Source organism: Symphalangus syndactylus, chromosome 6, assembly GCF_028878055.3.
Source record: "Symphalangus syndactylus isolate Jambi chromosome 6, NHGRI_mSymSyn1-v2.1_pri, whole genome shotgun sequence".
Lineage (NCBI taxonomy): Eukaryota > Metazoa > Chordata > Mammalia > Primates > Hylobatidae > Symphalangus > Symphalangus syndactylus.
In genome coordinates this window covers 140,761,801-140,888,335 of record NC_072428.2, presented here as the reverse complement: position 1 = coordinate 140,888,335, position 126,535 = coordinate 140,761,801, and the positions used below count along the sequence as shown (strand labels likewise).

General features: G+C 50.7%; 3 protein-coding genes across 17 annotated transcripts; 2 read left to right on the top strand and 1 right to left on the bottom strand.

The window, feature by feature from the left end:
- Positions 1–22,866: 22,866 nt before the first annotated feature.
- CRYGN (crystallin gamma N) lies at positions 22,867–38,439 on the top strand. Of its 3 annotated transcripts, none has more exons than XM_063642373.1 (4): positions 22,867–23,224; positions 29,445–29,693; positions 31,368–31,513; positions 35,015–35,223. In XM_063642373.1, exons 2-4 carry the CDS (start codon positions 29,529–29,531, stop codon positions 35,205–35,207), a joined length of 504 nt encoding a protein of 167 aa, XP_063498443.1. In that variant the 5' UTR covers positions 22,867–23,224; positions 29,445–29,528; the 3' UTR covers positions 35,208–35,223. The 3 variants fall into 3 exon arrangements, with proteins under 3 accessions (XP_063498443.1, XP_055140596.1, XP_063498442.1); XM_055284621.2 differs by lacking the exons at positions 22,867–23,224; positions 35,015–35,223 and adding exons at positions 27,221–27,486; positions 37,092–38,439; XM_063642372.1 differs by lacking the exon at positions 22,867–23,224 and adding an exon at positions 27,462–27,486.
- Positions 38,440–56,426: 17,987 nt separating this feature from the next.
- Positions 56,427–85,093, top strand: WDR86 (WD repeat domain 86). 2 transcript variants are annotated; one of them, XM_055284618.2, is made up of 6 exons: positions 56,427–56,616; positions 66,047–66,188; positions 69,837–70,257; positions 80,987–81,122; positions 84,224–84,327; positions 84,475–85,093. In XM_055284618.2, the coding sequence occupies exons 3-6, from the start codon at positions 69,916–69,918 to the stop codon at positions 84,637–84,639; spliced, it is 747 nt and encodes a 248-aa protein (XP_055140593.1). In that variant the 5' UTR covers positions 56,427–56,616; positions 66,047–66,188; positions 69,837–69,915; the 3' UTR covers positions 84,640–85,093. The 2 variants fall into 2 exon arrangements, with proteins under 2 accessions (XP_055140593.1, XP_055140592.1); XM_055284617.2 differs by lacking the exon at positions 56,427–56,616 and adding an exon at positions 57,119–57,782.
- A 2,618-nt stretch (positions 85,094–87,711) lies between these two features.
- On the bottom strand, positions 87,712–125,320 carry NUB1 (negative regulator of ubiquitin like proteins 1). Of its 12 annotated transcripts, none has more exons than XM_055284584.2 (15): positions 124,863–125,036; positions 121,134–121,252; positions 116,755–116,922; positions 114,521–114,579; positions 113,112–113,182; positions 110,044–110,226; positions 109,772–109,863; positions 105,766–105,872; positions 98,988–99,174; positions 98,146–98,253; positions 97,223–97,375; positions 91,907–92,053; positions 90,208–90,303; positions 89,340–89,517; positions 87,712–89,098 (listed from the first exon to the last, which is right to left on the bottom strand). In XM_055284584.2, exons 1-15 carry the CDS (start codon positions 124,930–124,932, stop codon positions 88,920–88,922), a joined length of 1,917 nt encoding a protein of 638 aa, XP_055140559.1. In that variant the 5' UTR covers positions 124,933–125,036; the 3' UTR covers positions 87,712–88,919. The 12 variants fall into 12 exon arrangements, with proteins under 12 accessions (XP_055140559.1, XP_055140562.1, XP_055140558.1 ...); XM_055284587.2 differs by having other exon boundaries at positions 91,949–92,053; XM_055284583.2 differs by having other exon boundaries at positions 109,772–109,866; positions 124,863–125,028.
- Between the last annotated feature and the right edge of the window lie 1,215 nt (positions 125,321–126,535).

Here is a 126,535-nt window from a genome sequence, read left to right as displayed (position 1 = left end):
CAGGATGAAATTTCTGCCTTAGAAGACCTCCACCAAATACATTTTTAAAGACAGGGTCTCGCGGTGTCACCCAGACTAGAGTGCAGATCATAGCTCACTGCAGCCCCAAACTCTTGGGCTCAAGCTCAAGTGAGCTTCCTGAGTAGCTAGGATTACGGGCCTGAGCCACTATGCCTGGCCAAATAATCACCTTTTAAATAAAAATAAATTTTGACAACACAGTATTGTTACTTATTACCAGGGTTATTCTTAGGCCTAAAAATGTATGAACACTGAACAGAAAATGGGGACCTAGTCCATCCAGCTATGTCTATGTAAATGGAACTTAGAACAGCATATTGTACTAGAAACTGAAGTTCAACTCAACTCTTCTGAGGTGGTCCTTTAAGGACTGGACCTCCTGATTGGAGGGAGCATAGTATCATTTCTTTATGTGATGTAGTGCACACATTCCTTCAGATATGCCCTGAGTACCTGCCATGCGCCAGACACTGTTCTGAGTGCCATGAACACAGCAGAGAAACCTGCACCCCTGTGTAGCGTAAATCCTGCGCTGAACCTTGGAGATGCCACACAGGGTAGGCCCCAGTCCAGCTGCCCAAGGCAGCAATCCCAAGAAGACAGTTGACGCGTTTACTTGATAGTTTGAGCATCAGTGGTTTTTTTTGTTTGTTTTGATTTGGATTTTCTGAGACAGAGTTTCACTCTTGTTGCCCAGGCTGGAGTCCAATGACGTGATCTCGGCTCGCTGCAACCTCTGCCTCCCGGGTTCAAGCAGTTCTGTCTCAGCTTCCCAAGTTGCTGGGATTACAGGCGCATGCCACCACACCCGGCTTATTTTTGTATTTTTAGTAGAGACGGGGTTTCATAATATTGGTCAGGCTGGTCTTGAACTCCTGACCTCAGGTGATCTGCCCGCTTCGGCCTCCCAGAGTGCTAGGATTACAGGCCTGAGCCACTGTGCCCAGCCAGAGCATTAGTCTTATAATCAGTGATAAAACATTGTCACTGGGCATGATGCATGTGCCTGGAGTCCTGGCTACTCAGGAGGCTGAGGTGGGAGATAGCTGGAGCCCAGGCATTCTGGGCTGTAGTGTGCAGTGCCAATCCTGTGTGTACACTGAGTTCGGCATCAATACGGTGACCTGGGAGCTAAGGACCACCAGGTTGCCTACGGAAGTGTGAACCCGTCCAACCTGGAAACAGCGGTCAGAACTCCTGAGCTGATTAGCAGTGGGAGCATGCCTGTAAGTATCCACTGCCCTCCAGCTAGCAACATAGCCAGACCTGTCTCTTAAAAAAAAAAAAAAAAATTGTGTTGAAAAGGTAATGCTTTACTTTGTGGTACATAAGTATAGTCTTAGATTTATTGAAATACAGGAAGTGCAACTATAAAACTATATCCAAAATATTTTGCAGTTCAAAATTAAGTTTTAAAATACAAATTATAAAATCACATTACAAATTAAAATTAATGTGATAGAATTTTGTTAAAACTAAATTGTCCCTCCACTCTGGACATCTCTCCCCGCTGGTTCACCAGCCACGCTCTTGCCTGAACGGCTTCTCACCTGCTTGTCACCAAATCTCATAGTTTCTGGTTGCGTTCTTGACCTCTCGGTAGCATTCCACACAGTTCGCCGTCATCTCCCCTGTGTCGTCATTACCCCACCGTCTCCTGGTCAGCCTGCCAGCTCTGCTGGTGCATCGGTCTCCTTGGCAATTCTGTATCGAACCTCTCCGCAGGCCTTTTTTCCTGCCTACACCCTCTGCCTTGATATTCTTCAAGCATAGCTATACCTGTGTAGCCAGAAGAGTCCAAAATGTCTTATCTCCCACCTTGACCTCTTTGGGCTCCAGGCTGATCTTGACAGACTCTACTTGGGTGTTTTATAGGCATCTCAAGTTTACTATGTCCAGAACTGAATTCTTGATTTTCCTTGGAAACCTGGTCCTCTCTTGGACTTCCTGTTTCAGGAAATGACACCATTATTCACTGGGTCCGTATGAAAATTAGCAACCTGGGAGCTGTTCTTTATCCCTACCCTCATACTCCCCATCTGATCCATCAACAAATCCTAAAGGCCTTGCCTTCAAAAATCTACCTTGTGTTTTGTCCATTTTTGTCTCCACTGCGTCCTGGTCTACAATGGGACACCCTCTAAGCCCCTACACCTCAGCCAAAGCCAGCTTGTAAAAACAGTATCATGTTGCTCCTTTGCTTAAAATCCTTCCGTGATGATTGTGTCAAATCTGTGTGTCCCAGCCTCAAGGCTCAGAGTAACCTTGCTGCTGCTTAGCTCAACCCTGTCTAGTTAGTGGCCTTGATCAGTTTCCAGAGCCAGAAAGCTCTCTTAGCCATGGGGGCTTCTGGGGCTCTTTCCTTTGCCTGGGACACCCCTTCCTGAGACTTCTAAACCTTCAGATCTCAACATTGTCTCTTCCCAGGGGCTTCTAGGATGGCCTGAAGCACCCCTCTCTGTGAATCTATCCAAGCACTCACGTTTTATCATATGGTACAGCATGTGTCATAACTGATCATCACATTTGTTCCTTGTATTGTGTATGTTGTGTATTACTCGACTAGATTTGGCTGGAGTGGAGACAGTGTCTCAGACATCTTTGATTCCAAGCTCCTCCTAGCACAGAGCCTATAAAATAGATAGTTTCTACTGTGCCATTTTAATTTCCTTGTAGTTTCTTTTAGTGTGTGTGTGTGTGTGTGTGTGTGTGTGTGTGTGTGTTGTTAGCAGTTGCCCTGGGAATTACAGTTAACATCTTAATTTATTATAACACTCTAGTTAAGATTCATACCAACTTCATTTCAATAGCATACAAAAGCTTGGCTCCAGTTCCTCTCTCATTTGTGCTGCTATTGTCATGCAAGTGATATTTCCATATATCATATGCCCATCAGCACAGGCTTACAATTGGCTTATAAATTTGCCTTTTAAATCAAATAGAGAAAAGAAGTTACAATTAAAAAATACATTGATGTCTTTTCTACATGCCTATGTGGTTGCCTTTACAAGTGCCCATTAGTACTCGTCATCTGGATTCAAGTTACTGTCTAGTGTCCTTTTCTTTCAGCCTGAAGGACTCCTTTGGTATATCTCATAGAGCAGGTCTGCTAGCAATGGGTTATCTCAGGTTTTGTTTATCTGGGAATGTCTTATTTATTTTTCAAGAAGGATAGTCTTGTTGGGTATAAAAGATGGGAGAGAGTTTTGCTGTCAGCACTTCTACTCACCCAACTTATTCAGGTATTTCATGAGCAGCACTCAGCCCAGAGCCTGCAGGCTCTCGTGTAACCCCAGAAACATAATGGCTTCTCAGGCCCCCTGTGGGCATCACATTTTCCAGTTTTTGTTATCTCATTGTTTGCCCCAGTGTCAACTAAATCACCGCTGATTGTTTTGATAAACATCCCCAGGGAGAAAGTGCTGGGTGAGCCGAGCTCAGAGTCAGGTCACAGGCTAGCTTGCAGGTGGGACCACCAGACCAGGCAAATGAGGTCACTGAGCTCCAACCCCAACTTGACCCTTCCTGTGGCTGCTAAGCTGCCGGGTTTTATGGGGATTGCTGCTGTTGCTTTCAAGGCTACCAGGGAGCTCGGGGGCAGAGGTTTGGAGGGCTGTGAATAGGGCCAGTAAAAATGCCACAATGCTTGCTGCTCTGAGATTCGGCCAATTTCCTTCAACACTCCCTGGATTGTTATGAGCCTTTAGTTAATTTCCGGAGCTCTGGAAACGTTTATTTTTTTGGGCAGTTTTTGCCAGTGTTCTCATTGGGTTCCTGGGGTCCTTACGGCACAGTTCCTGATGGTGTTGCTGCTGAATGAATGAGCAGAGGAGCCTTTGTAGGGCACCACCTTCTGGCAGGTTCCTTTGAATTTAGCCCGCACCTGTTGCTGTGTGGTTAAAATTCCCCACCATGTATACGGTGCATTGTGCTGCCATTTGACCTGTCGTTATTGAGTCCACCTGACACCAGCTCCTAACAAGGAAGGGCTGCTCCTGCTCAGCGCCCTCTGCCATTGTTAATACAAACAGACTGAGATTGCAGCTGTACCCAGAGGTCTGGAAGTCACTCAGATGCCCCAGAATGTGCCGCTGCCTCATAGCAATGCTTGTAGAGGTCTGGGCTCTCAAGGAAATACCTGTAGTGCCCGCGGGCTGCTGCCCCAGTCTAAGAGGTGTGCACACTGCTGCCTTGCCCCTGTGCCAGAGCCTCCTGAGGTTCCAGGAGGTGTGTGTGCTCACAGAAGCCTCTGGATGCTGTGGTTACTCCAGTTGCCCATGCTGCCTAGCAATCCTTGAACAAGGATGCCTTCAAAGCATTCCTTGGGAGATTGCAGAACCATTCCACCTCCTTACCCTCCCCCAAGAAGGGACGTTTTATATAAAGAAAAAAACAATTTTTGTGTTGCCCTTCCTCCCTACATCAATGACTTCCTAGAGGGCAACAGAATGGCCAGGTGAGAGCTGCTGTGGGGTTAGAACTGGAAAGAATCAGATCTAATTTAACATCCTTGTTTTCAGAGCATGGAACCTGAGGTCCATAGAGGTCAAGGGGCAGCTAGTTTCCAGATCCCCCACTTAGTCCATGTTTCCACCACGCCACATTGGGACATAGCCCATGAGCCTGACAGCCAGATGTCCACAGGGAACCCCAGTCAGAGCTTCGTCCCCAGTCAGGGACAAAGACTTGGAACATTCCAGTCCTGGCCCTCTCTGCAGCTAATATGAACCTTTGGGCAACTCCTTTATATTTTGTGATCTTACTTCTTTTATTTATAAAACTTCCCTTCACCAGGGATTGTTGTCACAGCCAAAAGTATGAAAACCCTGGATGTTTCCAAACTGCTACAGAAGCACCAAGCCACAGTCCTGAGGATGGGTGTGTTAACCTCAGACTGCCAGCTGTAGCTCTCACCTGGTGTCAGGGTCCCCACAAGTTTCCACAGCTTCATGAGCGCCCATGGTTGTGTATCTCCAGCAGCAGCTGGTGCTGTGGGTGGCTCCGGAATCCTGCAGTGCTGCCGTCTTATTCCTGGGCTACACATCCAAAGCAACACGGAACATCGCGACTTACCCCAGCAAACGAGTTTACCAAATTCGAGAAAAAATATTTCATTCCAGTCTGGCCCAAGGCATCAAGAACAGTATGATCCACTAAGAACTGCCAACACAGTGATCCGAGGATTGCAGGCCCACCCTCATTCTCATGTCCAGCATGCTGAAGGTTGCCTGTGCGGTGTCACTATTGGTCCCCAGAGCTCAGTCCCACACCTGCCCAGCCAGACCCTGTGGCAGCACAGCAGATTGTGTCCTGGCCAGGGAGGCTGCTGACCTGCCCAGTTGGCTTCTGAGTGGTGGGACCTCAGCTCCTCATCTGCAAAGGAGAGAGTCGCCTGGGAGATGACTCCGAAGGTCCCCCCAGCTCCCACATCTGCCACAATCTAGGAAACAGTCTTGGATTCGTAGTTTCACAAGAAATAGCACAGGATTCGGGAAATATTGTGGCCTCAGCAGCCAAGACCTTTCACCCAGTTCCTCCTACTGCCCAAGAAAGCCCCGGGCAGAGCTGTGCCTCCTGATTTATTCCCTACCAGAACACAACAGCCAGCTGGCAGGCTCCCGCGGGGAGAGAGCCTCTGCCTGCACTGCGTGGCTGCCGCCTGGCGTTCTGTACATGGCTCCACTCCCCTCCTGCTCCCATCATCATCAGATCAGCAAGGAATTCAAGTACATCAGCACAGGACTCTGCAGCTGCCTTACGGGGCGCGGTTGACGAGGGTGATATGTGCTGAACTTTACCCTAAAAGGCTCAAGCAGGAGGACAGCAGGGAGTTACAACTGGAGCAGCAGAAGGTCACATTCCTTAGCTCTGACGTTGGGATTTTTATTATCCCATAACAGAAATTGTTCCAAGGCACAACCTTTTCTGTGTCTGGGGCATTGTGTAAAGTTGTAGAATGACAGTAACAGCTCTAAGCCAGCGCAGCCGCCCGGCTCGGCGGTTACCACACATTGGCTTGTATCAGAGTGACCTGGATGGCTCGCTGACACAGGCTGGCCTCCCCCGCACAGTCCCTGATTGCAGAGGCCCAATCAGGTGCAGGATGTCTGCATTTCTCCCAAGTTCCAGGGACGCTGCTGCTGCTGCTGCGGGCTCAGGGGCTGCATTTGGAGAAGCACTGGCTTGGACAGTAATGGCACAGGGCTCTTATTGTCCAGATTAGGAGGAGCACGGGCCGGAGTGACAGGACTGTGGGACCGCAGAGGTGGCCGGGCCACTTACCACCCCCTGGGGACTTGGACTGAGGGGGGCTGTGGGTTGAATTGTCTCCCCACAAAGGCATGTTGAAGTCTTCATTCCCAGTACCTGTGAATGTGACTCTATTTGGAAATAGGGTCATTACCAATGAACCAAGTTAAAGTGAGGACATACTGGATTAGAGCACACCCTAAACCAATGGCTGGTGTCCTTAGAACAGTGGTCCCCAATCTTTTTGGCACCAGGGACCAGTTTCATGGAAGACAATTTTTCCACGGACTGGAGTTGAGGGGGTGGTTTCAGGATGAAACTGTTCCATCTTAGATCATGAGGCATTAGTTAGATTCTCACCAGGAGCATGCAACCTAGGTCCCTCGCACACACAGTTCATAATAGGGTTCGTGCTCCCATGAGAATCTGAAGCCACTGCTGATCTGATAGGAGGCAGAACTCAGCTGGTAATGCTTGCTCGCCCCCTGCTCACCTCCTGCTGTATGGCCCAGTTCCTAACAGGCCACAGACTGGGCCAGTCCATGGCCTGGGGGTTGGGATCCCTGCCGTATAAGTAAAATAAATTTGGGGCCGCACATGGTGGCTCATGCCTGTAATCCCAGCACTTTGGGAGGCTGAGGCGGGCGGATCATGAGGTCAGGAGATGGAGACCATCCTGGCTAACACGGTGAAACCCCGTCTCTACTAAAAATACAAAAAATTAGCCGGGCGAGGTGGCAGGCGCCTGTAGTCCCAGCTACGCGGGAGGCTGAGGCAGGAGAATGGCGTGAACCCGGGGGTGGAGCTTATAGTGAGCCGAGATCGCGCCACTGCACTCCAGCCTGGGGGGCAGAGTGAGACTCCATCTCAAAAAAAAAAAAAAAAAGGAAAAGAAATTTGGACACAGAGAGGCAGAGACTGGAACACCAAGGACTGCCAGCACTTCCAGGAGCCAGGAGAGGCCTGGAGCAGATTCCCCTCTGAGCCTCCGAGAAGAAACCAACCCCCCAACACCTTGATTTCAGACTTCCGGCCCCCAGAACAAGAGAGTACGTCTCTGTTGTAAGCCACCCAGTCTGGGTTACTTTGTTACGGCAGCCCCAGGAGGCAAACAAAAACAGAGGGTTCCTTCAATGTGTGGCTTGCAGTTGTTTCTTGTTTTTTTGTGTGTGAGAGAGACAGAGTTTCACTCTTGTCACCCGGGCTGGAGTGCAATGGCATAATCTCGGCTCACTGCAACCTCTGCCTCCTGGGTTCAAGTGATTCTCCTGCCTCAGCCTCCTGAGTAGCTGGGATTACAGGCACCCACCACCACACCCAGCTAATTTTTTTATATTTTTAGTAGAGATGGGGTTTCACCATGTTGGCCAGGCTGGTCTTGAACTCCTGACCTCAGGTGATCCCCCCACTTTGGCTTCCCAAGGTGCTGGGATTACAGGCGTGAGCCACCACACCCAGCTGTGGCTTGCAGTTTTAAGACCAAGAGAGCCCCTGGCAAACCGGGGCAAGAAAGGATAAGGAGCCCAAATGACAGCTAGCCAGAACTTTCATGTTTACAAAGGAGGAGAGTGATGCTCAAAGTTGTGATCTGCCAAGAGTTGCCAGTGATATAGTTTGGATGTGTGTTCCCTCTGAATTTCATGCTGAAATGTGATCCCCATGGTTAGAGGTGGGGCCTGGTAGGAGGTGTTTGGGTCATGGAGGCAGATTCTTGTGAATGGTTTGATGCTGTTCTCATGTTAATGAGTGAGTTCTCGCTCTGAGTTCATGCAAGACCTGGTTATTAAAAAGAGTCGGGGCTTGCCTCCCAATTCCATCTCTCTTGCTCCCTCTCACCACATATGCTGCCTCCCCTTCACCTTCTGCCATGATTGGAAGCTTCCTGAAGCCCTCACCAGAAGTAGATGCCAACACTATGCTTCGTGTACAGCCTGCAGAACTGTGAGCCAAATAAACCTCTTTTCTTTGTAAATTACCCAGGCTCAGGTATTCCTTTATAGCAATGCAAATTGACTAATACACAAAATTGGCACTGAGGAGTAGGCTGTTGCTATAAAGATACCTGAAGGTGTGGAAGTGGCTTTGGAGCTAAGTAATGGGAAGAGGTAGAAGAGTTTGAAGATGCTCAGAAGAAGACAGGAAGACAAGGGGAAAGTTTGGAACTTCTTAGAAACTTGTTAACTGGTTGTGACCAAAATGCTGATAGAAATTTAGACAGTGAAGGCCAGGATGATGAGGTCTCAGGTGGAAATGAGGAACTTTTTGGGAACAGGAGCCAAGATCACCCTTTACACCTCAGCAAAGAGCTGGGCTGCATTGTGTCCAAGTCCTGGGAATCTGTGGAAGTTTGAACTTAAGAGTGATGACCTAGGGTATCTGGTGGAAGAAATTTCTAAGCAGCAAAGCATTCAAGATGTGGTGTGGTTGCATCTACCAGCCTACGTTCAGATACAGGAAAAAGGAAATGACTTAAAATTAAAACATATTCAAAAGGGAAGCAGAGTGTAAAAATTTGGAAAATTTGCAGCCTAGCCTTGTGGTAGGGAAGGAAAAGCATTTTCAGGAGAGGAATTGAAGGGAGCTGAAGCAACCACTTGCTAGAGAGATTCGCATGACTAAAGGGGAGCCAAGTGCTAATGGCCAAGACAATGGGAAAGGGCCTCAAAGCCATTTCAGAAGTCTTCAGGATAGCCCCTCCCATCATAGTCCCAGAGACCTAGAAGGAAAGAAAGGTTTTGTGGGCCAGGCCCAGGGCCTCTGCTGCCCTGCTCAGCCTCAGAGCAGTGTTCCCCACATCCCTGGCACCCCAGCTCCAGCTTTGGCTCAAAGGGCCCCAGATACAGCTCAGGCCACCACTTGGGAGGGCACAAGTTGTAAGCCTTGGCGGTTTCCTTGTGGCATTAAGTCTGCAGGTGCACAGAGTGCGAAAGTGAAGGAGGCTTGGCAGCTTCCACCTGTATTTCCACCCAGAGTCCCTGCAGAGAGATTGCTAGGACAATGCTGAGCAGAAATGGAAGACGGACCCTCCACATAGAGTCCCCACTGGGGTGCTGCCTAGTGGACCTGTGGAAATGAGGCCACCACCCTCCAGACCCTAGGATGGTAGAGCCACCAGCAGCTTGCCTAGAGAAGTTACAGGCACTCAGGTCCAACCTGGAGAGCAGCCATGGGGGATGCAACCTGCAAAGTCTCAGGGGCAGAGCTGCTCAGGGCCGTGGGAGCCCACCCCTCACACCAGTGCGCCCAGGATGCAGGACATGCAGTCAGGGATATGTGGGAGCGTTGAGGTTTCACGTCTATCCTGCTGGGTTTCGGACTGCATAGGGCCTGTTCCCCATTTCTTTTGGCCAGTTTCTCCCTTTTGGAATGGGAATCATTACTCAATGCCTGTACCACCGTGTATCTTGGAAGTAAATGGTTTTTTATTTTTCAGGCTTATAGGTGGAAGGAATTTGCCTTGACTGTCTGATGCGGCTTTGGACTTGGGACTTTTAAGTTAATGCTAGAAAGAGTCAAGACTTCAGGGGACCATGGAGAAGGGATGATTGTATTTTGCAATGCACGAAAAACATGAGATTTTGGGGGTCGGGGTGGAATGATATGGTTTGAATGTGTGTCCTCTCCAAATCTCATGCTGAAATGTGATCCCCAGTGTGGGAGGTGGGGCCTGGTGGACGGTGTCTTGGTCATGGGGGTGGATCCCTCATGAGTGGTTTGGTGCCTTCCTCACAGTAATGAGTGAGTTCTCATTCTGAGTTCACACGTGATCCGGTTGTTAAAATGAGTCAGGGACCTCCCCATCTCTCTTGCTCCCACTTGCTGTAGGGTACACTGGCTCCCCTTCATCTTCCACCGTGATTGGAAGCTTCCTGGGGCCCTCACCAGAGGCAGATGCCAATGCTATGCTTCTTGTACAGCCTGAACCAAATAAACCATGAACCAAATAAAGCTCTTTTCTTTATAAATGACCCGGTCTCGGGTATTCCTGCACTGCCAATGGACAAATGCAGCCAGAAAATCCATGTTATAACCAAGACAGGAACCCACGTTTTCTAACAGCTGGCCATGGTCCCAGTTGATTTGCACACACATGCATGGGTCCGTGTATATGTGCATGTATGCACATGTCAGCAGCCCTGAGATGGCCACCTGCTTAGTGTCGATTGAGATTCAGCAGTTCTGGGGTAGAGCCCTAGACTTTGCGCTTCTGATGAGTTCAAGGTGACCCTGGTGCTGCTAGACTGGGGGCCACACATGAGCCCCTCATGAAGATGCAGCACCTGCTTTCAGAAACACTTAGCCCTCCCAGGGTCCTCGCAGTTCAGGGTGAAGGGAGACCTGAAAGTGCAGGCTCCCAGGAAAGGGGAGGGGCCTGGCACTGCAGGGTGCCCACTCTGCCTGCTGCTTCTTCATGGCTTTGCAGGGAAGGTGGCAAGAGACAGCGCAGAGCACATGTCTGACATCACCCAGCAGCGCAATGACAGCCAGATCCTTGGAACCCCAAGCCGGGCAGCAGGCTCCATAACCCCTGGAATTAGAGTCCTTGTGGGATGTGAGGCCTTGCTGTCATGTTTTTTTCTGTTTCCGCAGTTCCTGGTTTTGAGGGGCAGTTGGACAGCGTCTTCCTCACATGCAGGCTCTTGGGCTCCAGGGCTAGAGCCCCCTTTCCTGCCACCTGTCACCTGATGGTGGCTGGTCCACAGCTCCTTGTGGGACTTCCTGAGGGTGCCAGCAGCTCCCCTGGGGACTCAGGACACAGACGCACTGCCCAGTCTTCCTCCTCTGTCTTCTGCTACATCCTGCCTGGATTTGAGGAGTGCTGTGGTCTGAACATACCCTCCAAAATTTAGATATTGAAACTTAATCATCCGTGTGATACTAGGAAGAGGAGAGGCCTTTCCAAGGGGGAGGAAGTCTGAGGGTGAAGCCTTACGGATGGGCTCTGGGCCTTTATCAAAGGGCTTGAGGTAGTGGGTCCACTCTCTTACGTGGCATGAAGACCGACTGTGCCATTGGCGAGAAACAGGGCCTCACCAGCCCCTGCCCCTGCGAGCACCATGACCTGCACTTCCCAGACTCCAGAACTGTGAGAACACGAGTTTCTTCTCTTTCTAAATTACCCAGTCTCAGGAATTTTGTTACAGCAGTGCAAGTGAACCGAGACGAGGAGGAAGGCCTGGGAAAGCCGCTGTCTTCCACATTCCATGCGTGGAGCTCCCGCCGCAGGCCGGTTTTAATTAAAAAACAAAAACAAGGCTGGGCACAGTGGCTCACACGTGTAATCCCAGCACTGTGGGAGCCTGAGGAGGGTGGATCACTTGAGGTCAGGAGTTCGAGACCAGCCTGGCCAAAATGGTGAAACCCCATCTCTACTAAAAATACAAAAAATTAGCTGGGCATGGTGGCTCATGTCTATAATCCCAGCTACTCGGGAGGCTGAGGCAGGAGAATTGCTTGAACCCGGGAGGCAGAGGTTGCAGTGAGCCAAGATAGCCACTGCGCTCCAGCCTGGGCAATAGAGTGAGACTCAGTTTTGAAAAAATACATAAATAAAAAAACAAAAACAAAAACTTTGAGAGGCCGAGGCAGAGGATTGCTTGATGCCAAGAGTTAGAGATCAACCTGGACAACATAACAAGACTCAGGCTCTACAAAAACATGTAAAAATTAGCCAGGCATGGTAGCATGTGCCTGTGGTCCTAGTTACTTGGGAGGCTGAGGCAGGAGGATCCCTTGAGCCCAGGAGTTTGAGGCTGCAGTGAGCTATGATCGCACCACTGCACTCCAGCCTGGGTGACAAAGCGAGACCCTGTCTCAAAAAAAGTTAAAATAATAAAAAATAAAAACCCTCTCTTGATGTGAACCCCACAAATGTTTCATCTCATCCTGCATGTGGTGCTGCGGTGAAAGCCACATCCTTGCTGATAGGAGCTCCTCTCCTCTCTCCTCCTCCTGCCTTTGCTCCTCCACTGGCCCAGTGTTCAGCCTCGTCCTGAGCCACTCGGCCTCCACCAGGACCAAATGGTGATGCAAAGGTGCAGTGGCCTAGGTCAGGAGGCAGGCTTCCATGTTGTGCCTTGTCCCCCCGCCCCTGGCTGGTGTGGGACCACGTGCCGTGTGGCCTGCCCCCCGCTGCAGGCAATCAGACCAGGAGTGAGCTGAGCCCCACTTGGCCCCACGTGAACTGTCCGGGGCTCCCTTGCTCAGAGCCATGGACTCAGAGATCCTGAAGGAATGAGGCTCGCTCTGGCCCGGAGGGCTGTAACGTGAGAAGCAAGCGAGGCTGTGTGCACCAGAGTCCTGAGGTTGGAAGACTGAGGGTGAGGACACACGCTGCTGCAGCCTGGGACCACAGCTGACGGGACTGTAGCGTCTGCAGTGGGGCACTGAGGGGGGCACCGTGGACCCCAGCTGCTGCAGCCCCTGGAGCTCCCTGCTTGGTCAGTACCCTAGGGCCCTGGCTGTGCGCAGTCCCTGTTCTTGGAGTCAGTCCTGCCTTAAGCCCAGGAAAGAAGCCTGCGCCTCAGGGACCAGCACTCGCACCCTCACCCCCCAGAACCTTGGAATGCCTTCCTCAATATTCAAAAATGTCTAAGTCTCTCCCTGGTTGCTGGGACTGGCCAAGGCTGGCGGTGCCATCGGGGGGGGGGCCCTGAGCTAAGCTGGGCCCCTTTGGGGCATTCTCCAACCCTCCACACACCCCCAATGAGTGGGGTGTGTTCATGATGCAGATGAGAAAGCAAGGCGAGAGGGCGTCGCTGCAGATGAAGCAGCTCGCACAGTTCCGGTTTACTCCGTGGATGTCTTTATGCCAATGCGTTTGACAATGTCTTTATGCCATTTTAGATGGAATAATCAGTAGACTAGAAGAGGATAAATTACCGATATTGACTCAGGAAAAAATAGAACACTTGGCTAGAACTAGACCTGTTACAGAAATGGAACCTGGAAGTCAAAAATCTAACCCTGGAATGCCATCAGGCTGGGACCGTCCAGAATTTTTAAGGAACAAACTCTTCCCAGAGAGTAGAAAGTGACAGTCCCTGTCATCTTTTATGAAGCTAGCAGAACCTGTATCCACCACCCAGACAGGAGCCACAGGCGCTGACCTCCTGCCTGGGGAAGGGGCAAGTGGAAGCAAAGAATCAAACCCAGGTGACTGCATCACTTTCCACACCTCGCGGGCCGCGGGGAGGTGACAAAGAGCAGAAGACACACAGCGGCTGCCAGGCTGCCCCCATCATCAGGAAAAGCAAAGAGAGGCAAAGTCGGTGCAGTTGTTCCCTCAGGCCCTGGCAGGCACAAAGCTGCCGCTCCCACCCTCCCGCTCCCTGTCTCCCAGGGCCACTGGCTGCTCCTAAGTCCGCTCCAGCCCTCCCAGGAGCCCAGCCTGAGGGTGCCCAGGGCGACTGCGGGGGTCCCTGCCACTGCGGCCAGGTGTCCCGTCTGCCGGTGCTGGGCCGCCTGAGCCGTGGGTTCTCAGGAGCACCCCGCGCTCACCTGGTGGCCAGTCCCTCTGCTCCTCCGGCAGGAGCTTGCTCATCTGTGAAACGGGTTAACCGCACAGAGCTCTGCCAAGATGGCAGGTTTGTTGTGAGCTTCAAAGTGGACACTAATTAAACAGTGAGAATTCATTAAACACCAAAAGATCAAAACCCGATGCCATGGCCCCCACATCCACTTTGCTGTTGAACCTCGTGGTGGGTCTGTGAGGAGGGATTTCACGTGCACCTTTCCCAGATCAGGCCACGGAGACGCAGGGCCAGGAGCCCTGGCGGGGACAGTGTGACTTCGTGTGGTGCCCCTGCCTCACAGCAGGGACTTGTGGCACCTCAGGATGATGGACAGCCCTGCTCCAGGGGGACAGCGGCACTGGGACCACGCAGGGACAGAGGCAGGAGACGCAGCACAGAGCCTCCCTCCCTGGGGCTGGATCAGGCAGGCCCTTCCTACCCGGTGAGGCCAGGGCCTCCCCTTGGTGACACACATCTTTCCCAACGAACCGGAGCAGGGACAGGCTTACTCCCCGGGATGGCACTCAGGCTGGAGTGCAGTGGCGCGATCTCTGCTCACTGCAACTTCTACCTCCTGGGTTCAAGCGATTCTCCTGCCTCAGCTTCCTGAGTAGCTGGGATTACAGGTGCCCGCCACCACATCCAGCCGACTTTTGTATTTTTAGTTGAGACGGGGTTTCACCATGTTGGCTCTGTTGTGCAGCCCCCACTTTGCCCATCCCTTCATCTGGTGGCCAGGAACCTTCCAGAGCCTCAGGAAGGGAGCAGAAGCAGAGGCGAGTTGAGGGCTGGTGGTGGAGAGCACCGGCTGTCTCCCTGCTGAGGCCCAGCTGGTGCTGAGAAGAGCCCTGGCTTGGGGCCCTGGCTCAGAAGCTTCACTCCTGCTCCCTAGGGTCGGCAGAATAGCGACCCCCAAAGATGTCCACGTCTTAATCCCTGGAACCTGTGACTGTGCCACCTTCCGTGGCAGAAGAGGCTTCACAGATGGGATTAAGTCAAGGAGAGATTCTCCTGGGTTTTCCAAGTGGGCCCCGTGCAACCACAGGGGCCTCATCAGAGGGACAGGCCTGAGAGAGATTGGACGACGTTGTGCTGCTGGCTTTGAAGATGGAGGAAGGCATCACGAGCCGAGGATTGCAGGCGGCCTCTAGATGCTGAGCATTTACTTATTTTCAATCTTTCTTATTTGTACCCATGAATTTTGTGCTTTTTTAAATTATTGATTTGTTTATTTATTTTTGAGACAAGAGTCTTGCTCTGTCGCCCAGGCTGGAGTGCAGTGGTCCCATCTCGGCTCACTGCAGCCTCCACCTCCCAGGTTCAAGCTATTCTCCCACCTCAGCCTCCCTAGTAACTAGGCTTACAGGTGCATCCCACGACTCCCGGCTAATTTTTTTGTATTTTTTAGTAGAGACAGGGTTTCACCATGTTGGTCAGGCTGGTCTCAAACTCCTGACCTCAAGTGATCCTTCTGCCTCAGCCTCCCGAAGTGGTAGGATTACAGGCGTGAGCCACTCTGCCTGGCCTGTACTCTTTTTTTAATCATTCGACTCTAAATCTTTTCTAAAATCTCTCATGATTCCTCTTGAAGCCATAAATTACTTAGGAGTGCATTTTAAATTTCCAAAATATAGTGTTTGAGGACTATCTTTTTATTGTTAATTTCTAATTTAGTTACTTTGCAATCAGAGTCCATGTGTCTTTGGAACAAAGGAACGGTCTCAATTCATTGCGTACAGCTTTTATATTTATTTATTTTTATTTATTTATTTTTTTTTTGAGACGGAGTCTCGCTGTGTCACCCGGGCACGCAGGCTGGAGTGCAGTGGCGCGATCTCGGCTCACTGCAAGCTCCACCTCCCGGGTTCACGCCATTCTCCTGCCTCAGCCTCTCCGAGTAGCTGGGACTACGGGCGCCCGCCACCACGCCTGGCTAATTTTTTGTATTTTTAGTAGAGACGGGGTTTCACCGTGGTCTCGATCTCCTGACCTCGTGATCCACCCGCCTCAGCCTCCCAAAGTGCTGGGATTACAAGCGTGACCCACCGCGCCTGGCACAGCTTTTATATTTATCTGTTGATCAAGATTGTCAATTCTGTTGTTCACATCTTCAGCATTCTTGCTAAGCATTTGCCGGTTTGATCTTTCTCTTTTCTTTTTTCCTTTCTTTCTTCTTTCTTCCTTTTCTTTCTTCTTTCTTTCTTTTTCTCTCTTTCTGTCTTTCCTTCTCTCTTTCTTTCTTTTTCTCTCTTTCTGTCTTTCCTTCTCTCTTTCTCTCTCTCTTTCTTTCTTTCTTTCTTTCTTTTTTCTTTCTTTCTTTCCATTTTAGAGACAGGATCTTGCTCTGTCACCCAGGCTGGACTACAGCAACACCATCATAGCTCACTGCAGCTTTGAACTGCTGGCTTCAAGGGATCCTCCAGCCTTGGCCTCCCAAAGTAATGAGATTACAGGCATGAGTCATCACACCTGGCCCTTGATATGTTTCTAATATTTAAAAAAAAATTCTGGGCTGTGCACAGTGGCTCACACCTGTAATCCCAGCACTTTGGGAGGCCAAGGTGGGCGGATCGCTTGAGGTCAGGAGTTTGAGACCAGCCTAGTCAACATGGTGAAGCCCCATCTCTACTGAAAATACAAAAATTAGTCGGGTGTGGTGGCACGTGCCTGCAGTCCCAGCTACTCGGGAGGCTGAGGCAGGAGAATCGCTTGAACCCGGGAGCCAGAGGTTGCAGTGAGCCAAGATCATGCCACTGCACTCCAGCCTGGGCGACAGAGTGAGACTGTCTCAAAAAAAAATAAATAAATAAAAGATGCTGTCATCAGGACTGTGGGTGTGCTAATTTTTCCTTATAGTTATATTGGTTTTGCTAAAATTCTGAGGCTGACCTGCCCTTCCTTTCAATATTTTGTAGCATCCCTATCTATCTTGATTTATGCTTTTTACCTTAAATTCCGTTTTGTCCATTATGAATATTGATACAATGGCTGTCTCTTGTACATTGACATTTCTGTGTGACCATTTTTTCAGCTTTTCTGTGTGATCCAGTTTTATGTATTTTTTGTAAGCTGTATATATAGCTGACTTTGATTTTTTGAGTGGAATTTCACCATCATCTTTATGTTTTAATGGATAAATAAAATCTATTCCCACTTATTGTGATTACTGACACGTTAGTGCTTGATGTCTAACATCTTATTTTGTGTTTTATTTATTGTCTTTTTTACTTTCTTTTTTCCTGTATTCTGGTTAACAAGGTTTCTGTATTCCTTCCCACCCCCCTCCCCCTGAATGTTTGAAATTCAATTCGTCTTGTGATTTCCCTCAATTTTTAACATTTGTGCTTAACTGCACATTTTTATTTATTTTTTATGTGAAAATCCCTACTTTTTTTTTCGTATATGTATATTTTATTATACTTTAAGTTCTAGGGTACATGTGCACAACGTGCAGGTTTGTTACATATGTATACATGTGCCATGTTGGTGTGCTGCACCCACTAACTTGTCATTTACATTAGGTATATCTCCTAATGCTATCCCTCCCCCAGCCCCCACCCCACAACAGGCCCTGGAGTGTGATGTTCCCCTTCCTGTGTCCATGTGTTCTCATTGTTCAATTCCTACCTATGAGTGAGAACGTGCGGTGTTTGGTTTTTTGTCCTTGCAATAGTTTGCTGAGAATGATGGTTTCCAGCTTCATCCATGTCCCTACAAAGGACGTGAACTTATCGTTTTTTATGGCTGCATAGTATTCCATGGTGTATATGTGCCACATTTTCTTAATCCAGTCTATCATTGTTGGACATTTGGGTTGGTTCCAGGTCTTTGCTACTGTGAGTAGTGCTGCAATAAACATATGTGTAACTGCACATTTTTAAAAGAAACTGGCCTAGCATGGTGGCTCAAGCCTGTAATCCCAGCACTTTGGGAGGCCAAGGCAGGCGGATCACCTGAGGTCAGGAGTTCCATACTAGCCTGGCCAACATGGTGAAAACCTGTATCTACTAAAAATACAGAAATTAGCCAGGTATGGTGGTGCGTGCCTGTAGTCCCAGCTACTTGGGAGGCTGAGGCGGGAGAATCACTTAAATCTGGGAGGTAGAGATTGCAGTGAGCCAAGATGGCACCACTTCACTCCAGCCTGAGCAACAGAGATAGACTCCAACTTAAAAAAAAAAAAGTATAGTTCTCTGATATTTCTTTTACTCTTGAAGCAAAGAAGAGCTCTCTGCCCCCAAATTGATAGTATACTCTATAGTTTTAATTTTCCTTTTTGTAAGAACACGTTTGAAAGACTGTAACTAGTTAGCAAACTTACCAACACATCTTATTGCTAACTGCACTATTGTCTCTGAGATCCTCTACCCCCTCCATCTGGGTTCTCTCCTCTTCATGTTGAAGTATGTCCTTCAGTTACTCTTTTTTTTTTTTTTTTTTTTTTTTGAGACGGAATCTCGCTCTGTCGCCCCGGCTGGAGTGCAGTGGCTATATACAGGCATGAGCCACCGCACCCAAGCTCACTGCAAGCTCCGCCTCCCAGGTTCACGCCATCCTCCTGCCTCAGCCTCCCAAGTAGCTGGGACTACAGGCGCCCGCCACCACGCCCGGCTAATTTTTTTTTGTATTTTGTAGTAGAGACGGGGTTTCACCTTGTTAGCCAGGATGTTCTAGATCTCCTGACCTCGTGATCCGCCCGCCTCGGCCTCCCAAAGTACTGGGATTACAGGCGTGAGCCACCGCGCCCAGCCTCAGTTACTCATTTAGTGATAGCCTCTGTGTGGTAAACACTCGAGTCTTTGCTTGTCTGAAATGATTTTCTTTTGCCCTTACTCTTGCTTAATAAGAGTTTATCAGAGGTTCTGGAAAAGATATTTGTACACCCATGTCCCTGACAGCATTATTTACAATAGTGAAAATGTGTCCATCTACAGTTGATTGGATAAGCAATACGTACGTACAATGAAATATTATTCAGCCTTGAAAAGGAAGGTCTATTGCATGATCCCACTTACAGGAGGGCCCCGGAGTGGTCAAATTCCTAGAGAAAGAAAGTAGAATGAAGATTGCTGGGACTGTGGGAGGGGCAAATGGGAATTGGTGTTTAATAGGGACAGAGTTTTCATTTTACAAGATGAAAAGAGGTAAAAAGATGGATAACGGCGATGGATGTACAACACGATGAATGTGTTTACTGCCACTGAAATGGACGCTTCAAAATACTTTAAACTGTTACATGTATTTCACTACAATTTAACAAAAGGAGAAAGGTCGTTTTGCGAGGCATGAAGTTCAAGGTCGGCCATCATCTTTCCTTAGTGCTTTGAATTCTTTTCTCTATTTTCCTCCAAGGTGTGTTGCTGCTGTTGAGAAGTCTGCTGTTGATGTGGAGGCAATCCAGCTTTCTCACTGACATATTTGAAGACTTTCTCCTTAACCATGAGGTTCTGAAGTTTCATCACAATGTGTCTTGATGTGTAGTTACAGCATTTGCATTTATCTTGTTTACTACTCAGAGGGTACTTTCAACCAGAGGATGCAAGATTGTCTTCAATTCTTCGAAGTCTTCAGCCATTATTGCCTCCAATAAGGCTTCTCTGCTGTTTGTGTTATGCTTTTCTGAAACACCGTTTTTTTTGTGACAGGGTCTTGCTCTGTCACCAGGGTGGAGTGCAGTGGCACGATCATCGCTCACTGTAGCCTCAACCTCCCGAGCTCAAGCAATCCTCCCACCTCAGCCTCCCAAGTAGCTGGGACTACAGGCATATGCAACCACATCCGGTTAATGTTTTTATTTTTTTGTAGAGATGGGATCTTGCTGTGTTGCCTAGGCTAGTCTCAAACTCCTAGCCTCAGTGATCCACTTGCCTTGGCCTCCCAAACTGCTGGAATTACAGGCATGAGCCACTGCACCCAGCCTAAAACATTCTTTAGACCTATGTGAGAACTATCAATCTTTCAGTCATGTCACTTAACTTTGCATCATGGTTTGATTTTTTTCTCTATACATTGCTTTCTGGAGGAATTTCTCAGAGCCATCTGTGAATTCCCTAAATTCCTCTGTTGGGCCCAGTCTAGAGTTTGTCCCATAAAATTTTTATTTCAATTACTTTATATTTATTACTTCCAAAATTTCTAAATGATTCTTTTTCATACTTGACTTATTTTATTTCGTTTTTGTTTCATGATTTCTTGTCCTTTTTTTTTTTTTTTTTTGACATGATATCCTTCTGTTGCCCGGGCTGGAGTGCAATGGTGCAATCCCAGTTCCCTGCAACCTCCACCTCATGGGCTCAAGTCACTGCAACCTCTACCCCCCTTGAAAGTCCTCAGCCATTATTGCGTCAAATAAGGCTTCTCTGCTGTGTGTATTATGCTTTTCTGGAACACCCGTTTTTTCCGTGACAGGGTCTTGCTCTGTCGCCCAGGCTGGAGTGCAGTGGCACAATCATTGCTCACTGTAGCCTCAACCTCCCAAGGCAATAATAGCTGAGGACTTTCAAGGGTCAAGTGATTCTCCCTCTTCAGGCCCCCTCACCCCAAGTAGCTGGGACCACAGGCACACACCACCATACCGGGCTCATTTTTGTATTTTTTTAAAGACAGAGTTTCGCCATATTGCCCAGGTTGGTCTCGAACTCCTGAGCTTAAGCTATCGGTCCACCTCAGCCTCCCAAAGTGCTGGGATTTCAGGTGTGAGTCCCTGCACCTGGCTTTCTTGTCCTTTTCAGATGACCGCTTTGCTTATCTCTCTAAACACCCCAAATTCTTGTCTTAAAGCCTTGTCAGATTGTGCTATAAATGTATTCACTTTTTTTTTTTTTTTTTTGACACAGTCTCACTCCTTTGCCCAGGCTAGAGTGCAGTGGCATGATCTTGGCTCACTGCAACCTCCGCCTCCCGGGTTCAAGCGATTCTCCTGCCTCAGTCTCCCAAGTAGCTGGGATTACAAGCACACGCCACCACACCCGACTAATTTTTTATACTTTTTGGTAGAGACAGGGTTTCACCATGTTGGCCAGGCTGGTCTCGAACTCCTGACCTCAAGTGATCTGCCTGCCTCAGCCTCCCAAAGTTCTGAGATTACTGTATTCAGTCATTTTAAGTGTAAACTTTGATGAGTTTTGACAAATGTATCCACCTGCGTGCCCACCACTACAATCAAAATATAGAACTTTCCATCACCCCAAAAAGTTCCCTTGTGCTATGTCTTAAAATCACCATCTCTGCCACCACCAGCTTTGGACCAGGAGGCCACCAATGTACTGTTTGGCACCAAAGAGTCCTGTGTCTTGTCCAGTCTCATACACATAGAGCCACCCAGCGTGCAGTCTTCTGCGTCTGGCTCTCTAGGCTCAGCGGATGTTTCTGGGATTTATTCATGCCCAGAAGACAGACCCAGGGACTGTCTTCTGGGGTGCAGACGTCCCGCCTTTCCTTCCCTGCCCAAATCTGTGTATCGGGAGTTTGTTCCTTTTTACCGCTGAGCGGTATTCAGTTGTATGGATGAACTACGATGTAGTTATCATTTGACCATTGGTGGATGCCTGGGCTGCGTCCAGGCTGGGTTTGTGATGAATAAAGCTGCTATAACATGTGCAAAGCTGGGGGTCTGTGTTTTTACTTCTGTTAGGTAAACACCAAGAGTGGAATTGTCAGTTAACATGGTAAGCGTATCTTGACTTTATAAAAAACTAAAGTAACTGTACCATTTCACACGCCCCCCAGCAGTGAGTGAGAGTCCCACTTGCTCAACACCCTCAACGACACTTGTGATGTCTCACTGTGCTTTTAATTTGCACGTTGAGGGGTAGCTTTTAAAGGATGAGCATATTTTCAGCCTTTGAGTCATTTGATCAGGATGTGTTGATGACTTAGGTGAGGAAGAAGGAAGTGAAGCGAGATCTAAAATAAGAACATGAGGCCGGGCACGATGGCTCACACCTGTAATCCCAGCACTTTCGGAGGCTGAGAGGGGCGAATCACGATGTCAGGAGTTCGAGACCAGCCTGGCCAACATGGTGAAACCCCGTCTCTACTAATAATACAAAAATTAGCCGGGTGTGGTGGCGCACACCTGTCGTCCCAGCTACTCGGGAGCCTGAGGTCGGAGAATTGCTTGAACCCAGGAGGCAGTGAGCTGAAATTGCGCCACTGCACTCCAGCCTGGGCAACAGAGTGAGACTCTGTCTCAAATAAAATAAAATAAAGTAAGAACATGAATAGATAAAGCTGGTGTGCTTTTAAAACTGCACAAAGGTGAGGAAACGTTTGCGTTATAATTCTCTGTAGAGGTTAAGGGCACCAATTCTGGATTCAAATCCCAGCTTCACTGCCTGCTTGCTGTGTGACCCTGTGACCTTGTGCAAGTTACTCATGCAGGCTGGGCCTCACTCCCCACAAGTCTAAGATGGGGATCGTGACAGAACCCACCCCCTAGGATTGCTGAGAGAATTAAATGACTTAATATATGTTAAGCTTTAGTTGGTGCTGGCTATAAGTAAGCACTGTGAGAATTCGAATTTATTATAATTCTAAGCAGATGTGGTGGCACCCGCCTGTAGTCCCAGCTACTTGGGAGGCTGAGGCAGGAGGATCGCTTCAGTCCAGAAATTCAAGACCAGCCTGGGCAACATAGGGAGAGCCCATCTCTAAACAAATATAACGGCAATAATAATTCTAATTCTGAATCCTCCGGCGGCCGCCCTGGGGTGTGTGGTGATTGTGCCCACCACGAGGGGTCAGGCTTCAGCAACTTTCATTTACTCGAACCTCGCTGGCTTTCAGGGTGGGAGACCCAGGGACTGTCTTCTGGGGCGCAGAAGTCCCGCCCTTCCTTCCCTGCTGGAATCCGATGACCTCCGGAGCACTGCAGCCCCCTCCCTGACGCCGGCTGGAAATGGGGAGGAGCCAGGGGGCCCGGGCTGGCGGGGCGACCCCTGCAGAGGCCCAGGCCCGACTCACTCGCAGACGGGCTCACTCGCAGACGGGCTCCCTCGGAAGGGCAGGGACTCCGCCTAACTGGGCTCTTTACACCCCCTTCCTTGCTGCCTGCCTGCGGCCACCACGCCAAGGCACAGGCTCGGTGCCCAGCAGGGGGCGAGCCTCCTGGAACCGCCCCGCAGCCCCGCCGAGCTCCGCTGGGGCCCTCGACCGGCGCTGCAGCCTGGGGGTGCTGGCCTCCGCGAATTTATTCCCTTGTTCATGCTCTCATTCACGCACTCATCAGGGTCGTCCGCAGCTGACCGGGCGCAGGAGGCGGAGAGAGGAACCCGCAGCCCTGTGCGGCAGCGCGGAGCCCAGGCGGGAGCCGCGGGCCCGGCGACCACAAACTGCGCTTCGCTAGCGGAGCGTCGGGCAGAGCGGGCATCGCTGCCCCACGCAACCCTGGACCGCGGATGGAGTCTAGTCTCCCCGCTCTCGCCCACGCCTGAGCTTTGGTATGCAAAGTGTTTCCAACTTTTTGTTCGTCTATAAATATCTTTAATAAATATATATATTTATTAAAAATATAAATATATATATTGAGACGGAGTCTCGCTTTGTCGTCGCCCAGGCTGGAGTGCAGTGGCGCGATCTGCAACCTCCGCAGCTCACTGCACTTCCGCCTCCCGGGTTCAAGCGATTCTCCTGCCTCAGCCTCCCGAGTAGCTGGGACTACAGGCGCCTGCCACCACGCCCGGCTAATTTTTCTATTTTTAGTAGAGACGGGGTTTCACCATGTTGGCCAGGCTGGTTTCAAACTCCTGACCTCAAGTGATCCACCCACCTCGGCCTCTCAAAGTGCTGGGATTACAGGCGTGAGCCACCTCACCTGGGCTCTCTCTCTCTCATATATATATATATATATATATATATATATATGTATATATATATGTATATATATAAATGTATATATATGTATAATATATAAAAATGTATATATATATCATATATATAATTTAAGTAGAAACAAGGTCTCACCCTGTTTCCCAGGCTGGTCTGGAACTCCTGGGCTCAAGCGATCCTCCTGCCTCGGCCTCCCAAAGTGCTAGGATTACAGGTGTGAGCCAGCGCACCCAGCCCATTTGTAAACATCTTTCGAACGCCTCCTCCTTGGTGTCCACAGCTCTAGCGCTGAGTGCCTCGCCCACACAGACGGGATGGTAAGCGCTGTCGAGAGAGGTCGGGGAGTGGGGCTGGGGGGAGGGCAGGCCGGGGGACCAGGTCCTTGAGCCCTGGAAAACTCAGCTCAGGTGTTGGGACCGCACCCCAGGATGGGTGCAACATCTCAAGAGGCCTGATCTCAGGGTCCTGCGTGTCCTGGGCCCTGCTTCACTTGAAGGGCCATGGGAAGCCATGGAGCAATTTTAGATAGGATCAGATTATAGATTTTAAGTGAGTATTCACATTAAAGCACCTAGGAGCCCCCTTATTTGTAATATCTTATGTCTTTTTTTTTTGAGACAGGATCTTTCTGTGTTGCCCAGGCTGGAGTGCAGTGGTGCAATCTTGACCTCCTGGGCTCAAGCAATCATCCCACCTCAGCCTCCCCTAGTAGCTGGGACCACAGGCATGTGCCATGCCCAGCTAATTTTTTAATTTTTTTGTAGAGACAGGGTCTTGTGTTGTTGCCCAGGCTGATTTCAAACTCCTGGGTTCAAGCGATCTTTCCTCCTTGGCCTCCCAAAGCCCTGGGATTACAGGCATGAACCACCTTGCCTGGCCTGTAATGTCTTATTTCTTAAACTGGAAGGTAGATTCGCTGCCTAAAATGACTCATAATATATATAGGGAAAGGAGCCGCTCTGCCTGTGGGTGGAGAACGGTCTGGAGGAGCCCAGAGCAGACAGACTGGGATGCTGAGAGGCTCCTGCAGCAGTTCCACTGGTGCTGACGGTGGCTGGAGCTGGGGGTGGGCATGGAGAAGGAAGTGGGGAAGGGGGCAGAACCTGGGGGTCTTACACAGTGGTGTCACATACAGCCTCAATTTGGAGGGGAGTCCTGAGTCCTGTCTCTCAAACGCTACCCAGGATGGCCTCTCCCAAGCCCCAGGACCACTCTGCTCCCAAGAGCATTAGGATGACGCCTGCCACCACGCCTGGCTAGTTTTTGTATTTTTAGTAGAGACAGGGTTTCACCATGTTGGCCAGGCTGGTCTCAAACTCCTGACCTTAGCTGATCCACCCACCCCAGCCTCCCAAAGTGCTGGGATTACAGGTGTGAGCCACTACGCCTAGCCCACACAGGGAGCTTTTAAGGCGGCGAGAATACTCTGTATGGTAGAACCATGACATTGCACTATAGGGGCAGCAAAGTTCTACCTCCATCCTCTTAGGGTCCTGGCTGGGCCTGAGAAATAAATTGACATAAGACAGATTAACAAGAGAAAAGCATACAAACTTATTTAATACAAGTTTTATGTGGCACGGGAGCCCTTATAAGGAGATGAAGACCCAAAGAAAAAGTTAAGAGTCAAACACATACTCAACTGGACAAAGAGTGAAAAATCAACCACATTATGTGGAGAGGCTTTTAAAATGTGTTATTTTAACAAAGTCTATGCGGCATTCTCTCAACTTCTAATCCTGTGTCCTGATGTTTAACACAGGTTCATCGGTTGTGACAAATGTACCATTCTAATGGGGGCGCTGATAGTGGAGGAGGCTGCGTGCGTGTGTGTGTGTGTGTGTGTGTGTGTGTATGGAGGGGCAGGGGGTATACGGGAAATTGCTGTACCTTTTGCTGAATTCAGCTTGAATCTAATGCTGCTCTAAAAAATAAAACCTTTTTTTAAGGCTTATTTTTCCCTGTTGAAAATAAGGGAAGAGGCTTCCCTTTCCTCCCTTTTCTTGCAGAATTTCCTTCTCTGTCATTTTCAAATGTGTGTAAATCTTTTTAATGGCTAAACAAGCCTCTTGCCAATCAACAACTCAGTCATGTTTCCTCTGGGAGCCAGGACCATCTCTTTGAGTCTTGACATCAAGGAGTAAGTGTCCCCACCCTCCCCGTTTCCTGAGAAGCCTGACTTCAGCTGTCACCTGACTCCAAATTGCAAAACCCACCTCCAGTCATAGAGATATAAGAAAATCAGCAATTTTATTCTGAAAACATGAATGCAGCGGGTTGTCTGCTTGGCTACGGAAGAGTGAGATCTCTCTCCATCTTCGCCATCTCTTAGGGGAGAGATCGTGATGCAGATCACGTTCCAGTTTAAAGTTTATTCAATAATAACATTGTTTTCTTTTCCTTCTACCTTCGTGGAGAAGTTTTCTGGGTTGGCCGGAGATTTTGTTTTTAATTTTATGTCCCCACCAGGGCGCAGGTCCAGAGAGAAACATTGGAATGTGTGGCTTGGCAAGTAAGGGAGCCAGTGGAGGCAGCCGGGCGGCGTCCCTGGGGAAGACCGTCCCCGGGTTCAAGGGTGACATGCAGGTTCTGGTTTGTGCCCTGTCTACTTTCGAAAACCTCCCACAGCAGAGGCAAGGTCACCCCTCTGCCCCAAGAATCACATAACCTCCTCTTCTTGGGCCTCAGTGTCTCATCTGTGAAATGGTCATAAAAATACACTGTTTGAGGGAAGAGCAGCCCAAACTCCTCCCCAAAGCTTCTCCCTCCCCTCCAGCAGAAGCTGCTGTGGAGCACCTGCCCCGCTCTCCTTTGATCTCAGAGCCTGTCCCCCACCACCCCAGCCATCTGAGTCATGAGTCCTGTGTTCCCAGCTCATCTCCCCAACCGTTTGGGGGCTGCACATCCTGTGGGCTCCATGTTCGCTCTGCTCACTCCACAATCTCTGAGCCTCTGCTGTCTGCCAAGTGCTTCGTTCTGGGCCCTGGGGAACTCTCCCTCCGCGGTGGGGCTGCTTTGTGCTGTAAACTGATCCTGGGCGTCCAGGGTGGCTTGGTTGGTGCAGCAGAGAGGCAAGGGGCAGAGCACTGTGCTCCCAGCTCAGGGCAGCGCGGGTCACCTGGGCACCCTAGGCAGGATCTTCAAGGAGAGAGGGACCCAGGGAAGGAGAGTGCCAGGGAGGGAGGCAGGCAGGAAGAGAGCGGGAGGAGAGGGAGGCCTGACCCGGCCTGGCGTTTTGTGGGGTGTGGCGGGGTGCATCAGGGGCTGGGTGAGTTGGAGCCGGAGGTCTAAGGTGGGGACCTGGAAGCTCAGACCAGAGCAGCCAGGGGAGGGGCGGTCAAGGGCTGTCTATCTGTCCGGGGAAGCTTGGGTTGCATCCTCATGGAGACAAACAAGTTGGCACCAAGGGGGGACTACCGGCAGCCAGGTGAGAAAGGGGAGTGGGCTGGGGAGCTCGGAACAGGCCTTGGGAGGGAGGGAGATGGGCCTGAGGGCTGCGGGGCAGCGCAGGGGAAGAATGGTCGGAGGGCTGGAGAGACACCTCCCCTCCTCCCCCCACCACTCCAGGGTAGGGCAGGGACAGCCGCGGGCCGGGCGCGAGGGCTCAGGGAGGAAGGAGGCCTGGGAGCAAACGCAGAGAGCACACGGAGACCCCGGGCAGGGCGGGCTGCACTCGCGGTGGCACAGGGTGGCCGCGGCGGGTCCCAACAGCCTGGTGGCCCCTCGGGCTTAGCACACCCGACAGCACTAATGCGCCGGGGCCGGCCCAGCAAATCTTTTGTCTGGGGCGGCGCTGAGCCAGCAGGGCGCTGCGGGGTATAAACGGGGACCCGCGGACGGGGCGGGGCGCACAATGGCGCAGCGCTCGGGGAAGGTGAGTGCGTCCCTCAACCCCAAGGAAACCAGGTGGGGCCCCGCCTTCGCCCCCTGTGCTAGGGGATGCAGGAGGGTGCACACTGTTGATGGTGACAAATCCAAGGGAAGCTGGTTTAATTTCTTAATAAAATGGGGTGGCCTCGCTATTGGCCTGGGGCCTCTCTGCTGTAGGTGGATAGGAAGGTCTCCATCTCCGCTCCTTCCTTCTGGGGTTCCAGCCCCTCGCCCCGCAGTCAGGAGCGGGGAGGGTGGTCAGAGTCCCTGGGGCTTCCTGTGGCGGGGGAGGTGGGGAAGGCTTGGCTTGTCCCACAGCCCTCCGCCCCACTGCTGCGGCTTCTTTGCCCAAGGCTGGTCCTTGTGGCTTTTCCTTTCTCAGGGTCTCTTCAGGGACACTTAGGGCTGGTTCTCTGAAAAATGTTGAAATTTGAGGGAGCCCCGAATCCCTTTGGTGACCAGGCCTCCCCGAAGGTCTCAGGCGCCCTCTACCAGCCGTGCCTAGTGCAGGAAGGACCGGAGACCTGGCCCTCCCCCTCTCCAGTGCCCCTAGCCTAGCCACTCCCATGAAGCCTTTGGTCTCCAAGGCCACATTCCAGAGTGTCTGGGGGTGACTGTGTTGCTGTATGAGTCTGCATGGGCCAAATGATGCTTCAGTAACAAAGGGCCCCAGTAACTCTGGGGTGCAGAACACCGGGGTGTCTGCCTCCTTTCTGGTGAAAGCATGTGGCCACGCCTGACTCCAAGGGGCCTGGAAGGGCAATTCTCACGTTCCTTTGAGCGAACTGGAGACACTGGTGAGGCACAAACGACCATAGTGATAGGGAACATCACTGCACTCTGACAGACCCCTTCTAGGGCCACAGTTCTTGAAACCCAAAGAGTTACTGAATGGTTGGGATTTTAGGTTCCACAGCAGGAAAGGAGTCTGGGGGATTGTTATTGCTTCACTTTGTCTTGTTTTGGGACAAGGACAACCTGTGAGTGCCACGTAGCTATAGGACACGATGTCTGAACTCCCACTGGGGTGATGGAGCTCCAGATCTGGCACATGACTGCTACCCAAAGGTGCGACCTACAAAACAGAGAGACAGGGTGGCACGTATAAGCCCTCTTTTGAGAACATTAATCCTGAGCCAGGCCCTGACGTGGCTTCGGCCGATTCAGCCTCTCCAGTGAAGAAGGCCCAATCCCAGGAAGCTGACTTTCTGCAAAATATATGTTGGGTTACCATGAGAGGGTTGTGGGCGACGTTTCTTCTTTTGAAAACACCTCCTTGGCCAGGCGTGGTGGCTCACGCTTGTAATCCCAGCACTTTGGGAGGCCGAGGTGGGCGGATCACGAGGTCAGGAGATCGAGACCATGATGAAACCCCGTCTCTACTAAAAATACAAAAAAAAAAAAAATTAGCCGGGCGTGGTGGCGGGCGCCTGTAGTCCCAGCTACTCGGAGAGGCTGAGGCAGGAGAATGGCGTGAACCCGGGAAGCGGAGCTTGCAGTGAGCCGAGATTGCGCCACTGCACTCCAGCCTGGGCGACAGAGCGAGACTCCGTCTCAAAAAAAAAAAGAAAACACCTCCTTTAATGTTATTATCGGCTTTATGTTTTAAGAATTAAAAAATGAGTTAAAAATGCAGTGGAAGTTGAAAACAGCCCGTTTTGAAATGGGCACCTAGACAAAGGGGAAACCCCTGTCCCCAAACCGCTGCTGAAATTTGTCTGCCCCACTGTGAGCTCCTAAGGGTGGGGAGGAACAGAAGCTGTGTATGGCATCAGCTTGGCAGCTGTTCATTCTTTTGCCCAATTGGCAAATAGTGTTGGGCACCTACTGTGTGCAGCAGCTCTGGGCTTTTGGGGGCCTGGGAGTAGGGGTTCCGTCCAGGGGGTTGGGACCCAGATGCCAGCCTCCAACACTGATGGAGAGAAGACCCTGACCCTGAGCTCTGTAACCTGCCCTTTCTAGATCACTCTCTATGAGGGCAAGCACTTCACGGGGCGGAAGCTGGAGGTCTTTGGGGACTGTGACAACTTCCAGGACCGGGGCTTTATGAACCGAGTGAACTCCATCCGCGTGGAGGGCGGAGCCTGGGTCTGCTTCAATCACCCCAACTTCCGGGGCCAGCAGTTCATCTTGGAGCACAGCGACTACCCCGACTTCTTCCGCTGGAACAGCCACAGTGATCACATGGACTCCTGTCGGCCTGTAGGAATGGTGAGTGGGCCCGTCCACCGAGGGCTGAGTCTTCCTGCTGGAGGGACCAAGGGTCAGCCCTGGCAGACAGTGGCAAGGAATCGGGGAGCGTGGGCCTCCCAGCTTTAAAGCCTGTAAGACTGAGGCAGCTATACCCAGAGCCACCTGCTGGCATGAGGTGAGTAGGTGGGGGGCCAAGTTGCTGGGAACCGAGCGGGAGTGGCCCTGAGTTTTCATACAGGTATCAATAAACCACTTTAAGTTTCAGATCCAAAAATCTAGCTGCATTTTCCATTTAAAGTGCTGTTGAAATCGTCCAAATTTAGATTTCCAGCCAGATAGGGGACACTCAGCCAATGGGAGGCCAATTTGGGCCTAGTGTGGCCACTGGTACAGGTGGTCCTGTAGCACATTCTGGAGCCTTCCATGCTCCGGTCTTGGAATGGCTGATGGAGAAAGCTGAAGAATCACCCGCCTGTCAGGGGAAAATTGGGGGGCAGGTCCCTTGGAATCACACAGGTAGCTGCCGCCCAAGAGGTGTGTGCAGGGAGGGCAGACGAGGGGTATGGCTCCCCCGTGGTGAAGGACTGTTTCTGTCCAGCTGCTCCTAGGGTGGGATTTAAGCAAGGCTGTTCCCCCAGGTCATGGGTGCTCACTGACCTGCTGTGAGCTCTGGAGCTTCAGGTGGGAAGTGGCGGACTCCTGAGCCTGGGGGTGCGCGTCTCTCATCACAGAGAGTCTTGCTTATGTCTGCTGAGGACCCTCCCCTGACGCCTGGGCTGGGCGGTTCTGGTGAACATCTGAGGAACCCCAGAAAAGGGGCCTTTGTGTGGTGCCCCCTCTCTTTTCTGTATCAGTTGCAAAACCAGCTGGGCTTTGGCATCTCAAACTGTAAGAATGCTTTCTTAGTATTTCTTCCAGGCTGTGGTACCTTTGGAAGAAAGAAATTTAAATGGTTGGCCCTGGACCCTGCATAATGCTATTTATACGAAAAATATCCGTGGTATCTTGCGAATTGCTGTTCTCCTCAGAGCTATCCTGGGGCCAGCTGTGACGCAGACCAGGCCCTGCCGGCTTCTGAGCCAGGCAGGGGCTGGCCCTCCTCTGCCTTTTGGAAATGCGGGAATCACGTAGGGAGATGTGCTGAGCCTAGGGGACGATGATGTCAAGGCCAGCAGGGGTTTCAGCACATGAGATCTGGTATTTGTTTTAGATTTTTGGCTTTATGTTTTACTAAAAGGTTCTATTACAGTTTTAAAATGTTATCATTTGAAGGCTTGCCTGTGGGCTGCGGCCCAGGGGTGGAGAACAGAACTGGGAGTGTGTTGGTGTGACCAGGGCAGGCGTCCCCCAGGCTGAGCACCCAGAGGGAGCCCTGTGACCCCAGCCCTGGTTTGAGTGTGACCGCTGGCCTCTGGTCAGTTTGGCCCTCTTTGGACCTCAGATTTTCTAGTTGTAGAAAGAGGAGCTTGGACCAGCTCAGTGGCTTGGAACATTTGTAGTGTAATAGAACCCTTTCTTCCAACCACATCTCATGTGAAAGAACAAATAGAAGTGCGGGGTTGAAGTGTGTGGGGTGGGGGTGCCCAGTGCCCTGGGTACCTCCTAATTCCTTCCTGCACGGGGCTCCTGTTTCTGGGAGAGGGGAATTCACAGCAACCTCCTTCTTTCCTTCTTTTTTGCTTGGTCTTGGAGCACGAGGAACATTTCCGCCTAGAAAGCTTCGAGGGTTGCAACTTCACGGACCAGTGCCTGGAGTTCCTGGAGGACTGCCCCTTCCTCCAGAGTAGGGGCTGGGCCAAGAACTGCGTGAACGCCATCAAGGTGTACGGGGATGGAGCGTGAGTACAGGCCACGTGGCCACACCCCGAGGCCCAGCTAGGCCCTTCAGCACCAGGCGTGGGAGGCTGCCCGCCAAGCAGGGGTGGTGGGTGGGGTGGGAATGAGACCTCCAGCAGTGGGCAGCGTGTCCCTGGCCCCACAGGCCCTCTCCTTTCCTCAGCTGCCTCACCTGCCGCAGTCAAGCAGTGGGGAGCTTCCCCTGTGGCCCAGAAGGGCCTCAGAGAGGGACCCTGGGCCCCAGAGGCACCCTGAGACCTTCCCTCTAGGGCCTCAGTCCAGGAGCAGAGGTAGGAGAATGCATCGAAAGCTGCACGGTTCTCTGCGATTGATCTGATACAAGAGGCCGCCTTTGGTTTTCTTGAGCCGGGGGACACCTGCTTACCAAGGGATCCCCCAGGGCCTTATGGGCTGGAAAAGCCACAGTGGGCTCACCTGCTCTGAGAAGGGTGGACCAGCCCACCCTGCCCCGCGCCTACCCAGCAGAGCTGACCCCTGAACCGGGCCTCTCTGCAAACCCCCACCACCCTGGCCTCTGGCGGGAGATGGACTTCGGGGTGGCTCACTTCTGGACACAGAGTAGCTGGGGGGATTTTGCCCAGGCCCAGACGGGTTTGTCTGCCCCACACTTGGGTTTCCTCCTGGTCAACCAAGGGCAGCCTGCATGCCCCCTCCTGCCCTCCCGCACACTCCCCTTTTGCAACTACCCTCTGAGCACCTTCAAGTTGGCCATCTATTTTCATTGTCCAGCCCACACCTCTAGGTCAGGTAGATATTATCGCCCCCGTTCTACAAAGGGCAAGCTGAGACTCAGAAGGCTGACTGCCCAGCCGCCCCATGGGAGTGGCACAGCTGAGACTGCAGCCAAGCCTGTGTCTGTCCCTGTTCCAGAGCTGGCCGCTTTCCCAGGCCTCAGTCCCCTCCCCTCAGGCCAAGAGCCCCTCACACAGGTTCCAGCTGGCTGTGCATGGTTCGGGCCCCTATCGAAGCAACTGAGGAACAATTTGCCTTCTATACCCCAGAGGTTCAAGGCCAGGGAGCTGCGGAGGGGATGCAGGGGGCAGAGGGACTGCAGGGAGACAGAGACTGAGCCGAGGCACAGCTGGGCACAGGTGGCACCCCATGTCCGTGGGCTCCAACTGCACAGCAAAAATATCCCCCCACGATTGTGTCTATGCTGAATATGTACATTATTCCCTGAAAGATACTGTACAACTATTTACATAGCATTTATGTTGGATCAGGTGTCATAGGTAATCTAGAGACGATTTCAAGTCCAGTAAGTCCTCACTTAACATTGTGGGTAGGTTCCTGGAAACTGTGACTTTCAGTGAAACGATGTATGGCAGGTCCTCGAATATATGGTCTTGTTCAATGTGGATTCATTATAAGATTGATGAGGGGAGAAATGGCTTTGTTATATATCGTGTGCTTAAAGCCGCGGTTCCCAAGAACCTACTGACGGTGTTAAGGGAGGACTTACTACATACGGGAGGATACGTGTGGGTTATCCTGCGAGGAGCCAGCCATCGGGATCCTAGGTGGGGGACCCAGGAGCTCAGCCTTTACCGCCTAAGACTGTTACTCTTACACAAATGTAAGCCCTTGTCAAGGAGGTAACGCCCCCAGGTCCCCTGGATCCGGAGGGGACACTGCTAGGAGGCCTTTCCTGGGGTCTGGGGAGTGGGCGAGGCAGGGCCCCTCCACCACCTCCCGCTGCCAAGACTCCGTCTCTCATGACCCATCCCCTCAGACCCATGTCCTGGTGGGCACTCGGAGGGAAATGCACTGGCATTCTGCCCACACCCACCCTCACCTGGGGAAGGGCACGGTGCTGATGTGGGCAGGACAGGCTCCTGCCCTTTCCTCTTTCTGCCTCCTCCCAGTAGCCACAGACAGGACAGGGGAGGGGAGGATGGGCGGTTCCCTGTCCCCTCCTTTTGGGGGTGTCCATGTGAGAAACCTCATGTGGCCCAGGACATGGCTTGGGGCATTTCTTGCCCATCACAGGGTAAGAAAGGACCAGCTGACTCCCTGAGGTGCCTCTGAGGCCCCAGCTATGGCATAGGTGTGGGGTGGGAAAGCTGTAGGTGTGGAGGGGCATGGACACAGGGGCCCTGAGGGTGGGGTCCAGGCCTGCCTTGAGTCCCCCAGCAGGTGCTCCAGGCTGGCTCACACCCTCTGCCTCTCTCTCTCCCTTCCTGGCCCCAACCCTCGAGGCGGCAGACTGTGCCAGGCACCAGGCGTGACAAGCCTCACTCATCTCAGAGATGGCGAGGGAAGGACAGGGTCGGGCCAGCCCCTGCTCCGAGCCATCCTGAGGTGTCTTCCTTGGACCACACGCCCCTTCCCAGGCAGAGGCCACTATCCTGGACCTCCAGTCTCTTCCTCCTGGTCCCCCGTTCCCTCCCCACCACACCTTCCTGCTTTTCTAGGCCAGGCCCACAGCTTCCTGGGTGATGAAGGGCTGTGTTCTCTCCTGCCCCCACCAGCCCCAGGTCCTCCAGGCTCCGTAAAGACTTGTCCTGACTGTTTCTGCTCTCTGGGTTATTGGTGGCTGTCCCAGTGGTGTGCAGAAGGGGAGGAGGACAGGAAGGGGCCCCGCTTGGGACTCGCCGACCCTCCTCTGTGCCCTGCAGGCTCCTCTGTGCAACTGCACCCCCACAGCCCATTTCCTCTGCAGGGGAGGCCCCATGAGGGCAAGGAGGGGGCAGGAACCGTGTCATGTGACCATGGAACCTCTGGTACCTGACACGGTGTTGAGCACACATGTGGGAACCTGCTGGCATTCACTGAATGAACGGTGCCCTCTGTGCCAGGCCCCCCGCCAGGTGCTGGGGGCACTGTCTGTGCAAGGTGGTCCTTATCAGGGAACAGGAGTGTGTGGGGCGTGCAGTGATGGCGGGAGTGCATCCTTGCCAAGGCTGAAATGCAGTGGTGCCATCTCGGCTCACTGCAACCTCCACCTCCCCGGTTCAAGCAATTATCTTGCCTCAGTCTCCCGAGTAGCTGGGATTACAGGTGCCCACCACCACGCCCGGCTAATTTTTGTATTTTTAGTAGAGAGGGGGTTTCACCGCGTTGGCCAGGCTGCTCTCCAACTCCTGACTGCAAGAGATCTGCCCGCCTCGGCCTCCCAAAATTCTGGGATTACAGGCCCGAGCCCCCACGCCCGGCCAGAACTGGTCAGTTTTAAAATGTGGACGTTACTGGGCCTGTCCCCATACGTGTCACACCCCAGCACGGACCCCACACAGCACTGGGGAAGGAAATAAAAGCAGAGGTGGGCGCCGTGGGTGCCTTCGTGTAGCCCAGAGCCCCACACAGCGCTGGGGAAGGAAATAAAAGCAGAGGTGGGCGCCGTGGGTGCCTTCGTGTAGCCCAGAGTGAAGGGGCCACTCGGCCGGGAGGGGTTGCTGGGTGGCCAGGCTGTGCAGGCTCTTCTGTCCGGAGTCCCGGGAAACTTCCTGGCGGCCCCTGATCCCCACTCCCCTGGCCTCCAGGTGGGTCCTATATGAGGAGCCCAACTACCGCGGCCGCATGTACGTCGTGGAGAGGGGCGACTTCCGTGCAGTCGCTCCGCAAGGTGGTCAACTCCTTCTAACCGAGCCCTCCCACCAGGATGGCCGGGCACAGCTCTGGGGACAGGGGCAGCCCCTTGCGGTCCCACGCAGACCTCAGGACCTTGGGCAATAAAAGTCCTCAAAGCCAATGGGCGGCTTCTGAGTGCTCTCTCGGCAGTGGGCATCCCAGCGCTGGGAGGAGCCGGATGATCCAGGGCGCCTTCCCCGACTCCCGGGGACCCCCTGGGCCAGGGACGGGAGAATGGTGGGGAGAGGTGGTCAGAAGCGATGGGGATGGGAGAGGGCCGGAACCCAGGCTGGCTCAGGACTCCCCAGGCTTGCTTGGGGCTCTGCCTCTCTGTGACTCAGCAAGTTGAGGCTGCCAGGCCATGTGGCCAAAGGCCTAACTCAGGGTCTCTGTGTCTGATCTCTGGGTTTTATCCTCATGGCTAATCTTGGCCTCGGAGTTTTTAAGGGAGACCCCTCTGGAAGGATGGTTTGGACCCAGGGCAGACCCCTCTCCTGCGAGAGAGAAAAAAATTAGTAGTGGTGAGTGTTGGGGTGGGGGCTTAGCTTGAACAGGTGGGCTCTGTGGGAATGAAGGGGCTTTCGGGAAGAAAGGGGCATGGGGCATGTCTGCTGCAGCCGTAGCCCCTGCAGCAGTAGGGCTGGCAGACCCAGAACCGGCGGCCTTGGCTCGGGTCTTCACCTGGTGCAGCTCCAAGTGCCCGCCTGCAGAATTCCTCCATTCCTGGGCCCTCTCCAGGACACTGGGTCCTCCTGTTGGGGTGGGCTTGAATCTAGAGGGGACACCCCACCCCTGTGGGGGAGAGGGGAGGGAGAAGCCTGTCCTGGAAGGAAATACTTGGCCCAGGCAGTGGGATTCCTGGGCATAAGAGGGTCCACGTCCCCAAAAGCATCCCCCCACTCCCTCCCCACCCACACCTATGCTTCCAACTCACTGGGGAGAGAGGAAAGGTCCCACAATGTGGAACTCTGGTCCCTGGGGGTGGCCCAGGTAACTCCCTGCTGCCGGCAGCCCCCCAGCAGAGTCCTGAATGGAGCCTGCCTGTGAGGAAACCGTAGCCCACCCCAGAAGGAGGCAACAGGTGGAGTGCTCTGAGCTTCTGAGGAGCACGCAGGGGCCCTGGGCGCGAGGTCCCTGAGCATGGGGCTCCTGGACACGGAGACCCCAAAGATGTCCACACGCCCGGTGCCTAGACAAGGCCTGGCTGGATGAGGGGTCAGTGTGGGGCCAGGTGCATGGGTTGGATCACCCACGTGCCCACAGCGTTCTGGCTGTGGATCTGGCTCCTGGTCCGGCCTCTAATCCCCAACTGCGATCCCAGAGGCCCCCCAACCAGCTAGCTCCCGACTGGCCTCTCAGTTCCCGGGTCCCCCTCACCACACATCTTGCTCCAGTTTTCTGAGTAGGTGGAGGGGTTTGGACTGGGGATCAGCCCCTCTAGGCTGGTCACCCGGCTCAGGACTCCCAGGGAAAGCCCATGAGCCCTGGGTTACTATCTGAGTTGAACTGAGACACACCGACAGGCCTTGGGGGTGATGGATGTACGGCAGGGAGCTCAGGGAGGGAACACAGGGTTCCCGAAAGAAAAACAAAATCTCAGGGGCTGATTCTGCTGCAGAGTGTGGTGGCCTGAGTGTGGTGGGCCAGGGGATGGCTGTCCCGTTCCTGGGTGTCCTCCAACCCCTCCCCATCCCTCACTGAGAGAGCAATGGAAAAAGAGTCACAATGGGTCACCCAATTCACCCAAGGCAATGCCCCACCAAGAGCTGAGTGGCAAAGACAGAGGGGCCCCATGACTGCTGTGGGACCCCCGTAGGCTGTCCCATGACAGCCGAGGCCAAATGAAGACATGAAACCACTAGGCAACCATCCACTCCTCCCAGGAAAGGGGAAGGGGCTCCCTGCTGCCATGTGGTAGATGGGTCCACGAAAGGCCTGCTCTGTACCCCTAATGCCCTGGCCCCACCTCCTTTCACCTGCAAACCATAGAGCACGGAGCCCTAGAAGCTTTGGAGCTGAGGACTTCCAGCTGAGCAGCTCTCTTCAATCAGATCAAGGGCCGGAAGAGGCCACCACAAAACCAGCAACAACCCAGCCACCTTTCCTGACTGCAAACCTCTGAGCCTGGAACCGATCGACATGTAAGTGCACCTGCACTGTTTCTGAGCCGGGAGAGTGTTTATTTAAAATCATGCCCTCAGTTTTCATTTCTCTGCCAGTTTGTTAGGGAGATGGAGCCTTCTGTGTGGCATATCTGCCAGCGGGAGGCCCTCCCCACCCATGGCAAGGGCCCTGTCTCTTCTGAAACAGCCGTCCAACCCTCCACCCCACAGCCTCCTTGGGCCTTGGCACCCTGCTGGCCTCGGGCCTCCACAATCTCACACCTCTTAGCCCACAGCTGATGATGGCGATGATGCTGATGAATATTTATAGAGCACTGACTTTATACCAGGCTCTGTAGTAGCTGGAATCTGTGTAATTTTACTTATCACATACAATAATGCCAAGATGATGATATGCTTATCACCACTGTACAGATGAGGAGAGCTAGACACAGACAGGTTAAGCAACTTGCCCAGGGTCACACAGCAGTCAGGACTAAAACCCAGGTCTGGCTGGCTGATTGATCCTTTTCGTTCCTAACCACTCCCCTAGAGTGCACCACACATTTGCATATTTAGATATATTTTTGTCATGAATTTGGCGCAAACCCAAAGCCTCTCCAGGCCTCTGTTCTGTGAAATGAGCACAATCATATCTGTTGTACCAACTGTATACCCTTGTAAAAGCCAAAGGCGTGACCCATGAGCGGGTGCCATATGAGGGCTGGTTAGTAGTAGGTGACCCAGTAGGTGATGGGGTGGGGAAGCAGGCAGGGGAGTGGCATCACAGGAGAGAAGGTAACTTGGCTGCAAACTCCAACCTGATTCCCACTCCATCCCTCACTAGGATGTGACATTGGAGAAGCTACTGCTATGTGTCTCAGTGTCTTCAGACAAACAGCAGTGGTAATCATTCCGCCCCCTCATAGGCAATTAATGCCTGGGGAATGAAATGGGAACCGCAGGCCCCACTGGTTCAGTCCAGGTCCTTGGGAGTCATGGGAAAAACCAGGCCTAGCAGCCCTTCCCATGAGTTCCAGAGGCTTCCCCTGAACTCTTCCTCTCCTCCCCAGCACCAAGGCATAGCAGCACCTCATTAACTGGTGATTTAATGCTTCTCGAATGGGCTTTGTGCTCCTGGGTGACCTCCCCCTCACCCCAGCCCGCTGCTCCCTAATCTGTCAGCAAATCTGCTTTTTGTCTGAAAGAGGAAAAACAAGATTCCCACCAAAGTGCTTGTGGGCAGCTTGTAATTTATCTGAAGTCCGTCCAGGGGTCGATGGACCGAGGGTGAGAGGCCCTCAAGAGCCACACATGCTTCACATATTTCTACCTCCCTCTGTGGTTTTGGAAAGCTGGGACTTTCACAGAGCCATCCCCTCATGTCCTCAGCCCTAGGTCCCCCTGCCCTGCCGGCCCCCTGCGCACTGTTTATCAGGCCCAGTCTGACCACAGGAAAAACATTCCCTTTGAATTTCCCCAGCCACCCCATCCCCCGCACCAAGAAGTTCCTCTCACCAGCCAAGGGCTGGTCCAAGAAGTCTCTGTTGGCCCCTTCCCCTTCCTGGGCCTCCCTCCCGTGCCCCGAGGTGGCCTGCGCCTGGCGGGCTACCGCCTTCTCGCCTGGAGGTTTCTTGGCTCGCCTCTTCACCCCACTGGGTGCCTTAAGAGCAGGGCTGTCCTGCCTGTGTTCCCCCCAGGAAGCCACAGCAGATCTTCAATCAAAGCCTGTTGGATGAGTTTGAGCCCAGGGACGTCAAAAAAAAAAAAAAAAAGAAAAAAAAGAAAAGAAAAGAAAAAGACAAACTAACAAAAAACTTGTCGAATAAGACAGTTGTAAAGGTTTAGCTCCAGAGTTTCAGTTTGTGAAGATGACAGAGTTCTGGAGACAGACAGATGGTGCTGACAGCCGCACAACTATGTGTGTGCACTTAATGCCACTCAACCACACACTTCAAATGGTTAGGATGATAAATTGTAAGTGTATTTTGCCATAATCAAAAAAAATTACCTCCTTGTTGCTGAGGTGCTCAGGACTGTGGGAGGCAATGTGGGAATGAAGGCCCTCCCTGGATCCCAGGGAACCCTGTGGGTCTCCTGTGCAACCATGCCCCACATTCCCTACCTGAAGAAGCTGTCTGTCACCTGCTTATTGATTGCGTGGGTCCCATCAGCTTGGCAGGGCTCTTGGCTGTGGCTGCTGGAGAGCCTGAGATGCAGGAGGAGGAGGAGGTCCTTGTCCTTCAGCAGGGCTCCCTGGAGCGTCCCTGTGGTTGCCTGGGACTAACCCTGCCTTCCGGACCCCCAGGCCTTAGTAGCCCGGGTCTGGGGACAGCAGGAGGGAGTGACTTGGGCAGCCTGCCCTGAACAGCGAGCATTTGTGTAAACAGGCTCCTGGCTTCCTTGCCTGTGGCCAGCCCGCTTTGGAATTGTGATTTAAAGGGTCCTGTGGAGCCCAGCTGGCGTGGGCTGTGCATGGAGGGGTGGCAGCCCTGGACCCAGTCTTGCTGGGGCTGGGGGGCGGGCTGAGCAGGTCAGTGCTGGTAACCCTAGTCCTGGCCCATGCCTTCCCTGGGACCCCCAGGACTGCCCTCCCTGGGCAGGGGCAGGGGCAGGGGCAGGGGCAGGGGCAGAGGGTAGGGCTGGGCTGAGGGCGCGCATTCTCAACCTGAAGAGGGCTCAGCCATGTGTCGGATTGCTCTGGCTAGGGGGCTGAGCAGGTTATAAGGACCCTCTCCACGCACCCTGCCTGGCCCCCAACACCAAGAGCGGGAGTTCTCACCAGTTGGGCTGGATCGTTCCGCGGGCTGAGATGGTCATGCCCTGGGTTCCATTCCCGTAGAGGTAGAGTGTTCAGTTCTAGGTCCCAGGCACAGGGAGCAGGGCGGCATGTCCCCTGCACAGTGTGCCCAGCCTAACCCCCAGCTGCGGCATTCCTAAACTGCACAGACAGACATGCGAGCAGTAGAAATGGGCGCTCCCACCCAGTGGGGCTGCTGAGTAGAAGTCCCTTCATGGGGCTGGTGATGGCCGAGGTGGTGTCACCTCTACACACAGAGCGGACGCTCAAGTGCTGCTTTACCCTTGGAGGCACTGGGTCCCAGGCCAGGGGAGGAGCCCATTGTGGTAAAAACGCAGATACAAAAAGTACGGGAAGAAATCTTTGGGGGGCGGAGGGGACTTAGAAAAACGTAGAAAAAAGCGAGGCATCCATAATCTTCTCCCCGGCGCAAGTCCTGTGCTCTCTGCTAGAGAGGAACTGCTAATCAGGCCAAAGCAGCAGGGAAACAGAATCAGCTCCATCGTTCGCTCAGCCCCGAAGATGAAAAGAAGCTAGTTTTCCGGAAGAAGCCCAGCAATTCCTGGGACCAAGGCCAGAGAGAAGTTTCTTCCACGGGTCCCCTGGCCCCATGCCAATGACTCACAAGCTGCACCCTCAGCGTTAGCCCTCCTGCGGGGAAATTAACAGCTTTCCTAGGATTTTCTGTAACAGCATCCCACAGAATTCGGTGGACGGCACTGTGCCAAAGTCAACTTTTTGTGGGGGAGGAGATTTTAACATTTCCGGTTTACGTATGAGTATGTTGCTACTTTTAAGTGAACCTAATTGGGTCATGAAAGCAGGGCCTGGCAATGACTGGTTATCAGCAGATACCAATACCAACAGCATTTCCTTGGGTAATTACTATGACCCAAACTGTGTGCTAACCCATTTTTTACATATAACAAGGTGGGTATATTATTTTCTCTCTTTTACAATGGAAGAACTAGACCTAAAAGGATGATTGTAACTTGCCAAAATGTGTGCCATAAATGGCCAAAGAGGCCAAGTGCCCCCAGCTGTCTGACCCGAGCCCACACCTAACCCCCTCTGCACATCATCCCCTGTGGCAAAGGCTTCCCTGACTGAGACTCACGTGTAGGTCATTAGATATAAACTAACACAGCTGTGTCACAAACAGTCCCGATCCTCACTATTTAGTTGAGCATCAATATTTTCTATTTTATTTTACTTTAAAAGAATGCTGGTCAGAGACCCACTAAGTTGATTTCGCAACCTCCTAGTAGGTCACAATTCTCCAGTTTGAAAAACACTACACCGCTGCCTCATAGTGTAAACACACGAAGATTTAAGGAGCCACAGCCTACGCCGTGGGTTAGCTCTTCCAATCCCAGTGCCCTCCTCCCTCCCTTGCCTGCCTTCACTAAAGCATCCAGAAAAGCCAAATGCTCTTTTCTCTGCCTCCCAGGCCATGGGACACAGCTCTGGTCACTGAGATGAAAGCTGACAGAAGGACTTCAGAAAAAGCTTTGGCTTTCTGCATAAAAAGCCCCTTTCCCCTGGCTTCCTGCCTTGAATAAAGATGTGACGCCAGGAACTCAGGCAGCCTTCTTGTAATCATGAGATAAAAGCCAAGAGAACCAGGGAAAGGCTGGCACCAAGCTTACTGAGCTGCTAAATCAGCATCAGCAGCCACCCTTCTTGTTATGTAAGAGAAGTGAACCCCTATTTGTTTCACCACACTTAGGTTTTCTATTATTTGCAGCTGAAAACATTCCTAACTGATAACATAATAACCAAAAACCCCAAAACCTCAAACAGGTAGTTCCTCCTGTGTTACTCCCTGTGCTTCATTGTCTGGTGAGCAATAAAGGCACTTGCACTTGGAAATACTAAAATAGATTTTAAAAAACCAACCTATTAAATAGTTCATCTATTTAAGGTCATAGTTCGTTTCTTCCCAATTAGAGGCACTGCCTGCCCTGTGACATATGTTCAATGGCCGCGGTATCCTGACCGTGGCTAATTTTTGTATTTTTAGTAGAGATGGGGTTTCACCATGTTGGCCAGGCTGATCTCGAACTCCTGACCTCAAGTGATCTCCCTGCCTCCGCTTCCCAAAGTGCTGGGGTTACAGATGTGAGCCACCACGCCTGGCCTATTTGTTTCTATCATGGAGCAAACCCAAATTCTTTGGAAGAGAGTTTTGTGGGATGTGGAAATGGAAAACAACTGCATGGGAATGCCACATTCGGTGTGGGGCCTTTAGGAAGAAACGTGTGAAAGGTTTCCAGAAGAGAAGGCAACATGATTCACGTTGGAAACTGCAGGGCTGTGGTTGTTTAGATTAGAGAGAGAAGGGGCCGGTGCCTGGCTGCTGTAATAAGTCTCTGTGTTAATTTCCAAGTGCATCCCTGTCTTCATTTATGTTTGATGCTTACCTGTCAGGTGAGCAGGACAAGTCTTGTTGTTCCTGGTTAATGAAAAAGGAATTGAGACCCTGAGAGGTGGAGGGGTTTGCCTGTGTTTACATCCTAGGTCTCCATGGAGCACTCCAGTCCTCTTCCCAGAACTCATGCTGGCCTCGCTACCCAGAATCCCTGCCTTTAGGGAATGACCCTTCCCCTGGCCCTGCCTTGGTTCTGGTGTGTGTGCCTCACCCTCAATGCCCTGCCACATGTGGGCTGGGCCAGTCAGATGCACTCCTGGGAATTTGAATCTTATGCAGAGACACGGAGGAACCCAAGGTGGATAGAGGCTTGAGCCAGGTCTGTTTCTGTTACCTGCACACCAAAAACCCTAACTGACAGAAATTTCGACTATACAGAAGGTTGAAGGCCACAGGCCAGCAGAAAAATGTAGGATATTTGGAATTAGTTATTGGGATCTAGATGAGTAAACTCCCATTTACATTCTGATGTGGACAGCATTATGGGTTGACACCATAATGTATATATTGAAGTCCTAACCCCCAGCACCTCAGAATGGGACTGTCTTGCAATGTACTTAGTTAAGTTAGGATGAGGTGTGTCTTAGTCTTTCAAACTATCGTAACAAAATACCAGAGACTGGATGGCTTAAACACAGAAATGTATTTCCTCATAGCTCTGAAAATTGGGAATTCCAAGCTCAGGGTGCTGGCCAACTTGGTTCCCGGTGACGGGCCCCCTTCCTGACTTGCAGTTGGCTACTTTTTCACTGTGTCCTCACACGGCAGATGGAGCACAAGATCTCTCTCTTCTTCTTCTTATGAGATTAGGTCTCCACCCTTATGATCTCATTTAAGTTTAATTAGCTGATAAAGCCCTATATTCAAATACAGTCACGTTGGGGTTTGAGCTCGGATACATCAATTTTGGGGGTGCACAGTTCAGTCCACATCAAGATCCTACTAGAGTAGGGTGGGCCCCTGATCCATCATGATGGTGTCCTCATAAAAAGGGGAAATTTAATTAGACGGGCGTGGTGGCAGGCACCTGTAATCCCAGCTACTCGGGAGGCTGAGGCAGCAGAATTGCTTGAACCCAGGAGGCAGAGGTTGTAGTGAGCCAAGATCACCATTGCACCGGCGACAGGGCAAGACTCTGTCCCGAAAAAAGGGGAGGGGGGATTTAGACACAGACACACAGGGAGACCACCATGTGAAGATAAAGGCAGAGACCCAGGTGATGCTTCTGTGAGCCAAAGAACCCCAAAGACGGCCAGCAAACTGCCAGAAGCTGGGAGGGAGGCCTGGAACAGATTCCTTGAAGCCTCGGAGGGACCCAACCCTGCTGACACCTTCATTTATCTCCGACGTCCAGCATCCAGAACTGTAAGACAGCACATTTCTGTTGTTTGAGCCATTCAATTTGTGGTATTTTGCTATGACAGAAATGAAAGGGGAGAGCTGCCCATGGTACAGACGGGCCACATGCCTAGTCAGGCTGCCCTCTGTGGCCAGCTGGAACCAGGTGTGCACTTGTAATGCCCAACCTTGTTTTCACTAACCCTGTTTTTAGACTCTCCCTCTTCCCTTTAATCACCTAGCCTTGGTTCCACCTGAATTGACTCTCCCTTAGCTAAGAGAGCCAGACAGACTCCATCTTGGCTCTTTCACTGGCAGCCCCTTCTTCAAGGACTTAACTTGTGCAAACTGACTCCCAGCACATCCAAGAATACAATTAACTGATAAAATACTATGGTGAGCAATATCCGCAGTTCCCGGGAATTTGTCTGATAACGCTCAAAAAGCCCTGAGTCTATCACCTTGTAATGATCTTAAAGCCCCCGCACCTGGAACTGTTTACTTTCCTGTAACCATTTATCCTTTTAACTTTTTTACCTACTTTATTTCTGTAAAATTGTTTTAACTAGACCCCCCTCCCCTTTCTAAACCAAAGTATAAAAGAAAATCTAGCCCCTTCTTCGAGGCCGAGAGAACTTTGAGCATTAGCCATCTCTTGGCCACTGGCTAAATAAACGGACTCTTAATTCGTCTCAAAGTGTGGCGTTTTCTCTAACTCACTCAGGTACAACACACTGAGGCAGGGTTTTGAGGGTTGTACAGTTGCTGTTGTGATATAATTTTAAAAGAATGCAGACGCAGCTGACATGTAGTTGCCTCTGACAGCACTGGATATTTGGATGCACATCAAGATTAAATCCGACAAAGCTCATCTCAAGGTGGAGAGGAGAACTCAAGGCCTTCCTGTGACCAGGCTAAAATCTCATTAGAGACAGAGTTTGGAGATGAATCCTGTAGGTTGCTAAATGAAAACGTTAGTTGTCTGCACGAACTTCCCAGAGATTTGATGTGAAATTTAAAGTACTAACACAAAAAGAATGAGACACCAACCATTGGAACGGGGTTATTTGGGAGTATTTGGAAAACTAGGAGAAACTCCAGATCCCCCAAGTCCTTTAAAACACCCCCCACTATGTTCCTCTTACCTGAGAAAGATGCTCCTCTTTTGAAGGAGAGAATTAAGAGTTCCCTTCACAGCCCACTACGTAGCGTTGCTTGCCCCATAACAGAAGTTCAGCTTGTGTGGCTTAGACTAGAGGGAGAAGTACAGAGAGACCCAGAGAAACTGCCGGAGGTCACTCATCCACATTGCCAGAAGTCTGGAGAATGTTTGTGGGAATGGATTTTTGAGGGTTCTTGGCCAAAGAGGGAAGAACTGGATTCTGGCTTGCACCAAGGGTATTGATAAGATAATTCTGCATTCTGTGTACTGGCTTAGGGGGTGCTGTCCATGTCCTAACAACCTGCTGATGCAAAGTTGATGGCGTTGAAGTGGTGCAGAAAGGCTAGGAACCCTTGGCATAAGAGAGGGACTGGTTCTGAGCTGTGGGAGACAAGATGCTGAAATGGATCCTTTTGTGTGTTTCCACCCCACTCACCCCTCAGGATGGACCTCAGGATGGAATCAGGCGACTCCTCCACCCTCAGCCTTGCCACAAAGAGTAAACTGCCATGGAATGTTAATGGAAGGGATAGTGATGGAAGGGGGATCCCCAATCTCTGAGGGGTGAGAGGAGCACTGGGAGCTGGAGGTCTTCACTCCAGAAGTGCACTGGGTAGGGTTAAGTGGAGCCTGGATCTCAGGGAGTCGTCTCACCTTCCAAAATCTCAGGTCATGGATGATTGACAGGTATCCCCCAAATTAGGTCGGTAATCAATCCACTCATGTCCCCGTTTTTTTGTAGACTCAGGAAGATTGCAAGAGGCCCAAGCAGAACCAGCATGCTAGAGAACCATGGCATGTTATGAAATTCCCAGACCCGGGTCAGCTCACAGACCTGGCACCCTTTGAATGGGAAGGCCAGGCGTCCTTGAAGAGGGCAGCTGCTATAATATCACATGTGTATTGTGACTTTTTTTTTTTTGAGACAGAGTCTCACTCTGTTGCCCAGGTTGGAATGCAGTGGTGCAATCTTGGCTCACTGCAACCTCCACCTCTTGGGTTCAGGCGATTCTCCTGCCTCAGCCACCCGAGTAGCTGGGATTACAGGCACACGCCACTGTGCTGGCTAATTTTTGAATTTTTAATAGAGATGGGGTTTCACCATGTTGGCCAGGCTGGTCTTGAACTCCTGACCTCCTGTGATCTACCTGCCTCAGCCTCCCAAATGCTGGGATTACAGGCATGGGCCACCATGCCCAGCCTTTCTGTGACTTCTTAACTTTAAAAACTCTGACCCTTGAGCCAGGTGGGTGCTCGTGCCTGTAGTCCCAGCTACTCGAGAAGCTGTGGTGGGAGGACTGGTTGAGCCCAAGAGTCCGAGGCTGCAATGAGCTATGATCATACCAGTGCACTCCAACCAGGGTGAAAGAGTGAGACCCCATCTCTTAAAAAAGAAAAGGTAGGGTATTTAAGCCTTCTCTCCTTGGAATTAAACTTGGTGCAAAAGCACACTGGGAAAAAGCAGGCTGGAGCCAAGTCCACTTGCAGCAACATCGTGGAGACGATTCCACGAGGCCAGGCTGCCAAGCTCCCTGGCATCTCCCTAGTGCTTATCCTTCAAATCTGGATATTTATCTCTATCTTCTCTTGCTCTCTTTTCAATAAATCCATTTTTCTTGCTTAAACTCACTAAACTCATTTATTTCACCGCAACCAGAGAATCTGGATGATTCCCACTTTCTCCCTTTTTCCGCTCCCAGCAACATAAAGGCAGGTGTGGAGTGGGTGGCCCCACCAGCCCTGGATCCCACTAGGAAGGACACTGAACTCACACAAAATACCCTTTGTAGGATTAGCAACCCCAGCACTCCTTAAGCTGGGCTTCAGAATCCACACAAAAAATAAGCAAAGGCATAATTTTGTGGGCAGTTAGAAATCCTATAGAGTGAGTGGAAACAGACATCCCGCATGGGGCTCCCTCCTCGTCCCTCCCAGTCACACACACACACTCTAACCAGGGTGCCTTACTGTGGCAGATAAGAATAAAAGCCCCTTTCAAGACTTGTGGTGCCTGTGTGCAGAAGGTCTGAGATCTCTGTCTGGGCTGGGAGAACTGTGCCAGGTGCCAAGAGCCTTGCCGTGGCTTGCTTGTCTTGGTCCTCAGAAATGCACTGAGAATAGAGGAAGCAGTCAAGGAAGGGTCTTTCAAGTCCTTTGGATTTTCTCCTTAGCATCTGGTATCTCCCAGGCCTGAGGCTGGAAGGATTTATGATATTTTTCCCATTCCATGGGTTGATTTTTCACTTTTTTGATAGCATACTTTGAAGCACAAGAGATTTTCATTTTGATGAAGTCTGATTTTTTTTCCTTGTTTGCTTATTCTCTAGGTGTATCTAAGAAATCATTGCCTAATCCAAGATTAAGAAAACTTACACCTATGTTTTCTTCTAAAAGCATTAGAGCTTTAGCTCTTACATTTAGGTCTTTGATTCATTTTTGTTAATTTTTCTATATGGTATGAGGTAGAGGCCCAAATGCATTCTGCATATGGCTATCCAGTGGTCCCAGCACCATTTTTTGTAAAGATTACTCTTTCCCCTGTTGAATGGTCCATACATGTCTGGGCTCTCAATTCTATTCTATTAATCTATATGTCTATCCTTATGCCATACATTGATTGACTTTTGGATGTTAAACCAACCTTGAATTCCTGGGATAAACCTTGGTTACCATGTTTTATTGTTTTTATACATTCTTGAACTCAATGGCTAAAATTTTTAAAAGAATTTTTGCATCTATGCTCATGATAAATATTGGTGTGTAATTTTCTTATTTTTATTTATATTTATTTTATTTTATTTTATTTTTTGAGATGGAGTCTCGCTTTGTCACCCAGGCTGGAGTGCAGTGGTGCGATCTTGGCTCACTGCAAGCTCCACCTCCCAGGTTCAGGCCATTCTCCTGCCTCAGCCTCTGGAGTAGCTGGGACTACAGGCATCTGCCACCACATCTGGCTAATTTTTCGTATTTTTAGTAGAGACGGGGTTTCACCGTGTTAGCCAGGACAGTCTCGATCTCCTGACCTAGTGATCCACCCACCTCAGCCTCCCAAAGTGCTGGGATTACAGGCGTGAGCCACATCGCCCAGACTTTATTTATTTTTTGAGACAGGGTTTTGCTCTGTCACCCAAGCTGGAATGCAGTGGTGTGATCACAACTCACTGCAGCCTCAACCTCCCAGGCTCAAGTGATCCTCCCACCTCAGCCTCCCCAGCAGCTGTAACTACAGGAACATGCCACCATGCCCAGCTAATTTTTTAAAATGTTAGTACAGATGAGGTCTTGCTGTGTTGCTCAGGCTGGTCTCAAATTCCTGGACTCAAGTGATCTTCCTGCCCTGGCCTCCCAAAGTGGTGGGATTACAGGCATGAGCCATGGTGTCCAGCCTATAATTTTCTTTTCAAACAATGTCTCTGATTTTGGTGTCAGGGTAATACCAGCCTCATGGAATAAATTGAGAAGTGTTCCCACCTCTTCAGTTTTCTGGGAAATTTTGTGGAGAATTGGCATTATTTCTTCCTTAAATGTTTGATGCAATTCCCCAGTAAAACCATCTAGGCCTTGAATTTTCTTTGTGGAACATTTTATCCAGATATTTGATTTTAAAAATAAATAAAAATAGATATAGAGCTATTTTGATTACATACTCTTCTTGATGCAACTTTGGTAGTTTGTGCATTTTATGTTTTTGTGATGGGGTACAATGAGTTTCTTGGATCTATGGACTTATTCATCAAATTCAGAAACTTTTCAGCCATTATTTCATCAAGTATTTTTTCTGTTACCTCCTTTTTCTCCTCTTCTACAAGGACTCTGATTACATATATTTAGGGTACCTGTCCCACAGATCACTGATTTTTTTTTCGTTTTTAAGTTCCTTTTTATTTCTGTTTTTCATTTTGGATAGTTTCTCCTGCTGTGTCTTTAAGTTTACTAATATTTTCTTCTGTATCGTCTAATGTGCTGTTAACCCCACCCAGTGTTGTTTAATTCCAGATATTGCTTTCATCTCTAGATGTTCAATTTTGAACTTTGTTATCTTCCATGTTTCTACATAACCTTTTGAACATATGGAATATAGTACAATAACTGAATAACTGTCCTTTTTTTTTTTTTTTTTTTTTTTGAGATGGTGTCTCGCTCTCTTGCCAGGCTGGAGTGCAGTAGTGCGATCTTAGCTCACTGCAACCTCCGCCTCCCAGGTTCAAGAGATTCTCCTGCTTCAGCCTCCTGAGTAGCTGGGACTACAGGCGCGTGCCACCATGCCTGGCTAATTTTTGTACTATTAGGAGAGACGGGGTTTCACCATATTGGCCGAGCTGGTCTCAAACTCCTGACCTCATGATCTGCCCACTCCGGCCTCCCAAAGTGTTGGGATTACAGGCGTGAGCCACTGTGCCTGGCCGATAACTGTCCTTTAAAAAATTATTTTCAACTTTTATTTTGGGTTCAGGGGTACATGTGCAGGTTTGTTACATAGGTAAACTCGTGTCATAGGGACTTGTACAGATTATTTCATCACCCAAGTACTAAGCCAGGTACCCAACAGTTATTTTTTCTGATCCTCTCCCTCCTCCCATCTTCTATCCTCAAGTAGGCCCCAGTATCTGTTATTCCCCTCTTTGTGTCCATATCTTCTTTTTTTTTTTTTTTTTGAGATGGAGTCCCACTCTGTTCAAGGCTGGAGTGCAGTGGCACAATCTCAGTTCACTGCAGTCTCTGCCTCCCGGGTTCAAGTGATTCTCCTGCCTCAGCCTCCTGAGTAGCTGGGATTACAGGTGCACACCACCACACCCGGCTAATTTTTGTATTTTTAGTAGAGACAGGGTTTCACCATGTTGGCCAGGCTGGTCTTGAACTCTTGACCTCATGATCCGCCCACCTTGGCCTCCCAAAGTGCTGGGATTACAAGCATGAGCCACCGCACCCGGCCCCATGTGCTCTTATCCACAGCAACTGTCTTCACGCCTCTGTCTGCACTATTCTCCACTCTGCGCAGAGGCTGAGTTGCCTTTGACCCTATCCCACTTGGAGTCGTTTCCTCCCATGCACGCGCTGACGGACACTCAGCTGATGTGGAGGGGGAACCTGTGTAGCGCTCCAGGGCTCTCCCTTCTCTAGTCCTCTGTCCTGCTCACTCCAGTCCCTTAGTTCTCCCTAGACACTCAGCTGTTTCCTCAACCCAGGAAGTTCACTGGGCTCCGTCTGGGATCCCCGTTCCTGCTCTGTGGTCTGGACATTCTCTCAAGGCAGTAAACCGGGCCAGTCATCGGCTCGCCTCATTTTTTCCCGTCTCTTGGGGATTGCTGTCCTTCACCGCCTGGTGTACAGTGTCTTGAAAACAATTGCTTCATATATTTTGTGTTAGTTTTGGGTTGTTTCAGAGAGGAGGCAGGAGAGTAAATGGGTCCTTGTTACTCCCTCTTGGCCAAAAGCAGAAGTCAAAGTGAGTGAATTTTGAAAGCTGTTTCAAAACTGCATTCCCTCTATCTCATTAGCCTCTGACATTTCCCTGAATTGCCAGGAAGAGGCTGTATGGGGGATAAAGTGAAAAATTGGGGGGATGGGATGTTTACCAGCTGGCTTTCTCCAAAACCGCCCTGTCTTTATAACATAGCCCTGGTCAGGAAGGGCCCAGGAAGGGCCCAGACATTCCAGTCCCAGGTGTTGGGGGACCACAAAAACCTATGTGCATCCCAATTCCGGACCTGCCTCTGTGCCCAGGGCCAGGCTCCAAGCAGCAACTCTCTCGCTCAGCTGGGCCTGACTCTGGACTCCAGGGCTAGAGGCAGTGACCAGCAGAGACCAGGACAAAGACTTCCTAGCAGGAGAAGGCGATCTGGTCTCTTAACGCTGCCTCCTTTGAAATGCGGAACCTGACTGGAATAGACATTGACCCCTTGGAGCCAGATGGAGAGAACGCTGTTCTGAATGTGAGGGAGTGTGAGGTGTGGGGGAGATCTGAGCCCTTGAGCACATGGCCTGGCTCAGGGACACCAGGGCTCTCTGGACATCTAGCACTGCTCCCATCCTTCTCTGGACTCCAGCAACACTGACAATCTGGACATATGTACATACTGGGTTCTAAGGGTATATGACCACATGATATTCTCCAAACATTAATAGTTTTAATTCTCTGATAATTGTTCTCCAAACATTAATCACAGTAGTAATAATAGAGGTGCTTCACAGAGCTTTTTCTTTTTAATGGCACAAAATAAGTTTTATGTGTGTACATGGTAAAACACACATAACATAAAATTTACCATCATAACCATTTTAAATTGTGCAATCCAGTGGCATTAAGCATATTTACAATGTTATGCAACCATCATCGCTGTCTGGTTATAGAACATTTCATCACCCCAAACCAAAACCCGGTACCCAGGAAGCAGTCACTCCCTATTCCCCTCCTCCAAGCTCTGGGCAGCCACTCATCTGCTCCCCTCTGTAGGGATTGGTCCATTCTGGAGATTTCACATCAACGGAGTCATATGTTGGTCCTTTTGCATCTGGCTTCTTTCACTTAGCATGTTTTCTAGGCTCAACCATGTTGTAGCATGCACCAGTGCTTCCTTTTGGCGCTGAATACTCTTCCATTGTATGAACATAGCACGTTTTGTTGATCTGTTTATCTGTTCATGGAAACTTGGGTTGTTTCTACCTTTTGGCTATTGTGGACAGAGCTGCTATGAACATTAACTCCAAATTTCTGTTTGAACACCTGTTTTCAGTTCTCCGGGGTATGTGCCTAGGAGTAGAATTACTAGATCCTATGGTAATTCTGTGTTTAACCTTACTGAGGAACCTCCACACTCTTTTCCAAAGTGGCAGTACCATCTTACATTCCCACCAACATCGCATGAGTGTTCCAATTTCTCCACGTCGTCACCAGCCCTTGTGATTTTCCCTTTTACAAATGATGGTCCGGACTAGTGGATATGAAGTGATATCTCACTGTATGTATGGTTTTTTAAAAACAGCTTTGGCCGGGCCAGTGGCTCACGCCTGTAATCCCAGCACTTTGGGAGGCCGAGGCGAGCGGATCACGAGGTCAGGAGTTTGAGACCAGCCTGACCAACATGGTGAAACCCCATCTCTACTAAAAATACAAAAATTAACTGGCCATGGTGGCGTGTGCCTGTAGTCCTAGCTACTCATGAGGCTGAGGCAGGAGAATCGCTTGAACCCAGGAGGTGGAGGTTGCAGTGAGCCGAGATCGCGCCACTGCACTCCAGTCTGGATGACAGAGTGAGACTCCATCTAAATAAAAAACAAAAACAAAAACAAAAAAACCCCCAGCTTTATGGAGATATAGTTCACATACTGTACAACTGATCCATGTAAAGTGTACAGTTCAATGGTTTTTTAATATATTCACAGATATATTAAAATAAGCAACCAGTACCACAGTCCATTTTAGAACATTTTCATCACCCCAAAAAGGAACCGTGTATACTATACCCATCACTTCTCCACTCCCCAGACCTGTTCCTCAAGCCCTAGGCAACCACTAACCAACTATCTCTGTAGATTCCCTTGTTCTGGATCACGCATATGAATGGAATCAGGTAATATGCGGTCTTTGGTGACTGACTTCTTTCACTTAATCTGTTTTCAAGATCCCTGCATGTTGTAGCATTTATCAGCACCTCACTCTTTGTTATGGCAGAACAGTATTCCATTATATGCATACACCACATTTAGTTAATCTACTCATGGGCTGATGAACCGTGGGGCTGTTTCTTCCCTTGTCTATTAGGAATAATGCTCATTTCTCTTGGGTATATATGGAATTGCTGGGTCACATTGTAACTCTACATTTAATCATTTGAGGGACTGCCAGACGGTCACATAGCAGCTGCACCATCTTACATTCCCACCAGCCGTGTGTGAGGGTTGATTTTTCCACATCCTCACCCACACTTATTTTATTTTTCCCATCCTATGATTACCCATGCTAGTGGGTGTTAAGTGGCATCTCACTGTACTTTTAATTTGCATTTCCTTTATGACTAATGACAGTGAGCATCTTTTCTTGCTTTCTTTTTTTTTTTGAGATGGAGTTTCACTCTTGTTGCCCAGGCTGGAGTGCAATGGCGCGATCTTAGCTCACTGCAACCTCTGCCTCCCAGGTTCAAGCGATTCTCCAGCCTCAGCCTCCTGAGTAGCTGGATTACAGGCGCCTGCCACCATGCCTGGCTAATTTTTTCTTTTTTTAGTAGAGACGGGGTTTCACCATGTTGGCCAGGCTGGTCTCAAACTCCTGACCTCAGGTGATCCACCCACCTCCGCCTCCCAAAGTGCTGGGATTACAGGCGTGAGCCACCGCGCCTGGCCAACAGTGAACATCTCTTCATGTGCTCGTTGGTCATGACACATCTTTGGGGAAATGTCAAGTCCTTTTTCCATTTTAAAACTGGGTTGTGGCCTTTCATTTTTGAATTGTAGGAGTTTTTTTAACATGTTCTGGATTGTAGACCTTTGTCAGATACATGATTTTATCCCATCCTATGGGTTGTCTTTTCATTCTCTTGACAGTGTCTTTTGATGCACATGTTTTGAATTTTAATGAAGTCCAATTTATTTTTCATAGAGCCTCTTGTATAGTTTTAAAACTTATAGTGCTTATAAGATAGTACAAATATAGATACAAAGAATAATCTAATGAAACCACATGTACCCACTACTAAGATTTCACATAATCATTTGACTTCAGACTTTCAGTGACTGAGGTTTTAGGTGTGGGCAGGTATTATTTCTGCAACTGGGTTTTGCAGGTTCTCTGCGAGGTTCATCTTTGGCTCCCTAATATTTAAGTCGACACTCCTTCTGCTCCCTGAAGAGACTCCCTCCTCCTTTTGCTCTTCGGGGCTCTCACTCTATCTGTTGCCTGCTGTCTCCGGTATCACCAACTTCTCTCTCCAAGTTCTTTCTTAGCAATATTTAAAGCTGATCTCTGTCTTTAAAAAGTTGAGTTCTTCCACACTGTGCCCTCCTCTGGCTGCCTTCCTCCAACCAGCATCTATGTCATTAGTGGCACAGATGCTCCTTGAGTGACTAACGATGTCATGTTCTGATAAACCCATTGCAAGTTGAGAATATTCTAGGTCAAAAATGCATTTAATATGCCTAACTTGTGGAACATCATTGCTTAGCCCAGCCTTCCCTTAAATGTGCACAGAGCACTTGCATTAGCCTTACATTTGGGCAGAATCATCTTACACAAAGCCTATTTTAAAGTAAAGTGTTGAATATCTCATGTAATTTATTGAATACTGCACCAAAAGTGAAAAACTGATTGTATTGGCACTTGAAGTACAATTTCTACTGAATGTCATCACTTTCATACCATCATAAAGTTGAACAATGCTAAGTTGAGACTATCTGTACAATTACCCTCAAATATATCTTCAATCACGCACTCTCACCCCTGGGGTTAAAAACCTTCAGGACTTCCTGTTTTCTCTCGACTCCCTGGGCCTGGGGTAGCAAGGTCTTCTCCCGGGAACACAGTGCTTGTGAGAGTCTGCAGGTGGCTGCAGGACTGGGAAGGCTTCCGTCCTGTTGAAAAATACTAGCACTTAGCACAGTACCTGACACACAGTAAGTACCCAAACTATGAAGATGACGATGACCACAGGTACCCTCACCACCAGCATTGCAGGTTGTGCCAGAAGGGAAAGAGCAATTCTGACAAAGCTCTGGCTATGACGTTCCCCGTGGGCGCCCCTCAAGGTGCCTCCCTGTCACCACCACCCCCCCACACACACACACACAACTCCAGCTATCACCACGCTTCTTAGAGAGGCCCCAGAGGGTCACTCTTTCCAGCAGGGTAAATTGTGGCAGCTCCTGTGGCATGGGAATGAGCACTCCCTGGCACAAAACGCACCCACCCCCCAAACCCTTCACTTGTTAAACACTGCCCCTTTCTTGCTTCTTAAAGCTTAACCATTTCCTCCTACACCCTACCAGGTTCCCTTCCCACGGTGCCTTCCATTTATAACGTGATTGGGTCCAGGAGGGTCTGGGCACCACGGGACTCCAGGCCCTCTTGGAGGCTCCAGAAGAGTTAAAGGTGCGAAAGGGGAAGGGAGCCCAGGTTCTGCTGGGGACCCAGCCTGACTCCTGGGTCTCTATAGCTTTGCTATCTCAAGGTGGAGGATGGGGGAGACCCCAGTTTCAGGAGAATTAGGGGAGACCTCAGTTTCAGGGGAATTCGGTGCTGTTTTCCAATCTCCCCAGCTTCTTGTACTCCTGTTAGATCTGGGTGCAATTTCCCAGAGGAGAGTCTGTAATCTACGACCTGCAAGAGAAAAGGGAAGACAGGCTGGCTGAGGACATCTGCACCTACAGCTCTACAGTCCAGACTCAACCCCCAGAGATGGCTGGCTCACCCCCACTAGGGGGCCACTTTGTGCCAAACCAGAGAAGGAGGGGTGGAGGAGGTGGAGAAGCCAAGAAAAAAAATCTATCAACTTCAAAAGAGGAAGTAGGTAAGGTCAGCGGTGTGTGGACTGCAGGCTCCCAAGCTGACGGCGCTGGCGCTTCTGAACCCTCTGTCTGCTGGGAGCTGAGCATGGGGCTGATGGCTTGTGTTGGTTGCAGAAGAGAGGAACCAGAGTGCATGGGTGCCACCTTGCTCAGGAATCCTGCGTGACCTCCTTGAAAGTTAAGCTTTTCTCCTGGTGGTTCTTTCCTCTGGCCCACGACCAGGCAAGCTCGCCCAACCTACGATCTGTCCCCAGCTCCCAAACTGCTTTCAAACCCCTCCCCTCTTAGTTTCCAAAAGAGTCGATGCCTGGTTCTCCTTGGCCCCTCTGCCCAGAAAGTTTGGGTTTCCTCTGGCACTTCTCCGGATAAACCCTCCCAGCCTCCATGGCCCTCACACTCACCTTCCCTAAGGGCTGCAGCCGCAGGGCCTGCCCAAGATCCCCACTACGCCCTGTCTGTCCTCACCTGGAGGCCACACCGCAGTTTCACACCTGGATGTGCAATGGCCCCCTGAGGTTCACCGGTTCCTAAGAGGAACTCGTGATCAGCCTGTAGGGGACAAAACAGTCTACCCAGCCTCTCAGCACAAGACAGGCTCCCCGTCCTCTCCCGCTCGTAGGCATCCAAATTCTGAAGCCTCCACCTCCTGAAAACGTCTCTCCTTTCCGCCTCCCTCTCTCCGGCTGGATGACCTCAAATCTCGTCCTAACGCTCCTCCACTGGCCCCCTCTCCGTCACCTGCTAAGGAAGGGCCACGCTCCTTAAGCTGAGGCGCCAGCTGCTTTACAAGTTTTGAGGGAAAAGAATGGATTTCTCTGGTTAGGCCACTCAGGGCATAAACGACCCAAGGGCCTGGGACACCCCACGACGGGGTTTTCTTTGGAGTCTGGATAGAGCAGAGCGTGCAGTGCTGGTCGTCCCGTTGCGGGCTGGCTCGCCAAAGACGCCCCTTCCTCCCCTCCCTCCCTAGGCTCCTGAGAGAGCCCTGGAGAGTTCTGGAAATCCTGCTACCTTTAGGACCTGGGGGATCCGAGTGGGGGGGGGTCACCTTCCCCGCCCCCAGCGAAGTCGGCGCCGGAACTGCCCTAATGGAAACCAGCCGCCGGGCGCTGCGGGAGGGCTCAGGCCGACCCCGGGGGCCATTAGAGGCGCGCCAGGCCGAGGGAGCCCGCGGCGGCTGGAAGGTGAACTTGACATCCCGGCTCCACCGATCCCGCAGCGGCTCGCACCCCATCTCCACTCCGGCCAGACCAAAGTAGAATCCGGGGTGTGCGCGTGATTTCCAAGGGAGGGCGGACTCGGGGCTTTCCCTGTCGCACCCTCCATCGGGGGACCGCCCCCAAGTCCCCGAGAGCCCCTCGGGCAGGGTCCTTAGGGCTCAGAGTATGGGAGGACCTGGCTTGCCTGGTGGAGGCGCGTAGCCGAGGGGTCGGTGGAGCTGCGCCCCAAATGAGTTCCCGGCGCACGATTCTCCCCCACCTGGACCCTTTGTGCGCCTCCCCCTCCCTCGTCCCGTCCCTTGGCTCAGGGGACCCAGGCCGCGGCGGCGGAGGTGGCAGAGGGCAGAGCCCAGAGGCGCAGCCCGGGCAGCTGGGGGGGTCGCACGTGGAGCCGTCCCCCGGACCCGCGCAGCGACGGCGGGGAGAGGCTGCAGGCGCGCGGGGTGGGGGCTGGGGCGCAGCCCGAGAAGTGGGAGGGGATCGGGTGAGGGGTGGTCTCTGAGGAGGAGCTAGGCTGGACCGTATTGTTCCGCGCTCGGCCAGGGAGGGCGCGGGGCGCTCGGCTTCCCGTGTTCCTCTCCCCGCCCCCGCCCCGTGGGCGCGAGAGGAGGCGGGGGGCTCCTTGTGCACCAGAGACGCAGCTGCCTTGTTCGCCCAGTGGGGTGTGGGTCCTCCGAGCGGTGCTGGGAAGGGGGTTTTCTCCGCCCGCGCGCCCAGGACCCTACCCAGGGCGGAGGTCCCGAGTGGGCCGCCCCCCGCAGCGCCCTGGGTTCGCGGGCCCAGAGGCTGGAGGCAGCGGGGAGCTAGCGTCCTTGACCCTCCCCTCGCCGCGTGCCTCCGCAGGAGTCGGGCTCCCAGTTCCCCGCGATGGCCGCGGGCCGCAGTCGTACGGAGCCGCCGCGCGGACCTCGGGGCGCCCCTCCCTAGCGGGGCGCATCTCCTTCTTGTTCCCCGCCCGGCCAGCGGGATGGGGGGCGGCGGGTCGGCCCTGAGGGTCTGCGCCGACCACCGCGGGGGCATCAACTGGCTAAGCCTGAGCCCCGACGGGCAGCGCCTGCTGACGGGCAGCGAGGACGGCACGGCCCGGCTCTGGAGCACCGCGGACGGCCAGTGCTGCGCGCTCCTGCAAGGTAGACCCTCCCACTCCCTCCCTGCCCTCTTCGCCGCAGCTCTGCGGCCCCAGACCGCGGACCCCAGCTCCTGCGCCCGCAGACCCCTTTCTAGAAGTCCAGCCCCCGCTCATCCCGGCACACTCGCGGAAGAGAGCTTGTCTGGGCCCAGCATCTGGCTATTGAGCGCACGGCAGGGCAGGGTGAGGTCTGGGGGTGGGGTGCGGGTGCAGAGCAGGGTGCGGCCGGGATCGGATGGGTGGGTCAAGGGGCGTCCGCTACAAAGGCGAAGATCATTTGTCAGCCAGCGGCAGGAACTCTCCCTTGACAACAATGTTAACAAACAAAAAGTTGCACCTATACTCCTTCTAAGCAAACCTTCCCTTGTCTCTAGGTGCCTCGTGGCCTCTTTGCGGCCAGTTGTGCTCTTCTGCTGGCATTTCCTGTTGACGACTATCGTAGTAACAATAGGGGCTTGTTAAGGGCCAGCGGTGCGGAGAAGTGTGCCGTCGTCACACTATGTTATCCCACATACAGACGTGGAAACAGGCTGGGAGTTAAGTAATTCGCCCAGGTCGCACAGCCAGTGAGGGGTAGATGGCAGTCTGAGCCCTCTCATTGCTGTAAACCCTGCCTGCATGCCTGGTGGTTTCTATTTGTGTCCTGTACTCACTCAGGAGGTCAGTGTGCCTCGGGTGCACCTCCCCCTGGGCCTGTCCCATGCACTGTGAGGTCCCTTTCAGCTCTGGCCCTCCTATTGCCCAGGTAGCACACATAGTCCCCTGGATGAGCCGCGAGGCTTTCTGTTGTGGGTAATTCTTTATCACCGCCGGCTTTTCCACCATCGTCAGTGAACCCTCCGTGGCCTCGCCCAGGCCTTCCAACTTAGGTAGGATATTAGCTCCAATATTGGCTAATCCTGATACTGCTGGTTTTAAATAAGAACAGTTGACCAGGTTCGGTGGCTCACACTTGTAATCCCAGCACTTTGGGAGGCCAAGGCGGGCGGATCACCAGAGGTCAGGAGTTTGAGACCAGCCTGGCCAACATGATGAAATCCTGTGTCTAATAAAAATACAAAAAATTAGCCGGGCGTGGTGGCAGGCTCCTGTAATTCCAACTACTCAGGAGGCTGAGGCAGGGGAATCACTTGAACCCAGGAGGCAGAGGTTGCAGTGAGCCAAGATCGTGCCACTGCACTCCAGCCTGGGTGACAGAGCCAGACTCTGTCTCAAAAAAAAAAAAAAAAAAGAAAAGAAAAAAAGAATAAATAGGGTAGATATTTCAAAACCAACAGGGGGCCGGGCGCGGTGGCTCACGCTTGTAATCCCAGCACTTTGGGAGGCCGAGGCGGGCGGATCATGAGGTCAGGAGATCGAGACCACGGTGAAACCCCGTCTCTACTAAAAATACAAAAAATTAGCCGGGCGTGGTGGCGGGCGCCTGTAGTCCCAGCTACTCGGAGAGGCTGAGGCAGGAGAATGGCGTGAACCCGGGAGGCGGAGCTTGCAGTGAGCCGAGATTGCGCCACTGCACTCCAGCCTGGGCGACAGAGCGAGACTCTGTCTCAAAAAAAAAAACAAAAACAAAAACCAACAGGGATGACTTTTGGATTACCGGTTACTTGGGAGTTGATGTGGATAATGGACAGGTGGCCACAAACTAACACACATCCCCCCCCCAAACAACCACACACACTTATAGGCATTCAAGCAGGCATGGAAAATGTGAGGTCTTTTAGAAACGTTAAGTCCAGTTGGTGTTGTGCTCAAACATAAGAGTGTCTTGGGGGTAGAGGGGTGGGTGGTGTTTCAGAAACGCAGATCCCCAGGCCTGGGCTCCAGTGATGCTGTCCTCCGTGAATAGGGCTGTAGAACTGGTATTTCTTGTTGTTGTTGTTGTTGTTGTTGTTTTTTGAGATGGAGTTTCGCTCTTGTTGCCCAGGCTGGAGTGCAGTGGCATGATCTTGGCTCACTGCAACCTCCACCTCCCGGGTTCAAGCGATTCTCCTGCCTTAGCCTCCTGAATAGCTGGGATTATAGGTGCTGGCTGCCACGCCTGGCTAATTTTTTTGTATTTTTATTAGACATGGGGCTTCACCATGTTGGCCAGGCTGGTCTTGAACTCCTGACCTCAGGTGATCCACCCACCTTGGCCTTCCAAAGTGCTGAGACTACAGGTGTGAGCCATTGCGCCCAGCCTAGAATTGGCATTTCTAACAAGCTTTTGGGTGGGTCTTATGCACAGCTGGCCCCGGGAGTTCCCTGTGGCGTGCGGGCTTGGTGGGTGAGGTGCTGCTCCTGGAGGCCCCAGGGAGAGTGAGCTGCGGAACCGTTGTGCGGGGAGCCCCGCCCTGTGGATGCGTTGACTTGTTCATACACGGAATTGCCTTTCAAATGCGGTTGGTGAGCTCACGGTGAAAAACGCTTCATTGCAATTACTCTGTAAAGAGAAGAATTACTTGCCACGTGCTTATCCCCGACCTCCTCTTTTTCAGGTTTATTCATTGAGTATCTCCTTATTTGGGGGCACTTATTGGTTCAATGAGATGAGTGACATTTTCCAAAATGGTGGCGCCTATCCTACCCTGTTCCCGTTGAGTAGGGGACTCAGCCTGAAGGTGGCAGCTCACTGTGGCTGTCCCACACGCTTCCTCGTCTTCTAACATGAGGGGGCGGGTATTGTTTTTAATTTCCTGGGTACAACCGCACATTCCCATTTGCTGGGAGCCGAAGGCATAGGAGAGTCCCTGTGAAGCCTGGCGGGAGAGCATTGGCCGAGAAGACTGGGCTGAAGGAGGCCTGCGGCACGCCGGTGACAAGAGCCACAGCAGCCTCACACAGCTTGGGGACAAGTGACCGCTCCCGCCGGAGAAGTCCAGAAAGCCAAGCTGCGTAGGTCTTGGTTCAAAGTGGGGGCGTGCATATTTGCTACAAGTCTCTGCTGGCCGCGTCAGTGTCCATTTCAGCCACACTGTCGGTGCTTCTGGGGCCAGATGTCACCTGTCTCAGGGTCCCGGCACCGTCGAAACTGGGTTCTACCAGGAGAGTTTAATAAAAGGACACTCTGCAAAATGCAGGTGGAACATAAGGGAACCACAGTGGCTGTGGCTCGGACCAGCAAGGCTGTCACCTCTTCTGGGCCTGAGTCGGGGACGCAGCCACTGCATCCTAGAAGCAGCGGAGAGGGCTTCCTTCCAGGTTGGATGGCCACAGCCAGCCCGAGGGAGCCCTGCAGGGTCGGAGCTGGGGGAGGGGAACAGATCCTGACTTAGAGTCCGGCTGCGGCTCCCACTTGTCTGAACCCAGGGTGGGCTCCCTCTTATCTAACCCAGTGGGAGTCTTAGATTAGAGTGAGCCCACTGTTCAGTCCATGCAGGTGGCGGGGGCAGGGTGGAAAAGGGGGGGATTGGGGAGCAGAGGAAGGCTCCGTCCTGGACAGCAGGCTCAGTGGGGCTTCCCCAACAGGTGAAAATAACCCTTGTGCTACAAGGGCTGGAGCAAACCAGGTCAGCAGTGCCATCCCTGCCCCATGTGGCCTCCGGGGCGGCTGTCCAGTCCGTTGTCTAAAGCTGGGACACAGGGAAGGGAGACAACGACTTCCACGCAAGTCTGGGGCACCAGGCCCACTGCAGCCCACCGCTGGCAGAGACCTGCCACCAGCAGGTCCGAAGCTCTGAGCTGCTTTTCCTGCATGATGTGGTGGGGGAGGGAGCAGTTTGACTTGAAACTTCCAGTGAGTCCTCAGGGTGTGCAGGCGCTACCTTGGCAGAAAACCGTCAGCCTCAGCATGTTCTTTGAACATAATAACTGCATCTTATCTGCATTCTTCATCCCTTCAGAAATATTTATTTTTAGTTTGGCTTTTTTGCTTATTCTGCACAATCCCTGCAGCCCCTGGAGGTGTGATGAGCCCTCCCCCATGCCTTCCCTCTTCTGTCCTGGGGTCCTCGGGGTTGCGGTGGGGGCCGCAGCTCCAGGGGTGGCAGGCCTGGTTCCGCCTCCTCCCCGCTAGGGTGACCCCGCAGGCCTGCGTCAGTGGAGGCCTGTTTCGTGTTCTGTGGAACACGGGGATTGGGGTTGGGGACATGCTGTGTTGGCCTGGCTCTGACCCGTGACTCACTCGGGTGTGTGTTCAGATTTGGGTGAGTGCTTCGAAACCCAGGGGAAGAGGCCTGTCCACAGCAGAGCCCTGAGCGCCATGGGCCTCTGCAGGCTCAGTGCCAGGCTCTGCCACAGGACAGAGGGCAGAGGGCATCAGAGCAGCCTGGCCCGGTTCAGAAATGGAGTTTTTTTTTAACCTTCCTTTCATCATTGCCTGTTTTCTTCAATATTTGTATGCATTTACACTTTTATCAATTTGCCATCATCTGCGTGTATGTCCTTTATTCCTTACACACATCATAAAGTGGTCCCTCATTTCAGGTCTTCAGCATCCCTGGCTTCAGGCTTTAGTTCCACCAGGTAGAGATGCCACAGCTCACTAGCTGCCATTGGCTTTTAAGTGCTTTTCTTGGCTTAACATACGACTCACTCCTGCGCTTCACCTTCCTGTGGTTGAGATGGGGCTGGAGCAGCTGGGCTTGGCATCAGCCCCACAGGATCCTTAGGCAGGTGCCTGGCACCTGAATGCCCACAGCACACCTTGATTGCCTTTCCATCCTGGGTGTCTCCAGCCTTGATCTCTCTGCTGAGCCCTCCTGGTGGCAGCAGTGAGGGTGGGACGGATCTGTTCCCAGGGAAACTTTATTGACAATCTTAACATATTTTATAAACCCTCTGGGGTTGGCAAAAATCTAGCCTGTGTTTTGACAAACACATTGCCCTCAATGTTTAAGCCGACATGTATTTTAAGGGAAACAGAATCTGCAGTTTCTTCAAATGTTGACTTAATCTGTACATTGTTTTCTTAGCAGCCTGGTATATGCCCTCCAGGGAGACTGGAAAACTTTTTTGTTAAATTATGTTTCTTAGAACTCAGGAAGTTGTGTTTTTCCAAGAGTAACTGAACTTAAACTCAGGGGGTCGGGGGAAGGGGTGGATGTGAATTGGCTTGAAACTACCCAGGAAATTCTAAATCCCTGTCTACCTAATACCAGCTGTCTAAATGAAATTTTAAAATTCTATCAAAATTCTTAATGTAATAAGTATGTCCCCCAAATGTGTGGATGTTTGAATTCGTCCGTTGTCTCATCTGTAAAATGGCTTTTAGTTCTAACAGTCTTTTGATTTGACTTCCTGGTCCCGGAGTTCCTCAAATGCAATTGGGCCTTCCTGCCCAACACGTTCTGCACCTGTGGGTTCGTCTAACCACAGATGAAAAACATCGAGGAAAAGAAAAATTCCACAAGCCTCCAAAAAGCAAAATTTGGCTTCGCTGCTCACCGAGTCGTACGTTGAATCCACACAAGTGAAGTGATGTGTAGCCATCGCAGTGGGTGTCATAAGTAACCTGGAGATGAATTGAAGTGTGCGGGAGGATTGCATAGGTTATGGGCAAACACTACGCCACAGGGACCTGAGCGTTGTGGAGTTTGGTATCTGCAGGGGATCCTGGAACTAATCCCTGATGGGTATTGGGGGCAACTGTATATATTGGGGGACAACTGTATACACACCATCTTTACCTGAAGGGCGGGCCCTACTAAGATCAGAGACCCTGAGGGCCCCCAGGGCTGCTAAGCAGTGCCTGAGGCATAAACATTGATCTGGCAGCCAGGGTGATAGTCAAGCTATCTAACTGCACCCATGAGATACAGTCCCAACCAGCTGGTGGGGTAGCTCAGGTGCTGAGACCCCAGACACCCTGGCATGGCCCTCCACTCTTGGCCCTCCATTCTGGCCACATCCTGGCCTCACCAGTCATCTCTACCAATCACTCAGACTCTGGCCTGGAGGTGCCCCATGGAGCCAGTCCCTGCACGCCTGCTCTCCTAGCCTCTGTTCTCCCTACGGGCACCGAGTCACCCTCTTCCCCTTCCCCAGTGCTCAGGCTTCTCTCTGGAGCCCCGGCCAGCTGCTGCCAGTGGGGTGCCGAGCCCTGCCGACCGCACGCTGCCCTTGACTGTCTTCCCTTCTGGGCCTGCAGCTCCCTTGGAGGGCAAGGCTGTGTTTCATTGTCTCTGTGTCTATGTTAGTGTCCTGGGGCTGCTGTGACAAAGGAGCATGCTTGGTGCCTGGAAACAAGTGAAGTTTATTCTTCACAGTGCTGGAACCCAGAGGTCTGAAATTAGCGTCCCTGGGCTGAAAGCAGGGTGTCAGCAGGGTCACATCTAAACCCTGCAGGGAACGGTCGCGGTTCCTGGGCTCTTCCAGCCCTAGTGGCTGCTAGCATTCCTGCACTCATGGCCACATCTATCTCTGCCTTCACCTTCACGGCCTCCTCTTCCGAGTATATCACATCTCCCTGGCCTCTCTCTTGTAAGGACATTTGTGGAGATATATATATATATATGTATTTATTTATTTATTTTTATTTTATTTTTTTTTTTTGAGACAGAGCTTCGCTCTGTCACCCAGGCTGGAGTGCAGTGGTGCACTCTCAGCTCACTGCAACCTCCGCCTCCTGGGTTCAAGCAGTTCTCTGCCTCAGCCTCCTGAGTAGCTGGGATTACAGGTGCCCACCACCATGCTAATTTTTTGTATTTTTAGTAGAGACAGGGTTTCACCATGTTAGCCAGGCTGATCTTGAACTGCTGACCTTGTGATACACCCGTCTCGGCCTCCCAAAGTGCTGGAATTACAGGCGTGAGCCACTGCGCCTGGCCACTTGCAGTTGTATTTAGGGCCCACCTGGATAATCTAGGATAATCTCCCCAATCAAAGTCCTTAACCTCGTCACATCCACAAAGACCCTTTTCCAAGTAAGGTCACATTGACAGATTCCAGGGATTAGGACCTGCTGTCTTGGGGCCGTCATTCTGCCTACCGCAGTATCTCTCCCCAGTGTAAGAAAAATAGCGAACATGTGCCGTTCCCTCTGCGGCTGCCTCTGTCCTCAGTCTGCGCTACATCCCTCGAGGCAGGCACTGTCCCCATCCCAGGTGAGGAAATGTGGAATGCAAAAGCTGAAAGGTTTGAAAAAGACTAAAAGGGGATGATAAAGAATGAGGAGGAAAGAAGAGGAGGGAGGAAGGCAAGAGTGGAAGCCGAGGAAACAGAGGGTTTAGGGCGCAGGCGAGTGCCCCGGATTGCTCCTGCTGTTGATGGCTGCTGTGAAGCCTCAGTTCTTGTCTTCTTAGTTTAAAATAATTGAAACAAAAGACACACAGCCAAGGAGATGCAGCATAGAGCAATGTATTGCACAGGAGGAAGAATACCCTGAAAGTTAGGTGCAGAATAGGCAGGACGCCCCAAGAGGGGAGTCAGGATGGGCTGCCTGTGAGGATGAGACAGCAAAGACCAGCTGCAGGGAGGATCCCTTTTTAGGAGTCTTACCTGATTATTCATGAGCAGGTGGGGAAGGGGGTTGCTGGGAAGCATGTTCTGGGTGCTCATGCACAGTGGCTGTGCATCCCTGTTCATACGTCACATGTCTCACTGGCATCTTAAATCTCCATCCAGGGGTGTGTTTTTTACTATTGTAATGAGCAAAGGGTCACTCTGAGGACCAGTAAAAATCAAAGTGCACGTGCTCTCTACAGGGGGAAGTCCCTAGTGAAGATAGCTTTGCTTGAATGAGCTTGCCTGCAGTGCGAATGCTGGGGCTTGTTGTGTTGACAGCGCAGTCGCCATGGTTGCTGCATCCTGAGGACATGGTTACTTCCCTGACTATCTGTCGTGCCTCACTGGTACCCCGTGCTTTCTGAGAATCACTCGGACTGAAGTCATTCTTTAAAAAGGATGAGTTGAGGGCTGGGCGCAGTGGCTCATGCCTGTAATCCCAGCACTTTGGGAGGCTGAGGCAGGCAGACCACTTGAGGTCAGGGGTTCGAGACCAGCCTGGCCAACATGGCAAAACCCCATCTCTACTAAAAATACAAAGAATTAGCCAGGTATAGTGGTAGGCGCCTGTAATCCCAGCTACTCAGGAGCCTGAGGCAGGAGAATCACTTGAATCCAGGAGGTAGAGGTTGCAGTGAGCCCAGATCATGCCACTGTACTCCAGCCTTGTGACAGAGTGAGACTGTCTCAAAACAAAACTAAACTAAACTAATGCTAATTGACTCCAGCCTGTCTCAAACACTCCCTACATCCTGCTTTCTTCCCTTTTCAAACATTGTTCCCTGAAGAAAAGCAGAAGCTGGCATCCCCAGTACGCTCACATATCCCCTCCCTCATCTGCAGGACACGAAAGCTATGTGACCTTCTGCCAGCTGGAGGATGAGGCCGCCTTCACATGCAGTGCCGACTGCACCATCAGGAGGTGGGACGTGCTGACCGGGCAGTGTCTGCAGGTGTACCGAGGACACACATCCATTGTGAACAGGTCAGCCTGGCTGGGGGCTTGGGCCGAGTCTCACCGTAGGCCCCTGGTGGGGCTGAGGGGTCAGAGATATGGGCCCCTGCACGTGAGGGCCCGCCGGTCTCTGGGGAAGTAAAAACGTGGTCAGCTGAGAGGTGGTCAGTAGCACCCAGCGACGTGGACCCAGGACAGGCAGCGAGCTCAGTGCCCGCAGCTGCTTGTGGGTTAGGGAGGCACTGCCCATCCACTGAACCGAGCCTGATGCTTCCCCCTTGGGGGCATAGCGGCTCCCCGCTGGGTGCAGGGAAAGGCACCAGAGCCTACAGCTGGTACGGATGGGGACAGATTCCATAGGAAACGGCTTAATTGAGGCCCAGTGGTGGACCAAAGGTTTGCAGGAGGAGGAGCTTGGGGGATTTTTCCGAAGACGGAGTTGAGGATATTTTTAAGCCTCTCCTTTCTTTGTGGCTGTGGAAAATATCCCAGCCCCTCCTTCTGAAGAAGGTTGGAATTGTTCCTTTCTCAATGAATTTGGGTCTGATCCAAGCAATGGAAATTCCTTTGCTGATCAGATCAGTTGGACACTGTTGGAGTCACTTGTAGTGGTCGCCTCGGACTCCCGAGGGAAGCCTCCTGGCGCCTCTGGGCCTGGCAGCTGCACTGGGGGAGGGGCACTGCCTGGAGGCTGACCCAAGTAAAGACAGGGCTGGCGCAGGCTGGCACGAGGGGGTCCTGAAGGTGGCGCTGGGGGCGCAGACCAGACAGGATGAACCCCGCCAGAGGGCTGCCGCTTGTTGAACTCTGAAAGGAACCCCCAGTCCGTGGACCAGTGCATGGGGGGACAGGGAGGCAGTGAGACCCATCACTGGGTCTCAGGAGGCCCTGAGACCTGCCCAGGCAGCCCACAGGGTGGTAAAGAAGGGGCTAGAGTGAGAACTCAGGGCTCACAGCTCCACTGGCCTCTTCCCAGCCCTCTGACTTCCCCGAGAAAGAAGTTTGCCATGAAAGAAGAGAGTGGGGCTGGGGGAGCGCCCTCCTGTGAGTCGGGCAGAGGCTGCAATGGGCTCAGCAGGGAGAAGGCCTGCCTGCAGTGACCAGTGGGCCCTCAGCTGCCAAACCCACAACTGTCAGATGCTTCTCAAAAGCAAAACTGGAACATTAAAGGTAGAAATCATGCTCGGCCAGATTTACTCTTTCATGTGCACACACACACACAACATATATAATACACCATACACACAACTTACATATATACACGTGCATACACAACATACTTACTCATACAACTTACACATACACATGTGCACACACAAACATACATATACACATACACACAACTTATACACATGTGCACATACATATACACTCATACACACAACTTACACATGTGCACACACAATGTACATCTACACTTATACACACAACTTACACATACACATGTGCGAACACACACACAATGTACATATACACCCATACACAACTTACACATACACATGTGCACACATACACACACAACATACATATACACTCATACACAACTTACACATGCACATGCAACTTACACACATACACACAACATACATATGCACCCATACACACAACTTACACATGTGCACACACAACATACATATGCACTTATACACACAACTTACACATACACGTGCACACACAATGTACATATACACCCATACACACAACTTACACATACACATGTACACACATACACAACATACATATACACTCATACACAACTTACACATGCACATGCAACTTACACGCAACATACATATGCACCCATACACACAACTTACACACACATATGCACACACAACACACACACACACATGGACACAACTTACACAAGCAACAAAACATACACATATACACAAAGTACATGCAGGCACACATGCACACAACACACATGCACATATACACATATGCACACATGTATACATATACACATGCACACATGGGCACATGTGCTCACAACATATACAAACACACACACTATTTTGGATCGGTCACAGCTCCAAACCCATAGCTCTCTGTAGATATTTGCATGATTAAGTAACTGTCCTCATAAATCAGTGAGATCCCCGAGGAACTCACTTCCTCCCATGTTTTCAGAGCCAGGTCAGGCCTGTGAGCTTCGGGGTCACCGATCATTCAGTGGCCTGGCGTCCCTGCCTTCTCACACCAGGCAGGACTCAGCCACCCCCTGCATACCCCAAGGCCTCCCACTACACCCTTCCTCCCACTATGCCCTTCCTCCCGCTACACCCTCTTCCTCCTGCACTTTGCTGCAGCAGCATCAGGGCATCATTTCCTTTAAAAATACACATAATCCCAGCTACTCAGGAGGCTGAGGCAGGAGAATCGCTTGAACCTAGGAGGCAGAGGTTGCAGTGAGCCGAGATCGTGCCACTGTGCTCCAGCCTGGGCGACAGAGTGAGACTCCGTCTCAAAAAAAAAAAAAAAAATACATGTTTTGTGAAAATCATCCTGTTTGGGTCTCAGGGAAGAAGCCAAGAAAGGGATAGTTGGCATTTGAGTGGAGCCTGTGTTGTGGAGCTGCTTGCGGGAGGTGAGGAATGCTGTTGGGATCCTGCAGAGGCAGGAGGCAGTAGGCTTGTCCCCTGAGTGGGTCTCCTGTCCATGCCAGGCTGGCCGGCAAGCCCTTCGCGGGAGGGCGGGAGGAGCAGCAGGGCCGGCCATGGTCCTGATTCAGGAGGGTCCCACCCCGGCAGGGATGCACCTTGTTACAGCGCAGCCACAGCCGCACCCCTTGGTGGTCTCCTCTCCTGGGGTGCAGGGCTTCTTACCAAGGGTGTACGCTCAGACCTTCTGAGGTTCTGTGCAAAGCTCTGCACTAAAGACAAATGTGTGTTTTTCTGGGGAGTTCTTGGCTTTCATGAAAATGAAAATAAGAGTCGTGAATACTGTGTGGGGGCCTTGGTCTCCCATATTGGTCAGTTGCACTGAATGGATGGACTCTCTGGGCTACCCAACCCCCAGTTCCCAGCCATGTAGCTGGAACCCTGTTGAGGCTGTGACCTCAGTCTGCATGGGGATTGCCGTGAGAGCTGGCAGCAGAGGCCCCCACTGGCTGTGGCGTGATCCCTGGCTATGCCTCTCACATGCACCCCTGGGTGCACTATGGTAGTTCCCAGTGTTCTCCAGCTTCTCAGGGCCCTCATCTGAAGTGCCCCGGCCCAGCCACTTGAGCTGGCCCTGTTCCCAGGGTGACCAGCGTGTCCCACTCTGCCCTGGACTTTCTCAGTCTTAGGCTGAAAACCCTGCATCCCCAGAAGCTTTTCAACTCCGGGCAAGCTGGGAGGGCCGTGCTCCCCTACCTCCTCCCCTACCCCCTTCCCGCTGCTCCTGGAGAGCTGCTGAGGGGATGCTGGAGGGATCCCAGCGGACCATCTAAGCTTGGTCCCTGCTACAGGTACATGCCCAGGGGCAGGCAAAGAAGGGTGGGCATGAGGGGAGGCAGGGTGGCTTCCTGGAGGTGGGGGCGATTTGAGCTGGACCTTGGAAGGTGAGTGTGGCAAGCTGGGCAGACATGGAGAGGTTATTTTAGCTGCAGTGCCTAGCATGGCCCGTTGGGAGGCTGTGTGGATTCTGGAACCCATGCCTTCTGATCCCTGACCCCTTCCCTCTTGCCCCCAGGATCCTGGTTGCCAACAACCAGCTCTTCAGCAGCTCCTACGACCGGACGGCTCGGGTCTGGAGTGTGGACAAGGGACAGATGTCCCGGGAGTTCCGGGGCCACCGCAACTGCGTGCTGACCCTAGCCTACTCTGCCCCGTGGGACCTCCCCAGCACTCCCTGTGTGGAAGAGGCTGCGGCCGGGGGGCTCCTGGTGACCGGCAGCACAGATGGCACGGCCAAGGTGTGGCAGGTGGCCAGCGGCTGCTGCCACCAGACGCTGCGGGGCCACACGGGCGCAGTGCTTTGCCTAGTGCTAGACACGCACGGCCACACGGCCTTCACAGGCAGCACCGATGCCACCATCCGTGCCTGGGACATCCTCAGTGGGGAGCAGCTGCGGGTGTTCCGGGAGCACCAGGGCTCCGTCATCTGTCTGGAGGTGAGACTGTCCTGGTCCCTACCCAGCAGCCAGGGGAGCCCAGGTCACCCCCTGCACTGCCGCCCTGCCCTGAGTATCTGTGATTCGGCTGCATAACAAAGCGCTGCAGATGGGGGCCTGGCAAGCGCCACGGAGGCCTTGCGGTTCTGGGGCTGGGAATCCAAGGTACGGGGTCCGCGGTACTGGTTTCTGTGAGGCCTCTCCTTAACCTGCAGACGCTGCCTTCTCTCTGTCCTCACGTGTGTGTGTGTGTGTCCTAATCTCTTCTTAGAAGGACGTCAGTCATACTGGATTAGGGCTCCCCTATGAACTCATTTTAACTCAACTGCCTCTTTAAAGACCCTCTTTCAAAAAGTCCGCATTCATAGGTACAGGGGTGGGGTGGGGCTGCGACATGTGAATCTGGGGTGGGCACGACGTAGCCCATAACAGTCAGCTTCTGGATCTGCATCCTGGGCCAGGGCTGGCGCAGATCCTGCCTGCAGGGCGCCTGGAGCGGGTATTGACTGTTTTCCTGGTTTGTCTTTGTGCTGTCAGGGTGAACGCCGGTAGCCTCCTGGGCTCCGTCCTCATGGCCTGGGGACTGGGAAGTGGCCCATCATGCTATAAGCCGACAACCAGGATAGAGGAGGCTCATAGCGCTGTCATGGTGTGGCCATGTGGGATGTGGGGTTGCTGCTCCGTCTCCGTTGCCTCCCCTGGACAAGCCACCCAGACTGGGACTCAGTTTCCTCACATGTACAGGGAAGATAAACCCCCCTTCTTAAATTCCTAAATCCAAAAAGTTCCAAAAATTGAAAAGTTTTTTCTTAAGCTTGGCACGAAAACTCTTGGTGGCAGAGTCTGGCCTGAAAAGACGTGTGACTGTGTGCGCTTTGATCATCCCGGTGCCTGAGGGTCCTCACACCTTTCCTGCAGATGCAGGAGCGTGTCTGTAAGCCAAAAAATCCTCAAATGCATGGTCCTAAGGTTTTGGATTAGGGATTATGGTGTGAAGTTGCCCCGTCCATGGGCTTGTGGTGGGGATATGGTGAATCAATGGAAGATGCGTGAACGTGCTGCCAGGCAGCCCTTAGACGCCACGACCGAGACCATCCCTGCTGCTGTTGCTGTGAAGGACCTAACAGTGTGCCTGGCCAGAGGACCTGTTGGGTGTGATCCCCCATGCTGGGGTCTAGATGTTCCTGGCTTGGTCTCGGTCAGCCTCTGCCCTGCTCCAGGGCAGATCCGACCCCTGCAGCAAGCAGTTGGGGTGCCTTGCTACCAGCACCTGATGCTCAGTGAAGCCGCAGAAGATGTGAAGGGCAGGCTCCGGGCGACAGGGCTGGAGTCGCGGCAGCCCTGAGCAGGCTTCGCTGTGCTCAACCCCATAGGAGAGCCAGGCCAGGGCCCCATTTGGGGTTCTCGGGGTAAAGGCGGCCCCGGGGCTCCAAGACCAGGGGAGCAGGGAAGGGCTCACATGCGCGTGGAGGGAGGGTCACCCAGGTCCCTGAGATGCTGGGTGAGGCATGTAAACCCCACGTCTCTAACTCAGGTCCCACCTGAGGACATTGGGACGGGTGGACAAAGAGAAGTAAATCAGCAAATGCAGCGAGATGAGGGGCTTAGGAGGGCAGCTCGTCGTGGAGAACGGGCCCATCTCACAGGGTCTGTCTGCACAGGATTCCCCTGGCCTCAGCTCCACCTCTGGTGATAAGAATGTTTCTGTTTCTTGGCCGGGTGCGGTGGCTCACGCTTGTAATCCCAGCACTTTGGGAGGCTGAGGCGGGCAGATCATGAGGTCAGGAGATCGAGACCACGGTGAAACCCCGTCTCTACTAAAAATACAAAAAATTAGCCGGGCGTGGTGGCAGGCGCCTGTAGTCCCAGCTACTCGGAGAGGCTGAGGCAGGAGAATGGCGTGAACCCGGGAGGCGGAGCTTGCAGTGAGCTGAGATTGCGCCACTGCACTCCAGCCTGGGCGACAGAGCGAGACTCCGTCTCAAAAAAAAAAAAAAAGTTTCTGTTTCTTGATCTCCTGCTTTCAGGAGAGAAGGGAAGGTCAGGGTGCACTGCTCGCACCTGTTTTTTACGTGCCTTTAACTCGACACCATCCTCGTGCTGAAGGGGCGCGTTTTGGGGAGGCGCACTCTGCCACTCTTCACGCTCCCCGGCCCTCCCTCCGTGTCCTTGTCAGATGCTGGTGGTGATAACAGCTCTTCTAGTCTCCCAGGGTTCCCGTGAGAGTCAGCACTAGTGGCCCAAGACTCGTAAAGAGCTGGGGGCATCCGAGTTCTCTTTCCTGCCAGGCAGTTCCATGGTGGGCAGTGTGGAGTGAGGCTGAGACCCCCCCCACCGCCCTACCTGGCTCACATCTGTGCTCTGAGCTTGCCAGGGCAGGGGGTTGTGAGGGGAAGGGATCAGGAGTTCGCTGGGAGGCCTGTTCCACCTGGAGCTGGTGACTCGCCCTCACGTCGTCAGTGAAACAGAGGAACTAGCACAGGCATAGAAAGGCCGCTGGCCAGGTGGAGGCAGGTGCTGGACAGGGGGGAGAAAAGCAGCACTGCCCTCCCGGGTGACAACTGTCCCCACCCCAGGGGTGGCGGGATTCCCCAGGTTCACTCCCCAGGGTATTCTATAGGGTCTCAGTGCTGTTCTTCCTGGAGAATGGGAACATAGGATGTCCTGGCAGAGAGTCAGGAAAGCTAAAGGAGAGAGTGTGGGGGGACAGCTCCCACCCCACACACCTGTGTGCACACACAGGCATAGGCGCACACACTCCATATGCATATGCGTGATACGCGTGTGTGAACGCATGCCCCACAGGCACACATGCACACACGTGTGAATATACTGCACAGACAAGCCACGCATGTACATGCATGCCCACAAACATACCACGCAGCCACACATGTTGATGGGTATGAAGAGAGAGCACCTGGGGGGCAGAGGCTCTGGCTGTGGACTGTGCCTTTGTTTTCTTTCCCTTTGAAACTTAGCCAGCCCCACAAAGCAATTTGAATGGGAAGAGGACTGGGGACAGAAGGTGCCCATGGGAACAGCCAGGGACAGCCTGGCCCAGGTGGCCAGTGGGGCTCAGTCCTAGCAGGGGAGTGGGGTGCAGGGAGCCAAGACTGAAGAATGGGGGGCTCTGGAGACGGGCAGGGCTGCCATGAGGGCTGAGACTCCCTAGGAATGCACTGGTCAGAAGGTTCTGGGAGGTGGAGGTGAGCCTCTCAGGACCATTAGGTCTCGTAAACACGGAAGGCAAGAGAGAGGGCGAGGAAGGACCTAGCAGGCGCCTAGGTAGCGGCCCCGCAGTGTGCAGGGTGCACAGCCTGTGACAGGCCTGGGAGGTCCCTGGGCGGCCAGTGGCCCCGGAGCCTCAGGTTCCGGTAGTGGCAGGGGTAGAGTTTGCCTCCTCTATTAGACTCGGCCTCCCGACCTGGGAGCCAGGCCCGTGGCATGAGGGAGTGAATGGGCGGCGCTCCGCGGGGCTCAGAGGCTGCAGGAGGCATGGGCAAGGCCCACTTCCCGGGTAGGGGGCTTCAGGGGTTACATGCTCTCCACATGGGGATGCTCTCACAGTGGGGGACTCTGGGGCGGGGTCCGTTTTACCCCTGTAAACACAAACCCTAAGTTCCAGCATAAGTCCCCTTCAGGGAGGGAGGTTCCTGTTCTCTGATGAGGAGTCAGTGGTGGGTGGGTGGGTGGGGGTCACGGTGTCTGAGAGGCTGGGGGTGTGGGGGGCACATGGAGACAGGGCCTCGCTGGCCTGCTGGATGGGGGCATGTGGGCAAGAGAGAGGGGACATGGCCCAGGCCTGGGCGCAGGGGAGCATCAGGCTGTAGCATAGGCTGGGGCCCCCGATCAGAGCTGGGGTCCGGGAGGTCCACTCTTGGGGAGCACATGGCTGGCTCGGGCCTGGCTGTTGCGTCTCAGCTGGGCAACTCCTTGCCCCGCCCTGAGTGTCTGAAGGGTCTGGCAGAAGGAAGGCAGCACACGCTTTTGCAGAAAGAGCAGCTGGCACTGAAGGCAGCCAAACGTCTGATGGTTTGGGTCTCTGCTCAGGTAATCACTAAGGTAACTACTAAGTGACACCCTGCTTCACTAGGAAGACCTGGTGGCTGAGGTAGAAAAAAGGCCCCCATCGCCCAGGACGGTTGGGATGAGGTGTCAGCCTCATGGTGCGTGGGAGGGGCGGGGCCGGGGAGAAGGCGCGCCCCTGTACTTCGAGCTCTAGATTCTCGATAGACGGGAGTTTCTTTTACTTTGTTCCCGCCATCTCCCTAATTGTTCAGCACCTTCTAATCCCTTGGGAAGTCTGTTGGGTGATATTTTGGTGCATCTGAATGTGTTGTAACATTGCCCACGTTTAAGATTCCCTCTTTCTCCCCTTCACAGGGTGGGGAAGGCACCTTTTCCCACCCTTCCAGATCTGCCTCTTGAAAAGGACTGTCGGGCCCCAGACACGGTGCACAGAGAAGCAGAATCCAGTCTGCCCCTCAGCCTCGCTCGGGCTCCCAGCTCACCCAGCTGCGTGTGGGGGGCATGCGACCCACAGAAGGGACCATCTTGCCTTTCTCTTCCCTTGTATATGATTTCTTTCACCTGACACCACTCAGAAAATTGGAGTTTTGCAGGGGTTAGAAGGCTGCTGCCTTACAAGCCAGGTTTGATTAGGGCAATGGGACATTTCTCACACTGTCCTAAACACAGAGGGGGCTTCCTAACAGAGATTCAGGGGCAGGGAACCAGGGCAGGAGGCCGGCCTCATGAGCAGATCCGGGAAGCAGGACTTCTGGGTCTGGCGTCCCCTAGCCCTCGCTGGTCCCCGCCCCCACAGGTGGCTACGTCAGTTCTCCCTCCTGCCTTCTGTGGCTTCTCTGACTGAGGGCCATCGCCGCCACAGCCTTCATCAGATGGGCTGGAAGTGCGGTTCACGATCTGCCTTTCTAGAAGGGCCTGATTGGCCCTCTCGGGTCCAGGAAGCACAGGAGGGGGACCCACAGGATCAGCTGAGGCCTCCCTTTAAACCATTTTCAGCGTTTACTCAGTGGTGAAGCACGTTCACGGTGTTGTGCAAACATCATACCATGATTTCCAGACTTTTCCATCAGCCCAAATCAGAACTCTGTCCCCATTCAACACTGACTCTGACTCTCCACTGCTCCTCCATTCCCCGGGCACCCGCCCTTCTGCTTTGTGTCTCTGAATTTGATGACTCTGGGTCCTCACATGAGTGGAGTCGTGCAGGATCTGTCCTTTCCCGTCTGGCTTATTTCATGAGCGTAAGATCTTCAGGGTTCATCTGTGTTTTGGTGTGTGGTGAGATTTCCTCCTTTTTCCGTGGCTGATAAATATTCCCTGGTGTGTGGGTACTGCATTTCGCTTATCCGTCACCTGTTGATAGACACACGGGTTGCTTTCACCTTTCAGCTGTTGTGAACGGGTGGACGGGGTCTGGGTGCATCCTGCCTTCAGTTCTCGGGTGTGTGCCTGCCAGTGGGACTGCGGATGACTTGGTAATTCTCTGTTCAGCTTTTTGAGGAACGGCCAAAGTGAAATGACTCTTAAGGCGCGTGTAGAGGGAAAGGGATGGGAGGTGGGCGCCGTACCATCCCCTCTGCCCGCAGCCTCAGGACGCTGTGCAACTTCCCGAGGCTTCCTGACTGTGGGGGCGGGGGGGCTCCCTTTTCACAATCTGCCAAGTGGGGACACACAATGGCTGCCCCTGGGGTGGCCAGATGGGGTTCTGATGTGGGGGGTGTGCAATGAGCTTCGGGCTGGGTCTGTTTCACAGGGCGAGCTCTGTCGTTGAGGGCCAGACCGGGGACTTTGCATCTCCTCCCCTCCAGCTCCTCCCTTGCTCCGCAGCCCTGGCCCTGCGAGTGCTCTGTCTCCCTGAGCTCTGACTGTCCCTTGGTTCGTGGCACCGGGGCTGGCCGTTACACCCCATGCGCTCTTGCATTTGGATCCTTTTGGGACCCCTGCCCCATGGCCTGCCTGGGGCCCTCACTCTGCCTCAGTGCTCTGCTGGGCTGGAGATTGTGCATTCAGCCAGCGTGGCTCACTGGCACCCCCATCCACAAACTGCTCTCAGGAACTCGGCATCCGCACACAGGACTGTGTGGCTTCTCCACCCCAGCCCAGAAACCCTGTGAAGCAGGCGGCATCATTGCTATCTGAGATTGAAGCAGAGACCTGCTTGTTGCTTTTCTCTGCTCTCGGCATGTGGTCGGGGTCACTGACCCGTGGTCTATGACACCTCATCTCCTTCCCCTTCCTCGAAATGAGAGAGGGCCTCATGCTCACCTCCAGGCGTCCTTCTCCTGTGCGTACAGGCCTGGTGGGTGCACCTGAGACCAGGAAGCAAGCTCTTCAAAAGGACTTCACACGGCCCCTGCCCCGTGCAGGGCGGAGCAGGCAAACTCCTTCCCAGGTGCCCTTGAGAGTCCTGGGCCCCCACAGTGGCTTTGCGAGCCCCATTGTGTAGCCTCTGAAATCCTTTTGCTGAAGGAGCGTGTGTGTTTGCAAGTCAAGAGCCAAGGGAGAGAGTGGCTGAGGTTTCCTGGTGGGCCAAGTGTGGGGCGTCTGCTGGGACCCTGAGTGAACCGCTCGGTGATGGTGTGTTTGAGCTGTGGTGTCTGCACCACTCGCATCACACAGGTCAGGCTTCTTTGATTTATGGAGACAAGCTCGTGGGCAGCCTTTCCAGAGGCTGGGGAGGAAAAGCGGAGACCGTGCAGTTTCGCAGAGTCCTGGTCCATTGCTTCTCCTGTAACAAAATACCTTAGACTGGAGGGCCGGGCACGGTGGCTCACACCGGCTATCCCAGCACTTTGGGAGGCTGAGGTGGATGGATCGCTTGAGGCCAGAGTTCCCAGACCAGCCTAGGCAACATGGAGAAACCTCATCTCAAAAAAAAAGAAAAGAAAAGGTGCAGAATACCATTGACTGGTAATTTATAAATAATAGAAATGTATTTCTCACTGTTCCAGAGGCTGGGAAATCCAAGGTCAAGGTGCCAGCACATTCTGTGTCTGGTGGCTGCTGCTCTTGCCACATTCTTCATCCTGGATGAAGGGACAAACAAGCTCCCTTAAGCCCTTTTATAAAAGGGAACTCACCCCATTTATGAGGCGGGCCCTCATGACCACTTTACTTCCTAATGCTATCACAGTGGGGGTTAAGTTCCAGCATGAATCTGGGGGGTACCGACACTCAGACCATAGCTTCATATACCCCGCCTCTGACCGTCAGCCTGGGGACCAGGTGGCCACAAAGCATCCTCCCTGCGTCCCCGAAGCCTGTAGCCTGCTCCAAGTTGGCCAAAAGCAGAGGTGAGGTCCTGAGAAACCACCGTGCCCAGAGGCGCCTCTGCCTCCCTCGCCTTTTACAGGATTGCATGCAGGGTTGAGCCACTGACCTCGGGGGTCCCAGAAGCCAGGTGGGGACAGAGCCAGGGGCGCACAGGCCTCCTTTTGGAGAGGGTTGGGCCAGAGATGGTGTGAGTACCTGCTTCTAAGCGACAAACCCAAGGTCAAAAAGCCAGGGGGCACCCTGTCTGTGGTGGCCCCTGCACTGCAGGGCAGCCCTCTCCCCTGCTCTTTGAGGGGTCGCCCAGGTTCTGGGCTTGACCCGGGGTCCTTGTGAAGGAGGAGAGATAGAGTCTCTGCCCTGTCCCTTTGTGGTTTTACAGGGATGTTTTAAACATTTTAGTTATAAAACATTTCAAATGTAAATTGTAAAAAATAACTAAAACAGACACCTATGCACCCAGTTTTGAAATCAGATAGTAACATTGTGATTTTAAAGAAACAAAGCATTTCAAATCCAGCCAGAGGAAAGAAAGACCTACAGGATCTGGGAGCCCAAGGTGGTGGGGACCAGGTGGGGATCACAGCAAGGATGTTGTGGGGCAGTCTCTGGCTGCAAAAGCCCTGTCGTACCAGTTCATGAGTCTCACCCAACCCTGAGGAGCCGGTGGGCAGAGATTGCACCTGCATTTTAGGGATGGGCAGGAGTTAGCATGTTCAGACCCTGGCTGTGTGCGGCGCGTCAGCCCTCGTGGCCTCCTCCTTAGCAGGAGGTCCTTGTTTCTCATGTTGCACATGAAAGCTTGGAGAAGATGAGTAACTTGGCCACGTCTCACAGCTGCTGCGGGGTGGAGGCAGGATTTGAACCCAAGACTGTGCATCTGTAAGCCCCGTGCCTGTGAGCACCACACCTGTCACCAGGCAGGTGGTGCGTCCCCCGACACTCTTGCTTGGGAGGAGTATCTTGGAGGGTCTGCTGCTCTGGAGCCTGCCAGGCCCTCTGCGGCCTCCTCCCACCCCTGCTGGGCTCCTTTGGAGCCCGGGAAGTTGGAGGCCTGCATCTGTGTCCTCAGCGGCGGAGCCCCGGGCCGGTGCCTCTCCTGCTTCTGCTTGGTTGGATGTCATTGCCGGGAGACTCCTCAGAGCCACCGCGGCTGCAAGGAGCCCTCAGGATCATCCTGCCTTCCCCCTTGGCTCAGGCCTCCCCGGGCCACCCCGCTCTCCCTGTCCTGTCAGGAAACCAGCTAGAGGGAACAGCAAGGCCTCCACAGGCTGAGGACCCTGAGCTGGGAGTGCCCCCTCGGCCTGTGTGGCTCTGGCTCGTGTTCGGCAGGGTGCTACCGGGAGGGCTGAACACAGTGCTCACAGGCTCTGTGTGGTGAGGGCCGGCTGCCAGGGAGCAAGAGGGGCTTCCCTTTGTCCTCTCCCACCCTGGTCACCCAGCGAGCCTCCTTGGTGCAGGGGCTGAGCAGCGCAGAGGTGTGGGGCTGCGAAACTGGCCAGTTCTTGGGGGTCTCAGTCTCAAACATTCCACCCTTGCCCACTGCTCTTATTAGAGCCCCAGAGGCTCTGTGACTGTCTGGGACGCAGGCACAGGGAGCCTGGCTGGCTCTGGAGCTGACCATGTGTTGGGGAGGTGGCCAAGAAGTGCTGCACTGGTGGTGGTCAGCCCTGCCTCCAGGACGCAGACACAGTGTGAAGAAGGATCCCGGGCTTCCACTTGCCCACGAAGGAAAAGGGAGGATCACAGTACAAGGGCTTTCTGGGCAGGGAGGACTTGTAGGAAACCTGGGAGGAAGGCACGTGCCCAGGGGTCCTGGGGCAGCAGTGTGGACACAGGTGTGTGGAGTGGAAACCAGGAGATGGGACCACGGAAGCTGGGCCCTGCAGGGCCTCCAGGCACCAGGCGGGAGGCGTGGTCTTTCTCAGGAAGTGGAGGGGCTGTCGAGGACTGTAAGCAGCTGACTGTGTGCCCGGCAGGCTCAGGGTGGTCCATTTGTCCTTCCTGCTGGTGCCCGCATTACTGGCAGGAACTGTGCTCCCGGGTGGTACAGACGGCTGAGGTCTGACTGCAGGAATGTTCTGGAACCCTGCCAAAGCTGACATGGGCAGGTGGGCAGTCACACGCGTCCCTGTCCCTGGGGAGGGGACCATCCAGTTAGGGAGGCTGCCTAGGCTGGGGCCCACCATAACCCCAACAGGACTTCAAGGCAGGGCGTGAGAGAGGGCAGGTGACTGTCCACAGGAAGCACCCGCAGCCTCTGCCTCCCGGAGGCCACATTGTGCTCCTCCTGGTTCCACTGCCCTGTCTGGCCACAGTGATTGGCCCAAGGCCAGTTAACTCCTTTGACCTGGGCTGTGGCCCGGGTCGTGGAAGCCCTGTCCTCTGGGATTTGAACAGGGAGATAATTTGGGGAACCGGCAGTGGAAAGTGGCCCAGAGCGTGGTCGTGAGGGGAAGGTTAGGAGGGACGTGTTCGGGATGCCAGTGGCCAGCGTGGACTGACTGCCTGCCGGTGGGCCCACTGCCTGCCGACCACAAGAGAAATGCACTGTGTGCCTGACCCGCTTCTGACCCCTGGTTCCTGGGCCCCAGCAGTAGTGGCAGGAGGCCTCTCTGGGGCATGAAGCCTGCGCCTGTCTCCTGTGCCATCGTGCCAGATCACTGCAGCTGTGGAGCCTGCCTGCCCGCCCTTGCCTTCTCGTCCGTGACTCTGCTGACCAGAGGTGCTGGCTGGGAATGCTCTTGGCTGGGTGGTGTTTAGTCTAGGGGAATTTACAGAATTATTTTAATAGTCTCCGCACTTCCCTGGGGCTGCTACTCCCATTCATCTTGGCGAGGGCCTGTTCCCTTGTCTCCTGGGCCCTTTCCATGCCTCCTGTGAGACAGCAGCATCAGATGGCTGGGCGAGCCTGTCTCCCGGGCCCCCTTCTCGCTGTGAGCCCCATGAGCAGGGGGAGCAGTGACCCTGTGACAGCCCCCGGCTGTCAGCTCCAGTCTTGGCAGAAGTCTGCCTCACACCCTCGCTCAGGGCTTTCTCTGTCCTGTCTGCCCATCTGAAGCAAAAGCCCCGTGTGAAAGCCCTTCTCTGGAAGCCGTCTCCTCAGCCAGCAGGAGTGAGCAGTTAAGTGCCTGTACCCCACACGCCCTTGAGGAAGGGGCTGTCCACGTCCTATTCCTCAGGGGAAGCAGCTGAGGGGCAGAGAGCCAGGGACTGGCCCAGGGCAGTGTGGGGCTGGGCGGCAAAAAAAGCCACCTGCTTCTGGGTGCTGAAGCGGGCAGTCTGGGGGGGCCGGTGGCAGGACCCTTCAAGGCTCACCCATGGTTTCACCGCTGAGACCTGCTCATGCCCTTTCCCCCCTTACAGAGGGAGAGGTCTGGGGGGCTTCAGAGCTGCCCCAGCTGCCGACCCTCCCTGCTCCTCCTCGCAGCTGGTGAACCGACTCGTGTACTCTGGCAGCGCGGACAGGACCGTCAAGTGCTGGCTGGCAGACACAGGGGAGTGTGTGCGCACGTTCATGGCCCACAGACGCAACGTGAGCGCCCTCAAGTACCACGCGGGCACCTGTAAGTGACTTGGCCTGGCACGACCTGTGCCACCCCAGCCTGGCTTCTCCTCTCTGCTTCTTTACTTCCTATGGGATTTTCCCTCATTGAGCCTTGGCTGCCAATCATCAGCGTCCAATGGCGGTGCTCGTTCCTTCTCCACACACCCGCGCTTCCAGCTGTTTTGCAAAGAAGGTCCAAATAAGAGTTTGGTGGCTCCTCCCAACCTTTCTCCAGGACAGCCTGGGAGTCTGGACTGCTGGGAGGGTCTAGGGTCAAAAGCATGTCCCAAAGGGTGCATCCTAATTCTCCAAGTGAGACAGTGACTGCCCCTTAATCCTGCCAGCCTCGAGGGCCACATGGCTTTGGCCTCACTTGGCCTTAGGATTTGTCTGCAGAGAAGAGAAAATCCAGGTAGCTGTGGTTCCAATGAGGTGGTGGTTTATTTTCTCTCAGGTAGAAGAATTTCAGAGGCTGGTGGTCCCATCTGGAATGTGGACTGTGGTGGCTCCACAAAGTCATCAGGCACCCAGCTTTCTTCTGTCACTCTTCTTTGTCATCCTTAGCACACACCTTCTGTCTTTAAAGAAGCCTCATGATTCAAGATAGCTGCTACAGTGCCAGCCATCGTGTCATGTTTTAGGCAGGCAGAGAGAGAGGATGAAGGGTGAAAGGACACGTCTTCTAGCTGAGTTGGTCCTTTAAGATCTTTCCTGGAGGCTTCATCCAAGGACTTCTACATACCTCTCTGTGACCATTCTGTGTGTAAGAGATAGTGAATCATAAAGTCTTTTATCTGAGGAATTTGCTGCCCAGATGGAATCGGGGTTATTTTGGAAAGAAAGAAGGGCAGAGTGGCATGTTGAGCAGGCAACGAGCTGTCTGTCCTACAGGTCTCAAATTGTCACACACCCGGGCCATTTGGCTCTGCCTCTGGGAGGGAGGAGACGGGATGGGGGAAGAGTCACAGGGGAATATTCAAGTTGACCTCACAGCAAATGTGTTGGATGAAGATAGAATGCAGATATCTGAAAATAGATCCTGACATGCCCTCAGGATTCAGGGTCTGACACGGAAAAATTATTTTTCATTTGTTCCTGTGTCCAAGCCTGGAAGTGTGGTTACGGCTCTGTTCCTAAGTCTGGGTCCTCTAATTGAACACGAGGAAGGTTCTACTCTCAAAGGCTCTGGCCAGCGGCTGCCTAGAACACCTCCCCGTGCAGCTGCGGCACGGAGCCTGCAGGGAAAGCGAAGCCTGCAGCCCACTGTTGCCCAGCTCGGTTCTTGGTCTTGGCCAGCAAGGCTATGGGATGATCAGACTTTGTTTTTGATCTTCTTCCCACCCACGGGGAGCTCAGCAGCCACACTGGGTTTTCCAGGCCACGTCCATTTGTCTGAGTTTGTGGGGGGAAGGCAGAAAGGGGCTGAAAAGAGACCCAGAAATGAAAGTTCCCCTCTGGGGCCATTCACTCTGTAGTTTTAACAAAAAGGCTGGAACGGCTGGGCACCATGGCTCATGCTGTAATCCCAGCACTTTGAGAAGCCAAGGCGGGAGGATCTCTTGATCAAGACCAGCCTGAGCAACACAGCAAGACCCTGTCTCTACATTTTTTTTTTTTTTTTTTTTTTTTTTTTTGAGACAGAGTCTTGCTCTGTGGCCCAGGCCGGAGTGCAATGGCGCAGTCTAGGCTCACTGCAACCTCCACTTCCCAGATTCAAGCAATTCTCCTGCCTCAGCCTCCTGAGTAACTGAGACTACAGGTGTGTGCCACCACACCCAGCTAATTTTTGTATTTTTAACAGGGTTTCACCATGTTGGCCAGGCTGGTCTCAAACCCCTGATCTCATGATCCGCTCCGCCAGCTTCAGCTTCCCAAAGTGCTGAGATTACAGGCGTGAGCCACTGTGCCCAGCCGCCCCCCCCCCCCAGTTTTTTTTTAAATTAGCTGGGTGTAGTGGTGCATGCCTGTGGTCCCAGCTGCTCAGGAGGCTGAAGCGGGAGGATCATTTGAGCCCAGGAGTTCAAGGTTAACAGTGAGCTATGATGGTACCACTACACTCCAGCCTCTGCAATGGAGTGAGACCCTGTCTCCCTGTCTCAAAAAGAAAAGAAAAAAAAAGGCTGGGGAACAAGTACCCACAGAGCACCCTCAGATAGATAGCCCAGCACCATTACTCCCAGGTAGTCCTACCCCTTTTCCCCAAGGTCCCTGGCAGGCTTGTGCCATAGCTGCCCACCGTAGTTACCTGCTCATTGACAGACCCCACAGGACTTCCTCCCTCCCTTTCCACCTCCCATTTCCCTGTGAGCGTTTCCTGGGACGCCTGCCAGGTGAACTGTCTGCATCAAGTCCTAGCATCAGGGTCGGCTTTGGAGAGCCCAGCCTAGGTCAAGTGAGTTCTTCTGGTCCACATCCTCAGTGTGGCCTCCTGACTAGCAGCAGCGTCACTTAAAACTGGTTAGAAATGCAGATTCTCAGGCCCCGCCTGCTAAATCAGATTCTGGGATGCGGCTCCACGATCTGTGGCTAAGACCTCCAAGTGACGGATGCAGGTTGCCTTTGGAAAACGATTGGACTAAATTCTTAGGAGAAACCCCAGGGAGAGGCAGCCACCTGGGGGAGGAGACAGACTGAGGTCGGAGGCTTGCGGGCGCTAGGGGTCCCGGGGGTGCGTGATCATGAACCCCAGAGGGCTGGGCTTTGATTTGAGTGCCGATCCATTAATGAGGACAGGAGGATAAGGCTGCCGACGCAGCGGGAGGTGGGGGGGACGCGACTCGAGGACCTGACGATTAGCCCCAGGCAGGGGCCTCCCAACCAGGCATGGAAACCAACTTCACCAAACCGCGGAGTGGGGACTGGGCCCGGGCGGTGTTCAGCAGGGGCAGGGGCAGGGCCAGCTGGCGCGCAGGCATCTGCAGGGTGGAGCAGAATAACCGCGGCGACCCCTGTTCTCTGGAGGGGCGCTCTCCACTTCCCATATGAGCCTCAGGATACCCCCGTGGGGCAGAGTCTCGGAGACGCCCCAGGTCACGCTCTCGCCGCCCCATCCCTGCCTGCGGGGGGCCGGGCAGGGAGGGAGGGAAGGAGGGAGGCCCAGCGCGCGCTGTGTGTCCACAGTGTTCACGGGCAGCGGGGACGCTTGCGCCCGGGCCTTCGACGCGCAGTCTGGAGAGCTGCAGAGGGTGTTCCGGGGCCACACATTCATCATCAACTGCATCCAGGTAGGTCCCTCCGCCCTTCTCGGGGCCGCCGCCCGTGGGGGGGAAGGTGCCCCGCCCCGATCCATCCACACGGGCAGCCGCGTCCCGCGTCCCCCCCCACCCCCCCGCCTACCGCCTCGCCGGTGACGCCCGCCCCTGCACCCGCAGGTGCACGGCCAGGTGCTCTACACCGCCTCCCACGACGGCGCCCTGCGCCTCTGGGACGTGCGCGGGCTCCGAGGTGCCCCGCGGCCCCCTCCGCCCACGCGCAGCCTCTCGCGCCTCTTCAGCAACAAGGTGGGCTGCGCCACCGCGCCCCTGCAGCCGGCCTGATCCCGCGGGGCCCCTGCAGACGCCAGCCCAGACGCCCAGCGGCTCCCAGAGCGCCCCGCCCTGCTACCCGCGGTGGTGGCGCCCGATGGCCGGGGAGGAGCGAGGAAGCCCGGGCGGGAGGAGAGCCTGGCGCAGGCGTCTGGTTTTTCTTCGGTGGCCAGCAGGCTCTGGGAGCGGGAGTGCTCGCCCTGGGGACCGCCCCCTTTTCCCTTTTAGGGTGGCTCCTGTTCTCCCTCCCCATCCCTGACCTGGCGAAAGGCCTAGTCCCGGGGACCCTCCCACCTCAGGGGCTGCAGGTGGACTGCCCCAGCTCCCCCAGCCCCACAAAACTGGGCCTTTCCTGCTGAGAGGAAGTGACTTTTTACAGAAGCCACTGAACCTGATTATTTTGGCAAATGGTCCGTCTCGAAGGCCTTGGGGGGAACTGAAATACACAGCCTGAAAGTTAAAAGTGCCCCTGTGTCCTCTTGTTTTGCAAACTGAGTCTCAGCTTCATTTTGGAGCTTGGGATTCCAGGAACCCAGGGCGGCGGGTCTCCTGCCCTCTGCCTCTCACAACCGGCCTGGGCAGCCTTGGGGCTGACTTGTGGGTGAGATGCGGGGCTGTCGCCAGTGTCACTGGTGCAGGGGGTGGATGTGGAAGAGGCCAGGGAGCAAGGGAGGAGCTCTTTAGCCTGTGCAGGTGACAGCGGGGACCCTGCTTGGGAGCTCCTGTCATTTTCTGGCATGAATCTAGGAAGTCCCTTCAGGGCCTGGAGTGGAAGGAGGGGTGGGGGCGGGCAGCAGCCCCACCCTCGGGCTCGTGCACAGGAGCCAGGGCAGTGCCTGGTGCTGGGAGGCACAACACACACGCCAGAGCCACCGAGCACCCAAGGGGAGCCCTGTGCCCAGGGGCTCGAGGGGCCAGTGGGGCTCAGTCTGCCGAGAGGCCCTGCAGGAGACCCCTCAGCACCCCTCACAGCACCTGAGCGGGGTGCTCTTCAGCCCCTTGATGGTGCCACTTTCTGCATCCATGTGGCCCGGTTGGCCGGGGTGCCAGGAGAGAAGCTGCAGGTGACAGTGTCTGTCGTGGAGAGCTCATCATCTCGCTGCAGAGAGAAGCATCTGCTGCAGGAGCAGCCCCTTCAAGTGGAGCAGCCCCTTCAGGTAGAGCAGCATGCGCTTCATAGTCTTAATGCAGAAGACACTTCATCAGAGAGGGCTGGGGACCGCCAGGGCTCACCTGCTAGGTGATGGGCGGGTCCACCCTTGGGCCCAGATGAACAGGTAGGGATTGCACTGTGGGCAGTAGGAAGGAAAGGACACAGGCGCTGTAACTCCTCTAAGGCCAAACCTCCAAACCCTGGGAACCAAAGCGCCCCCGACCCCCACCCCAGGAAAATGGGCCTGTTGGGAGGCAAGCAGATCAGTGCAGGAGAACCCACAGAAACGGCACCACGCACAATGTTCTCTGGGTGAGACTTAAGCACACAGACCTGGGGAGTGGCCAGGTCTTGCTGCGTCCCGAAGCCACTGGGGCCTGTGGCTGCCGCAAGGGGCGTACCTACCAGAGAGGAGCTTTCCATCGTGCTCAAGGGACGGTTCCGGTGGCGCAGGCCAGAGAACCGCCTTGAGTGCTGCCGGCCGGCCCTGAGCCTGCGCAGACGTTCACACTGACTCCTGCCTGCGGAAGACACTGCTGCATGGTGATGCTGCGCTCTGGCCTGAGCAGCCCCTCACTGACACGTCAGCTCCGGTCCCCACCTTATCCAACCACAGCAGAGAATGGAGCACGCATCAAGCCATCCAGAGAAACCCAGTGGGGCACGGACCCAAAACACAGGCGCTACACTCACGTTGCATTTTTAAAGCAACACGCATTGGGGTAATTTCTACTTCCATGGCACAGAGAGCTTTGCGAGATGTTGAGGACATAAAGATGGCCAGATGTCCATTCTGTCTCTGGTTTCTGAGAGCCCGAGAGACATGGTGAATGAGAGAGTCTGATCCCCTGAACCCAGGCCTGGTTCCCTTCCAGCCACACCACTGTCGCCTTGCTATGAATGAAGAAACGAGGTGTCTGCTTTTGATAAATTGATTGAGTTGGCTAAGGGAGGAAGAACAGGAGCTACCCATAGGACATATGGGCAGGAACACAGGGACAAGGTGAGGCAGTGATCAGCGTCAAGGACACCTGACCAGTTGTGCACACCATTGTGCTGGCATGGGCTGCTCTCACCTGCCTGCCACACGCCCATGCCCGCTCCTGCTCCTCTAATGGCATCCAGCCTCCCCGCTGTGATCAGCAATCATACCATTCGCCCCCATTCTTCTCTCCCCACAACCCACACCTTCTGGCAGCCCATGAACATGTCACACTCAGACTGTCCTGCCCCAAATACTATCTTGTTTGTCCCACATCTGGAATGTTCTTTTTCCTCTGACTCCAAGGAGAACCCTCCCAGGCCCCCTTCTCTGCAACGGCCTCTCCTTCTCCAGCCTCAGCACCGTCCTGCCCCCTCCTCCACCGCCTGTCCGGTGGAGCAGGCCCGGACCAAGTCTCCATGCCTGGAGGGCAGTCCATCCTGGACATAGTGCATGCCCAGAACTGCCCCCACAGCCAGCTTCCTCTGCGGCTCTCTCTTCACAAGACACGGAAGAGTTTTGGGGCCTGCTGGTGTGGCATTGCTTCTATGATGGCTAAAAACAGCTGGGAAGCTAGAAGACACGCCTGAACCAAGCTCAGGACAGCGACTTGTTAGCCAAAAGCTTCAATTCAGGCCCCAAATCCAAGTGTGGCATTGTGTCAAATGAGGCTGAGACTCCTCGTCACCTCAGCTCACCAGGCACCTCTGAGGCAAACCCTGACAGGTGCATTTCAGTCCCCTGCTCAGGATCCACCCCAGCCCTGCTTGGCATGCGGCATCTTTCATAGCAGGTGCCCTCTGCCGCTTCTGAGATCATCCTTCCATCTCCTCACAAAACTCAGTGGAAACAGACATCCTGCAATCAGAATGAAGAGCTAGTCACCCAGACACTTTCAACACCTACAGCTGGGGAGGCTGAGTAAATTACTGCAAAATTAGGGTGACAATTTTTGAATATATTTTCCACCTTTTATTTCCATCAGTATCATCCATTTAAAAAGAATGACAAGAAGATTCCCATCGGTCCAAACTGGACCACCCACACTTTATGAAAAAGTTGGAGCAGTTCAGCCGGCTCCACGTGATCCATCCTGTCTTCAGTCAGTGCCTTCTGGAAGGGAGGAAAAGTCTTGGATGCACCTGGCACTCAATCCACTCGGCACCTGGCTGCTGCTGCGGTCCTAGGGCTGGAAGGAACTCCCACTGGGCGCACATCTACAGAGGAGTGCGTGGCGCAGCGAGGACGGTTACTGCTGGAACCGACATACAGTGAACTACATACTTTCAGAAGGAGCCTCTGTCACATGGATAGAACAACAACAACAACAACAAAAACCCACAAAAAACCTGGAGAAAATATATCTAAATCTCTGATAGGTCTCTTAGCTAGCAGTGAGTTCAGTATGACAGCACAGAGTCTAAAAATACTAATTAAAAATAAACTGCTTTGGTTAGCATTTAAACCTTTCCCATTCAATAAAAGATTTCTGTAATGAGGAATGCTGAATATATATAAAGTCTGACACTCAATCTTGAATTTCGGGGGTGTATTTTACTGAACTAAGAGCATAAAACACTGGCGTCCCAGGCGGAAGGCATTTGCTATGACCTGGTGTGGCCCCCAAGGCCAGCGCCTCATCGTTTTGCCCCACAGCACTTGGAACGAAGACTTAAAGGATTATTTGAGGGGCGGGGAAAGGGTGGCACAGGAACCCATGGGGCATCCTGGCAGAGATGGCAGCGTGGGAAGCAGGAAGGTCACGGGCAGTGGGTGCAGGAGGCAGGCAAGCTGGGCAGATGGAGCCACAGCTGAAGAGGAAGCGGTCGGGACGCCCTTCCCAGGACCCTGCCCTGGACACCTTCCCCAGGACCCCTGTTCCTTCCTGTTTCGGGGTAAAACAAGCTGGGGAAGGGGTTAGGGACGCAGACCCGGGAGGCAGATGGAACGGCCTGCGCCAGGCCAGAGGAAGCTTATCCCCCGAGACCACGCATGAAGGCCCTGGAACCCCTCCTGGACTCGTCCCCTGCCCACCCCCTCCTACACCCAAAGAGGACTTGCAATTCAGAAGAAAAGTAAGAACAGAAAGAGCTGCATTAGCCTTTTCATAATGATAGCATTTATAAGCAGAAAATTAGCGCTATTTCTGTTCATTATTTAGTTTTTCTTTGTTGCCGACTTCCTATTTTCTACATAGGATAGGTACTCTGCAATAATAATTTCTTCATCTTCCAGAGTTGAGTCAAGATAGTCTTCCTCATGCTCTGGAATGTCTTCCAGTATCTCATTGACGGCCTCTGTCTCCATGTCTTCGTCTGCTGAGGCACTAGAGGTTCCTACAATAAAATACCGCAGCAGTAAGTGAATTATGTGAGGATTGTCCTGGGGACGCTGCATGACCACAGTCAACCTCAGACTGTGCCTCTTGCTGGCCACACTGTCCAGGTGGCCGGCCCAGTGACATCAGGGGACGCCCCCTCAGTCTCCACGTCTGCCGTGGCCTAAGGCACCGGTCCCATCTGTTGGCTTCTGAAGACACTTTGCTCTCAACGCGGCCCTCAGAGACCCCAGACCTACCTGCGGAGTCGGAAGGGGACGTGGCTGGCGGGGACAAAGAGGCTTCCGGCGACAGCGGCAGCTCAAGGGGCAGGCTTCCTCCGTTGTGAGCAAGGGTCTGGGCGGCCAGCTGGACGTTGCCTCTGAACACTCTCAGCGCAGCTTCGGCCACAAGTGCATCAAAACCCATGTACACCAACTAGGGGAGAGCGCAGGGGTCACAGCATCGGCCCCTGGCTCCTCTTCTGCCACCCGCTTCCCCCACATGGGCGGACAGCCGGCTCATGTTTAAGAGCTCCTGGCGTGCGCACCATGGCCCTTTCTGCACAAGTCATGCTTCTGTGCAATGTGAGCGTGGAGCAGCCCGGAACGGGGCTTGGAAGACTCGAGTCGGGTGCGTCAGTGAGCAGCCATCTCAGGACAGGCAAGGACCTTGGGCTGAGAGCAAGGCACCACGCCAGCCTCACCATGGGCACCGCAAGGTCAGTGGCCACAGCATAAAGGCATGCCAATGTGTGTGGGGGGACAAATGTGGACAGAGCTGTCACTTGGGACACAAAGCTGGATGGTTTTCACAGGTCACAGTGACATCCTTTTAGGTCACAGGCAGAGAAATGGGGCTGATGTCAACAGTGGTGCATAGACAAAGGCGACAAACCTAAAGAGAACTTTCTGACGCTTCCCCAGTTTTCCTGCTTTCCAAGGAGGCCTCCCCTGCCCTCTGTTATACTGCGTGGGTGGCCTCTGAGGTGGGCAGGTTACACCTGGAGCCTGGGAGCCAAGGTGTCAGCACGGACTCCCCCAGTCCTGCTGCCTGATTCACCTGGGTTACCCCAAGCAACCCCACCGGAGGCTGTCCAAGACGAGGGCACAAAGGCCTGTCACTCACTTGGTCAATGTTTTCCTGGGAAGGACTTTCTTGACGGTTGTCGGTTTCAGGATTGGAATCATTTAACCACCACATCTGAGGATTGCTGAACAGAATCTAAAACACACAGGAACACCCTTTACCCATCACTAAGAACTCGTCACACATTCAGACAGGCGCTGCACCCTGCCATGTGCTAGGCAGACCCAGCCGTCCTCCGCTGCTATGAGGCAGAGAAAGGGGCTCCCACCCAGGCTGGTGTTCACAGAAGGCTTCCAGCCAGAGACCAGGACAGCTGGGGTTTGAAGGAGGAGCAAGACTAGTCAGGGTAAAGATCCCTTCTGATAGAGCAGGAAGGGATGGAGAGCGGGTGGAAGCAGCATCCAAGAAAACAGGTTTTGTCAGAGCTACAGACAGAAAGGTCTCTTAAGCAGCTCAGGGCTGACTGATTGATCTTTGAAAGCGTCCTGCCCTCTAGACTTAAAATGTCAGGCAGGTAGTAGGGTTATTTTGACCCTTAACTTCTTCATCACACAATACTTAATCTTAAAAGACCCTGTGGAGACTTTCCTTTCCAACACTCAATACTTCTATGTTGACTGGAAGTATTTTTGTGCCACTCGTATAATTCACATCTGTTTTGAGAACCATCAGTCCCTTCAGATATTCAGAATTTCCCACCTCTTAATATTTCTCCAACACACAAAAAAATCAAACTAGATACTCAAATAAAAATTAAAATTTAACGTATATGTTAAATATACATATACATAGTAACAAAAGTACTGCCTTGTGGAGCCTTCCAGGGAACAGGGCAGGGATAAGAGGCAAAGGCAGGGTGGACTCCCCGTGCCTGCTGCACCCACACCCACCTCAGCAGGGCAAACGAGGACACCTGCCCTGCCCTCACCCCCTCCAACCCCATGTCTGTCCCCCCCAGCCCCGCCCCCAGCACGTGCACAACCTAAGCCAGCTCCTACCACTCCGCCTCCTGCCCGCCATCCTGCCCCAGCATCTGCCTGGACTGCTGCCTCCACACAGCCAGCCTCCTGCCTCCCGTGCACCCCTTGGGACCCCCCACCACATGTGCTCTGAGTTTGTCTCTCACTGACCTGCGGGGCCAAGAGGGCAGAGGGTGGTTCCATGCCAAGCTGCTGAGATGCAGCACAGCACCTGCCCTACTGAGGATTCCATATGCTTCTCCAACACAGGGAAGGAAGTGGCCCAGGTAAAGTCACTGCTGTCTGGATCCCAACCCGCTGTCACTCCTGAGGCGTTCTTTGAAAAGCACCCCCTTTGCCAACATGTACTATGGACTAAATAAATAAAACTAGATACTTACATTTAAAATTTTAATGCCAAACAATTATACTACAAGTTGAATCACCACTCTCTTTTTTCTGCTGTGGAAACTGCCTGTTTACACTAAACTCTGCTGCACACGGAAACCCTACACAAAGTCCTGGCCTGTGGACTCTGCTGGTGTGGACAGGCACCATGTTTTGGAGCCAGGCCTGGGCCAGGCACTGAGCATGGGGCCTCATGGGGCCTTACGCTGCCTCTGTCTGGGCTGGAGCCCAGGAGAAACCTGCCCTTCAGATCCGGATGACGGGGCAGCCCATAGGAGTGAGCCTGGGAGGATGCTGGAGAGCCATGGAGGGAGCTCTGGGCAGGACCCACTGCTCAGGGACAAGGCCAGAGGCCCCAAGGGAGCTGCTACCTTCAGGGCCTCATCCACATTCCCGCTGGCTTCGTGGAGCGCCTGCTGGGCTGCCTGCGTGGAGTAGCCCATCCCTGTCAGCAACCTGATCTTCTCGAGGCGGCGTCTTTTCTTCTCCTTTTCCTCCTTCCTTATTTGGGCCAATTCCTTTAGGAAAAGAGCAAAGTCCCATCCCAAGTTAGGGACTGAGATTTCACAGCCTCTCAGTCTGTGCTCTGCAGGATTCTCCACATTTCCAGGCAAAGCCAAAAAACCAAAGCAAAGCACAGGGGGACCTCTCTCTACCTCTCCTCACCCAGCCAAATGGCAAAGGTGCCACAGAGGCAGAGGGCTGGTGGAAGTGCTGCTTCTGAGGGCAGGCAGTGGGGCAGGAAGGAGGTGCCTCACGAGCCCCGCCATCCACCATCCGGCATCAGGATGGGCTGCTCGCCCAACCCAGCACTCCCACTGCAGAGGTCGCAGGTGTGAGGTGCATGGATTCTCTTCTAGGAACCGGGTAGAAGAGCTTCCTGCACGCGGTGGGAAGGCCTTCCAGCCTTTGATGAATCGCCCAGGGACTCAAGTTAATATGTGATGTGGAATCAGGGGGCTCCTGGGCAATGCCAAGGCTGATGACCCACCCCCCACAGCTTGAGGAGCAAGGACTCCAGGGCCTTCTGAGGCCTGTCATTCCATTCAGAACCCACAGAATGCCCAGGGGACAAAGGTCATCCAACCTCTTGGTTCTCAACCCTGTTTCTCAGAGTTGCCTGCTATTGCTGCAGGAGCACAAGACGGCTGCGAGGGTTCTAGTCTCTTCACCTCTCCCACCCAGGGCCAATTAGGAGAGTTCCCAGTTTATTTTGTACACTAGTATGCCCATAAAAATGTCATTTAAAAAGGGGATTTTGCTGCTTAAAAACAACAACAACAAAGCAAGTTTGAAAACCAGGAATTTAATCCAACCTCACTATTTTCCCAACAAGGAGACAGAAAGCTTTCAACAAAGTTAAGTGACTGCTACATTCTCCCAGGGAGACAAGCCCCACCATCAGCAGCAGCGAGGACGGGGGAGAAAACAGACTCCTTCCTTACAGAGACCTGATCCTGCCTCCTGCCCAGCCCAGGCAACAGGCACCTCCTTGCATTTTCCCCACAGCAGGAAAGCGGCCTCATCTCTTAAGAAAACAAAAGCATCATCATCGTGGAACCAGACTCCACAGGCCCCACAGTAGGAGCAGGCAGAACAGAGTGGCTGCTGGAAACATCTCCAGGGATGAAGACATCTGTAGACTCATGGCCCGTCTCTATCACAGGAGAACCTCCCAGGGTGCCCCTGGAGTGCCCACAGTGCCAGCTCCCTTTGCTTGCCCTTCAGCTGCACCAGGCCTGTCTCATGCCCCCGTTACATGCTCTACCTCTCAGCAGCCAGTCTCCGCCAGCCCCAGCCCCGCTGCACAGCGCAGCAGGCTCCATCATTCCAGTCACCTACCTGAAAGCCTGCAGCAGCTCCTGACCACCTCCCCGCACTGAGGCACCAGCTCCTTATTCTGCTACTCAGGGCCCCCACTCCCTGGCCCCAACAATGCTTCCAAACTGACCTTATCCTGCCACACCACCCCAACCACACACGCCAGCAGGAGTCGTTCATACCACTCACATTTGCACTTGTATTTACACATACTCCACGTAAAATGCCTTTACTGGCCCCATCCTCTGCTTTCAATACAGTTTCTTCCATTTATATTCCAAAAGGCTAAGAAGCGCGCCTAACATCCAAGCACAGAGAAGGACGCTGCCAGCCAGCAGACCTGGGCATTACCTAACCCAGACCTCACACCAACTGGGAGCTTCGAAGAATACTTCCTTTCATTACAAATGTCTTAGTCTGTTTCCTTTGAATCATGTAAACACGTGTGAGAACATTATTTTCTGAAATTTCTCTGTATACTAAGATGAGTTAGAAAGATAAAGTAGATCAAATCAATGCCAGTGAGTACTGCACTGAAGTGGCTACAGTTAAGTAGAATCAGATCTCAGGAGAGAGGTGTTGTATGGTCACAACAAGCTGGGACGACCTCTTAGGAAGGCTGCCTCTCACGGCCTGGCCATACTGAAGCATGATCTGTGAGCTCCGTTTCTACAGCTGTTGCTTTTTGCCAGATGAGAAACTGGTCTGTACTCAGGGCCATATTGCACAAAAAATATAAACTTTTAATAATTATGTATTAAAGGCTGGGCGCAGTGGTTCACACCTGTAATCCCAGCACCTTGGGAGGCCAAGGTAGGAGGATTGCTTGAACCAAGGAGTTTTGAGACTGGCCTGGGCAACATGGTGAGACCCCATTTCTACAAAAAAATTAAAAAAAAATCAGCCAAGAGCTCTTGGCAGGAGGATCATTGGAGCCCAGGAGATCAAGGTTGCAGTGAGCCATAATCATGCCACTGCACTCCAGCCTGGACATGAGAGCAAGACTCTGTCTCAAACAAAAGCATGGAAGAATTGTTTTACATTCAGCTCAGTCAGATGCTCATATCTAGAATGTTGGAACTCTGAGGGCAGCAGATTTCTCTTGCTCATCTAAAGCTCCAATAGGAGCTCACTTTTGTGGGACATTGTTTTTGTCTTTCCAGCACCCATTCTAACCCTCCCTGAGGTGTGGGAGGCTGCTCCAGCTCCCCAGGTGGCCCCTGAATGGGCTAAGGTGGCAACCCTCTATCTCTTGCCACAGGCCTGAGCCAATCAGTCTTGGTGTTCCTCCAGCCTCAGTGACAGGTTCAAGGCTGCCCAATCACAAGAAGCTCAGGATTTTCCCTGAGGATTCTGGGACAGAGATTATGGCCCTTGGTGTGATTGGATGACACTGATGACATGGGGTTGGGGGTGGGGGTAGAGAGACAGACCTCAGGTCCTCAGTGACATCAGTAAGCCACTGAATGAATCACCTAACCCTGAGACCTATCCTACTTCTGGACTTTTTACAAGTAAACAGGCCAGTAAATCCCACCACATCCCTTGTTTTGATGTTTAGGCCATTTTGGTTTTTTTGTTGTTGTTGTTGCTTTCAGCCAAAAGCATCATAACTAACAACATCCATTGGATGGAAGAGGGAGAAGGATCAATTGCACTATATACACTGTTTTTTTTTTATTTGCATTTTCTCCAAGGGCTTTTAACTTCAGAAATGTACAAGTGATATGACTCCACTATACTTAAAAGACCACCTCTGGGCCGGGCGCGGTGGCTCACGCTTGTAATCCCAGCATTTTGGGAGGCCGAGGCGGGCGGATCACGAGGTCAGGAGATCGAGACCACGGTGAAACCCCGTCTCTACTAAAAAAATACAAAAAATTAGCCGGGTGTGGTGGCGGGCGCCTGTAGTCCCAGCTACTCAGAGAGGCTGAGGCAGGAGAATGGCGTGAACCCGGGAGGTAGAGCTTGCAGTGAGCTGAGATCGCGCCACTGCACTCCAGCCTGGGTGACAGAGCGAGACTCCGTCTCAAAAAAAAAAAAAAAAAAAAAAGACCACCTCTGAGCTACAGCTCTTCCCATGTGTAAGATGAAAAGTATCTGTCCTGTGGCCTCTCAGGTGGTCACAGGCAGAAGTGAATGACATGAGTGTGACAATGTTTAATGAACTATAGTCTTATACAGTGATGAGAACTGTCTTCCAAATGATCTCATTTTGAAACACTAGCTTTCCAGATGCTAATAAAATCTTACTGGTAGTGGAGTAATAGTAAAGCAACAAATCAGTATCAGCAATGTTTGTTTTTCTGTTAGTACTGAATTAGACCATGTAAAACTCAAACACACAGAACTCAACTTTTCAGCCGGTCGCAGTGGCTCACACCTGTGATCCCAGCACTTTGGGAGGCCAAGGCGGGCGGATCACTTGAGGTCAGGAGTTCAAGACCAGCCTGGCTAAAATGGTGAAACCCCATCTCTACTAAAAATACAAAAAGTAAAGCTGGGCGTGGTGGTGGGCACCTGTAATCCCAGCTACTTAGGAGGCTAAGGCAGAAGAATCACTTGAACCTGGGAGGCAGAGGTTGCAGTGATCACGCCACTGCACTCCAGCCTGGGTGACAGAGTGAGACTCTGTCTGGAAAAAAAGAACTCAGCTTTCCAGAGCCTCTGCCTTTACCTACTCATTGACTTCTATAGCAAGACCCAAAGGACCACGACTGGACTAGGCAAGAGAGAAAGTTAAGGACCACAGCTGGTGTTGTAAAAGGAGAAACCCTGTGACTGCTCACCACGGAATGAACCCACGAATCCACTCCCTCTCTGGCCTCAGGTAGGCAAACAACCACGGGGCTTTCCTGCTCCCATCCAAATACCCCCGAGGCTGCTTTTTTCCTTCAGGATTATCCTAATGTTTAGCAAAAAGGGAAACGAGGTAACATACATGTGAAGATTCTAGAGACTTCTATGGCTGGAGTTTACAGCTAGAAAGGACTTGTGAGATAATCTAGTACCAACTTCTTGTTTTAGCAAGAAAAATGGCTCTTCTGCTAATATTCCATCATTATCTCCCTCTAGACCTCAGTTCTTTTACTGCAGAACATATTGGATAGAATAAGGATCCTTCCAACTCCAAAATTCTAAGGTTTTCTTTAATGTACTTAATTGTTTCAAATGATTATAGTTTTTTAACCTGTGCTTTCATAATATAATACAACTTGTTTCTATGATTTGACTTATGTTTCTAGGCAAGGATGCAATCCCCAACTTTAATAATGACCTCATGAAAAAACAATTTTGTTTTTAAAATGACTTCCAGAAATACACTATGGTGTTAAAGAAAAAGAGAGAGAGGACTGTTTGCCACCACAGCAGGAAACAAAACTAGGGAGACTGCAGCATGTGAAAAATGATCCAATTGAAAAAGACAAGTTTCAGCCAGGCGTGGTGGCTCACGCCTGTAATCTCAGGACTTTGGGAAACTGAGATGGGCACATCACTTGAGGTCAGGAGTTTTTGAGACCAGCCTGGCCAACATGGTGAAACCCCATCCCTACTAAAAATACAAAAATTAGCCAGGTGTGGTGGCACGCACCTGTAATCCCAGCTACTCAGGAGGCTGAGGCACGAGAATTGCTTGAACCCGGGAGGCGGAGCTTGCAGTGAGCCAAGATCGCGCCACTGCACTCCAGCCTGGATGACAAAGTGAGACTCTGTCTTGAAAAAAAAAAAAAAAAAAAAAAAAGACAAGTTTCTCCTTCCTTCCCAATCTGGAGTAATAAAGAGTTCCTTGTTATTAACACTCCTGTGGGATTATCTTTTTTTGTTCTTTCATACCCGAGAGAGCTAGGGCATGTGAAAGTGGGTACCTCTCTGCGGTTGGTAATATGAGTGGCCGCATGATCCACGTTCCCATCACACGCCCTCAGGCCAAGCCGGGCTTCCTGGGCAGTAAACCCCAACTGCAACAAATTGTCCACTTTTGACGGATCAATATATAGCTCTTTAAAGAGCTGACGTGCCTAGAGACAGGGAAATGTAAGAATCATGTAACCACAGCAATACTTAAAGCTTAATACAAAGTGAAAGCCTAAAAGAAATTAGATTGTACCCAATATGAATTAAAGGGCATCAGATTTTGGATAAAATCTCCAAACTAGGCCTGTTATTAACAAGTACAAATAGAAACAGACCAACACTATCCCTACTCACAAAGCGGCTACAGCACAACACGAGGTAAGAGGCTGGGTGTTGCAGAAGTGACTGGTAACCACTTTGTTTTTGCAACAAAAGCCCCCGAATTTCAGCTGTGCACGTGACATTTCTCACCCTCCCGTGCAACTGGGTGTAGCCAGGTAGTGAAGTCGAGGTCAATGGCATGCAGCCACAGCGCTGGGTGCAGCTGCGGGGTCATCTCTCAAGTGGCCTGCTCTGGACTCTCTCTCTTGCCCCCTCTGCTGGCTGGAAGAGGCACTGACAGGAGCAACCTAGGACGCCTCGCTGAGGCTGGCGGGCTGCTCACTGCTCTGGCCCGGCTCACCTCTAGACTGCAAGATGAGTGAGCCATAAACTTCTATCCAATTAAAGTCACTGTCTTTTCGAAGTCTCATTACAGCATCTGGCTGTACTCTAACATATACAAATGTGTTTCTGGTTCAATCTCTCTCTCCTGTGCACGGAGAAAGCACAGGTATGTTTCTCACAAGTCACAAACTACTAAGTTAAAATCCTTAACTTCCGGGAATGTTTTTTAAAAGGAGGTGAAAATTGGTTACAACTTTACTTTTCTTACCTTGTTAAGATACTCACAAGCCTCTACATCATTTCCACTGTGATAGTTTCGGATACCTTGAAGTAAGTAGAGTCTTAGAAACAGTACCTTCTCTTTCCCACAATTTCCCTAAAATTATTGAAGAAAAAAAGGATAAAATTGCCTTTTTTCTAACTACAGGTCTGTAATACTCATATCTGTAATTCCCTTGGCCTCCAGAGGGGCAACATGGTAGTATTAAAATGTCCGTGGCTTCACTATGACTGATGGCAAAAGTGAAGCCCCCTCTTCCCCATCCCCTGTGGTATGACAACATTCCTCATGCCACACAGGAGAGTCAGTGTCAGGGCACCAGCCTCCAGACATGCAGCACAGTGGCCCTTCTGGTCAGCAGAGAAGTATGCAGAAATCCAAACCAGGGATAAGAGAGTCTGCATCAGCAGGATTTTGATGACTTGGGGAAATCAGAAAAATCTGTACTCGAGCCACAGCTCTTGAGCTGCGACTCATTCACGCAAACTGTCACTGCTGAAATGTCTATTTTCTGCATTTACATCTTGCAAATTAGACGCTACCAACATAAAGAAGTCAGCAGCTCTCTCCTGGTCAGGGTGATCACTGATGGGGTTCTATGACTAGCGAAGCATGTTCCTTTGGGCTAAATGCTCACAGGCTAAGTAAGAGAGACAGCCAGATTTGTAAAACATTGAACACTTTATAAATATATAGCTTAAAAAGAGTATACTGCATACTACTATCAAAATGAAATCACCTTCTGGCAGTAGTACAAATACTTCAACAGGAATAAACACAAATGCTAGAAATGGACTCAACGAGACATAAAATGAATTCCAGGAACATACTTTTATGTGGACCAGTCTCTGATGATTTTCTCCATAACAATTTTTAAAGCATTTCTGGGCCAAGTTTAATTTTTTTTCTGCATCATCAAGGCATTCCAGTTGTTCCAGGCAGAAGTAACACCACACTATATCCAGCTGGAGGACGGCGTAGTTATCCACTGTGTCCAGCAGCTCTCTGCAACACTCACTGGAAAGAGAAGGACAATGACATCACTGCCAAGCAGCAATTGAAACATTTTTAGCATTTGAAACCTTTTTGTGAATTACTGGAATTCTTTCCCAGTTCTTGGTATATGTTCAAAGGCTGACTGCTCTAAAAGAGAGATCCTAATGTTTAGGAAGGGAGTCGTATTTATAATCTCATCCTTCTAATGGGGGAAAGAAAGAGAAATCAGAAATCAGGGCTTAGGAATCAAAGCTTACCACCACTTGCCCCAGGACACACATGCAGCCCCTTGATAGGAAGCAGAACCCAGGGCCGCTGTTTCAGAGGCCCTCAGCAAATACGGGGAAGACCATGCTTTAAAGCTGTGACTTCCAATCCTGACTGGAAATCAGCATCACCTGGGCCAGAGCAACGTTCTTTCTTTCTTTCTTTAAGAATCATTGATCCCACCTAGACCAAACATAACAGAAATCTCTGGGGGTTGGGCCTGGTAATTATGCTGCCAGAGTCTCCCCAGCTGATGCTAACGTACAGCCAGGGCTGAACACCACTTCTTTAAAGACACCAAAAAAATCGCTACGTACTATGAATGCCTCAGCTGATGAAGGCTCTGACAAGGCATTCGTGTTCAGTCACATTCAAGCTGCGGGAGAAACAATCCAGAAAGCACCAGGCTCTAATGGCCCGGCTGATTTCTGAGGGCCTGTGTGCAGGCAAAATGCGACTCTGTATCCGCGGCAGCAGGCTGAACCCGGGCGCAGAGAAGGGAAGAAAGACAGCAACAGAAGTCAGTGTGCTCCAGGAGGAGTGCTGACAAAGACAGCCATCAAGGTGACTGATTTTAAGTTATGATTACATTAAAAATTCCTAATGCCAATCTAGGTCTCAAGTCTTCAATAAGAACATTTGGAACCGCACATTGTGTATGAACAAGGTTTTATCTCTTTGTGTTCACTGGTGTTCTACTAAAAATAAGACTGCTCTTGTAAAAAACTACAAAATCCACATGGCCTCAAGTTTCCTGTCCTGCCTATCGAAATATGCATGGAATAAAAAAAAATAAAAAGGACTTTAATTTTGTCATTTACCCTTTAAAACAGTAGTCTCCTAAAGAGGGCCCGTGTAGACGGTCCAGTTGCGGGTGCGGCAAAAAAAATGTATCGCAGCAGTATTTTTACATTTATTTTCATCTCTCTCAACATTTCTAATTTCGTGAGTGTTTGAGAACATATACACCATATTTTACACACGTGTGCACGCAGACACACAGATGTGGAGCTGGGTGAGGGGTGCTTTCTCCAAATCTACTGCTCAGCCTGAGAACCTGACTTTGAGAGAAAAAGCAGCGCTTTGTGGATTGTGATCTGATCTCACAGTCGCAGTGAGATCTCCTGCCTCTAGACACATTCTGGCTCCTGTGACAGAAGACTCTCTTGCCACTCACAGGAAAGCAATGGGCATGTGGCCGAACTTCTCCATCTCCTGCATGTTGCTTTAACAGGCTCGTTCATGTTTTACTAAGCATCAAGAGCGTGGGCAGAAATGGCCTCCTGTCAGTTAAAAATAAAATCAATATGCACTTATCTCAAATTTGACCCAGGATCGAGTATTTATTTGTGCAGACAAAAAAAAAGAGAAAAAAACCAACAAAATGAACAAACACACAAAAAACCCAAAGCAGAGGTCTCATATTAGAGGGGCACATGTCATCCTTTTAGTTTTGAGAAATCAACACATTATTAATCAAACTATATTTAAACTTGATCATTTGCTTGGGGAAAAGTGGTTTCTTAATGCCTGGTATAAATTGCATTTAAAAGGCTGGGAGTGGTGGCTCACACCTGTAATCCCAGCACTTTGGGAGGCGAGGCAGGAAAATCACTTGAACCCAGGAGTTTCAGACCAGCCTGAGCAATATAGAGACTCTGTCTCTAAAAAAAAAAAAAAAAAAATTATAAAAATAAAAAATTTCATTTAGAGTATACTTTTATTAACATTGCTTTGGTTTACAATTTTAGTAACATTAATATTCAACACTGTTACATTTTCATGCTGACAATATTAAACATACAACATTTATTTAAATAAAATCTACTGAGCCTAGCTTTCAAAAAATTAAATCCTGGCCAGGCACAGTGGCTCACGCCTGTAATCCCAGCACTTTGGGAGGCCGAGGCGGGCAGATCACCTGAGGTCAGAAGGTCAAGACCAGCCTGGCCAACATGGTGAAACCCCATTTCTACAAAAATTAGCTGGGCATGATGGCACGTGCCTGTAATCTCAGCTACTCGGGAGGCTGAGGTGGGAGAATTGCTTGAACCCAGGAGGCGGAGGTTGCAATGAGCCGAGATCGTGCCATTTGCACTACAGCATGGGCGACAGAGTGAGACTCCATCTCAAAAACAACAACGAAAATTAAATCCCATTTGAGCTTAAGTCGGTTATTTAACAGAAATTTATTGTTTGTCTTAAAGTTTAAATTTTTTTTTTTTTTTTGAGATGGAGTCTCGCTCTGTCACCCAGGCTGGAGTGCAGTGGCGCAATCTCGGCTCACCACAAGCTCCACCTCCCAGGTTCACGCCATTCTCCTGCCTCACTCAGCCTCTCAAGTAGCTGGGACTACAGGCGCCCGCCACCACGCCCGGCTAATTTTTTGTATTTTTAGTAGAGACGGGGTTTTGCCACGTTAGCCAGGATGGTCTGATCTCCTGACCTCGTGATCTGCCTGCCTTGGCCTCCCATAGTGTTGGGATTACAGGCGTGAGCCACTGCGCCCGGCCAGGCTTACCTTTCTTGAAATTAATATTTCTTTATTTAACATAAAAATTTTAGGCCAGGCGCGATGGCTCACACCTGTAATCCCAGCACTTTGGGAGGCTGAGGCGGACGGATCACCTAACGTCAGGAGTTCAAGACCAGCCTGGCCAACATAGTGAAACCCCGTCTCTACTAAAAATACAAAAATTAGCCAGGAGTGGTAGTGGGCACCTGTAATCCCAGCTACTTGAGAGGCTGAGGCAGGAGAATCGCTTGAACCCAGGAGGCAGAGGTTGCAGTGGGCGGAGATTGCAGTAAGCCAAGATTGTGCCACTGCACTACAGCCTGGGCGACAGAGTGAGACTCCGTCTGAAAAAAATAAAATAAAATTTAAAAAAAGCCAAACTTACCTAACTTTTTTCAAGAAAGGTTAGCTAAAAAGTCATTTTCAATTTTCTTACTGGTTTTAAGGAATTGGATTATAGTGTGCTATAGTGTAGTTTTTTCTGATATTTCTTTTGGGGTCATTAAAGTCATTGCATCTGGGGGTTTATAGTTTTCATCAAACTGGGAAAAATTATGGCCATTTTTTTCTTCAAGTATTTTTTCTGTCCCACATGCCTCCCTTTCCAGGGACTCCAATTACATGCATTTTAGGCCGCCTGAAATTGTTCCACAGCTTGCAGATGCTCTGTTCATTTTTTTTTCAGTCTTTTCTCTGTTTTCTCAGAGAGTTTCTATTGCCTTAACATTTACTAATCTTCTCTTCTGTAGTGTCTATTCTGCAGTTCATCCCACCTAATGTACTTTTCATCTCGGATGTTGTACTTTTCATCTCTTACATTCTAACGTGGGTCTTTTGAATGTCTCCCATGTCTTTATCTGATATGTTCAGTTGTTCCTCTGACTACTTGAGCAGATGGATTACAGTCACTGTTTTAATGTCCTTGTCTGTTAATTCTATCTTCTGTGTCACTTCTGGATCTGTTGCTACTGACTGATTTTTCTGCTTGTTATAGGTTACATTTGCTTGTTTCTTTGCATGCGTGCTAATTTTTCAGTGGATGCTGGATATTTTTGAATTGCTAAATTATTGAGCTTTGTTAGGGATGCACTTATTTGAAAGCAGTAAGTTAAGGGTACTGTTCAGGACTAGCTTTTAAGCTTTGTTAAGTGGGACCAAATGATGCCCTAGTGCTGAGGCAATGCTCTTCTGAAGACTCTATCTGACGCCCTGTGACTACCAAATTCTCCACTCTGGCTGGTGGGAACATAAACTATTCCTGGCCTTCTATGAACTTGGGGGATTATTCCCTGCTTCTTTCACGTGGTACCTTGCCCAGCCCTGGGCGGTTTCCTCACACACATGTGCTGATCATCACTGAGCAGAAGACTCAAAGGGCTCCTCTGAAGCTCTCTGACACCCTCTCTCTGGCAGCTCGCTCCTCTCACCTCCTTGGCCTCCTGCATGCCCAGCTCCATCTCCTTAACTCCAGGGAGCAAAGGCTCTGCCTGGGTTTGCCCTCCCTGCCCCGTAGCCTGAAACTTCTCCAGGTACTGAGCTCCCCTCATGTTTCCCCACCTCAGGGTCACTGTCCTGCACTGCCAGGAAGTCACTGTTTCATACAATTTGGGGAAAGAAACCATTCTTGGTCATACTACATACCATACTCCAAGACATATGGTAGGAAGTTGTGACAGAACTTCTAGCTTACTTGGAGAAGTTAAGGGGAGAATCAAATGGAAAAGGAAATGGAAAAACTGAAGTTTCCTCTGTCTGCATTCTATTTGGCTTACATTACTGCTGATTTCCTTTATGAAAAGGGAGAAATCACACACACACAAAAATATGCTAACAAGTTGGCCAGGATAAATAGATGCCCAGAAAAAAAATAACTTTCTCTACTCAGAAAGACATTGACAATTATTATTTCATTATTATACCTATTACTTACCGAACATGTTAATGTACTATGAACTGAAGATGTAGCCAAATTTGTATTCAGTGGTTCCCTGAGACCTAAAAATTATTTCAAGGATTTGTCCAGGGTAAAAAGATTGAGAGAGGCTCACACAGATGTATGAAGATCAACCATGTCTTTATAGCTGCTGAAGCTCGATTATGAGTGTATATGGAAGCTCATTATACTAATTTTTATGTCTATTTGAAATTTTCCATAATAAAAAATTAGAAACAACTATGGAAGGGAATGAAAAATTTACCTAAACTTTTAGGACCTAATTTAAAGCCTGTTGACCCTACACTGTTTGCAGAAGAGAATGAAACTGACATCCAGAAAGAGGCCTAGACAGAGAACCCCAGAGGCACCCACCAGCCCTCATTCTCACTGTTCCCAGCCCGGCCCCTCCCCTCCCAGTCCCTTCTTTGTGTACGTTAAACTTGGGACTTGTTCACTTAGAACCCAAAGGCACTGACCAATGGAAAACTATAAATATTTGCATTCATCTTCTGGGAGTATACAGTATTATCTTGGGAATGCACCAAAACAGAAAAGAAGTTAACACTAAATTTGTTAACTTTTGACCATTTTCAAAAAATCAAGTCTACTTTTCAAATGTTGAATATGTCTGCATCACAGTCTCTTAGTACCATTTCCCATGAAGAGGAACCAGGACTCCTTGGGAAATTGCTGATTCCTGGTCTGGGCATTAAATGCCCAAGATGAGCCTGGAGTATCTTTGGATTCCAGAAATCAGAGACTGCAAAGACTAGCAGGGTCAAGTCAAAAAAACATGGGCTGCCTGCCAGCCAGCATGACCAATGTAAGCACTGAAGCTTGAAACACACCAAATGTTTTAAATCCATGGTTAATAATGACACTTAAGAAAATGGAGAAAGAAACCTCTTTGGTCACCTTTGGAGGCTGATAGTGAAGCAACTCATTTATTCTGAAAACAAGAAAATAAGGAGAAAGGAACAAAGTATTTTATTCTATCTTTCCTATACAAATTGTACCTCCGCATATAAAATAACTGATGAGCAAACAAAAATTTTTCAGAATTCCAGCAATAAATGCAGAAGGGAGGCCGGGTGCGGTGGCTCACACCTGTAATCCCAGCACTTTGGGAGGCCAAGGCGGGAGGATCACATGAGTCCAGGAGTTCAAGACCAGCCTGAGCAACACAGGGAGACCCCATCTCTATAATTAAAAAAAAAAAAAGGCCGACACAGCAGCTCACACCTGTAATACCAGCACTTTGAGAGGCTGTGGTGGGTGGATCACTTGAGCCCAGGAGTTTGAGACTAGCCTGGGCAACACAGTGAAACCTCATTTCTACAACAAATACAAAAAAATTATCTGGGCATGGTGATGTGCACCTGTGATCGCAGCTACTTGGGAGGCTGAGGTGGGAAGATCACCTGAGCCCAGGAGATGGAAGTTGCAGTGAGCTGAGATCATTCCACTGCACTACAGCCTGGGTGACAGAGTGAGACTCTGTCTCAAAAAAAAAAATAAGAAGTGCAGAAGGAATAATATCACCATTATACAGCTCTTAAACAATGGATGTGAGGAATAATCATCAATACTACCCCAAAACCATTAGGTGAAAAGCTGACGGGAAACTTTATAATGGAAAGTTCCAACTAGCAACATAGCACATGTACAGAAGAAGAGAGGATATCCTACCTGCTTGAAAATTCTTTACAGGGAGGAAAGGTCAATTAGAAATACAAAGGGAAGAAAAAATTCACCAGTCTACACCATAACTACTCTTTTACATTAACTGCTGTCGCAGGTGAAAGTCTGCAGTCTCAAGGGCGTGGCAGGGTGTTCTGTATAGTCTGGGCCATCTTCCTTAAAGCTGGTGTTCACCAAATACAAAAGCGCCTACCAGAAATATGTGTCAGCGTCCAACAGACATGGCAAGGCTATTCCATATTCTTTTCTTTTCAGGAAAGCTCTGCCCTTCTCATGATATCCCATAGCTAACATAAGGGCCTAGGAAAAAATACGAATTTAAAAAACATCACTTTAAAATATAATAAGGCAAATTATATTAAAAGCATATTACTTTTTAAAAAACAAATTAAAAAAACGAAAACAAGATCATAACTCAATCTAAAAGCCAAAATTAAGAAAAATATAATTAATTAAAGCTTTATTTCATTTAAATACTGAAGCCAAACACTTCATTTAATGTAGCTGATACGATCCTAACCAGCACTTGGCCCTTTGCTTTCATCAGTTTATTTTCGTATCCGCTAATCTGATCTACTTCTAATATTCTATTCAGACTAAACATATTAAAAAGCAGCCAGTAATGCTTGTATCCTTTTTATTTTATTTATTTTATTTTTTTGAGACAGAGTCTCGTTCTGTTGTCCAGGCTGGAGTGCAGTGGTGCGATCTCAGGTCACTGCAACCTCCACCTCCTGGGTTCAAGCGATTCTCCTGCCTCAGCCTGCCGAGCAGCTAGGACTACAGGCATGCACCACCATGCCCGGCTAATTTTGTATTTTTAGTAGAGATGTGGTTTTGCCATGTTGGCCAGGCTGTTCTCGAACTCCCGACCTCAGGTGATCTGCTGCCTTGGCCTCCCAAAGTGCTGGGATTACAGGCGGGAGCCACAGCACCCAGCTGCTTGTATCTTTAAAAAGGGCATTCATTTCACTTTCTATTCTTTTTTTTTTTTGTTCTGTCGCCCAGGCTGGAGTGCAGTGGCGCGATCTTGGCTCACTGCAAGCTCCACCTCCTGGGTTCATGCCATTCTCCTGCCTCAGCCTCCCGAGTAGCTGGGACTACAGGCGCCTGCCACCACAACTGGCTAATATTTTTTTTGTATTTTTAGTAGAGATGGGGTTTCACCATGTTAGCCAGGATGGTCTCAATCTCCTGACCTTGTGATCCGCCTGCTTTGGCCTCTCAAAGTGCTGGGATTACAGGCGTGAGCCACCACGCCCAGCCTCACTTTCTATTCTTAATCATCTAGTTTTTTCTGAAGTTATTTGTCAACTTTAGTATTTCCAAAACAAATTTTTTTATTTTTATTTTTTTGAGACGGAGTCTCGCTCTGTCGCCCAGGCTGGAGTGCAGTGGCGCAATCTCGGCTCACTGCAAGCTCTGCCTCCCGGGTTCACGCCATTCTTCCACCTCAGCCTCCCGAGCACCTGGGACTACAGGTGCCCGCCACCACGCCTGGCTAATTTTTTTGTATTTTTAGTAGAGACGGGGTTTCACCGTGTTAGCCAGGACGGTCTCGATCTCCTGATCTCGTGATCTGCCCGCCTCGGACTCCCAAAGTACTGGGATTACAGGCATGAGCCACCGAACCCAGCCCCAAAACAATTTTTAAAAGGTGATCCAAAATTTTTTGAAGTTCATTAGATTTTTCAATTTAGATGTTCAAATAATTCAGTCTGATAAAGCAGCAGTCCCCAACCTTTTGGCACTAGGGACTGCTTTCATGGAAGACAATTTTTCAACGGACAAGGAGGAAGGCAGATGGTTTCAGGATGAAACCGTTCTACCCCAGGTCATCAGGCATTAGATTCTCATCAGGAGCGCACAACCCAGAGCCCTCGCATGCGCAGTTCACAATAGGGTTCATGCTCCTAAGACTCTAATGCCGCTGATCTGACAAGAGGCGGAGCTCAGGCGGTAATGCTCACTTGCCTGCTGCTCACCTGCTGTGTGGCCCAGTTCCTAACAGGCCACAGACTGGTACCCATCTGCAGCATGTGGGGTGGGGACCCCTGTGACAAAGGTTTTCCCAAGAGATCTGGATGTCATGATTCAATGTAAGAGAGCAGTGGGCAAGTAATCATCATTTTCAAAAGACAAACATTGGCCGGGCACAGTGGCTCACGCCTGTAATCCCAGCACTTTGGGAGGCCGAGGCAGGTGGATCATGAAGTCAAGAGATCGAGACCATCTGGCCAACATGGTGAAACCCCATCTCTACTAAAAATACAAATTAGCTGGGCGTGGTGGCGTGCACCTGTAGTCCCAGCTACTCGGGAGGCTGAGGCAGGAGAATCGCTGGAACCCGGGAGGCGGAGGTTGCAGTGAGCCAAGATTGCACCACTGCACTCCAGCCTGATGACAGAGCAAGACTCTGCCTCACAGAAAAAAAAAAAAAAAGACAAACATCAATCTACTGATAACTCAAACACTGATCCACATAGTTCTGTTATGAAAACAACTTTAATCCAGCTGGGCATGGTGGCTCACACCTGTAATCCCAGCACTTTGGGAGGCCGAGGTGTGTGGATCACCTGAGGTCAGGAGTTCAAGACCAGTCTGGCCAACATGGCGAAACCCCGTCTCTACTAAAAATACAAAAATTAGCCAGGCATGGTGGGGCGCGCCTGTACTCCCAGCTACTCGGGAGGCTGAGGCAGGAGAATCGCTGGAACCTGGGAGGCGAAGGTTGCAGTGAGCCGAGATCACACCACTGCACTCCAGCCTGGGCAACAAAGACTCCTTTTCAAGAAAAAAAAAAAAAAAAAAAAAACTTTAATCTTTAGTTTTAAACAAAAAAACTCATAGAGTGAAGCCCACACGAAACCGTCCCTTAAAAACAGAAAAATTAAAATTAATTTGACCCATAGTCATTCATTGTAAGAAGCTACTGAACCCTTGCTCAGAGATTGATCTTAGAGTCCAAGTTCCAGAATGCTGCTATACAGACCCCCATGGGGCTGGGCGCAGTGGCTCACGCCTGTAATCCCAGCACTTCAGGAGGCCGAGGCGGGTGGATCATCTGAGGTCAGGAGTTCAAGATCGGCCTGGTCAACATGGCAAAAGCCCGTCTCCACTAAAAATACAAAAATTAGCCAGGCGTGGTGGTGCGTGCCTATAATCCCAGCTACGCAGGAGGCTGAAGCAGGAGAATGGCGACAGAGTGAGACTCCATCTCAAAAAAAAAAAAAAAATTAGCCAGACGTGGTGGTGTGTACCTGTAGTCCCAGCTACCCAGAAGGCTGAGGCAGGAGGATCGCTCAAGCCCAGGAGGTTGAGGCTGCAGTGAGCTATGATGGTGCCACTGTACTCCAGCCTGGGTGACAGGGCAAGACCCTGTGTCTTAAAAAAACAAAAACACGGCAGGGTTTGGTGGCTCATGCCTGCAATCCCACCACTTTGGGAGGCCAAGGTGGGCGAATCACCTGAGGTCAGGAGTTCAAGACTAGCCTGACCAACATGGAGAAACTCTGTCTCTACTAAAAATACAAAATTAGCCATCCGTGGTGGCACATGCCTGTAATCCCAGCTACTCGGGAGGCTGAGGCAGGAGAATCACTTGAACCCAGGAGGCGGAGGTTGTGGTAAGCTGAGATTGTGCCATTGCACTCCAGCCTGAGCAACAAGAGCAAAACTCCGTCTCAAAAACAAAAAACAAACAAACAAAAAAACCCCATAGATATATTTAAGATTAAACCCCCGCCTACCTATTCCAAATTATAGAATAGGGAAAGAGTATGAGGAAATGGAAGAGATGTCAGAATCACCTGTGGACTTTTCCCAAACTACACAGTTTCCCTGCCCCTATTCTGATCCATCCCTTAGGGGACATGGTCCTCTAGGAAAATAAACTAAACATAAAGCACTGCCACAGGAAGCTGCATGCACTGAAGGCAGTGGGTCGTGTCCTCAGGTATGTTGAAAGTCACTGCTCCAGGACAGTGAGGCATGACATTTTGTACTAATGCACTGAAAAGCACAGGGTGAGGCCCACTGGATGCCAGTGCTCACCACGTGGTGACATTTTCTGTTTACAAGGCTGGAGATGGAGCACTGTTTCCAACCCTTTACAACACTTCCAACATAAAGTAACTAAAAACCACCTCTGCCCTGACAACAAATCTAAGAACAGGCCACACATTTCTCATAGTACTTACTTTTCTTTCTGATGGGGGAATTCTGATTGATCTGCCTGTCTGGTTAGCTATGTCTAAGTACGGTGTCATGTCTGGATCCACCACCGTCTCAGCTGCTGTAACAAAACCAAAAGGACCTCCATTAACTCAATGTTAAACAGTTGTGATGACGACAATATCAAAAATGTTAGATGGTTGAGGTGAAACTCAGTGAGAGCCGTGATCCCCCAGCTGTGTGATCCAGTGCTGCCCCTAAGCAGCTGAGTGGGTGACAAGCCCAAAGCTCTGGGTACCTCTCTTTGCCAGTATTTCCAGTCCTCTCTTGGTCCTCTGGATTTGTTTTTCTTTGAGTTCGGCCTCATTTTGTTCCTCTTCCTCTAACTGGAAGTTTTTCCTCACATCCTCTTCAGACTGTTTTAGTTCAAGCACCATCGCTTTCACATTGTGAGCCACGCCTTGTTCTTCGAGGGTTTTCCCTATAAAATCAGAATCGCCTATTATTTTAAAAAGCCATTAAGCTTACCAGGTAACAGTCCATTTTCTATGTTAAATGGAATTGTTTTTATTTTTGAGACAAGGTCTCACTCTGTCACCCAGGCTGGAGTGCAGTGACACGATCATGGCTCCCCACAGCCTTCATCTCCTGGACTCAAGCAAGTCTCGCACCTCAGCCTCCTGAGAAGCTGGGACTACAGGCCCATGCCACCACACCCAGTTAATTTTTGTATTTTTCGTAGTGATGAGGTCTCACTATGTTGCCCAGGCTTGTCCTGAACTCCTGGGCTCAAGCGATCCTCCCACCTCAGCCTCACAAAGTGCTGGGTTACAGACATCAGCCCTCGCTCCTGGACAAAATGGAATTCTTAATCCTGCATACCATCACACCACATAATTGCTAAAAATATGCCTACATTTGGTTGTAACTATGTCACTGTTAAGCAGTGGTTAAAATCAGCTAACAACAATAGAATCAACTAAATTCATCTTTTCTAATCTTCTTTATTCTCAGCCTAAGACCAGATCAAAGCAACAAATATTTGATAATCTACTACAGGGAGAACACTGTGCTAGACAATATAAATGGAAAATGAGAAAGTATAACACACCTCTCCTACCCTCTAGTTGGAAAAATAATAAAGCCAATTCACAGCTACAAACAAGAAGCTGTACTGCAGTCTGTCATGGTTAAAAGCAAAGACCAGCTGGGCGTGGTGGTTCACACCTGTAATCTCAGTACTTTGGCAGGCTGAGGCAGGTGGATCACTTGAGCCCCGGAGTTCAAGAGCAGCCTGGGCATCACAGTGGACCCCGTCTCCACAGAAAATAAAACATCAGCCTGGCATGGTGGTGCTCATCTGTGGTCCTAGCTACTCAGTGGGAAGCTGAGGTGGGAGGATTGCTTGCACCTGGGAGGTAGAGGCTGCGGTGAGCTGCAGTCGCACCACCACACTCCAGCCTGGGTGACAGATAGAGACCCTATCTCTAAATAAATAAATAAAAGCAAAGACCACGGGCTCCATCTACCGTTTTAACTCTGCGGCCCTGAATAAACTACCTATCTTCTAGGACTCAGTCTCCTCATACATAAATTAGAAATAAAGGGCAGAAATCAGTGAAACAGAAGGAAAGAAAACAGTAACAAAATCAGAAGCTGGCTCCATGAATAAATTAGCCAAATACACAAATCTAACAAAAATTATGTCAAAGATGCAAATAAACAAAATAAAAAAGGGTAAACATAGATGCAAACAGATTTTAAAATAACAAAATAATATTGTGAACTAAAAAACACAAATGTAAACACATTTCTGGAAAACTAGCTGGATTTTTTTTCTTTTGAGAAATATGACAACCTTTCTAACATTAACACACAAAATAAAGGTCCACCAGTGGTTAAGCCATCTTGATTAAAAAAAGAAAGCAAGGGTGGGGGGAGGTCACCAGATTTTAAGACTGCAACAAAGCCACAGTAATAAAAAACACCACAGGTGAGTAGGAAGAACAGAAAGTATAGAAACAGGGCCCCCCAGAAAGGGTCACCACCAATCAGCAGGGAAAAGACAGACTATTTAATGAATTATATAGGAAGAAAAATAAAGGAACCCTTAGACTTTCTATAGAAAGAGGGACTCTGGACAGACGGAAGACCTCTTACAGATTAAGGTAATATTTAAGAAAATGTAGACTATCCTTGTGGCCCTGGGGTTAGGGAAAGGACTTCAACAAAACACAAACCATAGGCAATGGATTTGATGACATCAAAATCAAGGATTTCTGTCCAGTGAAGGATGGCACAAACAGAATTAACAGAGGGATGAGGCAACAGTGAAAAGATATCCATCACATCTAAAATAGACAATGGGAAATTGCTAGAGACGACGCTGGAAAGGAAGGCTAGGGTGAGCTGTGAAGGGCTGTCTTAGATCAAGCTAAGAAATGTGAACTTCATTCTCGAGGCCACAGGAACGCACTGAAAACCAATGGGCTACAGTGCTTGTATGGATGGCTGCAATAGCTAACTGGTCTCCCCAAGACAACTCATGCCACCTTCAAATACATTCCCCTACTGCGTGACCTTTCTAAAACACAAACAGAATTGCGTATCACTCCGCAGCATAGATGTCTTCCCATTTATCTTAGGAGAAATGTACTAACACTGAGTAAGGTCATCTAGTTTCTCTTTTCCCAACAGCTGCACTACTGACATCTTGGGCTGGGCAAGTCTTTGTTGCGGGGCCTGTTCTGGGCATTGCACGTTTAGCAGCATCCCTAGCCTCCACCCACTAAATGACAGCAGCACAACCTCTTCCGTCACCAAGTTATAACCACCAAAAATGTCTCCACACAATGTCAGATGTCTCCTGGAATTCACAGTGTGGCCTCTGCCTGCCCCTCCATCCTTAAAAAGCACTCCCCTCCCCTCACTGTCCACACACAGCCACACTGGACCTTCCTCAGTTCCTCAAATTCACACCATAGTGCTCTGCCATAAGGCTCTCAGTCTGGAACTGAGAGCCACCATGGCCTCCCCACTGTCCTCACACAGCCTTTGCTCTTCTCCCTCAAGAAGAATTTGCTGGAACTGGCATCTTACACTCAGCACACCTCACATTCCATTCTCTATCATTTTATCTAAGCTGTAATGAGTGTCTTTCTTCCCGCTATCATAGAGCAGACAATAAATATTTACTGGAAAAGCTATTTTCTGCTTTACCTTTTTATTTTAGTAAACTTCTAAATCACTTTTGGATTATAAATGAAATAAAGCTACAAATTTTTGAAAAGACAGTGAGAAAAAAAGGGAAGTCATTATTTCTATATTTGGTTCATTGAAAAATTATGCATACTTTGCCATACATACCTAGTTGTAGTTGCTTCTTATTTATGACAATTTTGATATAATTTTCTTGAAATCCAAAGGTTTCAGCTATTCTGTAAAATAAAACCAGTGAAAACTGTAGGAAAACAAAATTGTGATTTATTATCCATTAAAAAGACTTTAGCCGGGCCTGGTGGCTCACGCCTGTAATCCCAACACCCTGGCAGGCCAAGGTGGGAAGATGGCTTGAGCCTAGGAATTCAAGACCAGCCTGGGCAACAGAGAGATCGTATCTCTACAAAAAATTTTTAAAAATTAGCCAGGCCTAGTAGTCCATGCCTGTGGCCCTAGCTGCTTGGGAGGTTTGGGTAGGAGGACTGCTTGAACCCCAAGTTTGAGGTTGCAATGAGCTATATTCATGCCACTGTGCTTCAGCTTGGGTGACAGAGCAAGATCCTGTCTCTAAAAAATAAATATTTTTTAAAAGAAGGCTTTAATCATGATAGCTCTTTTATACATTTTATCAGAAACACCCAGGATTTCAACTGACTGACTCACAAACATCACAATAAAACCATCTTACTAGACAGCTGTTTGAAACTGTAGGAGACAAGGTCCTTTTTAAACTTTCTGTTTTACTGCTTGTTTCCTCAGGCAGTGGAGACCACATGTCTCCATGTGGAGATCCATGTGAACAGGAAGCCCTAGTTGCATATCCGGAGAAAATCTACCCCCTATACCTTCTGTGGTCTCCCTGGAGAAGCCCATAATGGGGGCTGAGCCACAGGATCTTCTACGCATGTGTGTTGAATGCCACTTCCTGAATCCACCCCTAACAGCCCTGATGTAGACCAAAGAAGGAAATGAGAAAAATCAGCTGAAAATCAGCACCTAGAGGTGCTCCAAACACCATTTTAAAACATATAAGGAGATGAAATAACCCACCAGATCTCAAAGTTAGGATTTCACTAGTATGTTGCAGACGTGTGTGTGTGTGTGTGTGTGTGTGTGTGTGTGTTTTACAGATGGGCCAACAGCCTGAAATCAGATAAAACACCGTGCTGAAGGTCATAGCAAGCTATTAGTACATTAGGGAAAAAAATAATAATTCAAAACTAATGAGCTAGTGAGTACCAGGTGTCTCCTGTTTATATCACTCACTCATTCCTTCAAATATGCACCAAGTGCCTACCATGTGATAGGCATGGAGTTCCCACCTGCTCGGAAGTTACACCAGGAAATAGTGTTTGCAAGTCTTGAGTCCTCACTTTGCCACTTACCTACCAGTGACAGCTCTAATAAGTCCTTCAACCTCAAAGCCTCAATTTTCTCTCTTATAAAATGAAGATAATACCTGCCCTACCTATATTAAGAGGATGCTCACAGAGGATCAAATGAACCAATGTAAAAAGGCCCAGAGCACCCAGGACACAGAGCACACAGATACTTACTTGGACCTCAGTTCTCTGCCAGTGATGTGCAATCGGGTCTCCAACAAGTTTTTCCTATCCTGTTAAAAATAAGACAAATAAAGTAAAATGTACTTGAATTTAACATATTTTGGAGAGATTACCCTGTGAAATCAGTAAAGCTGACGGCAGAGGATATAAACTTAGTTCACTGTTAAGAACTAAAATGCTGCCTGCCTAGAAGTCTACAGAACATAACCAGCACAGGCTGACCCTGTGACCTGCACGTCCTCAAGGGGGTGGCAGCGTGGCACCACCAGGCAGGGCTGCTCAGAGGGGCCTGTCTCACACGGCTGGACGTCTTTAACATTTCAGAACATTTCCATCATCCCTCAAAGAAACACCATGGCCTGCACCCCATTCCCTCCCCTTTGCCCCCCAGCCCCTGGCAACCACTAATCCATTTTCTGCTGCTACAGATTTGCCTATTCCAGACATTTCATATAAATGGGATCGTGCAGTACGTGGCCTTTTGTGTCTGGCTTCTTCCCTGAGCATCGTGTTTTCAGGTGCACCCACACAGTGGACGCATCAGCACTTCATTCCTTTGCATTGTGAATAGTTTCCCATCGTATGAATAGACCACATTTATCTATCCCTTCATCTGTTGATGGACATTTGGACTATTTCCATCTCGCAGCTACTGAATAGTGTTGCTATGACCATTCATGTATGAGGTTTTACATATTAATATATATGTGGGCGGCAAGCCACCCAGGTGCCAAGGCAAGAGACTGAGGGCACAAACTGTTCCAGTATAATAAAGAAAATATATAGAATAAGAATAGTTATACTAGAAATAGATTATAGATATGATTATATATGAATATCATTATTAGTTTGTAGTATTACTCTTTATTTCAACATTACAATAATCTTTGTTCTACAATTATAACCTAGGAAAAACCAGGCCACACAGAGATAGGAGCTGAAGGGACACAGTGAGAAGTGACCACAAGAGTGTGAGCCCTCTGTTATGCCCGGACAGGGCCACTAGAGGGCTCCCTGGTCTAGCGGTAACTCCAGTGCCTGGGAAGGCCCCCATTACTTAGCAGACCTTGGTCTAGCAGTAGCGCCAGTGCCTGGGAAGGCACCTGTTACTTAGCAGGCCGGGAAATGGAGCCTTTCCCTGGGGTAGTTAGAGAAGACTCTGCTCCACCACCTCTTGTGGAAGGCCTGACATCAGTGAGGCCCGCCCACAGCCATCCAGAGGCCTAACCATCTCCCTGTGATGCTGTGCTTCAGTGGTCACGCTCCTGTTTCACTTTCATGTTCTGCTCTGGACACCTGGCTCCGCCTTCTAGATAGCAGTAGCAGAATTAGTGAAAGTATTAACATCTTTGATCTTTCTGAGAAGAGCATAGAAGAAATAATGACGTAAGCTGTCCTCTCTCTCTCCGCCTCGGCTACCTAAAAGGGAAAGGCCCCCTGTCCAGTGGACACATGACTCCTGTGACCTTATCAATCGTTGGAGTCCTTACCCTGCCCCTTTTGCCTTGTATCCAATAAATAACAGCACAGCCAGGCATTCGGGGCCACTACCGGTTTCTGCGTCTAGGTGGTAGTGGTCCTCCGGGCCCAGCTGTCTTTTCTTCTACCTCTTTGTCTTGTGTCTTTATTTCTACGATCTCTCATCTCCACACATGAGGAGAAAAACCCATAGACCCAGCAGGGCTGGAGCCTATACTCTTATTTCTTCTGAGAGTGCTGGCACTGATCCTCCCAAGAGGCCCTGGGTGCCTTGCCACAGTGACATTCCTAGATGCAAACTACCTGGCCATGGCAATGAGAGGAGGTGGCCCCACCCAGATCTCCTTGGCCCTGCTTGAGCACTCAGCAGACTGCCCTCTGACCTCTATTGAAACAGGAAAAGGATGAAGCCTTCTGTGCTGTGTCCTCCTGCACAGGCTTCTAGGAAACTTGGGAGTCCTTTATTCTCCATTATTTCTCAACGTTCACACTCTAGAAAGGATCAGAATGTGACATACAGCTCTGTGGCATTTTAGAAGCCCAAGAGGGTCTCTAAAAGCCTACCTTGGGAATGTTCCAGTTTAAGAATCTGTAACATTAACTTTCAAGTTGATAAATTGTTCAATATGTAAAGTCACTTAAAAGAATTCTAACTTTGGATTGTAACTTTCAAAAAAACAACAATTTATTTGATCACATCACTAACCAGACATTAGTGCCTACTCAAATTTAGGGAAATTACTCACTTTTTTTAGTCTTGGTGGTAAAAACACCTCGATTGTAGCAATTCCCGTTGTTCTATAATTTTCATTTCCTGTTCCACGCTCGATTGCCTTGCAACGTATTTCTTCTATTATCTTTTCTACTTCATTTTCACAGCATTCTAGTTTGTCAGAGTACTTCTTAGCAAGGTCCTATCAAGAAAAATCAGAAAATGCAATACTGACTTGAAAAAAAAAAAGGCAAAATATAGAAAAGGGAATGGAAGACTCTTAAGGCCATCAACTCTGATGAGTGGAGGTCGCCCCGTTACACTGCAGTCCACACTGTGGCTTGACATCTTGAGAGGTGTGGAGTTTAGAGAGTCCAGGAAAAAGTGAAAACATTTATTTGAGAGCAGGCGCGGTGGCTCATGCCTGTAATCCCAGCACTTTGGGAGGCCGAGGCAGGTGGATCACTTGAAGTGATGAGTTTGGGACCAGCCTGGCCAACATGGTGAAACCCCATAACTACTTAAATACAAAAATTAGCTGGGCATGGTGGTGTGTGCCTGTAGACCCAGCTACTCAGGAGGCTGAGGCAGGAGAATCACTTGAACTCAGGAGGCAGAGGCTGCAGTGAGCCAAGATTGTGCCACTGTACTCCACCCTGGGCAACAGAGCAAGAGTCCGAGTCAAAAAACAAAAAAACAAAAAGCAAAAAACAAAAACATTTATTTGACAAATGTTTTCTACCTACAAATAGTAAAAAAATAAAAATAATAATAATAATCGAGAATCTTCTAAGGGGAAGAAAAGGGTGGGCTATGACTTATATGACTGCAATCTATTTAAAAAGTATAGTGAACTGTTCAACTCCACTGGAGGGGAAAATGAAAAAAAAAAACAGAAAATATTCCAATTTTCCAAATTTGTGAGAACAAATCAAGTTGGACTTAAACAATTTTCTTAATGAAAATCTGTAAATCATAGGTACTAGTTGTAAAATTATTTGTAAGGGAGAGCTTTAGAATTGAGAAAAAAAAAAAGAAGATTGAAAGGGCTCAAGAAAGGATGGGAACCAGTTATTACTGAGAGCAAAGTCATTATGGTTCCTCCCCAAAAGAATCCAGATGGGGCCGGGAGCGGTGGCTCACGCTTGTAATCCCAGCACTTTGGGAGGCCGAGGCGGGCGGATCACGAGGTCAGGAGATCGAGACCACGGTGAAACCCCGTCTCTACTAAAAATACAAAAAAAATTAGCTGGGCGTGGTGGCGGGCGCCTGTAGTCCCAGCTACTCGGAGAGGCTGAGGCAGGAGAATAGCGTGAACCCAGGAGGCGGAGCTTGCAGTGAGCCGAGATCGCGCCACTGCACTCCAGCCTGGGTGACAGAGCGAGACTCTGTCTCAAAAAAAAAAAAAAAAAAAAAAAAAAGAATCCAGATGAGTATCTCTAATCTAAAAATCTGAAATCGCCAAAATTCAGCATCTGGAGATGCTCAAAGGAAATGCACACTGAAGTATTTTGAATTTTGAATTTTCAGATTAGGATGCCCAACTACTAGATATAAAGCAAACATTCTGAAATCCAAAACACTTGCAGTCCCAAATATTTCAGTTATGGGATACTCCTCTCAATCTGTATCTGCATTTGAGGTTAATGTTTCATTAAACATCTCATAAAACAGTAAACACTTCAAAAAACCCTAAAGGTCAAGGTTTCATTAAATTCATAATGTAATACCATATAGTACGTAAAAATTATGGTGTAAGCATAAACTTATGACAGAAGAGATGTTCATGATAAAAGTGAAGTTGGAAAACTTTATAGATATGAGTATAGGTTGAGCGCGATGGCTCATGCCTGTAATTCCAGCACTTTGGAAGGCAAGGCGAGAGGATTGCTCAAGCCCAGGAGTTCAAGACCAACCTGGGCAACAAAGTGAGACCCCATCTCTACAAAAAATAAAAATATATCAGCCAGGCATGGTGGCATACACCTGTAGTCCCAGCTACTCCCAAGGCGGGGGTGGGAGAATCACTTAAGCCCAGGAGTTCGAGGCTGCAGTGAACTATGGCCATGCCATTGCACTCCAGCCTGGGCAACAGACCAAGACCTTGTCTCGAAAAAAAAGGAAAAATAAATTTTGCAAGTAACAGAAACCTATATATACTTTTTTTTTTTTCTTTTAGAGACGGGGTCTCACTATGTTGCCCAGGCTGGAGTGCAGTGGCTATTCACAGGTGGGACCATAGCATACTACAGTCTCCAACTCCTGGGTTCAAGTGATTCTCCTGCCTTAGCCTCCTGAGTAGGTGGGACTACAGGCATGCGCCACTGTGTCCAGCAATACATTTTTTTAATAGTTACGTAGGAAAAGAGGAAGAATATACCTATGTTAACGATGTTTAACATATTTTAAAAATACATTCTTGATATTTTTGTATTTATATACATACTTTTTAAAACCTAGAATATACATTATAAATACTTTTTTAAAAACTTTCTATAATTTTCTAGAAAACCTAACTAGTGAGGATTTCTTTCTTCCTCCTGTCACCAGCCAGTTCTAACACCAACTGGAAGTCCTACAATTCAATTCTGACACTAACTACCCAGAGTCAGCATTAGACTCCACAGGTTTAAGGGCTCAGTCCACAAAAAAGCCCTAACTTCAGATACCAGTTACCAAGTATCTGGTCCCCAGGTTACCCATACTTTTGTCTGACTTAGCTACAAAGTTGAGGGTTCACACAAGCACCTCCTTCAGGTTCCATGATTTGCTAGAACAACTCACGGAACTCCAGAAAATGGTATACTTATGAATATAGTTCATTACAAAGGATACAAATGACCAATCATATGAAGAGGTACTAAAGCGAGGTCTGGAAGGGTCCTGAGCATAGAAGACTCTGTCCCATGGAGTTGGGGGTGTACAACCCAACATGTGGATGTGTTCACCAATTTGGAAGCTGCCCAGAATCTGTCATTTAGGGGTTTGTATGGAAGTTTCATTTTGCAGGCCTGATTAAATCACTGACCATTAGTATTAGTCATCAGCTCAATCTCCCCTTCCCAGAGGTTGGAGGGGAGGGTGGAAAGTTTCAAGTGTCTAATCACGGCTTGGTACTTTCGGTGACTAGCCCCATCCTGAAACTATCTAGGGGCAACCAAGCCTCATTAGCACAAAGGTTGCTCCTATCATGCTTACTACTTAGGAAATCCCAAGAGTTTTGGCTCTGCCAGGAACCAGGGACAAAGGCCAAATATTTTTCCTTTATGCCACACCTAGTTTCTAAACCAAGAGACTGTAACAAGTAAATTCAGAAGCAAGGTCAGAAGGTGGGTTGCAGGCCGGGCGTGGTGGCTCATGCTTGTAATCCCAGCACTTCGGGAGGCCGAGGCGGGCGGATCACGAGGTCAGGAGATCGAGACCACGGTGAAACCCCGTCTCTACTAAAAATACAAAAAAATTAGCCGGGCGTGGTGGCGGGCGCCTGTAGTCCCAGCTACTCGGAAAGGCTGAGGCAGGAGAATGGCGTGAACCCGGGAGGCGGAGCTTGCAGTGAACCAAGATTGCGCCACTGTACTCCAGCCTGGGCGACAGAGCGAGACTCCGTCTCAAAAAAAAAAAAAAAAAAAAAGGCGGGTTGCAAAGAAAAAGTGAGGCCCGCCTGGAACAGAAGAAAGAGAAGAACTAGGACCCTAATACAGTTTGTCACCTCCCAAGCACATCATTATGTCACAACACAGAGCAATTTAATGCCTCATGACAATCCTTAGTCCCTGATAAATGTTACATCATGTTCAGGATACTCTGACTGACAGCAGAGAAGTACATGCTAGGAAATTCCAGTATGATAGATTTCTGGCAAAAATGAGTACTGTTTCTCTGCTTAGAAAAGCAAGCAGACTTCAGTTTCTAGAAACATCACTTACATACAATATCATTTCTGATGATGCCATGAAAAACTGAGATACAACTGTTAGAAAAAACCTATTTTGGAAAAACGAACACTGATAGTGATAGCATCAAAAAAACTGGGGGAAAAAGGAGCGATTGTTTCACAGCAGATGACCGAGAATGAGCCAAGACACTGTCACTTTGAACACACAATGCAATTACTTACTGGCACCAATACTGTTGCACTAACGGGTCAAAATGAGTTCCAGATAAATAATGTTATGTAATCCTGTGATGGTATTAAAAATATATGCCTGAAAAATTAGATAACATCCTCATGTGAATAAAATATTAATAAACAAAAATAAGGTTGTCAGTTCCTAGTAAAAAGTGGGTACCCGCTCACCACTAATGCTTTTGGTTATGCCAAAAGTTTATATGGTCATGCCTGACAATTCAGAATCTTATTTACCAAGGAGATTTATAATGCTGCTAATTATTGATGTCTTAAAAGAAAAATACCTTTAATGCCAAACCAACTTTTTTATTTTCATCTGTATATGGAGGTTTCCAAAGTTGAATCCTGTCTTCCCTTAAAAACTGGGTCAATTTTGCTTGAAGATATTTCTTTTGTGCCATCCCTGAAAGCAAAACAATACATTAATAAAACTCCACACCGCATTTTAAAATGTTAATAACTTACCTACACGTTAAGGTGTTTTGTTGGGTAAGCAAAGCTCCCTTCCTCTGTCATTAAATATAAATTACTATGGTTTAAACGAACTCCAGACTTCTCTAAAAATATATATAGAAATATATGTTCAATTATATATATTACATATATACAATATGTATTTCAAAGTTGCTAATATGTAGCAAGGATTATTACATGTTTCTATTTCTTAATCTGCTATTCTGTTATCTAAGAGAAATGAGAAAATAAGAGAAAGATAAATCCCTCGAGACATGAACTTCTTTTTTTTTTTGAGACGGAGTCTCGCTCTGTTGCCCAGGCTGGAGTGCAGTGGTGCGATCTTGGCTCACTGCAACCTCTGCCCGCTGGGTTCACGCAATTCTCCTGCATCAGCCTCCCTAGTCACTGGGATTACAGGCATGCACTACCACGCCCAGCTAATTTTCATATTTTTAGTAGAGACGGGGTTTCGCCATGTTGGCCAGGCTGGTCTCGAATTCCTGATCTCAAGTGATCCACCCACCTTGGTCTCTCAAAATGCTGGGATTACAGGCGTGAGCTTGTAAATTCTCTCATACTTTGGCTAGTTTAACATAAAACAAAAGGCCAACCATCCTGATAGTTAAATATAAAGAAAAGCTTGCTTGAACTGTAAACTATCAATAATAAATATTTTCGGATGGGTGTGGTAGCTCAGGCCTGTAACCCCAGCACTTTGGGAGGCTGAGTTCAGGAGCTGAGGTCAGGAGTTCGAGACCAGCCTGGCCAACATGATGAAACCCTGTCTCTACAAAAAAAAAAAATATGAACAATTAACCGGGCGTGGTGGCAGGTACCTGTAATTCCAGCTACTCAGGAGGCTGAGGCAGGAGAATCGCTTGAATCCAGGAGGCAGAGGTTGTAGTGAGCCGAGATGGCACCACCGCACTCCAGCCTGGGCAACAGAGTGAGACTCCGTCTCAAAATAATAAATATATAAATATTTTCTATGTCAGAATTTTTTTAATTAAAAAGATTACAATACTAGGAAAATTTTGCATATTTTCTGATTAACAGCCTAACAGCACATCTACTATTTTTTTTTTTTTTTTTTTTTTTTTTGAGACGGAGTCTCGCTCTGTCGCCCAGGCTAGAGTGCAGTAGGCAAGATCTCGGCTCACTTCAAGCTCCGCCTCCCGGGTTCACGCCATTATCCTGCCTCAGCCTCCCCAGTAGCTGGGACTACAGGCGCCCGCCACCACGCCCGGCTGATTTGTTGTATTTTTAGTAGAGACGGGGTTTCACCATGTTGGCCAGGATGGTCTCAGTCTCCTGACCTTGTGATCCGCCCGCCTCGGCCTCCCAAAGTGCTGGGATTACAGGCCTGAGCCACCGCGTCCGGCCCTACTATTCAAATCTAACACTGATCAGATCATTTTACAGCTGAGAAAACCAGGGCCCTGAGTTTGTACCATGACTCAGGCAAAGACACAAAATTAGGCAGCATCTAACTTCCACCCACAACACTGGACTCTGAACTTCCATCATGGAGTCCCTTGCTGCTTGCCTGTTCCAGGTATGTAACCTGTCTCTCCCAGAGAAGTACGTGCCGCGATGGCGCTGTCTACTCATCCCATACTAGCACAGCAATTCAAAGGTGCGAGTGAGGCGGCTGAGATGTGAGGCAGCTGGCAGGAGTAGCGCAGCGCTTTAAGGTTTCCCAAATCAGACAAGCAATAAGTAAAGAAAAATGTTATTAGCCCCTGAATGATGAAGACAAGTTCTAGAGAGTGGAAAAAATATGAGTTAATATTACCGAGATAAATTTCTTTTTTCTATTGAGGGCCAGTATTCCACGTCCCCCCTAACCCAATTCATGCAACTTGGAAATCTTTGAAAACTTTGGTAGCTTGTGTATTTCATAAACAAATATTTTTTAAAAGAAAGTTCGAATCTATTTTATGTCACTGCGGGGACAAGAATTAGGTTAATCAGGACAGGGAGGAGAAAAAAGAGGAAGGAATAACACAGCCAAGGAGGTTGCTGTGTGCAACCTGGGTGGCCCATGGGAGAATCCTCCATTTTTCAAGCACTGACAAACGGCTTATCACAGCAAAGCATATTAGTACTTAGAGCGTTAGCTTTTCAAACACAAATAACTTAAAAGACTACTTTACATGCTACTCATGAATCTTCAGAAATTCTGAATAAAATATCACAGCAACCCTACTGTCTCCCCACTGGGGGACAGTAATTTCACAGGCTGGTTACCGGAGCCAAGCAATTCGAAAGGCTGATGCGGTACTCAAAGATGCCATCCAAGGCCGGGCGCGGTGGCTCACACCTGTAATCCCAGCACTTGGGAGGCCGAGGCCAGCAGATCACCTGAGGTCAGGAGTTCAAGACCAGCCTGGTCAACATGGTGAAACCCCATCTCTACTAAAAAAAATAAACAAATAAAAATTTTTTTAAAAGATGCCATCCAAGCCACCACTTGACAGAAGGACGAAGGAGTGTTACAAACCTAGTGCGTGTCAGACACTCCAGGGAGCAAACAACAGCTCCAGGGTTACACCGAATAAGATTTAATGTTAAAAAAAAATTAAACCACTCTCTTGAAACTTAAGAAACTTCAGTTATAGACAACAGAGTAAGTGGTGACATATTTTAAGTCAAGTTTAATAAGTCAGTTGTTTTTTTTGTTTTGTTTTGTTTTGTTTTTTTTGAGACGGAGTCTTACTCTGTCTCCCAGGCTGGAGTGCAGTGGCGCAATCTCGGCTCACTGCAACCTCTGCCTCCCGGGTTCACGCCATTCTCCTGCCTCAGCCTCCTAGTAAATTTTAACTGAAATGAGAACTGAAAAAGTTTCACGCATGCCATACAATGTTTCACATTGTAACTAAGAAAAGACGAAACTCATTAATATCACTCCCTGGTCCAAATAGAAAGGGAAACGTTATAACGATCCTTAAAAAATTTCACTTTCACTTTTGTAATGAATCGATCAATGCTACATTTAGCCACAGCTTTTCAAGTATACATTATATATAGTTGAAACACAACTACATCTAGTCAAGACACATTCATTTTTTCTTAGGAAAATGAAAGATTCTTGATTAAAAATAAAAGGGAAGGAGGGGAAAATGATAGAATCAGGTCGTCAAGGTTCGAGAAAATCAAGTGTCTTGTCATTAAATAGCAAAGAAAATCTGGCTTTGATTGCAAATAAATCCCAAATGGTATACTCGGAGTGTTACGATTCAAGTATAGCATTTGGCTAATTTTTTATAGACATATTTATTCCTTTCTCTCCCCAAACCAATACACTCAATATTTTCTTTTAAATACCCCACACCTCTGCCTAACTCAGCGCAAACCAAAGGGCCCCGAACGGCCAGCACGTCCCGAAGCCCGGCCCGCCGCTCCCGGCCCCGGCCCAGCTCCACGCATGGGTGCTCACCCCCGCCCCGCGGCCGCTCCACCCCGGGCCAGGAGAAGTGCCCAGTCGGACCCGGACCCGGGCGCCAAGCAATGCTGCTGAGGCTGGGGCCGGAGACACTCGGCCGCCGGGTCCTCACCTGCGCCACGCCACGCCCGCCGCGACCAGCAGAGTGCCCGGATGCGGCGGCAGCCGCCGTTTGTTTTCATTCCGGGTGAGGCCAGCCCCGCCCCCGCCGCCGCTGCTGCCTTCGCCGCCGCCGCAGCTTGGAAAGAGGGTTGTGGGCGTGGCCAAGGCGAAGCGTGGGTACGGTTGTGTGGGCGTGGTTACCGCGGGGCGGAGCCGCGACGGGGCGGAGCTAAGTGGAGGCGGGGCTGGGCGAGGATGTGGCCTTGTGGGGCGAGGACCTGGGAGTTGGTGTCCAACGCCGCCCCAGGCTCAGGCTTCCAGGACCTCCCGCCCGGGCCCAGTTTGCCAGCCATCAAGAGGAAATGGATCCTGGCTTTGTTTCTCCAGAATCCTTGAAGGAGGCTGGGGGAAGGGTCGGGACCGTCCCAACCCTCATCTCATTCCTCAGCCTAGGCTGGACCCCCTCCCTAAACCAGCGGCTTTTCACCGTGCCCTCCACAATCCCACCAGGGGCTTCCCTGGGGTGAAATTAGGCTACTTCCCGGGAATTTCCTCCCCCATGCTGTCCACGGCCACTAGGGACCACAAGACCTAGGGAGCTCTGCCTACTTCCAAGGTCCTATTCCCAAGGCTGTGTTCAGCAGTGAAGCTTCTATTTTATTATCAGTTATTGCTGTTAATCTCTTACTGTGCCTAATAAATTAAACTTTATCGTAGGTATGTATGTATATGAAAAATGTAGTGTGTATATATATAATATACAGATATATATATAAAATGGGGTGCAGTACTATCCGAAGTTTCAGGCATCCACTGTGGGTCTTGGGACATACCATCTGTGTGTGGATAAGAGGGGACTGCTGTAACCTTGCAGTGACCAATCCGTTTTTCGTTCCCTGTTGCTGCTTTCTTTAGCCCTTTTCTACCTATAAAGCCCACCTCCTCTGCCCAGCTCATTGGAGCACCGTTTCTAAATTTTTAGAGAAGATGCCATCCTGATTCATGAATCAATAAAAACCAATAGATTTTTAATCTAAATTTGTGGTAATTTTGACTTCTGACAAAGGGATATCAAATAACTGTACAACCGCACCAGACCAATCTGATTCACCTTTTATATACCCAAGTTGTGAGTTGTTTTTCAGTTGCACGGACTCCCAGATGGAAGGTTTCACACGTAAACTGAGGATGCCCAGATGAACCAAGTATGCAACCAGGGGCAGAACCTGAGAGCTCAGATCAAAGCAGAGACTGAATTAAGAAATGGGCACTGCATGGTGAGATCCAGAATGCAATCAGATCAAGCCCTGGTGTCACCCCATGGCAGGGTCCAGTCAGATGAGCATCCCAGCATCACCTCATCGCAAAATCTAATCCGATCATGCGTCATTACCCTATGCTTATAAAACCCAACCCAGCCCCCAGCTCAAGGAGACAGAGCTGAGGGTTTCCTCATGTCTCCTTGACAGTCAATTCACAATAAAGCCTTTCTTTTCTCAAAAGCCAGTGCCATGGTGTTGGCTTCTGGCACATCAGGAACAAGCCCGTTGATTGCTCAGTAGCAATTGCAGCAAGGTAGAAGGACAACAGAATCTGTTCTGACATTGTTTTCTGAGGGCTTTCTCTGAGATGAGTAACAAAGACAGTTTCACTTTTACATTTACATAGTAGACTACCAGGAAA

Coding starts and splice junctions, on each gene's coding strand:
- CRYGN (XM_063642372.1), top strand. CDS start 27,466: ATGGCGCAGCGCTCGGGGAAG. Junction 27,487..29,444: donor TGGCGCAGCGCTCGGGGAAG/GTGAGTGCGTCC, acceptor TGCCCTTTCTAG/ATCACTCTCTATGAGGGCAA. Junction 31,514..35,014: donor AAGGTGTACGGGGATGGAGC/GTGAGTACAGGC, acceptor CCTGGCCTCCAG/GTGGGTCCTATATGAGGAGC.
- WDR86 (XM_055284617.2), top strand. CDS start 57,620: ATGGGGGGCGGCGGGTCGGCCCTGAGGGTCTGCGCCGACCACCGCGGG. Junction 66,189..69,836: donor CACACATCCATTGTGAACAG/GTCAGCCTGGCT, acceptor TCTTGCCCCCAG/GATCCTGGTTGCCAACAACC. Junction 84,328..84,474: donor TCATCATCAACTGCATCCAG/GTAGGTCCCTCC, acceptor CTGCACCCGCAG/GTGCACGGCCAGGTGCTCTA.
- NUB1 (XM_063642369.1), bottom strand. CDS start 124,932: ATGAAAACAAACGGCGGCTGCCGCCGCATCCGGGCACTCTGCTGGTCG. Junction 97,376..98,145: donor CTTGTGAGTATCTTAACAAG/GTAAGAAAAGTA, acceptor CCCTGTCTCTAG/GCACGTCAGCTCTTTAAAGA. Junction 90,304..91,906: donor ATGTGGATGAGGCCCTGAAG/GTAGCAGCTCCC, acceptor TGTGTGTTTTAG/ATTCTGTTCAGCAATCCTCA.